The sequence below is a fragment of the Crassostrea angulata genome, chromosome 5 (assembly GCF_025612915.1).
Source record: "Crassostrea angulata isolate pt1a10 chromosome 5, ASM2561291v2, whole genome shotgun sequence".
Taxonomy (NCBI): Eukaryota; Metazoa; Mollusca; class Bivalvia; order Ostreida; family Ostreidae; genus Magallana; species Magallana angulata.
In genome coordinates this window covers 11,095,009-11,227,536 of record NC_069115.1, presented here as the reverse complement: position 1 = coordinate 11,227,536, position 132,528 = coordinate 11,095,009, and the positions used below count along the sequence as shown (strand labels likewise).

General features: G+C 32.3%; 12 protein-coding genes, 1 long non-coding RNA gene and 2 pseudogenes across 15 annotated transcripts in view; 6 read left to right on the top strand and 9 right to left on the bottom strand.

The window, feature by feature from the left end:
- LOC128184552 (glucose-6-phosphatase 2-like) overlaps positions 1 to 3,509 on the bottom strand; it is a gene marked incomplete at its 5' end in the record, with an annotated part of 4,478 nt that extends 969 nt beyond the window's left edge. The window contains 6 exons of the mRNA XM_052854091.1: positions 37 to 279; positions 665 to 783; positions 890 to 977; positions 1,255 to 1,367; positions 2,718 to 2,875; positions 3,411 to 3,509. Of these exons, the coding sequence (XP_052710051.1) occupies positions 37 to 279; positions 665 to 783; positions 890 to 977; positions 1,255 to 1,367; positions 2,718 to 2,875; positions 3,411 to 3,509 (820 nt within the window). The remainder of the gene's footprint in view (positions 1 to 36; positions 280 to 664; positions 784 to 889; positions 978 to 1,254; positions 1,368 to 2,717; positions 2,876 to 3,410) is intronic.
- A 2,080-nt stretch (positions 3,510 to 5,589) lies between these two features.
- On the bottom strand, positions 5,590 to 9,044 carry LOC128184612 (uncharacterized HIT-like protein Synpcc7942_1390). Its single transcript, XM_052854171.1, has 5 exons — positions 8,878 to 9,044; positions 8,629 to 8,766; positions 6,937 to 7,041; positions 6,401 to 6,473; positions 5,590 to 5,951 (listed from the first exon to the last, which is right to left on the bottom strand). Exons 1-5 carry the CDS (start codon positions 9,040 to 9,042, stop codon positions 5,860 to 5,862), a joined length of 573 nt encoding a protein of 190 aa, XP_052710131.1. The 5' UTR covers positions 9,043 to 9,044; the 3' UTR covers positions 5,590 to 5,859.
- A 3,418-nt stretch (positions 9,045 to 12,462) lies between these two features.
- Positions 12,463 to 25,017, top strand: LOC128184977 (uncharacterized protein DDB_G0271670-like). Its single transcript, XM_052854637.1, has 6 exons — positions 12,463 to 12,696; positions 16,583 to 16,963; positions 19,620 to 19,988; positions 20,918 to 21,178; positions 24,393 to 24,493; positions 24,827 to 25,017. The coding sequence occupies exons 1-6, from the start codon at positions 12,615 to 12,617 to the stop codon at positions 24,923 to 24,925; spliced, it is 1,293 nt and encodes a 430-aa protein (XP_052710597.1). The 5' UTR covers positions 12,463 to 12,614; the 3' UTR covers positions 24,926 to 25,017.
- Positions 25,018 to 25,862: 845 nt separating this feature from the next.
- LOC128184978 (ras-related and estrogen-regulated growth inhibitor-like) lies at positions 25,863 to 35,102 on the bottom strand. Of its 2 annotated transcripts, none has more exons than XM_052854638.1 (4): positions 34,846 to 35,102; positions 30,559 to 30,615; positions 27,397 to 27,470; positions 25,863 to 26,749 (listed from the first exon to the last, which is right to left on the bottom strand). In XM_052854638.1, exons 1-4 carry the CDS (start codon positions 34,910 to 34,912, stop codon positions 26,315 to 26,317), a joined length of 633 nt encoding a protein of 210 aa, XP_052710598.1. In that variant the 5' UTR covers positions 34,913 to 35,102; the 3' UTR covers positions 25,863 to 26,314. The 2 variants fall into 2 exon arrangements, with proteins under 2 accessions (XP_052710598.1, XP_052710599.1); XM_052854639.1 differs by lacking the exon at positions 34,846 to 35,102 and adding an exon at positions 31,772 to 32,235.
- A 1,586-nt stretch (positions 35,103 to 36,688) lies between these two features.
- Positions 36,689 to 47,694, bottom strand: LOC128184409 (E3 ubiquitin-protein ligase XIAP-like). 2 transcript variants are annotated; one of them, XM_052853863.1, is made up of 4 exons: positions 47,542 to 47,644; positions 45,057 to 45,100; positions 42,164 to 42,743; positions 36,689 to 39,809 (listed from the first exon to the last, which is right to left on the bottom strand). In XM_052853863.1, the coding sequence occupies exons 3-4, from the start codon at positions 42,657 to 42,659 to the stop codon at positions 39,688 to 39,690; spliced, it is 618 nt and encodes a 205-aa protein (XP_052709823.1). In that variant the 5' UTR covers positions 42,660 to 42,743; positions 45,057 to 45,100; positions 47,542 to 47,644; the 3' UTR covers positions 36,689 to 39,687. The 2 variants fall into 2 exon arrangements, with proteins under 2 accessions (XP_052709823.1, XP_052709822.1); XM_052853862.1 differs by lacking the exon at positions 45,057 to 45,100 and having other exon boundaries at positions 47,542 to 47,694.
- A 2,339-nt stretch (positions 47,695 to 50,033) lies between these two features.
- On the top strand, positions 50,034 to 52,991 carry LOC128184512 (uncharacterized). Its single transcript, XM_052854033.1, has 3 exons — positions 50,034 to 50,162; positions 50,952 to 51,321; positions 52,389 to 52,991. Exons 1-3 carry the CDS (start codon positions 50,087 to 50,089, stop codon positions 52,843 to 52,845), a joined length of 903 nt encoding a protein of 300 aa, XP_052709993.1. The 5' UTR covers positions 50,034 to 50,086; the 3' UTR covers positions 52,846 to 52,991.
- Positions 52,992 to 54,262: 1,271 nt separating this feature from the next.
- Positions 54,263 to 55,299, top strand: LOC128184515 (uncharacterized). The gene is made up of 2 exons (XR_008243746.1): positions 54,263 to 54,402; positions 54,922 to 55,299. It is a non-coding gene; the product is annotated as an uncharacterized LOC128184515 (long non-coding RNA).
- Positions 55,300 to 56,619: 1,320 nt separating this feature from the next.
- Positions 56,620 to 59,073, bottom strand: LOC128184514 (perlucin-like protein). The gene is made up of 5 exons (XM_052854035.1): positions 58,938 to 59,073; positions 58,663 to 58,763; positions 57,307 to 57,397; positions 56,862 to 57,114; positions 56,620 to 56,716 (listed from the first exon to the last, which is right to left on the bottom strand). The coding sequence occupies exons 1-5, from the start codon at positions 58,975 to 58,977 to the stop codon at positions 56,683 to 56,685; spliced, it is 519 nt and encodes a 172-aa protein (XP_052709995.1). The 5' UTR covers positions 58,978 to 59,073; the 3' UTR covers positions 56,620 to 56,682.
- A 309-nt stretch (positions 59,074 to 59,382) lies between these two features.
- Positions 59,383 to 62,245, top strand: LOC128184540 (perlucin-like protein). The gene is made up of 5 exons (XM_052854075.1): positions 59,383 to 59,521; positions 60,172 to 60,272; positions 60,834 to 60,924; positions 61,595 to 61,823; positions 62,166 to 62,245. The coding sequence occupies exons 1-5, from the start codon at positions 59,491 to 59,493 to the stop codon at positions 62,179 to 62,181; spliced, it is 468 nt and encodes a 155-aa protein (XP_052710035.1). The 5' UTR covers positions 59,383 to 59,490; the 3' UTR covers positions 62,182 to 62,245.
- Positions 62,246 to 63,629: 1,384 nt separating this feature from the next.
- On the top strand, positions 63,630 to 69,735 carry LOC128184541 (uncharacterized). The gene is made up of 10 exons (XM_052854076.1): positions 63,630 to 63,709; positions 64,833 to 64,904; positions 65,006 to 65,135; positions 65,783 to 65,877; positions 66,178 to 66,249; positions 66,354 to 66,537; positions 67,442 to 67,542; positions 67,946 to 68,036; positions 68,856 to 69,084; positions 69,639 to 69,735. Exons 1-10 carry the CDS (start codon positions 63,644 to 63,646, stop codon positions 69,691 to 69,693), a joined length of 1,095 nt encoding a protein of 364 aa, XP_052710036.1. The 5' UTR covers positions 63,630 to 63,643; the 3' UTR covers positions 69,694 to 69,735.
- Positions 69,736 to 70,782: 1,047 nt separating this feature from the next.
- LOC128183813 (aggrecan core protein-like) lies at positions 70,783 to 77,559 on the bottom strand. Its single transcript, XM_052852969.1, has 4 exons — positions 77,251 to 77,559; positions 73,575 to 73,683; positions 71,619 to 71,789; positions 70,783 to 71,272 (listed from the first exon to the last, which is right to left on the bottom strand). The coding sequence occupies exons 1-4, from the start codon at positions 77,557 to 77,559 to the stop codon at positions 71,043 to 71,045; spliced, it is 819 nt and encodes a 272-aa protein (XP_052708929.1). The 3' UTR covers positions 70,783 to 71,042.
- Positions 77,560 to 84,056: 6,497 nt separating this feature from the next.
- On the bottom strand, positions 84,057 to 92,569 carry LOC128185001 (sushi, von Willebrand factor type A, EGF and pentraxin domain-containing protein 1-like). The gene is made up of 10 exons (XM_052854674.1): positions 92,433 to 92,569; positions 91,505 to 91,663; positions 91,215 to 91,376; positions 90,181 to 90,342; positions 89,226 to 89,384; positions 88,936 to 89,097; positions 87,886 to 88,047; positions 86,391 to 86,549; positions 86,113 to 86,274; positions 84,057 to 85,700 (listed from the first exon to the last, which is right to left on the bottom strand). Exons 2-10 carry the CDS (start codon positions 91,620 to 91,622, stop codon positions 85,414 to 85,416), a joined length of 1,533 nt encoding a protein of 510 aa, XP_052710634.1. The 5' UTR covers positions 91,623 to 91,663; positions 92,433 to 92,569; the 3' UTR covers positions 84,057 to 85,413.
- Positions 92,570 to 93,147: 578 nt separating this feature from the next.
- Positions 93,148 to 97,019, bottom strand: LOC128183812 (complement decay-accelerating factor-like). Its single transcript, XM_052852968.1, has 5 exons — positions 96,835 to 97,019; positions 95,060 to 95,309; positions 94,769 to 94,930; positions 93,767 to 93,925; positions 93,148 to 93,638 (listed from the first exon to the last, which is right to left on the bottom strand). Exons 1-5 carry the CDS (start codon positions 96,931 to 96,933, stop codon positions 93,403 to 93,405), a joined length of 906 nt encoding a protein of 301 aa, XP_052708928.1. The 5' UTR covers positions 96,934 to 97,019; the 3' UTR covers positions 93,148 to 93,402.
- A 27,534-nt stretch (positions 97,020 to 124,553) lies between these two features.
- On the top strand, positions 124,554 to 129,413 carry LOC128185025 (uncharacterized; annotated as a pseudogene).
- Positions 129,414 to 131,453: 2,040 nt separating this feature from the next.
- The window catches only part of LOC128183811 (uncharacterized), a 3,452-nt pseudogene continuing 2,377 nt past the window's right edge, over positions 131,454 to 132,528 (bottom strand).

Below are 132,528 nucleotides of genomic sequence, written 5' to 3'. Positions count from 1 at the left end.
CTCAGCATAAATTTTCAAAGCAAAACTAATACTTGCCTATAAGAGATGACACATCTCTCACAAAAGCAAAGAAAGGTGTAGTATCAGGATGGACCCACTCTGACTTAGCACACCACTTCTTGGCAAGATCCAGACTCCAAAGAGGATCCAGACCAAGGAGGATGATTCCTGTATAAGTCAGAACTACTCCAGACACCAGGAGCAGACTCCAGACAATGTAGTGATGAAATGAGAGATGACTAGTGTGTTCATGTTTTACAACCTCTGACAGGAGAATGCCTGTCAATAAGAGAGAAAGGTGTTCCAAATCATTAGTGGTGGATCTGCATGTACAAAGTAAGGATAGTTTACACTGGCTATATCAAGATTGTCAATGCCCACAGATAAATGGATAAACAAAGCTACATTATGAATGAAGAATACCCTCAAAATATTAGGTATCTTTCCTATTGAATTCTATGGAAAAGAGAGAGATAGAGCAAAAAATATACATGTGCATTTGCAGCATTTCACAGTCTTTATATATCTTAATCATTTTGATGATTTCAGAATCACGAGGATTTAGAAGATAAATGTATTACCCTAAAATATAGATTAAAGAATTTTGCTCCTTTTCATCAATGACCAAATTACAAAGTAGATCTAAATTTAATCATACACTTACCTGTGATTGAACCTGCAACAACCTGGTGTGGGAAATGTGTTGCAATAAATAGCCTGGATATATTGACTGCTATAAGTACTATTGTAAATGATATCCATACTAGGGAACGCTCCAGTTTTCTAATACCAAGCAAAAAAAAAAAAACCAATTGAAAAGAATTTTGATTACCATGTTTATTAAATATTGATCAGGCCTAATTATTGTGATAAGTATGTTGTAACATACCCTGTGTGTTTTACCCCATGTTTAATGAAGGATGTTCCAATGGAGTACAGAACTGCAGAAGTTACCATTGTATGACCTGAAGGACTGCCTGTAATGTTCAATCATTACCGGTATGTCAGTTAAACAGGAAAGCTCATCTTAGAATTATTTTGTGTTTACAATCAAATTCAGAATATTATTATAACAATGTAGATTTATTATAGCATGTCCAACTTACATGTACTAGAATTCAACTAACTTTTATCACTAATTCTTGTAAATTAAAGTATTATAATTATGTAACTTGTGATATTTCATACTCTGTAACATTCTTCACATGCATTAATCACACACAATGCTAGAGAGGTTTTCGATAATAGACTTACCTGGCCCGGTTTCACAGGTGAGACTGAACTGTTCCAGGGACGGGACATTCACAACATGGTCATGTAGTCTGACTTCATTCACCCACCAATACGGTCTCTCTCCATGCAAGATCCTTCAAGAAATAAATCATACACTTTATTTTGAATTTGTGCTTGCAAAGTATATAAATCTACACTTGAAAAACAAATCCATTTTGTTGTCACTCCTACTGCCGTAGTGACAACAAAACATATTTATTAGTAAGTATTGAGTAGGCTACTCATTATATGCTAATAAATATGTTTTGCTTCCCTGTGATCTATCTTATCTTTCTGCCTTTCCTTGATGTGTTTATCATTCTTTGCTCTCTATATACCTGCTTTTTTGGATAATATTTACATTTTCCAGTGACTTGTCTATGATAACACTACCATTCATTTTGTAATGTATATACTGTAAACCAACTTTTATTCGTGTGCGAGAAATTTTTGCTAGGTTCGCGAGAGCCTTGTTGTCGCGATTTTTTCTCGCCGTGAACCAGCCCTTGTCATTTGATTCTTATAACAAAATGGGTCTGGATAAGGCTTGGTTGCGAAAATTAGTCGTTGTAATCCAGTTTATCTCCAGAAAATCGCAAATAAAAGTTGGTTAACAGTATAGTCTAATACAGTTAATTAATTATTTATTTTAACAATGAATCATACAGTTACTGAAAATTTTATAAATATGAGTACATGGAATCGATCATTCTGTGAATATTATGAGGTGATCAAATCTACCATAAATTAAAGCCATTTGCACTTTAAGGAATTTGATCACCCCAACCATATCTGATCACCTCATAATACTAAAAAAATGGTTCCTTATTCCTTAATTAAAAACATTGTAGTGAAACATTTATCTTTATATATTGATCCAACTTTATAAAACATTTGAATCTTTTAGAGCAAATATATAATTAGTGTTCTCCAGAACTTGAAATTTCACTTTGCTCCAGAATATGTATAAAGCACTTTGTAACTTCATATGTTTTACCAAATTAAGGTTCTCAAGTTTTGAAAAAAAACACCAAAAATTCACATTGGAGACTCCTGTTTAATTAAAAATTCCTGCAAATCTAACCGTCCTAAGTACATATACATGTAGTACTATATTCTCAGTGTGTAGAGTATTCTGTTGACAAAAGTATTTACTTGTACAGGGTCTCAAAGCTTAATGGCACATTGATTTAAAATTATCTGATCCCTCTCAAATCTTGTATCTACCATATGTTTTTTACCAAGATGGATCAACAACTTATTAAATACATATAGTGTTGAAATGATCAAACTCCGGCACATTTCTTTTATGGGGTAAGTATGCAGTTGTGCATGAATTGAGAATTCCTACAATGCAGTAAGTTTATAATTTTTTATCGATAAAAATCATGATTACAATGTATAAATAAAGCATACTTGATGCATATTGCTTTATTGTTACTTGCCATTTTAGCACCCCATTCAGCCACTCAGACAAACAAGCAATCCACAAAACCCTAGTTCCAGTGGAGCGATGAAAACAGTAGGCCAGAGGAAAATAAATAAGGAAAGCATATCTAGGATCTCCGACGCGTGTCAGAAACTGCATCAGGTCTACATGGTGCTAAAATGATTAGAAAGGCAAAATTAAAGATATTACAACAATTAGTTGGGAGTTTTGATGTCAGTTTTCTTCATTTCATCTGATTTTAAAAATTGATTCATGGTTATCTTTTGTTAGATATTGATTCTGAACAAATTATTTGTCAATTTTTAACAAAGTTTACATTGTTTATGTATAAACTCCTTTGAAAAACTGTGCGTTATACTGTTTCACATGCAAATCATTGTCACACAATATTGTAATTATAACACAAGTATATGATCTGATTAAAATCAGCTGTTATGATATAATACAGCGATTGAGGACAGTATCGTGTCAGAACAGCTGAGGTTAATCAGAATGACAAGTATCTGACTTTTTATCAATGATACATGTAATATGTGGCAAAAGTGGCTATAGCTACATATGTACACTAACTATCAATAAAAGTTAAGGGTTTTTAAATGAATACCGAGGAAATAAATCGCAATGCTGGAGAACTGTCATATGTCTATATATCTAAAACCAGGAATATATATGTTAAGTATTTATTTACCCTAAATGTGTGCTGGATCTGCTGTATTATCTCCACACCGCGAAGGTGGACATACTCCATGACTCCCGCCTCTTCCCCGATCATTGTTGACTCTGTCAATCGATTTTAAAGAAATTCTATAGCACTTTAATATTTATTTGAAAAGTTACAAGATTTGTTTATAAGTGTCATTGGTGTATTACTTGATTAAAAGAGACCAAAAATACGTGTAAAATGCCGTCCACGATCCTGTTTACGTTGAACTTACAACTGGAAATTAAATCTCCCTCGCTAAAAACGAAAATAAGTTGGTGGTTCATCTGTTTTCCGGAATATCTAATTAGGTGCTTGTACATACACATTTTTAAAAACACTACAGCATAATGTGTGCATATTTGTAAAAGTCTATTGATATTAAAATCGTTCCTACAATATTACTAAATATTACAAAATATATTTTTAAATCTTTATTAAAGTACTAGACGTACTGTTTAGACAGAGCTCTACAGAGTTAATGTATTTAAAATTCGTTTTGCCGAAACTGCACAGATGATTGGGCATGTTGGGGGCGGGACAGGACCCCCCTCCCCCCACCCCCCTCCACAATATTAAACCCCGCAGAGAGAGAGAGAGAGAGAGAGAGAGAGAGAGAGAGAGAGAGAGAGAGAGAAGGAAGAATATTTTTCTATAGATATGAATTTATGAATTTGAAACTAATTAAATATTATATCAGCGAATATGAGTCCCATCTCTATCTGTAATATAATTTCCGTGTGATATAATCCTGGTATAATTAGTCTATCTGGATATAGAAAATCAAGGGCCTAATATCCAATCAACAGGAAACTAGAGCTCTATATAAATTTCATTTCCCCAATCCGCCCAACTTTTGGAGCCGTATTTTTCTCACGGACTCATTATTTGTGTCTGAAATGTCGTTCACGCAGCGGAGGAAAACCCACATCATGCAGCAATTGGAGAGAAGCTAAAAACAGGTCACAAATGGTTATAAAAACATGTCTATCATTACATTAATAAATACATTTGATTCCTAGCAGCGAGTGTATCGTATACATGTAAATGTGATCAGGCAATACCATATCTTTTTAACGATCTCCGATAATCAGTAATGTCCGACAAATCTAAATTATCCGGATTTTTTTTTTATTCGTACCATAAATCTCCTTTCTAAATAGACAAATTTAATTAGTATTGTATTGTTAATATTACAAAATTAATTCGGTATCAAATAAATATGAACTATACTTGGCTTTGTGGTTCCGCGAAGACTTACAACAAAAATATAAAGGGGCTCGTACCACGGATGCAGCGGTACAATGGTTAATTTTTTTCTAACTTGATCTCAACTTGTTTTATTCCATCATATCCAGCGTGGCCAAAATTACAAAAACTTCGTAAAATGATTTGAAAGTATCACACAATCAGTATTTTTTTTTAATTTCATTAATTTCATTTATTTTAAAAACTATATATATTTGAAGCATAAATAACTTTTATATGAAAAGAAAATACTATAAGGCTGAGGACCGGAGAACCGTAACACCTTATATTTACATCTACCGAGTAATTCCTTCTTCTATTCCTTAGGGAAACTTGTATCTGATTCGTAACACTATAGAAACAGTCCGACTGAAATCTACACGCCCCGTTTATCGATTGGTCGAAACCTACAGCGACCCAAGAAAAATCACGGACTGCACGAGATATTGTAAATGTCAGAATAGAATTCCCATAGGAGACGATTTGACTGTTTCTTTTTGCTTTTTTTATTACTGATGTATATTAACAGTAATTAAGTGAATTTTACTTAGTTTTCACAATCAATTTATTAATTTGTTAAAAGAAAAATGTAAATATATACCGCGGGTTTTGTATTTTTTCTGCAATGTCGCCTCCTTCATATCCCGCATGAATCACCAAAGAAAGCGTTTTATTGTTTTAGTGAAAACTGTAGAAATTACCCGATATATTTATCAAACTAACAAAACGGGTTCTTTGACATATTTACAATCCAACGGCTCTTGGTCTGCTCTATTTCCTGATTGAGGTAGCAACCAATGAAAACTCCTTGTAAATCGAATTTTAAGTCGGACACAGTATAAGAATACATTAACATACAAAACTATCGTTAAAAGCTACGTATACAAAAGGTTATCATTGCGACATTTTATTTTGTTTATATCGTGAAACTGGTGCTGTCAAATGCAAAACAAATTAAAATTTAATAGTTAAACATTGGCTGTGAGGTTTAGCATTTGTTTCTGAACAGAATTTATTTCTAGAAAAATTAATTCTGAATAGCCTGAATAATGCACACGCATTCAGAGAGATTTTTTGGACATAGTTAAAAAAAGTAAAAGGATATAATACTCATTGCTACAGTCAGTGTAATAACAAGAAAACTACATAATATATAAACAATTGCGTTTATTGACCCCTGTTACTGGCATCAGCCCGGGGGCCAGCTCATCTGTCTCCCTCCCAGGACGTGGACATGGAGGTGGTACACAGACTGGGCGCCGTCAGCTCCATTGTTTATCACTGAAAAAAAAACCCAGAGTAATATAGATAAAACATGACAGAGAGAGAGAGAGAGACAGAGAGACAGAGAGAGACAGAGAGAGACAGACAGACAGACACAGAGAGAGAGAGAGACAGACAAACAGAGACAGACAGACGGAGAGAGAGAGAAATGATAAGGGTTGCATTATATGGATTTATTAGAGAAAGGGAGAGAAACAGAGAGAAAAAATATAGAAAAAACCTACAGAGATTGTTAAGTCATGCCACTGAACATCTATCCACTTTGTTTTTGTTTTAGAACATAATATTAAATATTTTTCTATTTAACTTTGTTATACTTGCAGCATCCTTAATTGCATTAAATTCCACTAAAAACCATAATGAAGGTAAATAGAAAGAACAGTTATATAAAAATAGGTACATAATCTTGCTACATGCAGTTTCCAATTATAAATGGTTAATGTTACCAAGTCTGTATCCATTGGAGAGGTTCTCTCTCTCTGCTACTCGTTTTGCTGTCAGTAGAAGGTGTCCCAATAGCTGTTGGGAAAACATATTATATGGTATGAATTGACTCTAGCATTAAGTATGTTTATTATTAAAAACTGATACATTCAATCTTAATTCTGCTGATTATTAATGAAGAAATCGATCAATTGGGCTACAAAATGCATGTAGTAAAATGTATCAATAATTTACCTGGTTATGAAATCTAGAATTAAAAAATTCAAGGCACCCAATCAACGCAGTTGAACATCATGAATTTTTAATATCAATACTGTTAAAAGTTTTAATCTTATTATGTTTTTATGTCAAGGTTAAAATCCATAACACGCAACATATACATGTATTGTTTAATTTTTAACCAAATGGTTAGTATTCATACAATACATTCATTTGATGCCTTTATTTATTAAGAGTTTATATTAGGAACTTGGTGTAGCTGTTGTGGAGGGAAATTTGATGAACTTACACATAAATGTTTTATATGAACATAACAAACCTGTAGATCTGTGTCCTGGGCATCACTGAGGCCCGGTATGGGGGACTTGGGAATCACCAAAAAATGTACAGGAGCCTGCGGGGAAACGTCACGGAAAGCCAGGCACTGAAAGAGAGGTAAGCGCCAATTAAATACATACACTAAAACAAAGATGATACATTGAGCCAATCAAAACATGCAAAAAAAGGATACATGAAATAGCCAACCAATGTCATGCACTAAAACAAAGGGAGATACTGTATACTGGGAAATATTCACCCCCATTTTATTTTTGCCCCTTTCGCCCTTGTTGTTGACGGGCGAATTTAAGACAGGGCGAAATACAATGTCTCAAACTATCGGTCGGTTTTAAAACACATCTATGTCTTGGTGAATTCAAGACGGGGCGAAACTGTTTACAAGAGTAGAAGGGCAAATATTACATGGGACAAAAATAACCCTGTATACAGTAGCCAATCACAACCAGGCACTATAGCTAAGGCAAAGACAAATGGCCCTTGATTGAACATTAATATGCTTGAGAGGTGGAGCTGACTTCATCAGAATGGTACAAAATTAGACTAGCATGAATAACAATGCCAGGTATAAAAGATTATGTGATCACTCTTTCACCATAACTCTTTCTATTCCATATGGTACAAGTACACTATTTACTTTGGTTTCATCAATAAGACCACAACCATGTAAGTCCAGAAGACTTTAAATCAATGCTTGACAACTTAACGTGTTTGAAAATATTTTCCTAGTTAGCACATAACATGGTCACATGTTAGAATTTAGTATTCACAAAGTTACCTGAGGTTAGAAATCACAAGTTGAATTATAATATTCATAAAAGTTGCAACAGAGAAAACGAAAGTAAGAAGATGCAGTTTTTTCTCATTTAAACCATGAGTGCATGTTGTCTATTAATCTCCTTCTGACAAAACTTAGGTAATGAAAATATACAATGACTGATAAACGAAGAACAATAGACAAACGTGCTGACTACAGTTAGTATAAAAGTGGGTGTTATCATTATCGTATGGAGATTTTTAAAAATCGTGAAGACCCCCACCTATGAAAACAAATTTGTACTTGGTAACAACATACTTATAACAAAAGTTGCAGTTTGGATGTTAACCATTTCTGCAATTAAAAAAAAAACTCTTCTTTTAAAAGTTTATTTTCTTGCAAATATCGCACACATGTCCCTAAGTGCAGTCATCCTTTATTTTCTTTTTAACCATTAAAATGTAATTATAATTTAACTTGACTACTTGAAAAAACATAATTAATGTTTAATATAAATTAAAATGTTTGTGTTTATTTCTTTTAAGTTTGAAATAGGGTCATGATTTATAATATTGATTTGAAATTGTTTCTTATTCATGTTATTGTAGTCATGGTAGTAGGAAAGAAAAATAATATAAATACAATAAAATGTATGTCTGGATTGGGAATCTAGCCTGGGGCCCCTGCAAATCAAGTCAGCTTTATCCCTAAGCTATGTGTACCAAGGACAGTATCCACTCTCCATACACCCCCAAGCTACTACATGCACATGTATGTCTTCAAATCATCTTTCAACACAGATGTATTTTATCATATTCAATTATGAATAATTTATAGATAGATAAGATCCTAGGCAAAGTTTATCTTTGAAGGGGTTATCCCTTACAGTTGTTTTGAAATATCAATTATTAATTTTACCTGTTCATCCTCATAGATAATATCTGCTGGAATCGATTTATCAACTATCTTTGAAAATATGGTTGGCTCTGCTGTCTTTCTTGCTCCTTTGGCCTTTTCTACCTCATCAGACAGTAGAGACCTACTCGTACTAAAATTCTAAAATACATATAGAGTGCGTAATATAAGATTTAATGATTTTTTTTTAAATACATACATTTTTAAAATAAAACGGGGGTAAGGCAAATGCATTTCTGATGAACAAAATACCTTCGACTTCAAAATACTTTCAGGAATAGGACTGAAAGATTTACCACTGGCAGATGGGATTAAAGAATTTACAAAGCATCTGTTTCGGAAGCCTCTACAAACTAAATAGGACCAATTAGAGGTCTTAAAAGCATTTGAAAAAAGAAATGAACGTAAAGTAGCCATCATGCATCAGAACCAAAGTGAAAGTAGGTCATACTTTATTGATATAGTATCCCGTGCCCGACAGGAATTTCAAAGGACATAAAGGGGGGGGGGGGGGTAATGTTCGGGTACATATACATCAGGGATGGGGTAATGGTAATTTGTAATGGTAACTGAGTGTAATTAATTACAAATTTTGATGTAATTGAAAGTAATGTGTAATTGGCCAAATTTTCAATTACATGTAATGGTAATTTAATTAATTTCTTTCAAAAAAGGCATGTAATTCCAATTACTTTTCAATTACTTTCAATTACACACTGATGTACATATAAATATGAAGCTGTCCACTACCCATTTTTCCCCACACTAACAATGGTACAAGGTCAAGTTCGAAGAGTAGTTAAAAAGCATTGAACTATTATTATATATATCATACCAAATATTTTTCAAAATGGATTTTTTCAGTTATTCAGTATTTTTCAGTTATTCAGTATTTAATGATAAGTTTCCCAAATTTAATTAAGTACATGTATTTGATGATTGGTTTGATCCCTTTCTGCTTAAAAAAACTTATTTTCCTTCTTATTGGAATAATTAGTGTGCCAATTGTCATTGAGTTAGTTTAAAACATCACTGTTTAATTTATAAACAAAATCAGTGTTATCATAATTATATAAACTATCAAGTTATGCTTTGTAATTGATAACCTTAAATACACAGAGCTAAAATGCATGGCTTCAATTTAAATGGGTGTTAAGTTTTTGGTGCCTTACATGTCCACAGGGTATGTTCCCTTATTGCTAACATTTTGATAATTAGGTAGAGAACAACAGGTTTGAATTGTGTTTTGATAACAATTATAGTCTGCCCTCTTCCTGAGATTAACTTGTACTTTGGCATTGTATTTACAAAGAGAAAAAATAGTGTTTAAAAATACAAAGGAGAAAGTTTTCATATAATAGTTTTGCATGCAGAAAATATTTTAGTTGACATGATAGGTAAAGGTAAGTGTATATGACTTTTTAATGTTTATTGAATATCAAGGTGGTATGGGACACCTCCATATTGTGACTACCAGTACCTGCGTATTGAAATAAACAATTAAACCAAATTTATATTTTTTCTTTCCAAAAATTGTAACTTATCAGAGTAGTAAGCAAATTCTCAAACAGTGAAATTTTTTTGACTATGAGGAAATTTTATTCATATTATAGACATACCTCCTGAAATGTTTATGTGTTGTAGATAAATCATGGTTTTAGTAAATTTTAATCAAAATGTAATTTGTTATTTAATTAATTACTTCTGCAAAGTAATTGTAATTTAATTAATTACATTTGAAAACTCTTGTAATGGTAATGGTAATTTAATTGAAGAATTTAAGCAAGTAATTGTAATTTAATTAATTACTTTCCATTGTAATTGACCCCATCCCTGATATACATGTATGTACAATATTGTAAGAAAAACCGGCACGTAGCATCGTTTCTTGTTAGTGAAGGTGATGGGGGGGGGGGGGGGGCACACTCATCAAATAGTCGTAAAATACAAATTCAAATTTAGTATTTTTCATGTTATAATAGCTAGAAGTTTACCATAGGCGTCGGACCCGGGGGGGGGGGGCTACTTTTTTTGCAAAGTTAGACCTAACCATAAGGCAAATAGCATCATAGAGGGTTCAGCCCCCCCCCTCCCACTTTTTCTCGCAGCAAAGATAATTGACCCTAAATTTACCTTGAAAGAGTGAGAAGTTGGAGTCATATGCATGTTAGCCCCCCCCCCCCCCCCCCCCCCCCCCCCGATTAGGAATTGTATGATTTGGGAAAGAAATAATTTTGGTAGGTGAGAATTTTTGTTTGGAATTATAGGTATACTCCCCCACCCCCCCCCCCTCCCACCCCCACCCCACCCACGGATTAGGATTTTTATGATTTTGGTAATTGGTTTTTTTTCTCAATATTTCTGAGGATTATTCTAGCCCCCCCTTTCAATTTGCTTCCGACGCCAGTGTTAACAAAAGGACAATTTCTAATTTTATTCAGTTTTAAAAATTTTAACAAATGATAATAAGAAAACATAATTTCTAAAGTTTTGGTGGTATCGAACCCACAATCTAAAAGGCCTAGATCTGCAAGGAAACCTAATGCCTGGTGCTCTAACCGCTGAGCTAACAGTCACAATTAATAAAGTGCATAGTTTAAAAACTATATATATATATATATATATATATATATATATATATATATATATATATATATATATATATATATATATATATATATATATATATATATATATATATATATATATATATATATATATATATATATATATATATATATATATATATATATATATGATTTTGACCACGAATTTACGCACTTGTATTATTTTTCTTAAAGGTTCAATTGTTGGGATACAAAATCATGTTTTAAAAGTATAGTGGCCCGGGTCATCTCTCTACGTTTTTGCTGATTGTAATCGATTTGATTCCATTAGACCTCATTTAGGCAATGGCAAAAGAAAAGGCATTGAAGTTTTAAAAATGACTCTGTTTGGAGGATCTGTTACGCAGACGCCAGTTTAAATCAACATATTACAAGTATTTAACATATTTAAGTAATACAAATTGATGTTATGTTTGATACTAGTATTATAATACATTGTTTTGAATGATTAAAAAAATTATATCAGATTTGTTTATATTTTAATTTTACTCTACATATACCTTGTCTGTCTTCATATCGGCATTTTACACGCCCTATTCATCCATCTTCTTTTACGTGCTCCCCAAAAAGTAGAGGAGGGAAGTAACTCTATGTGGTTAATCAATTTTCTATCTGTAAATATCTAAATAAGAAAAATGTTTGCTGCGAGAAAAAGTAGAGGCAGGGGCAGCTGCAGCCCCCCCCCCCCCCCCTCATTTTATGCTTCGTGCCTGAAATATACTGTCTATGTTCAAATTGTTGTCATTCTTTCCAATAAAAAGTTATTTCTTGGATGTTCATTTTCTTTTTCATTATTTTTTTTTTCGTCTTTTGTTTAATTTTGTCGTTGTTTGTTTTTAAGACATTATTTATAGGCTAAGTATCAAAACAGATTCAAATCCTTCGGGTTTTTCGAAACAGCGGTAAACAAACGCCGGAGAAATTTTGATTTACACTAAGTCTTACATGTGTTGGATTTAAAAATTAGAAAATTTATTTTTAACTTTCTGTAACGTAGTTCTACGCCGCACATACACGTGTTAAACAACTTTAGATATTTATTTAACTGCAAGATAAAAAAAAAAAAGAATAAAAGAAAGCTCGTTGCACCTAGATATGATTGACGATTATGACCATACAACTTTAAACTTTCCAATCGATCGATTTTAACCGTAGCTGTATAGTCAATTGATCTATACAATGAGAACGAAACGAGGGAATTTAAAAACCCACAACCCGGTAGTAGAAATAAAAAGTTCACTTCTTGCCAAAGCATTCGAAGATCGAAGTGAAAATTGAGATATACAACTCTATACAATTCCAGCATGCAATGATTGTGTAAAATTAACGATGATTAAGTAAATAAACGAATGTGCCGTCGGGATGGGATTTTTCCATGTAATATGGACGTTATTTCTACCTTTCCTATTTATATGTGTCTTATTCTCTACAAAATCGGGAACTGGTACGTATGAAATGAAAAAAAAAATCTGTGTATATACATGTGTGTTCTGTAAATATATATTTTAATTCTTCATGACCTTCAAATGATTTGTTCATTACACATATATATAAAACCATCACATGAAAATTTGTGATGTTCCATAAAAAGAAATCACTGTAATAAATACTTATATAACTTAAGATATTTTGATCTCTTGTTAGATTTATCTACACATATAGCTGTATTTCTTTTATCCGAGTAAACAAAGAACAGTTTCACGTGTTTACATCAAAAGATTTTTTTGATACTATAAATACGCATGTGTGTGTGTGTGCTTTTTTATTTTTTACTCAATATGTTCTGAATTTTTCTGAATTTAGTTTTGCTGCAAATTTTGCTTTTATGAAAAAGTTTTTTTATGAATGTAACTGGATTAACCGCTAATAATGATTCCGATCAAAACAAATCATTACGTTTTCGAAGAAGAAAATCTTACGTAATTATGAAATATATAGCTAATCGTTATTTTTACTACTGTAAAGTGCCAATTTGAGCAAATCTGGGTCCTCTAAAACCTCTAAAATATGACGACAGATGTTCACAATATATGATAAATTTTTTTTATCAATTCAGAGGGAAATTAAATTGCAAATAATTACTTCATGCATAAAAAAAATACAGCTTAATATATTGATTTTAAATTAATGAAAACAGTAAAAACGATATCTATAAATCTCGATCAACAAAAATTTAGCAAACACCGCCATACATACACAATTTTTGCGTAATAATAGTGTATCATGGACTTTTCAAAAAATTTTGTATTATTATCATTATTATTTTTGAAGTTTTAAAACATTTCTTCTTTTTTTATTAATGTTCTAAGCAACCAAATCTCCACAAATTAATCACTTCCTGATTGATGGATTATAAATCTTGTTCAAAATCCATTTCCTGACAAGGTATAGATTTAATACGTTCTCACCTAATCTGTCAAACCGATCAGCAGGCCATTGTACATAACTCAATTCAGTTTGGTTGCTATATTTCATTCATTGTCTTTTTTAAATTGACTTTTAGATATCATATCAGGGTTTTTTTAACAAAAGAAAAAGAAAGCTGATATAAATGATTAATAATATTTGCGAATGATTAATACAGAGATGCTACAACCAGAACGCAAAATACCGGTATTGATTACCCTTTTTAGAAGTTCAGTTCACAAATTGGGTGATTTTTGTTATTTTAATTTTGTTATTTTTTAGGGGGGGGGGTGACAGGGATTTTTAATCAGAAAGGTTTCTGTCCACTAAATGTACTTTTAAACTTGTACAAACAATAAACATTTTATGCATCTTAAAGTACATTCAAGTAAATTTGTCGTTAAAAACTTTCACTTTCTTTTAGAAAATATATTCAGATTGCAACTATAGGACATGTGTACATAGTTAGTTTACGATTTACAACAATAGAATCAGATTTACATTTCACCGACCCATTTGTCCCTTTGGTTTACCTTTTAGATTATATAATTAAAGTTTACACAAGATAAGTTGCATGAAATGATTTAGACTTACACAAATAGGTGTTCTAGGTAGTTACAACAGCAGAGTGTCGTTGATGATTTTTCATTAAAATGTTTTCATTGACAGGCACATTTACATATTTGTTAATAATACTTTGAATATTTAAATGGGAGAACACTAGTCTACTTTTTTTGTTAGTTAACACCCAATCTCCATCAAATTCCTTCGAACTTCAAACTTTATCCCCCCCCCCCCCCGCCAGCCCTTCCCCTCCGCGCCCGGTATCTTACCCCGCGTACACTCATTATTTGTAGTTTATTTAGGGTAAACAATTTTAAGCTAAATTACCCGAAATCATGGGGTTTTATTAATTAACGAATGTTAAAACATTTATACAGTAGATCGATGAGATATGTATAAGAAAATTGCATGAAAATTTTTAACTCACCATTCATCAATTGTTTATTTACGGTATGGTTATATATTTTTCTTTGTCATTGTCTTATATGAAATTAAATTTTAAAATCAATCCAAAACTCGTACTTAAAACTTAACTCTGTACTGCTTCATTTCAAATCTCTGGTATGACGTAATAGTTTGCATAAATATGAATTTTAAAGGGAGGAAAGGCCTTTTTACATGTATTTAATAGTTTATCTATCAATTCATTGATTGATCTGCTGAGTAATTTAAGAAATAGCCCAAATAATTGTTGTACAATTCTATTCATTTCTTTCCTTGTAATCGTCATTGTAAAAAAAAAAACATCTTAACGATGACGCAACGATCCATGGAATCCTCCCTCCATTTCTTTTTACCCATTTGTCTGAAAGTCATGCACTCAACATTACTTGTCATCGTTTTGATGACAAGCCAAACCATATTTGAACGAACGCATGAGTAGTAAATGTCTGATTTAGCAAACATTCTAATGCGTTTTTGGCAAACAGAATAAAGTGCGGCGAAAGAAGAAATCATTGCATATTATGCACACGGTTTGCACATATAAACTCATTTCTCTCCCAAGATAACTACCGCATGCAGTTGTGAACTAGCGAAAGAAGAGAAAAAAATCAACTTTAATTTGTAATTTATTGCATGCAATTGTCTCGGATATGGGGGTATTTTACATCTTGACATAAAAGTACAGCATATTCAAAATAAAACCACAGTTCTGAAATGAATTATATACGGGTTTCTTTGACCATGAAATGCATTCTGAAAATTCTTGTAAAGGAAAAAGGAATAAACCCTTCGCGTTTCGAACTCGTATCAAATTGGACAATGAAACCGTGAAAGGAGAAATATGTTTCTACGTACATGTATCTACTTTTCTACATGCAATCTTAGTAAATTTTATTATCTACACGTATTTCTTATTTTGAACCGTTTATTGTCCTGGTCGTCAAAGTTCAAGGTCAATCACATTATTTCTTAAATAGATTTCTTTATTAATTTGTTTATTGTCCTTTTCTTAAAATTCGTGGATTTTGCGAACAGGCGATTTCTTTTGTTGAATTTTGCGAATTGTTGACTTTTCTCTTTTATTTCGCGAGGTGTAGATTTCTTTGTTGAATTTCGTTAATAGCCAATTTGTTTTATTTCACGAATGGTCGATAATTATTTGATAAATTTGCGAATAGTCTTTAATCTTTTGAATGATCATTCATTATTGCTTGTCGGATTCGATCAAACAAATTGACCGTGTCAATAAAATTGTGAGGACATTGATCTAATGCAATCAAGAAAAACTAAAAAATCTTCGAAAAATTATTTGACAACAACTGATATAGACTTGCATTTTATGTTATTACAAATCAACACCCCCTCAACTCGCATCAATCCAATTTATTCAGTTGAATAGAAATTATTGAAAACTGAAAACTATTCTCTTGTCGTACACAAGATTTCTGATGATTCAGAAATAAAAATAAACAAATGAAATATAGACAATCCATCCGTGGATCTAGAAGGGGGTTAGGGGGGTCCGCCCCCCCCCCCCCTCCCTGTAAAATTCAAATTTCTATAAATTACATCATAAAATTGTCAAAAATATGCCTCGAACCCCCCCCCCCCCCTCGGCAAACTCAAATAACGTCGGACCCCCCCCCCCCCCCCCGGGGAAAAAAATTCTGGATGCGCGCAAGCAATCCATGCCAAAATTATATCTATGAATGCATAACAGAAAAGGAGTTAATTATAGGAATGCCCCTTAACAATTTTTTAATCCTAATTTAAATTCAGCAAAAATTCACTTTTCTTCTATTTAGTATGTATGAGATTATTTTTTTTTTTCATTTGGAAAAAAAATGTCAACACCAATTTAGATTAAATGCATTTCATAAATATAATATGCTCATCAAATAATCTTTATTTTGTAGCAATCGAACCGCCGGAACAAGTGTTTGAGGCCTGCTACGGAGTGACGGCTGACGACTTTTTGGAGCCGGTGTGTAATATCAGTGAAGTTCTGTATATAAGGGACGTATTTACGTACGCCAAGCCGCATTCCTACGGATGTCCACAAGAATCGACGCCGACCAATCGGAACGACTCATTCTGTTGTCGCTATAACAACGACACCACAGACTGCGGTTGGCGCTATTATGGCGAATCCTATAAAGGCGTTCATTATACGAACTGTGTGGGAAGGTTGAAGTGCACCATTCAGGTGGCGTGGAATAGAACGGAACTGAACTGCGATCCGCACATTTACATGTCCAAAAGTAACTACATGAGGCAGTTTTACCATTGCATAAAAAGTAAGAATCAAACATTACTTTCAAGTTATATTTTATAATCTGTTTTCACGGACGTCCGCGCTGAATAGAAGTCACATTACCGTACCTGACGTCAAATGTTATGAGTGCTGTAATTTGAAATAACGAAAGCTTTTAACATTTACTTCGAATCTCACTAGCTATTATGATATATACCCCTGTCTTGATAAATAAAGAAGGAAAAAAATGACTAGCCCTGTTGGTACGTCTAGGACGACACCTTAGTGTGATGTTTACAGCAAGCAATTATCATGTAAGATTTGTTTAACTAAACTTGTGATTTATTGCAAGTTAAATAAAACGAAGGCAAACTTGTCAATGCGTCTTGAAATCGAATGCACATCATTTTGACACGTTTGATTTAGAGGTAATCCCTTACGAAAATTATTTCAGAAAATATTAAACACTATACGAGTACTCTGAACCAAAGTTTAAAGTGTTTACCTAAAATACTGTATTTACTACTAGTACATGTATATAAAATAAGCTCATTCATATTCATCTTGTCGTCGGGGTGACTGATTTCCATTTAACTTTCAAATAGTTAGGAACGATGGATTGACCTTGACCTCTGATTGCGACTCGAGACCTTGACCTTTGCAAAACATCACAAACACTTCCGGTTAGGTTGAATTTCGCTCCGAACTTTTGAATTCTTTTAAGTTACCGATGGAAATGACGTCACATTTATGGAAGAGAAAAGCTATATCAAAATAACGATTCCCTCGGATTGCTTGATTTTCCAAACAATGTCTAGGACATATTGACAGCTGAAGTGAGTACTATCTGTCTTAGAGAGAGAGTGCAGACAGACAGTGCCAGACATCAATATTCCAACGCTCTGGCTGTTTTCTCTATGAACATTTTGGCTATAGCTAATTTAGTGTTTTTCTTTTGAAACAATCACCAAAGACTTATATCAATCACAAAAATTTGCAACTCATTTCAATTATAAGCAAGCGCAGAAAAAAAACAATTAAATGTTTTGACGTTTCGTCATGGGTAATTGATTTCAATCGTTGTTGTCTTATTTTATGTGTGCTTTTGATGAAAAAGTTAAGAAATGTTAAAAATTTGACATTATTCTATTTCCTTATTAGGGTCTTCCGTTGGAAACTCGGTTTCTTTTTATTATTATTTTATTTTTTATTTTTTTTCTGACTCCTTCTTGGCTTTATATCTCTGATTTCAATGAAATTTTTAGAGCTTTTGTAAAGTTACCGAGCCTCAACGATGTTAGAGTTTCAGCATTTACGTCACTTCTGTTCAAATCTGGCGGCCATTTTTAATTTTAAAAAAAGTGATTTTGTCCGAAAGAAATCTCCGTAAACTTTAAAGATATCGCTTTGAAATTTTTACTTGTGATAGATGTATCAATTCTATAATGTACTTGGGGGTTTAAAATTTTATTCGTCAATTTTGCTAAAAACCGGAAGTAGTTCCAATTTTTAGAAATTTTCATTTTTTTAAGCTAAATAATACAATACTACAGTATTATAGAATTTGCCATGGTGAATTCAAATCTGAAATCTGTGTTAAAATAGGACGATGCATTGCAGAGATATTGGGGATTAAAAATCGATTTTTCGGAAATTTTTATTCTGCGTTTTAGTTTTAAAAAGTAGCGTAATGTTCAAAGTGAAATTAACTCGTACCAAAAATAATTCGATTTTTGTTAAGTCTTACTTTGACACGTTTAGATTTTTTTTGTTAGGTCGTTCTTGAAATAGTAAAGGTTTTTGTTAATTCGTACTCCGAATCATTCAGATTTTGTTAAGTCGTACCAAGAATTATTCGATTTTTAATTTTTTTTTGTTTAAGTTATCATTGTTATTGGTTTAAATACTCTGCTTCTTACAGGAACATCTAGCTTTACTCTTGACATTATTGGAAGACCCACTCGTTGCTTTGCAACGAGCTTTGCTCTAGTTTTCTTATTATTCTTTTTATCAGGATGAACTCTTAGAAGTTTGAGATAACTCCATAAATAACTAAAAATCCAAACTGAATTACTGTGTACAGTGTTATTTTTGCCCTGTGTTATTTTCGCCTTGAATACGACCAGATGCAGTTATGTTATTTACAAAGATATTTTTTGCAATATAGAATTCGCCCAGTCTTAAATTCGCCCTCTGACAATTAGGGCGAAAGAAGCGAAAATAAAACGGGGGCAAATATCTCCCTGTATACAGTAAACACCGAATCAAATACACAGTTGTCTTTCTCATGCCTCTTTAGAGTTATTAAGGTCAAGATGGTGCCTTTAGGTTTATAAAACTAAAGATATAAATTCTTTCAATGATGCTTTAACACATTAGAAAATCATGTTTTGAACTCTGATTTTCAATGACAAAAGAACGGAACGATATAAGTGTCAAATCTCGAAGTTTTATAACCAATGATAAATATTTAGAATGCGTACAGTTTCTCCAAAAAATGTCTTTAAAATAAGTATCAGGATTATTTTTACATGATTTGATATAGAATGTCAGAAAATTGTTTCTTGCATAATTTCATTAAAGCCGTAAAGTATGGCGTCACAATGGTTCCAAAACAATATTGAGAGAGTAAACAGCTGCTCTTTTTTTTTGTCGAAGTTTATATATCTTCAACGATCAATATGAAGCTTGTGTTTCAGCTTCCTTGATATCGGACATTTGCACATCTTCAACAAAAACAGGAAATGAATTATATGTATGGAATGATGGGTATCCAGACACTAATGGCGACTGCGCAACTTCCTCTGGATGTGCATGTTCCGTTTCTGCTACAAAAGGTTCAACTATCCAGGTGGACCTCTTAGATCTCCGTTTGTATGAAGATGGCGTCGGCACGTGTTACCAGCGGCTAGTGATATCTGAAGGAGGATTGGAGACATCCGTTGATTGTGCTAAAAAGAACGAATTCGCTTTGACGCCCATCTACACGAGCCAGTCAGATTTTTTCGACATTCGATTTGACAACACACATTCAGGACAAAGTGGAAACTTTTGGATAGCATTGCGAGGTAATATATATTTACAATGTACATGTGTACATGTATTAACGATGTCTAGTCATTTTCTAAATTTCACCTTAAAATTTTGCAAATTATTATTTCCCTTAACGCTATTAAAGAGCAGAGCAGGTAATTAGTATATCTGTTTAAACTTTTTTAACAGATAAAGAAATCATACTTGTGATCATAGCATGGTAATCATAAGATTTAAATATGTTGCGTTGCGTCACCAACTGAGTTTATTTAAACAATAAAATGCCTTCTTTGGTGATTCATTCGGGATATGAAGGTAGTGACATTGCCGAAAAAATACATAACCCGCGTTAGCAGGTTATGTCAATTTTTCTGCAATGATCGCTACCTTCATAACCCGCATGAATCGCAGTTCGTGATTTTTCTTAGATCGCTTTAGGTTTCGACCATGCAATCGATAAACAGGGCGTGTCAATTTCAGTCCTGTCACTTTCTTGCCAGCTTCAGCCGTTGTAGATTTTGACCAATCGATAAACGAGGCGTGTAAATTTCAGTCTGGCTTTTTCTACTTTATAGATTTGTTAACAGAATCAATGATATGTTATAACGGCAATTCCTTTAAAATGTTATCAAAAACATGTTTTAATATTACATGTCAATACGTCAATTCTAATGGAGTTGGAGAAAAACACATGATGTATCGTATATTGGTTTAAATCTATAACGTCATGGAAAAGTATATAATAACGTTACACCTTTATGACGTCATAGTATACTGACCGAGCAATTGCGATTATAGAGAAATAATTGCAGCTCCTCCGTATGGGCTTACAGTGGGAAAGAACAATGGAAATGCAAATATAACGCCATGTTCACTAAATAACGTTGTTTAATTCTTAAATATTTATCATAATAATTGTATATGTTTTATGTTTAAATACCGAAATGTCCCACACTCTTTTCAGCGATAGACAGTACTGCAACTCTGACCTTGACTTGTGGGAATTCCTCCGCCGTGTATTCCTGTGGGGAATCCCTTCCAACTACACCAGCACCAACCATTGTGACGTCACCATCAAATAGTTCTTCCACTTCAACAAATAGTTCCTCATCTTCATCAAATAGTTCTACTACGTCATCTTCTACCTTGATTGTCTTAACGACAGATTTGACATCATCAGTTACGGCGCCATTGTCTGCTGCTGCAAGCCAGTCCAAAGCTGATGGTAATTTATTTTCAATAGCAAATATTTATTGCTGCTGATAGCACAAGCAGGACTCAAAAGTAAACAAAAAACATGGATTCTGAAGAAATTGCTTACAGTTTTTTTTCAAATATGCATGTACTTGAAGTGTAATGGTTTATTTAGGTGCAAACATTTAGCTATTATAGATATTCTTCAGCTCAAACGTCCTGTTTTACTACTTGTATGTGGACATTGAGTGCAACAAAGATAGAATAAGCATTACTTCTAACGTTATGTCATTAAGATATACTTTAATTTTTCCAAAATAAAAAATATAGAACATGAATGTACATCAGGAACTTTAGGACATTACGAAGTAACTCATCCAACCTGGTATTTTTCATCCATAAAATCAATTAAAAACATGTATATAGCATGATTGGATGATGAAAATATAGATATTACAAGCATAAAATCAACTACATGTACTTTAAAATTGGCTATTTACGCGGTCTTCGTTTCTAACACCATGAGTTATATGTATTAAGTACGTACATAGCCGTTTTCACGCATGAATTATAATAACGACAACATTTCGGATATTTTGATGTTTTAATTCAAAATTTCTACATACTGTAGTGAGCCAAAATGTCAATTCTGATTTATTTTAAATAATAGTAACCAAGACCGCTGACTTTTTCCCCTATCCCCTATCCATATAAATATGAATACATGAAATCTATTTAGTATATACTAGTATCTTATGCCAAATAATAATCTATATTTATATATGGCTTTTATCAGGCCTATACTGGAATATGGTGATGTTGTGTGGGGCAACTGTACCAAAGAAAACTCTAAATTGCTAGAAAAAGTACAAATTGAAGCAGCCAGAATAATAACAGGGTTGAGAGTTAACTCATCTAGAAGTATCTTATATAGCGAACTTTTCTGGGAAACCCTTCAATCTCGAAGGGATAAACATAAGCTTATTCTTTTCTACAAAATAATTCATGGTTTAGCACCGCAGTACTTGTTAGACTTAATTCAACCATACTTTCCAACTGAACATGCATATAATCTTAGGTCTAATGGCAATTTTTACTCTCCGCCACTATGTCGGACTACTTATTACAATAGCTTTATTCCGTCTACAATTAAATTATGGAATCATCTTGATGCAGAAATAAAACATTCATCATCTTTGTCTATTTTTAAGTCAAAACTCAAAAACCAAAATATACCCAAAACTTGCAAACACTACAGCTTTGGCAATAGGAAAGAAAATATTATTTTATGTCAATTACGGAATGAAGCTAGCAATTTAAATGCTCATTTATTTAAGGATTTTTTAATTGCTGATAGTCGATGTACAAACTGTGGGTCTGAATCTGAAGGTAATATACAATTTTTTCTTGAGTGTCCAAGATACACTCAACAAAGAGTTAAACTTTTTAATCAATTTAATGACATTAGTGTACCTTTTCATATTAACAATATTCTTTATGGTAGTTCTGACTTTTCATACAACTTAAATTGTAAAATTGTTTCTTATGTTCATAGTTATATTATAGCTTCTAAGCGTTTTTTATTCATTTTTTTTTCAAATGGGCTGGATCATGACACCAATATTCTATGTCTGTCTATCGGTATGAATGAATGAGGTGATGGGTTTATAAATGTAGGAATGAATGTGTTCATGTATAATTATGCTAAACAACAAGTTAATTTATCATCATGTGACAAAAGTCAAGCTTATTGTTTATTATCCAATTATCCTTTGTCTTGTATACAAATATATCAATAATATACCACTCTGTAAACTGGTAAATAATACTCTATACTATATACTATATTCTATGATTTTTTTTATAACACCACTTCTTGACTTTGTATTTTGTAGAGGGTTTATATAGGCTTTGCCTGTTGCCTAATCCATTTGATTACTCAATAAGATATGTTTGAATTAAATTAAATAATAATTTTATTTTGAATAACTCCTCTTACTGAATGGGCATTTAAACATTCGGTAACAAACTATATACATGTACAAATCTGTAAAACAACCTTAATTAAAAGGTTAATTGGTTCCGAAACATGCATTTTACTCAGAGAAACAATGCGTTGGTATGAAACCTACACCGAAATGATATACATGTACGTACATGTAAATTAGATTGATATCCACATATTTTTATCAATAGAGAAACCAAATTCTTGCTATTTGCAGCTTCTTTTTTGCTAACTAACATAAAGAAAATCGACACAAATAATCAGCTGTAATTGTTGGAAAATTCTGTGTATTGTTTCAAAATATAAAATGGCTAAAATGAAAATAGTAATCACAATTCAATATCAAGTTTGATTGGTCAATTATTATCATATTATCAATATAAATGGTAAACAATAAATTTAGCATATAAAACAATTTATTGAACCAATAAATATTTAACCGTTAAACGCTCCGCATACACGCATACATTTACAGGTACATATTGAAGAAAAGTGTTTTCCCGACAGTCCAGTGCTATATTTGAGTATTATCTTGTTTTTTTTAAATGCATTTGCATTTGCTCAATACAACAAAACTTAATATTTTTCAAATTAAATTTACAAGAAGAGAAATTAAATGGTCTAAAAAAAGTGATTACAGTAAATAAAAAGATGTTGATTAGGCTCACAAAAGGAGTTTTTGTTAGTTGTCCCTTGATTAAAGTTTTCAGCTGTTTCATTTTCTATTCCTCGAACAATCTTCAAACATCACTCAATCAATCGGATTTTCCAATCGATCAATCATTCAGCTGATTTTTATTTGTAGACATATCTACCTACTAACTCGATTTCTGACTTTCAAATCATAGTTGCATTGTAAATTTAGGCATTAAGAATGCCCAAGTAAACCACTAAAAATGGAAAGAAATCGAGAGATGTAAGATTAATTTGTGACCATGCCCCTTTAATAAATAAATTATCAATCGGATAGTTATCTTTTTCATTAATTAACAAAATATATGAATACCTTTTTTTTTAAGAATCTAGAATAAACTAAAGTTGTTTTTTTTTTTAAAAGATGTTGGCTCTTCTTTAGTATTTACACCGACAATACTGTTGCATTTTTTCCAGATATACTTCATTGTGATCCTTACCTATTTTGTGTTTATGCATGTGTATATGCAAGTAATTATAACAAATACCTCATTAACTAGTGGTCTTGGTTTGAGAGAATGGTAATATTTTGGTATTTTATTGACAGAATCTGACAAGACCGCGCTGATCGCCGGAATAGCCGGGGGAGCCCTGCTCTTTGCATTGCTGTCTCTGCTTGCTGGCTTTCTACGATACAGGTTCCGGAAGGTAAGATTATATTTAATACTGTATTTGTCTTTAATAAAATTAAGCACTATCCTTTTGATCTGACAATGATTAATAACGCATGTTCATATCGGCAAATATTGAGCTTAGATAAAATAATCAATAGAGTTCTAAAAATGGTATTAGAATCAATAGATAAATTAACTTCCTGTGTGCCTTTTTAGAACATATACTCGCATTAACATGATGATACTTGCACATCAAACATCACTTGTACCGATTCTAAAAAAATATTATCTGTGTCTATCAGAATATAATTTAGTAACGTAAAAACGCTGATATTGATTTCAGAGATGTTTCTTTTTCTTTTGCTAGAATAAAGTCAGTGCAGAAGATGAGTACACCAGCCATTTTGGAACATTGAGCGACGCCAACAACGTCGCTCCTATAGGATACCGACAGCTGACTGAGTGAAGCAATGGCGCGCAATCAGTTAGTGAAAGATACTGTCACTGCTTCAATATCTATTTGATGATCCATTTTGTATTGAAATAAATGGGTTTTTTTTTTAATATAACTATCGACATTTTATAAATATCGTCCATTGAGAGAGAGAGAGAGAGAGAGAGAGAGAGAGAGAGAGAGAGAGAGAGAGAGAGAGAGATTTTGACTTTACATAGTTATTTTGTTGTTGTTGGTTTTTTTTCTTGTTTCTTTGTTTGTTTGTTTGTTTGACATTTTGACTTTCATTCAACAATCAATGCACTGACAATACATTGTGTTTTCAGAAAAAAACTGTGATATAGTTTACACGATAATATACCAATTATATGATAAAAATAATTTACATATTTAGCAATTTATAATTTCGTACATGTATTTCGTGCGATCTTGCTCAATACATGTATCAATTTATATTGTTTTATTTGATATTTTCTGATATCCATTTCAGGTCCCTCTATATCCAGTATTCTTTTTAATTAATGTCAATTATCTTATTTTATTCATATCAATTCTTGATACGTTTGTTTTGTATTTATTTTAACGTAAATCACATCCATTCCACCCAGTGAAATGCTTTATATTTCCATGTACATGTACTATATTTATGTGATCGTTTTAATAAAATTTGATTCAAAAGTTGCTTTGTCCATTTAGCCGAAAATATTACATGTACACATGATAAATCCAACAGATGCATATTTCTGATGCATATGACTTGCATAGACACAAACTTACTTTATCATAATTATTGATTTAATACTATATCTACATTAATATCGTTTTCAAGAACCAAGTACTTTTAGTACAATTTAGCCAGGTTTAATATAAGACGATTTTACTGTATCATTCTACCATGAGGTTTCCAACATGTACAGTTACTTTATACCCAAATGTATTTGATAACAGAGAAAGATAATGATTTATTTTAATAAAAATTATGTACATGCATAAGTATGCAATATCTTGCTATCACACTTTTGCAATGACGTTTTCAAAGACTATAATGTTTCCACCGATTCTGTTTCATACAAGCAAACCTCAGCGCGCGTTATCCGCTTCTGGAAATTTATTAAATATAGATTGTACATGTAGCATAAATATAATATGTTTTCAGGCAAACAACTCTAGTATATGATATTAAATAGCTGCTGAAACAGTGAAATGAACCTTTTCGGCAGAATGATGTGCATATTTCATTGTGTGTAGGTATAGCACATGTATATGTTCACGCAATACCGTGGATTAAGTGAACTCCGAAAAATACAAACAGTCGGGAGTTCCAATCTAGTAACAGTGAATGCTGGCACAATCTGAATTTACACTTTTAAAATGATCCAAAGTGAATATGCATGCATCAATTCAGACGGTGTCGCTATGGCTTCGACTTATTCTTTTCTTGAACCCTTTCTTGAAAGTAAACAGCTTAGATTTTGTCTTATCATTAGCCACCACGGCTGCCTGAGAACAATGTTTCACAAACTCCCGCTTCAACTGAATAACGAGTTCATCCATGGCTTCCGAAACACCGCTATATCCATCCGCCACTGAGACGTCGAACTTCGGACAGTTCAGTTGCTCCGCCAAAGTAGTCCCTTCACTGTCACTGACTTTCCTCACAGACAACAGGTCACATTTGTTCGCAATCACTACAGCTGGGATCTCCTGACCCCTTTGTTTGACCAGCATGTCTTTGAGAGTGCACGCGTACTCATAACTTGACTTGTCTGTGATGGAGTAGATGAACACGAACCCGTCGCCCCATTTGATGTGGTTCTCCTTGTGTTCTGTGCTGTCCTAAAACAAAAAACACCATACTATAAATACTTATTTTAAAGAAGGTATAGGATTTTATGAAGTAATACAATATAAAGCTTGATAATCTATATCAGATGCATGTGGAAAAAGAGCTTGGGAACTACATGTAAAGGGAATAACAAATTATTAATATACCAAAATCATTTTCAAAATGATTAAATTTGTGCATACGTATGATGTTCTAATTTAAATATTAACTTATAATAGAACAAATGTTGAGACTGCACCCATCATGCGCATTAGATATCAATAAACAAAATCCATCTGAAATACATAAACGTTATATTTTATATGCATGTTTCTGTTTCAGATTGTATTTACTCAAATCAAGAAAGAAACCTAATAAACACGACAAACTTTATTGCATTCATGTTTCTCTCTGTATACAGTTCTAAGTATGTTTCAAAACTTATGTGAACCATCAATTGTTAACAGCTGTTCACTTATCCATTTGATGTCGATTGAATCTTTACGTCCTTTTTATGCTAGGAATAGCATTAAATGCCTTGGGATATTGCAATGTTTATTTCTTTATCTTCTCTGCAAAAAAGAATTTATTGCCTATAAATTGCCGGTTTCCTCAACATTGTGTATTTCTTTTGGGATGTTATATGCTATACACTTACATTGGCTGCCGTGTCGATGATTTCCAGTGTGACGTCATCACGTGGCGATGGTATTATATGATTATAGAGCATCTCTGTTAAAAATAGAACAAAATCTGCATTACAATCAGTTATCTATCAAGATGAAAATACACACGTGTCAAAACAAACTGGCATGTATGACTTGAAACGAAATGTAAGATGAAATTTGTATATATCTCGCAGACGTTTGATGAATTGGAATGTCAAATGTATAGAATTTCTCATTTCTTTTCGACGTTTTCGATGTTTTGCAGGATAAAATTCAAAGAGAAAGCAGCGAGATACTATCAGTGATTGTTAGTATCAGTGACTGGTCTGAAGATAACACAAATAGGTTAAATATGACAAATCTAAAATTGTTCAACAAATAGGTAAACAGGACATTTAAGTTATGTCAAATCTATATATAGATTTGGAAAAGTCCTCATATTTTAAACACTAGGAGAGCATTTTAAACGAATACAATTTTAAGAACTTTGATAAGATTGTTGAACAAACATGCTCCTTCATTTTGAAGTAAAATAATAATTAATAAAACTGTCAATGATTAAAATTGATATGTCGAATTTTAATGTATCTAGTTAAATGTTGGTAGTTTAAATTGCTGGAACGTTCCAGAAAAAACCTAAATACGTTTTTTTTATGTGATGAAATATTTAAACCGGAGACAGCCTGTAGGTAAATCACGTGGATTCACAATGAAATACAGTGAATAAAGTAACATATTAATGTTGCCAATATCATAAAACACACATAAGCAAGACGTTGTACATGTATATTTATCTCATATCATTTACATTTTCCAGTGTCTATGTGATAAAATTGCTGAAAATTATATAACTGTACGTAACAAGGAATCATTCTTTGAGTATTATGAGCTGATCAAATACGGCCGTGCGCGTGCTCAAAATTATCATAAAGCCATTCCTTAAATAAAAAATTATATATACTATCCAGTGATGCATATTATTAGATAAGGGATATAATTATATTTCATTATGAAAAATATAACGTCAGAAGCGTATGGTCACCCACTTCTGTGAAAAATAATGAACATGAGAATAGATGTTCTTTCTCCCTACTTGATGAATTTCAAGCTCTATTACACAATTATAAATTTTCAAAATTTATTCTTTTATCATAAACAAATCAAACACTGCTGTTATATTAGTTTCTTCACAAAGGAGAGAGAGAGAGAGAGAGAGAGAGAGAGAGAGAGAGAGAGAGAGAGAGAGAGAGAGAGAGAGAGAGAGAGAGAGAGAGAGAGAGAGAGAGAGAGAGAGGTTTTCTGAATTGGAGAGTAAACAAAATCTCCAAACAGTATCCAAATTCAATACATTCATTTCTTTGATGGGTACACCATTCTTTGGAATAAGTTTGTTATTACAAGGATATGTAAACGACGCTTGAAAAAAAATCTTTGAGATGCTTTGATTCTATATCCAAAACCACAAGTTCTGGTATAAAACCATATAGTCTCAAGGATGTTTTCTTATTCTCTTCTTCAAATACATTGGTAGGTTGATCCAATATTTTGGCTCTTATCGTAAGGATAACTAACACATGTGTTCCGTATCTTGCCATGAAATGATAAAAAAAATTGTATGAAATAATTTATGACAGGATTTGTTGATAGCCAGGAATTCATTTGAAGACGATATTTTTAGCTATTGAAGGATTACCGACTAATAGACGGTAATGTGTATAGTGAATTTTTTTTTTATTAGGCGCGGGGTTATTTAAGGGAACGTTTGAAAATTTTATATAAAATGTAAGGAAGGTGCACACACCTTCCACAAATGTGTGTCATACTCAGCCGAATAATGGGATAAAAATAAAACATGGGTAATCCCGACTTCTCTCTCTACACAATCAACATTTTAAATGCCCTTAAAAAAACCCGAAACAATCTTATGCTACTACCGACTTTACGTATTTAAAAAAAACCCACAGACAACTTAAAATCATCTGTTTACAGTACTTTAGGGTGGGAAATGAAGGCTCTAAAATACAAGTACTTAGACATCACATGATTAGATAACACTTTCTTTTTTTATTTTACTTCCTTGATCTATTTTAAATCTATTACGACACACTTTTAAAAAAAAATAGTTGAAAGAAATGTTGAAGTTAGTTATTCATTCTAATATGACTGTATATTTTCAAAATGCAGTTTTAAGATATTCTAATGAATGAAACGGGCATCAGGAAACAATGAAAAGAGACGCATGGCATACTTGTTTACCAATTTCTAAATTTGAATCCAATATTTTTGCTAACTTTTTTATATATGTAGGTCTATATTGAGTATTTTTTTTTTCAAAATTAATGGACAATTACACATATATTTTACATGAGTTTACATTACGTTTTCTAAATACATTCAAGAAAGGTATTTTTTTTCTGTTTCATAATACTGTGGTTTCATCAATATTCGTTGATTCATACCAATTTTCGTGGATTTCGTTATTCAGTTGATCCACGAAATTAAGTGTTCATTGAAGTGCAATTTTCATTATCATTTTGTATTGATAAGGTTATTGGCCACGAATTTGCGTATCCTTGAATCTGTGATTTTTACTATATCCACGAAAATAAATACCCTTGAATATCAATGAAACCACAGTAGCATGTTTAATGTTTTTTTCTTCCCAAATAATATTCATTATATTCTGCAGAAAGTCTTTAGATACCAGCATTTAGAATGATATTTTTGTACATCGTACTGTTTCCTTTGGACACCCAAAGAACCCTGAAAATGCTTTTTATTGGCTTGATGAGTGATAATGTCAACTTGCTTTATAATGATTTTTGGTCACACAAATTCAGCTACCACCCTCACCCCACCTCCAACCGCCCTCCCTGTTATTCATCCTCGGGTTGTGTTCACTCGTGTCGTTGTAGAATATATACATGTAATTGTGTATAGATTTACAATATCATACAAACTTTCTTTTAATTTTTTTCCACAAGGTATATATATATATCCTTAAGTAACCTTATGCTCGCAAATCTCGCAAATATTTATCATGTGTGTATAATTCTTAGTTTACAGTGCCTGTCCCCTCTTTAATCCATTAATCCGTCTGTCTGTCTGTCTTATATATCTACACACACAGACCCCGCCGTCGTCTGTCTTACCTTTGTTCCTATCGTAGTCCCCTATGTATCGCTTTGTCATGTACCGGACCACAAATGCTGAAATAAAGTAATAATATGTTTACATACGTGATAAATTAGGCTAAGTGATGTAAAATAAAACATAGGATACATTGAAATACTTGAAATCGAATACACAAATATTTTGTATATTACTACGATTTTTCATAATATATATGATTGTATTTGATTATTAGGATGCATGTTACTGCAACTGCACAATGATAAATAGAATTGAAGGCAATTATGCAAATTGGTTCAAAACTATAAAAAAGATGTGAGAAGCATCTTGAAAAAATGACATATTTAACCAACGCACAAAAATAATATTATTTAAATCAAATTCATCTTTCTTTCAAACGTTATCAACCAAATTTTAGACTTGTGACACTAAGTATATATATCAATGTCTAAAAAAATGCAGGCTTATCTTTATTGGAAAACTAGACTTTCAATCGATCTTTAATAAACATGTACAGGCACAAAGGTTATAACCAGGTTTAGGTGCACTCAGAATAACGCAGAGTAATCCAACTGTAAATATATTGCTTACGTCTCTAAAAAAAAACATGGCGTATAACACAAGTCGACTTATCGGCAGATTTGTTTTTAGGAGATCTTTGGAGATCAATAACACTACATGATTTCTCCCCTGGGGGTTATCTTGACTCGGCGGAAGAGAATTATAACCCATCATCTGCCGCCATTAGGTCGACAGATGGCGCTACAATCGTTAACTTTACATTAGACCTTCATTTAGTTAGGGGAAACATACCAACATCAAACCATTTTTTATTTACCTAAACAAAGGAAATATGAAAGTTCAATTTCTTTTTAATTTTGAAAATGAAAGAATCCAAGAAAGATGTGCTAGGGGTGTGTTATTTAATAAGCAATTCTTTTCAACGCCAACCGAAACTCGGTTCGTATGAGAAAAAAAGATGGCATTTTTACAGAGCGTATTCCACTTTATCATAGACATGATTGTGTAATATTTGTGTATAAATGTCTATGAGAGCTGCGCTACGTGACTAATGTGCAGTCATGTACGTATATTGGTACATGATTTTCTTACCCTACATATTAATCAACTTAATTGGTGGCAATAATGTGAAAACTGGCAAGAATTTACAAAATACTGTGTAATCATTTGTAGCTTAATTTTGAAGCTTTTGTTGACACCATAAGCACTTACCCAACAAATATTATTCCGGATTCATTGCAAAATTCATATACAAACAAGTACATCTGCGAAATAACTTCACAACGAACTTTTCGAAAAATTGACAATCTAAGGAAATTGGCCCAATACGAATTAGAATGATTCCTCGGTAGAAAAAAATGTATACGAAATAATGTATATTTTCAGCATATAAAGAACAGTATTTATTATTATTTGAAAGAATATACCAGTAGTTTTTATGTATATCCATAAACCCTTTCATTACTCGGAATTTAAATACATTACGCGGCAGATAGCTGTATACATAGATCTGTCTGCTTACAATGATTCAGAAAAGGGTGAGAAAGACGGACATTTTGGCATGTAGAACACAGACATCTCCAAACAACTAAATATACAACCAGTTTCAGATAAAACAGAAATCTCGCGAGAAGTCGAGTTTAAAGTTGATTGATTTGTTCCCCGATGTAATTTCCGGTAGTTAATCTCGTCAATAGATCTCGTGTTGATCATGGGATCTGAAGCGCTTGAATCACGTCATTTTTAGATTGCTCACAGGGGGATCGGGATATAAACAAATTAACGCTGCAGAAATAAGTCTACCATGTGGGTCTCTCTCTCAAGTTATGATTTCTTATTTTCAAAACGTAATCCAGGTATAATCAAAATTCTGTAAAAGTGTTGGTGCGCGTGATACGAAGGTACAGAAAAAAACGCATCGCTGAGAACGTGGAGAAAACATTATGTAATATACAAAATGTACTTTACCCTGTACTATAAATCAAGGCTAAAATTAAAAGCTGTGGATGATAATCTATATCGTACACAGGTACATACACCGTTTGTACATATATGCATATATTTCAGGACCTGGCATGTCAAATATTGAAATCGTTAAAAACCCCAGGAAAACGCCAGATATAATTCGGAGTTGTAAACATTTTGCCTGTTGTTCGATTCTATTCAATATAATCAAAAGCATATATCTCCATTAGCACTCAAAGTTAGCTGTTTGTTTATACTACATGTACTTCTCGCTATATCTTTCTGAAACCACCAGTGACATCAAAACTTGAACCCCCCCCCCCCCCAAAAAAAAAAAAAAACCCAAAAGATATGAGGTTTTGCTGGTCGTGGCCACCCCCACCCCAGTGCACTTTTAATATGTAAACGGTGTGACCGTTGGACCGAGCGCAGATTTAACACAGTGCAGTTCGATTTTTGTATGATAAAATCTATTTTAAAAAACGCATACAGTAGGATCCGCCAGCCTACTCATACCATTCGTCAAAGTTAAACTAAACGTCGCGTGCTCAGTCTACATTATGACGTCATATTTCAGACGTAAAACGTTCAAGTTTTGTCTTCGGAAATAGCCGAAGAGAGTTACGTGATTCCGAACTTTTTTTAATTTCTTCTTTCATTGTTCATCAATTAAATTCATATGAATGCCGCTGTAATGACATTAAATATTTTATTAAGTATCTAAAAGATCAGTTCCTTGACGTTTATGTTTTTATTTTCCATCTGATAATTTGATAAGACATACATAGAACAAGTCGTGTTTCTATCTTGAAGCACTACTGAAACTTATCTTTTTTCCTTTTTAATTTCTTTTAATTCAAATTACCTTCAAATGTAACATTGGAACTTATTTAATCAAGTTAAGGGGCAATAAAGATCGATAAGTACCAGTCAATCAATGACCGAACTAACTTTTTATAAACAAAATGGCTGCCAATATGGCGGCGCCCAGGGCTGGAAGAAATTTTTTTTTGCCTTAGTACCCCTGATTCAACTTTCATTTTTCACTGATTTTCATATATATACGTGTTACCATTAATCCTCGCTTCGCGAGGCGGGCTTCGCCCGCCTCTCGCTGCGCTCGGTATAAGCTGTGCCGGGCATGACTGTCACTGATGATGCAGCATCACGCCAATGGCGTCACGCATGTAAATGATGTTGATGAGTATTCGGATAATGTTGGCGATAATCCTCATCACCATTATCTCATTTCCATGTAGTAACTAATAATCTCCTGACTATATATTCTCGGTCAATTAAAGCTTACAATACTCCTAGAACATCAACAAGAAAGCCGCTTGCTTCATAACGTCGCAACACGAGTTAACACATCGCCAAATTAAATCGCTTTATTTCGTTTTTTAAGAAGACAAATTGCAGATAACGAATCAGACGCTTGTATCGAGCTTTATGTGTTTGATCCTGTACCTAAAAACTCGTCAAAATAAGAAAAAAAAGAGCAGAGCACATGGAAAATATAAGAAGTGTTAGGAAAAGAACACAGATCTTCAGTTCGTTCCACTTTAGACGATCTCTTTCAATTATTGTTCAAGCTAACGCAGTGGTGAAAGCATACTTTGTACCGACAGTTCCCGAAATCATTAGATGAATATCATTTTCATCGGAGGTTTTTTTTTTGTTTATAAATATTTCTTCTTTTTCGCGAGATATGAAGAATGTTAATGCAATTATATTTATCAAATTGCAGAAATTCCTGTAAAATAAGTTCACATCATAGCTCGGTATGATAGTTTAAAATTTCTTTTTTTAATTGATTTTTAGGAAAACAAATTTAAGCATGACTGTGTTTAATCCCTAACATGTATCATTACAATAAAATATCTTCAAATCAAAGCGATATATATTGATTGAAGTAGTATATTGGAGGTTGTTTAATGATTGTTAATATTTAATAATCTTGTGCATGCTAATTAGCTTAAAAAGAGAACACTACATAAAAGCAATTTTAACAGCATTTAATTCATAAAAATTTACCAAAATAAATATAAGTAAATAAATGAAAAATGAAAAGACAAAAAATATCTCTTTAACAAAAAATTCAAATAAATTTTGCTCGTATTTGCCTTCTTATTATATTTTTTAAAAGTCAACTTGATGCATAAGTATAATGAAAACCCTACATTTAATTTTCAGACACAGCATACAGTCATGTAATACGTTATGAAAAAAATGTTGACAGTATACTCATGGAATATTCTTCTTAACGCACAGTTATTTATAATTACACAATAATGCAAACATAATTTTATGGAAATACTCACCCGTCTTCCCGACCCCGGGACCGCCAAACACCACGATTTTAGCTCCCGTGAATCTCCGGACCGACATGTTTACACCGCGAAGAAGAGATCGGCAATAAATTGACAGACAGAATCTGTTTTTAAAAGATTCTAGAAATATTTATGCATTTGCTCTAGCTGGTTGGCTTGTTTCCAAAGTGAGCATCATTTGACATAATAAATATACAAGACGAACCCCGCGTAAGACTAGACGCCCGTCCAACACTATACCGAAGTTTCAGCAAAGCATCTAGTTCCAATTGCTATGTCAAGCTATATATACTACAGAACCTATATAGCTAATAAAAAATACCACCCGCAGAATTTTGAGATTATTTCTTATGAAATGTGTGGGTGTCAATCACGTATAAAACCCCCATCAGGCGTTCAATTTTTGCTCCGATGATGCATGATAAGAAACGTTTAAAACCATTGAAATTTACTACATCATTTATTTTTAGCTAGAGAAAATCGTCTTCATGCTGTTCATCAGTTTGATTGCTTAAATCACTGAAGCACTGGAATAAGCCAGTTTTGTGTTGATAATTGATGGATAACAAATATCTTGAATTAATTTAAAAACAATTATGTTCATGTTAGATTTTCAGACAATGTCCAATGCACAGAAAAAATCGCTTTAAGAGATATTACATTAAAGTTTTAAAATTCATAGAATATACAACAAATGAGTTTTATAACTATTATGTAACATATATAAATCTGCACTCTGTATGGGGGGGGGGGGGGGGGGGGGGGCTATGAAAATAAATACCAAAGCATCGCAGTAAAAATGTGTTTTTTAAACAATAAAATACTTTAGGCCTATTTGAAATTGGTGATTCATAAGGGTATGAAAGAAGTGACGTTGCAGAAAAAAAATACGGAACCCGCATTGGTTCGTGATTGTTGCATGTATGTCGATGAAAGTTTCAATAAACTTAATATAACTAAATCTTGCAGACTTCAGCCCTGTCAGTTTAATTCTAAAAAAAATCGTTTTTTTCTTCAAAGATAGGTAAGAAAATGGTCGATGGATGGAAGTAAAAAAGGTTATATATTTTTTTATTTTGTTTTAATCGTTTCACAGTTCCTATATAACCACGACGTGTAGGATTGATCTGTAACGGCCAAAATAGTCTTATACTAATATCTGATAGTCACCAAAAATACCATAGCCTGTACCAAGTTATCGTTTCCGTCCCTTTTTGATATTGTTTCCATTACCATACGGCGGGTGTTTGATGTGTGATCTCAAGCTCAATGCATTAAACAACAACATGCGTAAAATATAAAGAGCTTCGCTTAGTATGGTTCATTCAGTATATATGTGTAGCTTGTGGTTGGTCTGTCATATGTAATTTAATATTCAGACTGATTCTGAGATAATGTATAATTTTTTGCTTCCTTAAATCGTTGTTCAACTGGAGGTTGGACCTATATATATAATCCAGTTCCTATATATGTACTTTTTACCATTTTATTGTTATAACAATACATGTACATGTATGATACCATCCCTCCACATCAAAAATTACAATTTTTAGTTGCGTTAAACTGTTTAAAGAACGTTTAAAGAGATGTACATTATTTGGAGAGAAAGGCGCTCGCGATTGTTCATGTAAACGATCTGTGCAGTAAATAATGTCAAATCGCGCTGTATATCATCTCATACATTGCTTTTTTCTTCATTTTCTAATACAACACTTCATCATTCCAATCATCAGCTCTATGTATATATAAATATTTTTTTTATTTTAAAAGGTTTTCAAGGTTTAAAAGAGTAATTAAAAACCTGGGGTGTTTCTTATTTCATCAAATTACAAGAGAAAATTGTCATGAATTTATTGATAAAAAAACAAAACAATGCAAGACCATAAAAATATAAATTATAAACATATATAATAAGCTAATGAAAATATTTATACATTCATAAGAAATATAAATTAATTAAGAAATTCTAAAACTTAGAAATAGCCAGGCAGTTACAAAAAAAAATCAAATTTTTTGAAAATTTACCATTAAGTTAATAATGTTCTGAGGCACTCTATAAACTGCATAAAGAAAGGGTCTAATAAGAAATGGGCGATTAATTCATAATTACAATGTTTGACAAAAAATTTCATATTTTTTTTCACTATACAACTTAGCATATATTTTCCGTATCTATCTATAATATAGCCATTTCTCTGAACATTTTTTTTCTTGTGAAATTAAAGAAAATATACATGAAATTTTCATACGGTTAGCATTTGGTATGTTCTTGATTTGTGTATAAATACTTGAACAATTTCTCCCCCCCCCCCCCCCATCCCACACACACACACTTCCTCCCTTTACTTTTGTAATAGTTTCATGTATCAGGATATTTCAAAAAAAACACCATATCTTACCATAAAAAGATTCCTATGTAAACAACAACAACATATTAAAACTCGAGTAATGTGTAAACATTTACATATATACAACGTACACATCAAACTGATTATGAAACAATTCTATAATTCGTTTAATGTACAAGTATATATAATGGAAAGAAAAACAATTCCCCGGCAGACTGATGAATGCTCATTATTAAACGGTTATAAGAATACACTCGGAATACATCAAATTTAAGATTTTAATTTAACTTGACTTGATTTATTTATGTTATTGTTTCTTTCAATTTGATGCGTATCCACGTACCTTCACAAAATTGCGTAATCAGATAATATTACCCCCCTCTCTTGATTACTGTCCAGAGTTCATAGCTCAGAGTAAAAACAAGAGAGTAATATGAGATACACAGCTCTGTATGTACACGGTAAATAATTAGTAAATATAATATAATTAACTGTTTATCACTTTTTATGGAACAAATCTTTCTTTACGCGTGATTTCGCAAATTCAGCTTTACTACCAGTAAACAGAAAATTCTCAATTTGAATTTTTTAAGTAAAACAGGTCACTTATCCTTAAAAAATTAGCATAACTGTTACGCGAAAAAAAGATCTGGCGGAATAAAAAGTAATTTACACTTTAACAGGTTATTTAAGGTAGCTCCATACTCGTAAAATTCTCTGAGGAAAGTTGAAAAACCGAACTGATTTCGACTTAATAGACTTAAATGTCATCAATTGTTAGAAAAAATATACATGTCATCACACTTTTTGAGATGCCAGATAAACACAAACTAAAGCATATTTAAGCATTAGAAAAATGTATTTTTTTTCTGTTAAAAGTAAAATCTTGTAGGTAGAAATTTGTTTTTCTTGTTTAATTTTAATGTCAACTTTATCAGAAAACTAAAATTACAAAAATATTTTAAAATTAATCGTTGGAATAAGAAAAACTATAGCATTTAGACATACAACTGAGAGAAAAGTCAGAAAAAGAGTTATTTCCCCTTTGCATAGATAAAATATATAAAAATTTGGAAATTAAGTATAAAATTAAGTGCGAAAATATCTTTAACCTACCAATAATTCTAATTACATCCATGTGATTATATTCACATAAAATAAATAAAACTATCTTGCACAATTTTTAAAGAATTCAAAGTTTTACAAAAAAGTGTGACGTCACAGAACACTGGATCTACTTTAAATGAACATTTAGGTATGTTATGAAAATTATTATAAATAATTAAAATTCATTAAATTTACTTACCTTTCACGATTCCTTTCTTAATTAAGACAACTATAACATGATTGGTTGTCATTGTTATACATGCAGACATAATTTGATAACTTGATGGATTTTGACCGATTTGTCTTGAATTGACAAAATCATAAAACAGTCCAAGACTACAGCTTTAATTCTAATCATTTATCAGTGGCTTATTATTAACCATGTATTGACAATTGAAATTTGATCTCATTCTAAATTCTTTCTATCATGGAAGTATGTAAAGCCAATTTGCTATATCACATGTTCCAAACTATATCTTTTTCTAATATCTTCAAAACTTGCATGAAATAATTATCATCAAACTAATGATACATGCTAAATGTGTACTATTACATAAAATTCAGATCTTTTAGTAAACATTCTTTATACAGAGACAATGTGCACTATTGCTTTGGATCTTTAAACATGCAACATTCTTCAAATGTGTTCATAATTTACACAGTGATTAATTAATTGAATGGGATTTCAACCCCTCAGTGGTTTGTTCCAATCCCATTGTGGGACATTGTGACTAACTCACAGTTGAAGAAGGTGTGAAAAAAGTTTAGGAAATATATGCATCCTAGAATTTTCTATTGAACAGTAAAAACTGTTGTGGGTTCAATTTGTTAGCTTTCAAATATATCACAAACAATATTGATATCTTGACAAAGCAATTATCAAACATTACACAAGACAAAACAAATACTAGTGACAGATAACAAACATTAACAACAAAACAATTTTCAACAATTTTGACAAAAAAAAAATAACAATTTGAAAAGAGAAAATGACAGTAAAAACTTTCTTTATTGTGATTCAAATAACACAATTCTGAGTTTTGATGGATTACAGGTTTTTTTTTCCCCTGTAAATTGTAACAGTTTTGTATTAGCAGGGTTAGCTACCAAATTGTCATGTGTCATCGGAATGTCATTCTGTAAGTCATAATTTGTTTGTCTGTCTGTCAACCTGTCCATAAATAAGAATATAAGAAAAACATTAAAATGGAAACTTGTATAAAAAGCACCAAAAAAGTCAAATGAAAACGAGAGACACTCTATTCAAAAGTTTATACACCGCAACTGAGTTTACAATCTTTTGTATAAACAGCAAGTAAGACAAATCTGGATTTTTAGAAAAAAAAAATATTCAAGAGTTGTCTATCCTTGCACATTTCTAATGCGCTGCCAGTTTGCAATCAGGAAAGTTGACGTCATGCTCATGTTTGGGTTCATCTCCAGGCTCCCACTCCTCTAGTAGATTCCCACAACACCAGCACTGTGTCGTGTCATTCTTACCTAATCAAAATATTATAAACAGCAACCTTTAATTACATGTAACATCTTATTTTGTATTGTGAGGAAAAAATGTATAAACCAAATTTTATCTGACGATCAATGCCAGTTTAAGGCTTATGAATTTAGCAAGAATTGTAAGATCATTAGACTTCAGAGATGTTTAATTAGTAAAGGAACTGTTTACACATTAATTATAAGGGACTGAACATTTAAAAGTATCTATCTACATGATCTATATAATGGTTTTTGTTTCCTCTCCGACTGTCACATTTTCATTGGTTTAAATATAACATGTGACTGCCTGATATATTTCTGTGAATGGTTGGTGAAAATATATATTCAGAAATATGGCCTACTTTTTGCATACTTATCTCAACTTTTGTCATTAATAAATACAGCAACCAAGTTCGCTTTAAGACCTTTTTATTTAGAGTAGTTGCCTTTTAAAAATGACTTTTAAAATTGGAGTACTTGTCTTTTGAAAAGATGTCACTTAGTTGGGTCTGGAGCCGAATAAATCATCAAAGTTTTCTCGAACCAAGGCGGGGAAGAGAAAACTTTTAAAATTAATTAGGCAACAAAAATTTGGAAGAGAACATGAACAAGGTTGGAACAAAGATTTTCAAATGCTTACTAAAAGGTGAAAGGTAAAAATGAGAATTTTAAAAAGTTTGACTGGGTAAAATTAGATGAGATGTAATTAAGGCCTAGTCACTTTTACATGAATTTGCATATACATTGTACAATGTATCATCACTTCATGTGAATAAATGTCTCTCTTGATAATCCTTACAAAAATATTAAACACTTAATATTATGTTTGTGACTGACAGACGACAATAATATCTTGGGTTGATCAATCTCATAGATGCTCTGCTTTGCCCTGCCATCTATGAAATTGATCAACCCAATATATTTCCATAGTCAGTCACTAACAAACCTAACAAGTACATGTAAAAATATTTGTCCTGATTTTATTATAGACTTGCATACATGTATAACAGTTAATGTAGCTAACTTTTACACAAGGAAGGAACTAAAATACAAGGAAATCTTGATTAAAAGGAAGCTATGTCTTAATCCATCCTTATCATAAAGAACTGAACATTTTCTACCAAAATTCCTTCAACAAAAGTTTTGCAATTTACCTCATGATAAAGCTTTATGGAAATAAATATTTATAAAAGCTAGGGTTCTTAAAAAATACATTTGGAGAAGGCAAAAGGTGACTAGTATGTATATTTCGAGAGGCCCGATACTGAATATATTTCCCTACACCCCTCTAGTGTCTTGATATCAATAAATTCATTCATGGCATCACATAGGAAGTCATTCAAACATGCATGTTAATGGCAATCTGATATTATAAATGAAAATTGCACAGAAACCATTGGAATCAATGATTTTTGGGAGTTGATTAACTTGATTTTAATCAACTCTCCTACGCAGCTACTCTGGCAAATTGGAAGTGAAACAGTGTTTGGATCCAAGCACAAATCATCACCGCTGACAACACCTAGTACTTGCAGATAATCGATAATATCAATGCAATGTATTGAGAGGCATTGTTTTTTAAAGAAAACTTATTTATAATAAAATAATCAGATTTTAAAAGATACAAACAATTCAGATATGTTTTGATTCAGAAGTAGTATGTATTCCTATGTATACACCCTAGTTAAATAGTTTGCTGTCACTGATTACAAAAGCACCATTTCCAGTGTTTGGAATCAAGGGCAGACTTTATATCCAAATTAAAGATAGAACCAGTACTTGTGTAGACTTGACTTCTTATTTGTTTGTTAAAAAATTGCTATAATACAATTTTCAAGACTGATATATTTCAATTACTTAATATAGTCATAATACATCATTGAGTTTGAACACTAAATATTACACAACCTCGTTTAAATAGGTCCTAGGATTTTCAAGTTATAGCTTGGAATTCTAGTATGAAAAGCCAGGGAATTTATATTAGAAATAAATGCGCATAGCTATTCATTAACAGCTTAGAAACCGATAAATTAAACATCCATGCTTTGAGAAAGTCAAATTGTTTAGAATCATGAACATAACAGTGCTTTTAATCATGTTTGTAAGAATATAACAGTCAATTCATGAGCCTATGATGAATGTACGTGTGTGCCATGATTATTGTAATATCAAAAATATAACCCCTTTACCTTTTTAAAATGTTCACACACAGAAGAACTTTTCAGTTCTTCTGTAAATTTACATGTACCATACGTTAAATAAGGAAATTTGCTTGCAACTACAAATATCTATACATCAAGTTCATGTATGTAAATGTATTAAACATTTAGGCCTATAATCATGATAATGCTGCTACTTACCAGTGTAGAACAGACCTGCCTTAGCTATGGCCTCTGGACTGGGTTTTTCGTCTTTAGTGTATTTCCAGTCACGGAAGGAATTCAACCGTAAAGTGAGCTCTTTCATCTGTGGGAGCCTTCCAATATCAGCCTTTAGCGAGTTGCTGATGAGGTCGGCTCGTGATAAACCTCCGTTCATCATTGATCCGAAGTTTTTGCGGTCCAGTTGGTAGATATGCATACAGTCTCTAGAAAACCGACGATGTTCCGACATGATGTCATCTTCCTTTGTCCAGTTGTTTACTATGATCCCACAAAATACACATTGGACCTTATCATCTTTCCCATCTCCAATGTAATGAAATCCATTTTGTGCTAGATCTTCTTTGCTTTTTACTGCATTTTTGGGATAATTCTTGAACGTATTCAATCTCTTTTTGAGGTCCACTTGGAGGGGCTTGAATCGCTCTAGAGGGGATGTGGGAATGATGTCATAGTTTGATCTATCTGCTTCCATAATGCACTCTTTTCTATTTCTTATTGCTCTGTATTGGTAGGTCCTATAAATTTGTTTAAATATCTGTTGCAAAATCCATGGAACCTGTAAATCATTATAGAAATTTGAGTAAGACTCAGCATTTTAAAGGTATACTATAAGAGATTAATTTCAATGAAAATGGCTTAGCCCCCCCCCCCCCCCCCCCCCACACACACACACTTCCACTTTTTCTTTTGCAAGGTTATACATAACCATAACCTAAGAACTTTTTTTTTTTTGCTTGTTTAGAGATTTTTGATAAATCTATTCCCCCTGACTTTCAATTTGCTTCAGATACCACTGAAAAGAGAACTTTGTCCTTATTTAACAATTTTGGAGTACCAACACAGTATGGGGTGAGGTTTAGACATAGTCAATTTGTCTAACCAGCCAGAAAATACCCCGCCCCAACAAGGGCCCCAAATGTATTGTAGACACTCATTGCCTTTGGTGGGGTTTGAATGTCTTATGGCATACAAATTCAGCACTCTGTAACCGATGACAAGCTAAAGGCTAACCAGCAAGCCAGATTTTATAGGAATTCCGTAACATGTACTTGATTTTACCACACATGTTCAAGAAGAAAATAGTAGAGTTGATAATAACAATGGAAGTAAAAATAAAATTATAATCAATTACAGACTCATTTATACAAAAACACATACATTTAGATTGTGAACCTATCGTTTCTTAATTAAAGTGCCCAGTACACCAACTGATGTTTATCAATTATACTAATTTAGAAAGATTTTGTTAGGAGTATATTCAAAATTTACATGCCCGATGTGTTATGATTAAAAAATTTAAAATATCGGACAAGCAATATTTGAACAATATTAATTATGAATTAATTGACATTTACCTGCAAGATTACATGTACCATAAACTGGTTAAAGATTATCCTTAAATTATCCATGTTATCCGAGCATGAGTTTATATATTGCTCATGAATACATGTATCAATAAATGAAAATTATCATTAAAAACTAATTGTCTTTAGTACTTCCCCACAATTATGAAACTTCCCAATGAAGCACAAGGAAAATGAAAATACATTTATATTGGATTCAATACAAATGAAATGACTTCCCCGACTATATCGTAAAACATTATAAATTCCATTTCCCAAATCATACCAGGCATGTAACATCGTTTTTGAAAGTGGGGGGTGGGGTGTGGGTGGGGGCAGACTCATCCAAAAAATCTTATTATGAAGACAACAACAAAAAACACCCACAAAAAACCCACTTCCTACCCGAAGCTAAAGAAATCCTAATCTGTGGGTAGGTGGGTTGGTTTGGGGGGGGGGGGGGGAAGAGGGGGGAGTAGCATAGTACATGTACCTTTAACTTCACTCTTGATTTCTCATGTTCCTTATTTTCATTTCAATTTTTATGTTCTCTCTCAAAACGGATTTTTTTTGGGGGGGAGGGGTGCAACTCCCTGATAATTAATTTTTTATGTGTAAATTTTAGAAAAAAGTTTGCTGCAAGAAAAAGGTGGGGTGGGGGTGGCAGGGTCTCTCTTCTTGATAAACCCAGAGAATTATACTCTATACTAGGTCCCTATATTTACTAAAGACCCTAACACTAAAAGTATTAAATTATAATCTTTCTAATTATGCCAACATTTCATTGATTAGTAAAACTTCATGACTTACTGAATATTTCATTCAATCTTCTTAAAATTCAATAGAATGATTGCATGAATTTGTTTTGTAATCAATTAAAACTACATCATTTATTAGTGCAGTCCCAAAACAAAAATAATGAGTCCCTCTCAATTCATTTTTCCTACAAAGCTCCAGTGGCAAATACACTCATAAAAACTTCTCAAATCAACAAGACCTTGGAAGAAATATTACAGACATTTTTCTAAGCACTGTTACATGTAATACACACAATATAATAAAGAATTAAAGAATTTATACACGTATGTTTCATCATGTGCCTGAAACATTCTATGGGAAGGGTTTATAAAATTAATTACTTCTCATTCGGCTCATATAAATTTTAATACGTATCATTAAATTCCATGTACATGTAGTACTACAGTGAAATATAGAATAAACACAGAACCATTTTAACAAGAGCATGGACTTTGGGTAGTTGTGTCAAACAGCAATGTGACATATAGGCCTGTCTATTTCATTGTCAGCCACAGCCCTCTGATATCAACAAGAATTGTTCGGCTTTTGAGCAAAGACTACGGTGCATGTTTCGCTTGAATCAGCGTAATTTTTAACTTGCTTTGACGCAAGAAATAGATAGCTACGTCCTACTGAAAGTCCAAGGTCTTGTTAAAAATTGTTCGATTTCATTTGCATTTCAATCAACATTTTATGGCTCAAAAAAAGAAAAAATCCATATATTTTACCTTAAAATTGGGTATTCTCCTATATTTTTATATAGCGCTCTTCTTTGAAAAGAGATCAATACAGTCTAAAAATGGTGAATACCATCGAGACCTCATTATTATTAAAAGACTTTGATTGTATAGTAGGTGTATGATATGTTTAATTAATTATTTTTAATACTGTTTTATTATTAATTGCTACATGTAATAAAGTCGTTCCTTTTATAATACAATTTAATGTAAGATAAGTATCATTAGTTTGAAATTAAAATACAAATTGATTTTATTTCACATATACAGTAAAACTCGTTTAGTACGAACACGGATATGGCGAATTCTCGGATATAGCGAAGTCTTTTTGAGTCCCTGGTAAAATTCTTAACAAATCTTTGCAAATTTTTATGGCTATTACGAATTCGGATATAACGAATTTACGGATAAAGCGAACTGATTTTGAGTCCCGTAGAGGTGAATTATAACGAAATTTTACACGTTTAAAACGAATGTCTTTACTGTTTAAAAATGTTTGCACTACCCTTTAACATAATTGTTTGAATGAACTTATTTTCATATATATTAACATTTTCCTGTGTCTTTGCCTGTGATAACACTACGTATCGATTTTGAACTTTAGAACGCATAAAGCCAAATTGAGGCGCCCGCGAGCTATGCTTATTTATATTTAAACATTTAATCATAAGATGGTTTAAAATTATATAAATATAAGTAATAAGGAATCATTTTTTGAATATTATGAGGTGATAACTTCGGTCGGGACGTGATCAAATCTATCATAAAGCCCTTTGGGCTTTATTGGATTTGATCACGCCCCGACCAAAATCATCACCTCATAATGCTCAAAGAATGATTCCTTATTCCTTATATAATTTTTTCGATTTACAATTCAATTATTAAAGGTGTCAAAGCAATGTATTTTTATTCTAAGCCTCAATTAGCAAAAATAATAGTCTGGTCTACGAATACTATTACTTATTAGGTTAGTTACTGGCTCACTACGGAAATATATTGGGTTGATCAATCTCATAGATGGCGAGGCGAAGCCGAGCCGTCTATGAGATTGATCAACCCAATATATTTCCGTAGTGAGTCAGTAACTAACCTACTAAGTGTTTTGTTTTCCCGAGGACTATCAAGCGACATATTCATTCACAAATAGCGGTGATCTACGCAAAGCCATGTACAAGATGCCTTACATCTTGTCCAGTAAACTCATTTAAACTCTTAAAAATTATCAATACCACCTTTCAAATACGCTTAAAAAATCTTCGCTTCACCCATATTACTTACAATGTTTTGTGGCTATTCAATTTTAAACCTCTGCAGAGATTTGAGCAAATTTCGACGCTGCCATTTTGCTCTGCTCCAGACATAACAATGTGACGTCAATATTCAAAGGGCAACTACTCTAATTTAGAAATAATTCCATAGGGCAAATACTCTAAATATTTTAACGACTTGCTGAACACGATTTCTGTGTTAAATAATATGATATATCGAGATGAGTAGGTGAGGCGGCGGCCAATGACGGCCATATTGCCTAATATAAATCCTCAAAGAACCTACATAGAGATATATGAGGCAATCACGTGCTATGTTTAATCCAATGAAAGTGTGACATTTCAGTCCAAGGGAAAACAAATGTATATAGTGAATTCGCTATAGTTATTATTATGAATTCGTTATACGGATATAGCGAATTACGGATATAACGAAGTAAATCCATCGGTCCCTAGGACTTCGCTATAACCGAGTTTTACTGTACATGTATTATATAGTATATACTGGTAATCAAACTCATCATTGCATATTCCAAATGATAAGTAGCAGTTGTTTTAGTGGACCCATGTCCTCATGCAGTGCCCTATGTTATCATGAATCAATTATTTTAGTTATTCATTCTTATTAAATGAAGAGATTCAGTCAATGAGTTTACATAATTTTGAAAAAAAAATTTTGCAATCTTTAATATATTTAAGTAGGGAGTTTAAGTTGATGGAATTATCGTTCTTTGACTTTACTGATTATTATTCAACTCAAGTTTAAAGCTTCATTTCTTTGTTTTTTTGTAATAAGGCATTCTACTGAAAGATATAAATGTACAGTCTGATAAATAATAACACTAATGCATTGACAATTTCAATTCTAAAGATTTTATCGTTATTTAGGTAACGTTATAATTTTAAATGTCATATCAGCAATTCATGTCATTTCGGTATTTTGATGTACCGGGTGCTTAATCTACAAATCTATCATACAATGTACATGTATGTCAATCAAAAGTCACGAGGAGTACAAAGTACACATCTATAGATAATGAATAGGCATGTTTTTGTGACAGAAAGGCTAAACCAGATTATTTTTTTTAATTAAGGCGGTGGTGTGTCAAAACGAAACAAGAAAACTATTCTCATACATGTAGTTAACATTGACTATACTTGGAATATTATTTTAATCAAGTAATACATAATAATTCAAAGATACTTACATTATCCTAAGTAATCAGACAGACAAAACAAACCATCCTCACACAAAGACGACACAGTCGGGAAGGGAAGGACATTGCGTAAACAAACTAAAAATAGATCCAGGTAATCCCGAACCCGATCTGTATAAATAGAAGGTATTTATGGAATTCGTACTCTAAAGAAATCGTACCCCGGCCTCATATGGGCGCGGTGGCATTTCTCTTGGCGAGCTCTTTAAGCATTTTATACTTATATTAAATTTATCAACTTTGCAAGCCAGGTGTTGTGGAATAAATCATTGATAAAGAAAGATATGGTAAAGGCATAAAAAATCAGTAATGTTTTAGATTATCATTTAAAACAATTTTAAAGGGGATGGGGGGGGGGGGGGGGGGGGGGTTCCGGACCTCCTTAATGACACCCCCCCCTTTACTGCCTTAAGATCCGGGCAAGTATAACAATTATACTAAATAATATACTAACGTGTATGTACTATGTAGTGTACATTAGACAGTAATTATAAAGACATAGTGCAAGGGTTGGGTCTTACAAAGAGGGAAATTGTAGATCTAGGACATGGTCACACATTTATATACTTATTATCATATATCTAAAATATACAGCTAGTCTCCCAGTTTTATATTGAGTACCTCAGGTCTTCATATGGACCTATACATGTAACTCTGTTTGTAAAAATGTTTGTTGTACAAAGTACATTCATGTATATATATAAAACGTATGCGCCACTAAGGGGTTTAAATAAATAAAATGTGTTGAAATTTACATGTAATTAATTTTTTAATTTACATGTACAATGTAGTTTAAAAGAAAACCATTCATTTATTGCCTATAAAAGTCAAAGTCAGGCGTAATTGCATGCACAGAAACACGAGAAATGAAACCCTTTCACAAATCACAGTACAACTCAGATTTCCTGAGACATCCATGATAAACAAACATGTGTACACTACACAACGGTTGAACCAGGAAGGATTAATATATTGATTAACACACACACAAGCGACCTATAAATACGTATTTAGATTTTTATAGTAGAGTGAACATATATTTTGTTATGAAAAACAATGTACAACGTCAGATGTCAGTCGATCAGCTTAATTAATATTTATTCCATTAAATAATTCCTTCCATAAAAAAATGTTTACAACTTGAACTTTTCTTAAAATATATATGTTTGTTATTCCAAACAAAATGACAAAAAATCACATGCAAATGACTCAGAAAGTCTGTACGAAAAATCAAATTGTTGTTTTTTGCGGATCAGCAAAAGTTTTAGGACCACAGTCGATGTTCGATGCTATAAATGTCATCTTCCTCTGCCCATGTGTTTATTCCGATCCCACAAAACACACACTGGATTACAATGTATAATTATCATCTTTTACACCCCATATGTAATTAAAACCATTACATGCAGGACCTTCTTTACTTTATGCTGCACGTTTGGGATAATTCATGAAAGTCTCTAATGTCATTTTGAGGTTGTGCTGCCGGTGCTTGAAGCGCTCCCGCAACTTATCCACAACTTATGGTTTAGTTTTTTTTTAAGGTTCTTTGATCGCTTCTGTAGATTCTGTTAATCAATTATAAATGTAGTTAAATTTAATTATTACTAACATAATTAAACTACCTTAGGTTTATATCATACAGAAAGGGCGATTATTGGTTTATTTGCACAGCGCGAAAATCTTTATAACCTGTATAAGTATAAATACATGTACATATAAGTATAAATACTTAAATCGTTGTTATGTACACACCGGGTTCAACTCAAATATATCAGGAAAAGGTTAAAAGTTTTACAATCCATTTTAAGATTTAAAAATGGTAAATGACAATCATTACGGTTTGGACTCTCTAAGCTGCAGGTCTGTTGCACTCGGTCTGAACAAAAAAATGGGATGTACCTGTGTCCATATGAAAAAAAAAATTCAGACCGGGGGCTACAGACCTGAATCTAAGACTTATGACCTTTTGTAAAAGGTTTGTTTTTGAAACCAAATTAAAAAATTTCCCTTAACTGCATTGATTTATTTGGCCTTAAAATGTATTGCACTTTACATTTTTAAAGTGTTGAACTCCATGGTGCTTCTGCCTGTGCAGAAGTAAAACCACAAGCACGAACAAATTGTACACCCGAAAAACCACACAAAATTTAATGAATAAATATAAATTGTACACCCGAAAAAAAAATATTAATATGTGTGTGGCTTCGTAAAAAGAAAGTTCCAATATATACATGTATGCACACCATCTAAAACCAATCATTTTGTTCGTTTTAAAACAAATAACAGCAACTATGTAACGACCATTTTGGAAAAAATGAGCTTATTAGTATATGACCGAGAACGGAGAAATTCAGGGCTTAATAAAGTTAAAATTGTCTTTAAAAAACTCCACAAGTCATGTCTTCCTACAAATTCACTACATGTCTGTTATTTTAAACATATATTATCTATACAAGAATGGATCTCAAGGTTACATTGCGCAGGCCCAGGTTACACTCCGGTAAAGGGATCTTGTTATCTCAGACGAACAACCAACATGGCCGCCGTGTTTCTGTGTCTTCTGCTGAGTTTGACTGCAACGTTGGCAGTGCGACGACAGGCCAATTTAGAAGGTAAAAGGAGCCCCTTAAAATGGAATATAAAAAGCTTGCATAAACTTTTAATTTATTTCTAGCTGTTGTCCGTGGGATTAACTGACCACAGGCAAAAATACACATATATCAAGTATTAAAAAATAAATTGGATATTGTTTTATAAGAAAATTTTGTTTAACTAACTATTGTGTAACTTGTATGATTTATACAGGAAACTATACGTATAAAAATAGGAACTAGTAAAGTATTGAAGATATCGAAATCAAGTGCAACATGAAAGTACTTCAAATTGGTAAAAATGTCAATGGACAGAATTCTGGAATCTTATCATAACCCCCGATTTTTATAGCGTTTTAAATCATTTTCTTCGCAAAATTCATGCATAATCAGACATGAATATGTAACGAGTATTTCGAAAATTTTCTGTTTGTCTTGGTTATCAAACGGCACTCAATAGATCAGAATATTGCCTTAAACGTTGAATATTTGGTTGATCGAGGTACTGTTTGAGTAGTCAGTCAAGATATATACAGTTTATACTCTACAGACCAATATTTATCAGCTAAAAGGGTCACATAAAGAATGTCTCTTTCGTGTAGACACCAGTTAGCAAAATGGTCATTTGCATGACAAATGTACTTGAACAATAAATCAAGTACCAATTTCCTAGAACGGTATTGAAGGCTCTGTCCCACTATTTTCTAAACTGGCCGTCTGATTGAATATCTTAATTGGGAAATAAAACTTGACTTATTATATTAATATATTTAACATGAAACTGATAATTCAAACAATCTCATTTTGCAGTGCCTGCCTTTTCTGCTGGAAAGCTTGTCGCCAATGTCCACGAACCTCAACTCACCGACGCTTCCGGTTTGGCAGCAAGCCAAAAATTCAAAGACGTCATATACACTCACAATGATGGCGCCGGCGGGCCTTACATATACGCCATTAACGCCACGACAGGGGAGGTCATATCTACAATGGATATTGCCATGGCGACCAACCACGACTGGGAGGATATAGCGGTGGGTCCATGTGGCGAGAATAGCTGCATATACATCGCTGACTCCGGCTATAGGAGCGGCTCCTCGGCCAACACCATCTACCGAGTACAGGAACCAGACACACTCAGCCCCAGCCTAACACTGGCCATCGATTCTACGGCAACATACACGTAACTATTTTTTTTTGTTAATAGTTACATGTATCGATCATCAATATTTTATTCAAGTAGGTGTTAAGGGGCATGGTCAAGATTTTGGTCATATTTTATTTTTCTGTTTTAATTATTTACAATGCTTAATGAATGCATTTCTAATCATCAAATGTTTGGGTGCCCGCGGACGATTTTTAAGCAAGATACAAGGCTCACAATTCTTTGTCAAGTAAACAAGGCTCGTGCCCTGTTTTTGTTTACATAGATTCAATATACCAGTCAAAATCTTTTTCAAGATGATTTGTCTATATTCTTATTCATTTTAAGCATAAATGAATAGTTCCTTACCATTAACACACTCATTTTAGGTCTAAAACTGGAATTTTCACTTCAACGTTCTAAATGTAAACACAAGCTTTGTTCACATAGCGAGTAATTGTAAGCTCTGTAACTCGCATATAAATCAACAAATGACACTCAAATTTTGGTTGCTATTTAAAATGCCTTACTGAAGCATTCTAAACTTTAAAATCGAAAGAATAATTTTTGACCAAAATCGTGACCATGCCCCTTTAACGCATTTGATGACGGCGACTGATTTTGAAACGGTGACCCCTGTTTCGAGTTCGGTCTGTCGCTCTCGCGGTGCATGTAACATTGTAACCTTGGGCAAGATACTTTACTCTACTTGTGCACTCTGATTCTCACCACCCAGAGGTTAATATGGATACCTGGTACACGAGACTATCTTAATATAAAAAAAAACCATTAGCACCATAATTTGGCAGCTCTGGTAGTATGTACTCCAGTCAGTTGAGGTTGTTATGAATTGTAGTCGTGCGAGACAATTTACTTTATCAGAAAGACTATAGACCTCTTCCTTTACCTTTGATTTATGATTTTACTAAACAAATGATCACTTCTGCAATTGATATGCATATTTTGAGGGGTCATATACGCAAAAAAGCTTTAAACAATTTAAAACAAGCCTCAGTTACCTTAGCAAAAAAGATTTTTCGAATTTTTTCTATGAATTTAGAAAACAATATTGATAAGTGATTAAAAGGTTTTGGTTTCATATTCAGTTGGTCTGAAGACGAGTCCCAAACGTTAATGGTTGATCCAAACGGAGAGGTTTATCTGATCGGGGTCATCTACAGCGGGCGTGGGATGGTCTCCCACCTCCCTGCTAGCGCCTGGGGATCATCCACCCCCGTCAATATCGAAACGACCCAGTTTCTGCCGATCCACACCCACCACCACGACCCCGTTTCTGGGGACATCTCAAGAGACGGTACTGAACTCCTCATCAAATCCAAGTCCAACATCTTTTACTGGAAAATCGAAAACGGCGACGTCTTGACGTCTCTCACAAAACCCCCTGTGGAAGTACCCTACCATCCCACTGGTCTTGGAGAAGCCATCTGCTGGAGTGCTGACGGTCAGAGCTACTACACCTTACCCGAGGGACACCACCCCGCTCTCTATGTGTACTCTAGACTCGGAGGGGGTCACGGATCATCCAGCGTGATTGGAAAATAAACTGTAGTATTCACATTGAACCGGTAGATAAACAATCTTTGGCAATCGGTACGATTTTATACACAGACAATGGACACGTATTATAAACCCATTTTAGTGTTTATTTTTACCATTACTCTAAAATCTAATAAAAATTGTGAATTCAATTTTAGTTGTCTCATATATACTGTTTAATTACTTTTGATTCTTTAAGTTATACCACGTAATCGTAGAGGCTTTTTTTCACAATACCAAGTGCCTTTTCTATCTTTAGGATCAATACTCTATTATCTAAAACGGCAAGGGGCAAAACACTTTCTAATTTTAATACAAATTGTTTCCGTATTAAAAAAAAACAACATAAAACTATGGTCTGGATGTTTAAATTGGACACGGACAGAATATTTCTAATTACTGTGCAAGTCTTGAAAAATTTTTGCAGCAATTCATTTATCATAAAAGAAGAAAAGTACGAGACGAGTTTAAATTTTTCACTGCGCATTTGAAGGGAATGCAGCGAATTGAATTTTCTCCTAAAAATCAATTTCAATAAATAATTATATACCTTTAAATGATCAATTACCTCAGAGGTCACTGGATATCAGATATGCTCCGAGATAGCATGATCATTAACCTGCACGTGATTTTTGTGTGTTTTCTTGTTTTTTTTTAATACTAGTACATTGAATGCACATAGAGCTTATTGCATACATAGTGTGATTTATTAGATATCTTAAATACATGTATGATAAGGGCTTGTATCGATAATAGCTATGTTTCTTACTGCCATAAACATTTATTTTAATAATCTTTAAAGAAAAAGTAAGTAATCAAAACTCAAATGTGTAAAGTCTCTCTCTACTTCGACTACATTTGGGAAGCTTTTGATAATAGAAACAAAAAATCAATCAATTTAAAAATAAGATCATGGCTAGTGACATATCAGTAACTTACTGCTCTGAGTATACGTATAGGAATAATTTTTTGGGTAAAAGCCCCGACAGGGCATTGAGCAACGTATCGCTGTTTTAAGAAAAAAAGAACCAGTGGTCTTCAAAACCACACACGAGAAGGCATTATGCAATGTGTTAGTGATTGGTAAGGGTGCTTTACATACCCTGGTGATTTATATTTTGTATGTATAGTAGTTTAAGGGCAACAATCAAGGGAGATATCGATACTCTCGTAACTTAAAAGAAGTTTTCCTAATCCCATTCATTTACTAGAAGTTTATTAAATATGTTCAACCTAAGGGCAAGTTGTTTAAGATAAACAAAAATGTAAGAAACAATTTCACCTTCTCCATCATTCAAAAACAGTCAAGCACGAATGACATTAGATTAGAAAATATGTAAATTAATAGATTATTTTTATTAGAAAAATGTCGAACAAAATTATAATTCACGACTTTGAATAATTTGAAATACTAGCTGCAATTGTAAGATAACGATATAGCCGCCAGTATGCCAAGAGAATCGACAGATGGCGCTTTTGTGTCCAATCCCTGTATGAACAATGGCCGCTAAAACAGTCTTTAATTTCGTTGGAATTTTGCTCTTTGTAGGTATACAGGCCCAGGTAAGTATTGTATACGACGTTTTCTCAAATTCTAAAATCAATATTAGTGCTTTGATTGAAATTACAGGTAGTGTAACGATCAATTACTTAATATTATTGAAATGTTTTTTATGGAACAATGCTTTCAATTATTTTCAAAACGTTGTGCTATGATGTACACAATGAAAACAATCATACCAGGTCTTATTTTATGTATAATGAAAGTTTAATCATATTTACAACCTATTTATACCACAAATTAGCTGACCTATAGATGTACGTCATTCGCCGCGTATGATTGACTGGCCTTTATCACTCTTACAATAATATGACCTTGCCCCTTGACAATTGTAACAGTACTGATTTCATGTTATATTAGAAAAACTCCCAAATAATGTAAAAGAATATATAAATATCTATAAAATATTCAAAATAAAAATTTAAACAATTTAAATATTGCAAGTTTTATCATTAATGTTCTCTTTATTCTACAAGAATATTAATAAACGCACATGTAAGTTTAGGACAAATTTATTTCAGGACAATATTCGATGTGATATGAGTGACCGCTATGGTACATGCGATTCAGGGTTTTGCTGCGTTCGAGACCAATTCCTAGCGTCTTACGTTTACTGTAAACGGATACCAACAGAAACCCACCATTGCATCACGGTACAGTCAGAATCGGAGTGCGCATGCGCCAGTGGCCTAAAGTGTAAACCGAACATCAATGTCCCTACTTACACTTCCGTATATGGTACATGCAAAGCAGACGTCGACGAAAATTTCCCTCCTAGTACACTTCCCACCAGTACTCAACACAAACACACGCATGCGCAGCATTAGTCGGCAATGGTTTTGTTTTTAACTATGGAAAAACATTGTTGGTTAATTGGTGATTAAATTGAGATGAGCAAAGTGTTGTCTTGTTCGAAATTAAATAGTGACTTTGTACAACGGCGATTAAAAGTGTTTCAATGTTGAAAGACCGATATGAACTCCGAAGTCAGAGAGGTCATCATCGCCAAACATTTTTACCGATGCTTCAAGCCGATATGACAGTTTTAAATATATCTAAATTGGCGGTGATGCATGTCTACCCTGTGGAATATTAGGTAGAGGGTATACATTTTTGATTATGAGAAAAATATATGTCAGGCGCCTATGGATATAAGTACAAAATGTAAATGCATATTTCAGCTTTTACCCCGTTGCAAAGCAAAACTCCCGTTTTCTGTTTATTAAAACCAGCCGACTAATTATACATTTGCGTTTTTCTGCTCATGTTTATCTTGTATGAAATGACGAATTTTCCCCATTTTAATTTCACAAAATCGACATAATCTGTAATCTGTATAAACACAGTATACAGAATGAAAAACACAACTTATATGTACAGGGAAGCGAAATGTTCTAATAGAGAAACGTATTGTATTTTAAAAAACACGTAACGTGCAAGAAATTGAGACTATAGTATAACATCTATTTAATTTTTAATTTCAAACAAAGCTCTAACTTCAGTTTTGCTATTTTCTCTTTTTCACCTTCGCTGTCCAACCAGCCTTTATCGGAACCGACGATGCTGGTGATGCGAGACAGTTTATACTTACACTATTTTTCTTCTAAAATGAATAATAATATGTCAGTTATGTATAAAATTTCTCGGGGAGTAGTTTATCAATATGATGGGTCTTAAAATTACAAAATGGTCTAAGGGGAACTTTACAAAAGATGCAGTAACTGTAATTTTCTTTTTTTAAGCAATTCCACTATTTGATGCGAGACAATTTATACTTAATATTTTTCTTCTAAAATGAATGATATTATGTTAGTTAGGTATAAAATTTCTCTGGGTGTCGTTTATCTATATGACGGGTCTTAAAAATTACAAAATGGTCGAGAGGAAACTTTACAAAAGATGCAATTACTGTAAATTTCTCATTTTAAGCAATTCCACTATTTTGTATCAAATCGTAAAAATATTAAATCGCGATCACCAGTTTTTTGTGATTATAATAGTTCATATATATGTAATTCAAAACTGTCCGATAAATGAGACTTTCAAAATCCCCGAGGGTTGCTCCTTGCGATTTACGCGGAAATTATTTCCTCGCATTTAAAAAGGAGTCCACGGTAATGATTCCAAGTTAAATTTGAACCCCTTGTCATAATCCTACAGGGTCATTTTTGTCACAACAGCAAACGTGCCTCTTGGCTGTACAACCCAAATCTAAACACTTATTAGTTTTCATCTTTATTTACTGTTCATTCCCTCTCGTTCTCTTTCTGAGCCCAATATTTCTAACCTATCACACCGGCCCCGTCCGCATTTTCTCTGTAAAAATAATGTTTAAAAGAAGAGTAAAACATGCAATTTTCATTTAATTAAAAATAACTATAATCATAGAATAAATATTTTTTAAGTTCATTGTTTGAATCGCTTTACGTTGAAATACACACATAAAAAACTAAAAACTTACGGTTTTTCGCAAATGTAAAAGTGCGATCCTCCCCTTTCCTTGCCGTGGGCCCATGGAACACAATTATCATCCATCCAAAATAGAGTGGTACCCTCAAACTTCATAACGAGGCAGTTTGTGGTCTCGTTTTTAGTTGGATATCCTGACGCCCATTTTGTGTAGGGACCGAGAGCGGTGCCCGTCTCTAACCATCGCCACTGACCCTCGAACACATTGTCCTCTGCCCCAACCCAAAAGCCTGACTCCCTAAACTCTGTAAATGACACGAACTGTTGATATAGATCTATAAATTGCGAAGGATTGCCTTCGTCAATGGTATTCATAATCAAAAGTACAAAAGAAAGATTTACGACATTCACATCATTTAAATCTCTCTCTCTCTCTCTCTCTCTCTCTCTCTCTCTCTCTCTCTCTCTCTCTCTCTCTCTCTCTCTGATGTATATACCGTGAAGAACACTGAGGATCTGTGTTACAAAGTTGTGTTTATCCTCGTTGTCATCTGTCATCAGATAGCCACCTTTACTCCTGCAATCTCTCTGTCATACAAAAAAAAAACCGGAAACAATACTCATCGATATAATTTATACAGGGAAATATGCACCTCATTGTATTTTCGTTGTCAGCGGGCAAATTTAAGACTGGGCAAATTCCAATATTCCGAGCTATTGCTTAAGTACACAAGTATGACTGGGCGATTCGGAATTTAAGACGGGGCGAAATAGTTTCCAGATGTATAACGGCGAAAACAACACGGAGCGAAAATAACCCCATATACAGTAGTCAATATTACAAAATAATATATATTTGTTCAATAAATAAAAAAAATTCACTTTCAAGAAACACTACACGTCTTACACAAATACATGTAATTTTGAGTTAGCTGGAACAGTGCATCTTTTCGTGGACAACATTTTTTGCATGTTGTAAGGCATGTCAAGATCGAGTTTGATTTCGTTTAAATGAGAGATGGAAAGTGAATTTCACGAATCAATTTGTCAATGAAAATTAGAATAAAATCAACAGAAATTTTAATGCATCGAATACGAATTGTGGGAGATTTGTGCTTTGCATTTCATTCGAGTTTTTATATGACAATGATTCCCGAAACGGAGCTGTATAGCTTGACTATGTATCATTACGGTGTTTAGAAAGACGACCAAGCAGAATATGAATGCAAGGCATTAATGAAATAAAAGCCCATGGGTCACATCGATCACCTGAGCAACAAAAGCCATAATGAAATCAGATTTATGGAGTCATATATAAAATATCTTGACAATGTAGTTGAATAAAAATATAAAAAGATATGTTGAACATTGAGCCACTTTTGAGCAGGAAGATGTCAAAGTCATATCTCATGGTAAGTATTACAGTTTTTAAGTTTTCAAGAACATCTTAAACATCTATAAATTTACATCAAACTTTAATTTGAGCCCATAATTATCCACGTTCTAAGCAATTGAGTATCAATGTTATGTCAAGATAGTATGTATTATGACATTTTATTTAGCAAGAATCATTTATTTTTTCTTATGTAAAAATGCCTTCCTAATAAACAAACTCCTCTTCATCCTGTGCACAGTTTGGTTAAGATTGACAGCGACGTTTTGCAGAAAAAGTCGAAAAACAGTTTACAGACGGACAGACGAACAGACAGACAAACGGACGCAGGATTAAAAAATGACCAGAATAGCTCACGTGTTTTTAGCTTAGGTGAGGTATACAGCTGCACGTACTATTAACTTTTAATGTCCTAAGTCCTTTGATTAAGTTTCATTATTTGTGCATGGTCCTGACTTACCGCGGCATCTATCCAGCCTCTACTGGCTCTGCTGAAATGTAAACATTCTCCCTGAAATTCTGACCAGTCTATTGGACAGGCAGCGAAAGCAAAGACGACACCTAGTGTAAAACAGAAACAAGATAGCAAAGTGTCTGTAGTCATTATATCGCCATTAAATAAAACAAAATCGCTTTTTTCTTTGGTATTGCTTTTGCAACTCCTCTCAACTCTGTTAATTGGATCAATTTGCTTTGAGTTAATGGTATATCAAGAAAACATTTCAAGGTACTCACAATAGACTAGTACAAACCCTGTTAGCACTTCAGTCGCCATTGTTGTCACGGTTTTGTTATCAGACGAGGCCTAGGTCTTAATTTGGTCGTCTTATAAGATGCACCTTAAAGTACAGTTACAATAACCCAATTGATAAAGTGCTGCTTTTACCTCTTCCAGAATATTTCCAAAGGAGATAAAAAGGCAGATAAAATCTGCAATCTTGATTTTATAAAATTGTTCATTAAAGAGTTTTTATCTGAACTTTTTATTCGACAATTGATATTTGTTAATGAATTGATGAAAAACCTATTGTATTAATTCAGATATAAATTTGTAAAGAGTACATGGATAATGATATTTAAATGTTGAATGAGTAAATTGACCAAGTTCTGCACTTGTTCCAGTATATGAATCGGCAGTGTTACATGTAATATGAAATCTAAATGACAAGAAGATTATATAATTGGGGTCAATTTTTGGGGGTCTCTGGTTGTTGGACGTCGTTGGAAAATTATCAAGACATTGATCTAGGGCAGAATATAGTCACATGACTCGTGAACGAAGTCAATCATGATTCGATATCTTGTCCTTATTTGTACAGGTTTGTTTTAAGCTTTTGTTTCTCAACATTGCTACAGTCGAGGATTTTTTTTATGAAAATATTCTCTACAATACTGGTTCACACAATATTCTCCGATTACCTTAATCTGCAACATAGTTTTGGAATCTTATGTTTATGAATCATTTTCCGTCCATGATATATTTGTAACGTAATTTAACTTCTCTCTGTTATTGGTATGCAACACATATGCAATTGTTCTTTTCTTTTAATTATATTTTCATGCTTGTTCTTTCGAAATTCATTACATTAAATCATCTTGTCTATAAAAATCATTACACTAATATAAAAATGAAAGTTTTACATCGCACATTCATGTACACACTTGATTGTGAATTGCGAGAAAGTAAAACGACTATATCTCACAGACATCTATACTTAGTGTGTGTACTTTAGTCTTATCATGCTATGTTGCATATTAACCACCAAATTCGACTCTCGTCATAACGTGGTTTAGAATACTATATCATTCATTTTGGTTTGCCGTAAAGTTATATTGTCTTTTATCCATTAATACTAAAACTATTATTGTTGCAATGTTTTATATTGTTTTGCTACACAGCCATCACTTGCACCTCCTCGTCATTACTTAATTTTGCATATTATAGCGTTCATCTTGTCTTTCTCTACAGCCATCGCCTGTACTCTCTGCTCCTGTCCACAGGACTGGGCGGAGTATGACGGAGAATGTCTGTTCTTTGGACACGATAGAAGGGACTTTATTGGAGCTGAGGTATAGATGCATGTAATTATTTGTTTTAGAATTTTGAAAATTAATCTTAAAATATAGAGCAATGACGCTCAATATGATGAATGTAATTGTTTTAGAAATTGAAATTTAGAAATAAATTTGAAAATCTAATGTATTAATTCTCATTAATTCTAATTAATTCACATTTGGTCAAAACCTAAAACCTTTTTTTCATGCAAAACGACCTTTTATACATATGAAGTTGCAATTTAGCTATTGATCGTATCTGAATATATGACCAAGAACTCATTTTTTGAAATAATGACAAATATTTGTATCATATTCTAATTAAATGAATATACTTTGTCAGCACACGTTTGTTTGTTGTTTGAGTAAGGGAATGAGGAAGTATAAATCATGTTATGTGGCAAAAATGTCTTGGTTTTTTTCATACTTTTAATTCTAATTTTGTTTTAATCATTTCAATTAGAACATTAAAACTTTGTATCGCTTTCTAGAACAGGTACTATATATATTGTTTAGTTTATATGTTTTTCACTATATTGATCTATCACTGATAACTGTCTTATTAAAATTTCGTAGAATGACTGCAAGCATAGGCATAGCTACTTAGCATCCGTTGACAATGCAGGAAAAGCCAACTTTATACGACAGATTCTCAGTGTAATGCATAGTAAGTAGTTTGTTTCTTTGTATTGTGTATACATGTATCAATTTATCAATAAAGTCAAGCAAATGAAATCAAATGGCCTTATGTAGGTTTATCAGATACTGGAAACGGTATATACACAAAGTTCATACTGTATTTCTTTTGAAACTCTGCATTTTTGTTAATTAAAATAACAGTATCAATTAGTAAAAAGTTCTGTAGAATAAATCAAATTCTAAGTTGCTTAGTTTTCGTAGACTCTGTTGGTGGTCTTCCAAAAAAAATTATACTCTTTACCCACAGCAAATATTAACCTAAACAAATCTTATTGATTCATTAATTTAATAACATAATTCAGACTTCAGCATGCATATCTACATATGGAAATATTAAATTGTTGATAATATTTTTTCACATTTGTTAGATTTTATTATAAAAATATATATTTGTTTTTTAACTTTTTTTTCCTTTTGCTGAAGAGAACTTGATAACCATTTTAGGCTAAAATAATCTCTTTGACAAGAATAGCTCTATATATAAAGACAACTTTTCTTTACTTAATGACACATTATGGATTAAATCATAATATTGAAAATTAAAGGCATGTTTAATTGATGATTTTGTTGACAATCCAGCTCACTGTGCTGCCATGATTGTCTAACAATCAAAACTTTTTTAAATTATCTGATTTAAGGTAATCGGCTATACCGCTACTGGATCGGTGGTACTGACTTCGCCATTGAGGGCTCTTGGAGATGGTTGGAGACAGGGTCAGCGATTGGACCCTACACAAACTGGGCGGATGGGCGCCCAACAAACAACGGCACGTTCAACTGTATGATGATGGAATGGGTGGGCGATGGGCTAAAGTGGGTAGATGTTGAATGCAACCATCGGGATGTCACCTACATATGTGAAACAGCGTAAGCAGGACACTTAGTTTTATAATTCTATTTCATTGATGGCAAATATTATTGCCTTTGTTATCTATTTCTTGTCAAAGATATATTCAATTCTAACATTCTTATACGTAGTCTATGGTACCTAAAGATAATGACATAAGCATCGTTTATATGTACAAAAAATGATGTTGCACAATTACAGTTATTCCAAATATTTGTATTCGTCATTAAACAAAGCATTTTGCAAACGTTGCAATTTTAAAAATTTACTATTTTTGCAGTTGTCGTTTAATTAAACAAAATCGTACAAGGTTTAATATGTTGAATAAAAAAAATGAACATTTCCATTTTGACTTTTTTCAGGGTGTCCAGTAGCTGAAATCCAAACAGACAATTTATATATTTGAGAAAATTGTTAATATAATAAAACTATAAGATTTTAATCATGTTGGTGTTTGTCATAAGAAACATAATTACATGTACTTGACCTCAAATCAAAAAGAAAAACATCATCATAAAAAAGACAAATAAAGAACCGCAAATTTCCTTTCCAGTTAGATATAGCTTTTATGGGAAACCATACATAACAAAATGAGTTACATGCATAATATATTTTGTTTTAACAATGCACTCGTGTTCCATTCTCTATAAAGTAAATACAAATCCTAGCCAAAATTTGACTCTTTTTCCTTGAAATGTCAGAACTTTTTTCATGCTTTGTTATTAAAATAATTAATTATTTAAATGATTATTAATAAACTGAATTAATTCAGTGTTACATTTGTGCTGAAAATATGATTGTTGAGCAATACATGTACATGTTTAATGAACAAGATAGATAGTTCATAAAGTGCACGTATTCTAGCTGATAACAAGGTATTGTTCAAAACTCTTTAACTCTGAAAGAACAAAACGTATAATGATGTTAGGAAACTTTGATTTCATTCTACTGTTTGGTAAGTCAAAAAAAAGACAGCAATCATGGATTTAAATTATTTTTATGTTGATATTACATGTAATGTATCAAATTATACACTACTAATGCAGTGTCTTAGTATCAATGTTTTAGAGTTCCGTTTGTTATTGATACCATGGAGACCATGTCATAAGTCTTGAGCTATCACATAGGAAGCTTTTATAAGAGTTATTTTTCACCATTTTGTGCTTAATAAGTAAATGAACGTTTAAGAAGTTCAGACAGAATTAGAACACATCTCTTACTAATGAACATGTGTAGAAATTGAGTATATCACTACCTGTTAGTAGTACAGTTGCGCCTAAATATAATCATTATTGATTTCATTCTGAGCTATACATGTTCAGTGAGCAAGATAAATATTTCATAAAGTGTACCTATACTAGCTGATAACGAGTATTTTATAAAATACGTTTACTGAAAGAACAAAAAGTACTATGATGTTAATACTTTTTTATCCTACCTCTAATTTTTAGAAGTCCCTGTGTGCTCTTCGGTTTTGTATTTTTCCTTTGGAGTTTTGATTTTAAATACTGTTTTTTTCACCACATGATATTTAGGTCTGCAATTCGCATGATTTAAATTTTAGTGCAATATACATTTTTTTCCAGTTTTATGTATAACCACGCCTCCCACCACTAAAGGTAACAGTATTTTATGCATAATATAAATGATTTCGTTTCCAAGATATGTTTACGACAATAACCTTTCAAAACAATGGTACTATTTTTGTACATATAGTAAGCTAAATGGCGCATAAAGTAATTCTTCATATATCAAGTCTTCCTTTTGATAAATAAATTACCACTTTCCCATTCTAATGAAAGTACCTTACAATTACAAGTTTTTATTAGGTTTACAATGTATGCAATGCGCTGGTGTATCAAGCCCAGAAGATTGTTTGACAAAAGTTACATGTCCAGACCAATATGTAAGTCTTTACTTTTCAACCCTTTTTTAATTTTTTTGTAAAATTGTCAGCAAAAGTCAGTGAGTACATGAAATGACCACAATAAAGTTAGGCAATGTAAAACATCTTCACAATTGATATGTTATGTTACTTTATTGCATTAACACAAAAGGTCTACAAATTGAAAACCATAAATTGATATGTAGAATGTGTATTTAATTCTGTGTGCTATTTGAAACCTTATCTTTGCATTTTGTGTAAAAGGTCTCCGTATAAGAAAAATTTTCTTACTTGAAATAAAAACACATACAAATTAAAAATATTTCAAAACCTTTATATCGGATAATTTTGGCCCGTGTTATATTTGGAAAATTGCGAAAGTAAAGGAATTAATCCCGTCTTTAATTCTTCGTTAAATAGCTGTTGTTAAAGATACATTATTTGCTGTGCTCACTTAAAGACCTATATATGATATTCGTCAAATTTGGCCCCCATAATTAAAATGATTCAGGTACATTAATTTGTTGTGTTATTTTATAAAAGAGTTGACATACAATATGTTTTTCACCTATTTATTTGATTCATATGCAGTCACCGGCAGAATATGCCGTCAGAAGTGACGCTATTTTTATAATTCAATCAAAATCAGTCAAAAATTGACATTTTTCTTATCTTGTTTCGAATGGGAAATATAGAGCGACTCTTTGAACAAGAACGCACTTTTTGTCACTTATAAGTATTGGGGAAATACATCCTTGGTGAAAATATTTTGTTTGTTCAAGCAGTCGCTCAATATTTCCTTAAAGAAAAACTGCTTCAAAATAGCCGTTTTATGCTTAAAATGAGAAAATGGCGGGAAAAGGGTTAACTTTATGATGTCATATTTTTAAATTGTGGGCATTAAAATCGAAATGAAAATTATGAAAAAACTTCAAATGTATATTTGTACAAATAAAACAAAGGATTACAGTAAAGTGACAATGTTCATTTAAGGGGGCCATTTTAGGCTCAAACCATATATAGTCCTTTGCTCCTTTTTATATTCACTAATGTGAAGAAAAGCATATAAATCAAATATACCGGATGGACAGTAATTTGTTTTTATCTAATTGATAGTTTATAGCACTCTGTTTTCTATTTCCAGCAATGTTTCACCGACTTCTATGTAACTGAGCAAGGGTTTCTTTATTACGACTTAGGATGCAGGATAAATCAGGTATGGTTTTAGTAATATATGAAACGCTGATTTCCAAAAAAAAAAATCAAAACAGTCTCCCTTGCAGTTGATTTTTACCTAATCGTTCTATCAAAACATAGATTTGTCAAGTTCTTAATGGACAACACACACGAACAAAGTTTTTAGAAAAGAGACAATTCAAAAGTATCCATCTTTGTGAGGAATGTTGCACTACTGACTTTTGTAACAGACAAGGATGCCCAGAGAACTGTAAGTTATATTTATTATTCAAGAGATAAGTTGTAATTATTTTTCAAATATTATTTTATGCTTCGAAATTTCAAAGAAAAGAGTGGAAAAATGGTACATTTTAAATTGTTTGAAATAATGGACATTAAAAAAATGGTCACTGTGACTCTGCACATCAGGTGGTCTAGATCAGTGCTTTTTCGATGAATGCACGTAAATTTTATAAATGTAGAAAAACATATGCATTGGATTTTTTATGAGCTCTTGTGTGCATGTAAGTACAATGAATCAGTAATTACTTTTTTATTCAACCAGTTAGTAGCTTTTGTATTATTTAGAACAGGAGTTCCCTGTTGTAAGAGAGATACAGAGCGGGGCAAGAGGCGAGAGCAACATACTGCATAAAGCAGATGACTTTTATTTGTTTGTTTGTTGGTTTTCTTTTTGCGTCAGTTTTATTAGAAAAAAATCTAGTTATTTCTATGTTTGTTTATTTAAAGATTAAATGGATTTTCCGTATTTAAAGTGTTATCTATTTAGTTGGTCATTTGCATAAAGGCCGTCCATTTAAATGTACATTTTCAGCATTTGTTCTATCTCCGAAAATATTCATGTATTTCTTTGATTTATTACAATGTATGTCGTTTTTTCCTGGGTTTTTTTTTAAGCTGTGACTCGTGTGAACAATACTTTATGCTTTAACTGTCAAGACGCGAGCAGTCCAGAGAAGTGCGACACAGTTGATGTTTGTAACTATGACGAGGTATGAAATTATTTCAACCTAAAATGTTTTAGGACATCAAACGTTTCAGTTATATTGCTTAAAAAATCACCATTTTTAAAACCTAAGCGAGTGTAGATTATTCTACATTAAAGACAACTTAAATATTTATAAATATTTATAAACTTTTATCAGTAAAATTTATTTTTACGTCGACTGTTTTTTGGCATGTTGTTTGTTGCAAAATGTTTCTTTTTTAATAGCCGTACAAACTATCTGCTTTTAGTTAACTTTTAGTCACATTAATTTCAGTTGGCAGAGTTTAATCTTCTTATTTTGCAGATATGTATAGCAGCATTAGTTTTGACGGATTTATTTCAAGAACGATATCAACTTAGATGCGAGAAAAAGCACGTAGGTAGCACGTATGCATTTGTGACAACAAAACACTATCAGCAACAGTATGTAATTTTAATTTCACCAAAACCCCTTACTATGCTAACATTATAAGTTTACAGATATGTGCCAGGTCGGTTGGAGGACAGTTTTATGAGCAACCAAGCCGAACCCCATCTCTTGCTCTTGACAGACGACAAATCCAGTTTCCACTGACAGAGTGTCAGTACTGTTGTGAGAGCAGTTTCTGCAATAATAAAGCCTGCGTAAAAGGAACCGCCCCTCCACCTCACCTCGAAACAACAAGTAAGTGTAGTTGTTAGGGTATTTTCATTTAAGAGGTAAAATTATAACTATACACGTCAAAAATACGTTAACAATATATATATTTGATTGCATTCAATGAATACGTTTTGAAAGTTTTACTATAAGTTTTTTTCTAATACAAAAATAAGTTAAAAAATGTGATATAATTACTTCTTAATGCTTCATAATCCCTCCGATCCAAACGAGATAAACAAGTAAGAAATCAATTTTTTTGTATTACATTTTGAAGGTTTAGATGTTATATGTGGAACTGTATTACTACAAAAGGGATATTATCAAATTTTACTAAATAACACTTAAAGCGAAAACTTTTTGCAATCAATTTATTCAGATTAATTTTTAATTGACCTATATTTTTTATTATATTCGGTACATTTTAAGTATACATAGAATTTGTCTGTATTTGGAACAAACAGACGGGTAAAAGTACAACAGAATGTACTATGCCTAGGGACCGTTCTTTGTGAGTGTTAAAGGAATGACATATAGGTCAAATCATAGATAACAACATTGGGACAATGAATATTCTCTACCTTGCCGTGTTTGCTGTTACAGGTTTCTTTTAATTTAAATCAAATATTTCTAGATAATCTATATTTAATCTATGTATCTAAAGTGAATAATTATTTGATTTTTTTCCCATATTTTATGTACGTAGACACTGATCACATTATTTACCGACATAGTTTTCATCTATGTTGAATGATTCACATTCTGTATTTTACAGTTTCAATTTTTAAGATTTTTGCACTTGGTTATTTTTAAAACATGTATTCTTATGATATTAACAATGCATCAAAGTATTAGAGCAAGAAAAACCTGGTTGACCTTAAATAGTTGAAGAAAACTACTGTGTTATAACGTTTAGTTGTATGATATTTAGGTATATTCACCGTGCAGACGTCTTGCCCGGTGGACTGGGCAGAATATAAAGGAGAATGTCTCTTCTTTGGTAACAGTCGTCAACGCTGGCTGGACGCAGAGGTAAGAAAATGTTAGAAAACAAAAGCAAAGCAGTCGTCTGGCAAGAATAATTAATTGATTGATATTTACTAAATTATCTTCAAAGTATTTAATAAACAGAATTCAGAGAAACTGTCAGGGAAGATGCCAAACAAAAGTAAATTGATACAATAAATGAAAATGAAAACTGTGCGCTTCAAATTTGGAGCAAAGGATTTTGAATGTTAATGTTTGAAAATGCTACATTTTTTTTTTTTAAATTCTGTGTATACATCAATATTTTGTTGTTGTAATCGTCGAACAAGGGAGAAGATTCATCATTAAATGATATACATACGTCATAAGTGCCTATTAATTTAGATCATGCCCCAAGTGTCCATTCTAATGATAACAATAAGAGGAAAAACGTGTTTATTCCTTTCAGAACCACTGCCGAAAATTCCATGCATATCTTGTTACAGACGATAATGCTGACAAACACAACTTTATTTCAAATGTCATTAGTGTTTTACATTGTGAGTATTTCCATCAGTTGTCTAATATGTGAATGTATTGCTTGCCAAAACAACAGGCTATCACATCCGTAATAGACGTGTTCGGTTCTACTTGTAATGAGATATTTTGAGATTGAACCTGTAACTAATTGTTCTCATCTTACATGTATTATTTCCCAATTTCTGGATTCTATGATTAAAAAAAATTAATTCAAACATGCACATGTATTATCATTTTAATATTTTATAAGGATTACAATAACACGGGCACAGCTTTAACCTTTTCAGCGCTCTCCTTGATTAAAGAAAATAAAGACAAGTAAAAAGCTGTCTTTGAGACAACAGACCGGGTTTTCTTTTATGTTAACTGTATCTCTAATCTATTTGTCAACACTGAATTGATAAACACTACCCATCCAAAAAAATGTAGTACCCTATATGCAATATTCTAAAATGACTAAATTCAGCAGCTATTATTTTTTTAATAAACATCAAATATCAATGTATGTGTACAATTGATATGTAAAACATCACATTCCTATCTCAGAAAATGTGGGAGGAGTTATCTGTACAAATAAGGTACCCTTTATGCAATCAAGAAAAAAACTGAGTTCAGCAGCTGGTTGTTGTTATAAATTATCAAACATTAAAAAAAAAGTTCTACATTTTTGCAAAATATCAACATTATATCTCAAAGACTGTAGGTTAACCGTACAAGAGGAGTACAATTTTCGCAGCTGCCCGCCATTTCAATAACCGTATTTTCCTTTGAAAATGAAAAAATAAATTAATTAGAATGAAAAGTTTGAGAAATGAAACAGTGTATCTTTTTATTCCTAGCATTACATCAAAACACGTTTTGGATCGGTGCCAATGATTTTGCAATAGAAGGCTCGTTCCGTTGGCTGGAGACCGGACTGCCTATAGGCAACTTCTCCGCCTGGGGCTCAGGGAAACCAACACGTAACGACACAAACAACTGCTTACGTATGTTCTACAACGGTGATCAGTATAAATGGGAAGACGTCTCCTGTAACGATAGAACCACGTATTTTATTTGTGAGAAACCGTAAGTGTTTTTCTGAAGTACATACTTTGACTGTTAGATATACCGATTACGGATTTATTAAAAGTAATCACACAACGCTATAATCAGGCAATAATAAAGATTATAACCAACAATGTAATTCATCAGGCAAAAAATTTCGACCACAATATGGCAAATATATAGATTAGAACCAACAAGAAAAATTGTCTGATGGAATAATTATACGAAATATATTCTGATCGAATACGTATACAAAACACATTTAAAGAAGTATTTTTATTGTCAATTTTCAACAGTTGTCAATTGACAAAACAATTAAAAAAGCGAGATTTTGGTCTCGTATTGAATGAATTTAACTGTCTTTTTAATTAATTGAATTATTTTGAAAAAACAATGCGCCAAATGAAGGATTTACCTTTAACATATCCTAATAATTTTTCTCGCTTTTGTGAGAGGTCTTTTAAAAGATGTATGATAAATGCTTGATTAACATGAAAAAAAGAAAGCATAAGAATCAGTTTTAATTTTGTGTTCATTAATCAATTTAAACTTCAAGATAACGTTTATTTTTACAGTGCGGAAAATACTGCCTCTCTTACTACTGAAAATGTTCAAATAATTGGAAAATAACCAGGCCAGTCTGTATGCAAAATAAAAATTTTTGCTTCTAAATGTTTATTTTGTTTGCATTTCATCGCTCATAAAAAAATCAATTTAGTATTTTTTTTATTAAAAAAACACTCTGTTTTAGTCTTATTATGCCTTGTTTTACTCAATTTATCAATCAGTTAAAGTCATCAGACTTAATTGCTTAAAATTGGGATAACAGTCGTCTATATTAAAACTCGGGTACATGTACGTATGAAAATGAATCTATAGCTGGTTTTCATAACATCTTTCATCTTTTAATTCTTTCTTCTTATGCAATATTTTCAGATGTACATGTATGCTCAATAAAAGTTCACAAGCCATTTCGCAATGTCCTATAAGAAAAAATAAAAAGTTTTTGAAACGTTATCATGATTCGGAATTGTGTATGATATATCTAGATTTTTAAAATACAAAGTTTTATTATTACCGTATATCCGGGGGTTTTTTCGCATGTCACAAACTTTGCGAATAAAAAAAATTAATATGCGTTAGTGATTTTGCGATTTCAAAAGTTGTTGATAGAAAATAAAACAGAAAAAAATGTTGCGTATTAAGTATATTTTAATTGAAAAGAGATTGCAAACAAAGCGAAAATTAAATAGTCGCGAAAATACCGGATATACGGTAAGATGTAGTAATGAATTACATGTTTATGTGATATATATCGATTTTCCAGCGCCGAACAGAGTGGAACACCGATTTATTAGAACTGTACAGCTATCAAGAAAAATTGGAGCAGATTCTCTGTTACCAAACAAATAAATCATTTTAAAGTGATTTCTACGACTTAAATATGTGTTTAGAGGAACATTAAATGCGTAATTATCTTCGAGTTGTTTCATATGTCACAATTATTCTATAGCAGGACCCGTGTTAAATCAGAAATTACATGCAGTTTATAAAGTTCTTACATAATTGTTGTTTATAAGTAGATTCGGTCTTGTGATACCTGGTTTTGAAAAATAAAAACAAAACGATTTACAATCAAGATATATGTTTAATCTTGTAATCAACTGAGACAAAAGTGTTTTAAGACTAACATCCATCAACATTGATTTCGTTGTTTTCGAATAAGATAATCATACATTTGAAACAATGCATAAAACATGGCTTTTGAATATATTAAAAATGCAAATCATATTTATCCAATGATTTATTCTCAACACAATCATGTAACTCTACAGTTTCTGCCCTCTAAATCACTAGTAGGGTACCATAACTCCTCTGTTTTAATCAGATAAACGTTATGAAACACCGTGTAAAAATATGTACAGCTACAAATATCCACAAAACAATGGTATCGCTTCTTTGTATCTTTTTAAATTGAATCAAGTAGGAATTTCGCAAAGGTACGGATGTTTCAAAATACAGGGACACTCCTGAAGGGTATCCAGATGATTCCACGTGAGGCATGTATCAGTAACATTAGGTACCGAATACATAGAAAGAAAAAAAGGATCCACGCTAAAGCCGTTTATCCATTTCCAAGCCATTAAGGTATTGTCGAACGAGGCTCCAATATAATAAGGTTGACTCGTCACAGCACCTGAATCATACTCTAAATGCACAAAAAAATAAACAAACCATTCGATTTATTTTAAAAAGGAATGTAATGCTTTTCTTGCTTTAAATGTTTTAATATTAAATTAAGCTGAAAAACATTACTTAAAATACACGATAATGATAATGACTGTTATCTTTTATTCAAAATAGCATTTACTGGATTTTTCCAATTGTCCATGATAAAAGTTTAAAGTTTATTTATTTGGAAAACTTTAAAACATTCAAAATATCTTTAATGTATCTCACATCGTGCCACCAGTAGCATTAAATATCATTTGAATTGTATTCAGAATGGTAAGAATCTACATTCTCCTATTACATTGTGAATTTGAAGCCCATACCATTCTGCATTGCAGTGAGCTTCATAGGGGTGTCTAGTACAGCAAGTCTGGCTCCTGCGCCTTCACATTGAGACTTGGCGTCTTGCCAGGTTCTTGTTGATTCAAATACTATGTAGCAAAGGTTTACAGAGGGTACCCATCTGTAGTTTGATGGACAGTTTGCTTCATTGGCTGAGAAAAAAATTGCAGGCAATTGGTCTTTCTATAAACAAATAAAGTTTTTTTTTTTTTCGCAGTTAGAAGTAAATAATTATTGTCAAAATCCCTTAATTTGATTTCATTCCTGTTTGTTCAGAAAAAGGTAAATGTCCAAAAGGCTTAAAAATTATCTCTCTTTTCAGAATACGATTTCTTTTTATGAGTTGAAGTTGAAGTAATTGTTTATGCTACAAGTATGCTTATGTTTAGATGTAATTCTAACTCTTTCTGCAATAAAAAAAAAACCCACAGAATATTTGTAATTTCTACACATATTTTGCACATATTTGGAATAAATATTTTTTTCTATTTGCGTGATGTATAGCAGACATCTTAGATTTTGAGGAAGCTGAAACTAATCTGCTAAATATACCTGTACATGTATTTACATATAAAAATGAAGATGTTTTCAAGTTAAACGGTTTAGAATTTCCTGCATCATGAATATTCCAGTAATAATACGGGTGAGGGACTGTAAGATTCTACTGTGGACTAGAATTAAGGCAGATACCTGTCCTACGTTTGGTCTCAAGGTTTATTTGCACTATCCCACACAAGAATGAATATCTACTATACACATGCTTTATATACGCATGTAAAAGTCATAATTATTTTCCTTTTTTAAATATTTGTATGAAAGGATTTTCGATTTTCATTTTATCCCCCACGGAAATACTCGCCGTGTATGCAAGACGTAATACTACCAACATTCAGCTGGGACTTAATCAGTGAAAACAGAAACGAAATATTTATTAGCTAGCCGCTCTGATCAACACGTGAGATTTGGCAGTCCTTTGAAGACCATTAAAAAGGGAAAAGCCAATAACTTAATGGTGTGTGATGTTTGAAAGGCTAAATATTTTTTGGACGCAAGATATCGGTGTGAAGCCTTTTTTCTGGCGTTTGGTTATGTCTAATAATAACCGCTAACATTTATGCAACACCAATGAGTATGGCTTTGATTTAAATTTTACTGATAGCAAATAAGATATGTATCAGTGTTACATGTTACGTCAACATAATTTTAAAGTAATCATTAATCCACTGTCAGTTGTAATGCTAAAAAAAATCAAAATAGATTCTTGACACAAGGTCATTTGGGCATGGTCAGGGTCACTAGCAAGTAAAGTGCTAAATTCGTGTCCGGTCCATAACTTTTTGATGGAGAAACATTGTAATATCTTTCTGCACACAAATACTGTTTAAGACCTCAGGGTGTGTCATGACAATGGCCGAGGGTCAGTTGTGCAAGTTCAAGGTTAAAGTTTTAAAATGCTTAGTTCTTGTCTAGGCCATATATTGTAAAGGAGAATGATAAGAAGCTTATCTTGACACAAACCATCCCTTATTTTCTAATAGAGTAATACTTCAGTTTTTATATTTTATTAGCTGAGGATATCATTTTTGAGCTTGCCACATTCTCGTGTTGTAAACATTACTGTTAACAGTGTGTTGTACACTGTAATTATTGATATTAGTTCATCAGTCTGCAGTACTTAACACAATAATTGAATATAGGTATGTAATCACTTTTTGTAGATTTATTATTGTTAAACATTATGTACATTTATATGAAAAGTTCGAATGTTAACGAAAGACAAATCTGAATAGGCTTTCTAATCCCAATTTTGATATTCGTTATTTTATTCCTTAGTTAATTTATCCAATCAATTATTTTTGTCTTCTTATTTCACCTAATCGTGACTTTTGAGATATCACTCACAAGTACACGTAAAAAATACCTTAATTAGTACATACTTTTTATGACAGCATCATTGATATCAGGTCCACAAAACGTCCCTCCGTTCGATAGGTACGTACATCTGAACGAACAAGTTGTGGAAACACATGGCCCGGTGAGTAATTCCTGTAAACATTCTTTTTAATATGAAAAAATGCTTTGTTTCACCTTGTACTTCATGTTCTACCATAATGGTCCATCAAATATGACGACAAAATGAGCAATCGCACATAACCCACGTTTCTCTACTACCATTTTATGCTAACCGTATTTAACAGCAAGGTATGCATAATACACAACATGTTTTAATCAAGGGCATATAATTAAAAAAAGATCGTAGGCTCAGAGTTAACTGTAAATATACGAATTTATTCCCTTGTCATTAACAAAACCAAAATTAAAAGCAACACTATTAAAGCCCGTTTAAACATAATTTTAAAGTAACCATACATAAAGAAAAGAGTTGAACTCTGACCCAGATAAAAAAAACTACCAGCTCGATTTAAAAGCCTTATAAATCATTTAATTTTATAAAATTCACAATATACTTGTAGTTTTAGGAAAAGTGACGTCTGATATACACGCATGCTGAAATTCAAGTTGCGTTGCCCTAAAAAAAGGAAAGATATACTTCATGTTTCTCTCGATGTCACCAGTTTATTGTTTCTCAGACATTAACTGGTCCGGGGCTTTTGATGGGTTTTTGCCTTTGATAACAGTAGTATTCCGAATAGCGGAGAGCACTTATCTTTTAAAATCTCCAATTAAACGCCGCTACTACATCCTCAAACTCCAGTAAAATTCGTTATACACTGTAGAAGCAGAAATATTCTTTGTGGGTTTAATTTCTTAATTTTCGTTAGTAGCAAAGATCAAGTAAATTATATCCCTGACAAATTTTAAACGTAAATATTTATAAAGACATGGTTGGTTTGCTATATTTCGGAGATGACGATATGATTAAATTAGTTCCTTACTTATTTGCTTTAAAAAACAATAAAATTCTAACCCAAGTAATATATGTGCTTCTACAGTACTTTCCCAACTGAACTTTTTTTCTGCAACCACATCAAATTATGACAAGGCCTGCCATTTTGATGTCTGCGAGAAATTTGTAAATATGTTATAAAAAATTCGTCAATTCGCAAAACGTATGCGTTTATTCGCGAACGTTTTGCGTCTATTCGCGAAATCGACGCGTTTTTTTCGCGAAAGTTAACCGTTTACTCGCGAAACTAACGCGTTTATTCGCAAAACTAATGCGTTTATCGCGGAGAGATATATTTTTTACGTATATTTCACAGTGACTTATATTTTTAAACAATTCCAATGCGTTCTCCCTCGTAATAATGAGATACATATGTTGCTCGTTGGGATGATGATTATACTTCAGTACATTTTCTTAGTAATTTGAGGTGGCTGCTGTAGGCTCCTTTAGCAGCCATCGTAGTATCTTGTTTGAACAAAGGAATTTCTTCTCCTTCTTAAATATGAATATTTTTTTTATTTTAAGTTTATTTGAGTTACAATTTCTGTTGTTTCTGTGTTCTGCAATAAATATTATTGATACTATTTTAACGTTTTAAAGCAAAAAAAAAAATTAGAATGAGCTCATTTTTATGAAAATGACAATTATTCTTCAGGCAAAAGGGTCATTTTTCTACTTTTTATAATGACCTGGGCCGGGGTCAGTATTCTCCGTCCATTATTTCATGGGGGTCTTTATTTTGCTTTATGCCAGCCTTGTCAGAAATCGATGAACTTGTTGCCAAGTTCAAAGTAAAAAAAACATATCGGTATCACGCACATCTACTCATTGTGATCTAAATAAATAGCTTAATGTACAACTGTCAATAAATTTTATGCATCAGATTAGGAGGGTTTGCTCTTTCACTTTGCTCTTTCACTTAATCTCTTAAATACAATATCAAAAATAGGGCATTCATTGGAAATTTAAATGGGCAAATATTTCCACTATGTACATTTCACACTGTGTCCTAAATACCAACATAGTTTAGGGAAATCTTTGCAGGAGTTAAACCAGAGATGCGCGAACAAAAAAAACAAGACTGGCGGACTGATTACTTGACTGGCCAAGGACGGACGAACAAATCAAAACATTAAAACCCTTACAAAATCGTAGGGTATAATTTATATTAAAGAAATCATTGATATTTGAATTTTCTTAAAAACATTCAATATATTTCAAATATGCACATGCATTTAAAAAAAAAATGTTCATGATATTTTGATACAATTGCATTTTTTTCCAAAAAATTTCTTGGCTACATCTTATTTATATTACGTTTATTAATGCGCCAACAAATGTTCACGATGTATCTTAGTCATTACATTTTTGTACGTAAGTATTGACGTATTCTAAAAGCGAACACGCACTATCAATATTTTGGGTACGACTGCCCCTACCATACCCCCCCCCCCAAAAAACGTGCTACGTTTCTTAAGTTATTTTACTCTGTCTTTCCTATTGCTTGACAAGGACTGTATCGAGATTCTGTTCCTCTCCTCACCCATAACACATGAACACACTTAAAAGTAACAATGCAACCCTTCTGTGTTATTGAGTTATAAAATAATCATTAACCGCGGTCAATATTTGTATTTGTAAGATTTAATGAACCAAAATTTATCACATATTAAGCAACAGCGTTTATAATTAGCAAAACAGCGTTCAAATAAGGAATGTAATCGACAGCCTTTTAATTCGTACTGTTTTCCTTTAACTGAAATGTAACAAAAATGCGAAACAGTGAAGTTAATAACCATATATTGTATCTAAATAATGATTGGTTAACTAAAGAAACCCAAGGATGATTTAAATTTAATTTACCTTTCTATAGCCGTACATGAATTTTCTTTAAAATTTTGTATACAGGCAGAGGAGTATATATCAAAATGTGTTGACATGAATAAACATCCAACTAATAACTACAAAGCCTAAACCTTTTGGTCTTTTATTAAGATTGCAATCATGTGATTTTATTCCAAAATCGTTTTCGTTACTGATTATTAGAGATAAAATGAAGGTTAAGAACAAAGTAAGTGCAAATTAATTTATTCATGAAAGTGACATGTGCATTTTATGTGCAATTGGGCCGTATAATACAAAAAAATATTGAAAATGAACAATAATATTTTTTAAGTAACTGGGAGTCTACTAAAGTATACAAGTAAACATGATAATTCATTTTTTTTCACAAAAGATTTGTTTCTAAATGTGGTAAAACGAAATATACTAATAAAATGAAGAGCAATATCGCAGTGATAAAGTTCAGTTGTGATATTATTCTCCGATTAATCTATATAACCAACACCATTGTAAAACCTTTCACATATTTCTTTATATCAAAACGCATTAAGGCAAAAATTTACACTATTGAAATAATCGTAAACATAATTTTTTTACCCAATTCTATATAGAAATTCGGGATTGAAAATGTTCAATCTTTAATCACAAAAATAATTAATATAGATTGCTACAATCATTGCAAAAGAATATAGAGGTATATATTTTTAAGGATAAAGGTAAGACTTGATGCACTGAATTAAATCATTTCAATTAATCATTAAATTATAACATTTTTATATTGATTTTAATTTTTCATCTTTTTCTTTTTTTGTCTGAATGGTTTGATAAAACTAATTGATTTCATTACGAAATGCCGACATTACCTGAGGCTGCGATGCCCTCTCCATATACACACAATTAACATCAGGTATTAGGACAGCCCCCAGGCCCACTGTGGAGGGGTTCAGTTGACATCGTAGGTCTCTCCTCCAGTAATTGACCGATAGACAATCCCCCCGGCGCATACATTCTCGAACGCACTGTTTCTGTCCTATAATGTCCAGAATTTGTCCAGAAGTGTCCAGCCTCTGCCCCTCCTGATCTCTGGTCAGAATGACCCCGTTGGTGTTATTAAAGAATTCAATGAAAACTGCAGAAATGAATATCAGAACGCGTTCTTTTCTCTCCTCCATGTTTAAAAAGCTTGATGAAGGGAGAAAAACACTCTCTTTATATATGCCTTGATGTAAATACCCTGCTGGGTCATTTTGATTAATGTGAATTAAAAAAACTTAACGCAGAGGTCATGTAGATATTTAAATATTGTTTAAAAGGCAACAATTTTCCATAATAACCAATATACTGCATCTTGTGAATCAATGATTAATCAATATTTCTTCCAAAGTATGCCTTTTTAAAACCTTAATGTATTTAAATATTTGAAAAAAAAATGCATTTTTTTCCACACCATTCCACATTTAAACTCAGTTATAATCCTATGGACCAATGGATTTACTTCGTTGTATCTGTAATTTCTTATATCTGTATAATGAATTCGCAAAAATAACTACAGCAAAGTCAGTATATACATGTTTTCTTTCGCCCGACTAGAGTTTTTGCTAAATTAAGGCATAGAATGAAGATACATTATTTGATACCTTTAATAATCGGATGGTAAATTGAAAAATTGACGTGAAAATAAATTCATTCAAACTATTATGTTTAAGGTAGTGTAAACTCTTTTAAACTGTTAAGAAATTCGTTGTTATCGTGTTAATTATCACGATCATTATTCACCTCCACGTGACTCGAAATCGGATCGCTATATCCGTAAATTCGTATATCCCAATTTTTTGATAATTTTACAGAGGACTCAAAAACGTCTTGACTATATATGATATTTCTCTGTTTCCATGTTTGTACTAAAGAAGTTCTACTGTATTTTTTTTACGAATATTCATTTTACAAGTAAGTTTTTGGGTTCAGAAAGTGAACGGTAAAAGTGAAATGCAAAAAACATATTTGTTTTTTAGAAGAGTTGTTTGGGTATAATAAACCAGTATTTATAACACAAAACCTGATTTATTCTTTCACTTATGATTTTTTATGAAACAGTACATAATTATAATATATTGGGCTACTTATGTTAGATTCATAGGCAGTTGATATAAAATAAGGGCCACAAATTCACATTTAAAACACAAAAACATTTATTGTAAATATTCTCATCTTTTTTAATCAAATAATGCACCATCAATCATATATTACATAAAAAAATTAGTAATACTATGTTGGAAACATTATGCATCATTGAGACATTTTTCGTATCATAAGAAATAGTAGATTAACATCTTAGTCAGATAAGTAAAATACATGTAACACATGTACATCTTTATAAACGTAAACTTTGAAAATAACTTCTTGCATATTGTTATACAAAGTTTTGCTTTGTTGAAGATCTATATCTGTAGATATATACTTTTTGGAATAGGGTTTACATAGGCATAGCCTTTTAAATTATCAGTAGAAATAAAATTTAATGAGGTATTTATTCTTTCCTTTGCCTTATTTGTTACTATGAAATAGAATTCATTTTACAGACCCCTGTGTAAGGTTAATAAAAACAGGTTGATTTAAAAAGGCAGCTTTTTTTTTTACATGTGTATTAAATTAGAATGCAAACTATTTTTAAAATCCATGCTGAGTTGAAAAATAACCTTTATTTCAATCAATATGGATTCTAGACGGCAATAATTTATTTCATGGAGAAGAACGTGTTAGAAACAAACAAACCTTACTTAAACTTTAATTACAGAAGGTCCTTGTCTTTTACAGGTAAACCATATGCATGTTCAATTCAAAACAAATACCTTAGACCTTTAATGTAGATATATACCAAAGATCGGCTAAATTTATTTCAGCATACCTAAAACGAAAAACTATAAGAGAAGCAAGGATGGGGATTTACTCTAATGCAGTGTTTTCATTTGCTATTAATATTTTTGTTTTCGAAATTTGTGTTATATTTTATTAAATTTACAAATACAATGAACATCATTTAAGTAAAGCAATCTAATATCTAAAGAATATTTATTAAATGCTCACTGCTTAACGATTATACATAGTTTTATACATAATTCTTATTGACAGTTATTGTTTGTACTTCTCAAACACACAACAATAACAGTAATATTTTGTTTTTCTATTGTGATAAAAAGTTAATTTCCTTAAGAGTATGCTGATAAAGAAAAATATAACATTCTAAAAGAATTGCATAAGCACTATATGTTCCTTTTCTGCACCCCTCCCAATTTATTAAAGAAATTATGTTTTATGTTAGAGATAATTTTGCGGAGCGTCTAATGAGTATAATTTTTTAACATTCCTACAATGGATGTTTGGAAATTATTTCAAAGAAAAGATGGCTTGGAAATCTCCCTGCATATATGCGCCAATAAAATTAATGATTTAACATAACTGGACATAAAATATAATGTATTCGTCAGAAGTTGAGGCGTTAATTTGACGTGATCTGCAATATATTTCATGTTATTTCTCGAAGTAGTCTAAGCATAAATGCTTCTGTAGACAAGAAGCTACAAATTTTTTGTACAGTATTCTTTTCTCATTTTGACCTAAATTCCACTGAATCAGCGTAACACTAACCCGATCAAAAACCACAATCACTAAATTTAAAATCTGTTGATAAAAAGTAACGAAAGGACTTCAAAGGAGAACTTGATATTTAGTACAATGTTATTATAATAGATGTAACGAAGCTGTACGGTTAGATCTGTTTGACAAATTTCCGTCTACTTTTTATTTACCTTGAATTAATTAGAAAACTCTTTGAAAGAAGTCCATATGAACCAATTGCATTTAAATAGTTTACTAAAATACCTGTTGATAAAAGGTAACGAGATTCCATCTTGATCTTAAAGTTGCTCTGAAGTTTAACATTATCAAACGACACAAATATCGATTTGAAATTCAGCACACACTAACATAAAAAAATCAAAATAAATCAGAATGACCGACAGACAGCAAAATAAAACTGAGATTTAAAGAATAGTCTCCTTTGTTTTCGCAAATCCTTCTGACTAGGTGTCATAGATTCTACAATTACAGAACAGGTTTTCTTGCTCGTAATATATTTTACATAGGTTTTCTACGTGAGGTCTAAAAGTAGAGAAAATAAATTTATCACATCTCTTACATAATGTAACTATAAGCTATTACTATTAAGTTATCAGACTGTCAATGTAATGTCCGTTTTTTCTCATTTCTATCGAACACAAGGTTTTGCTTGGTAGATGCCCATGTGACGATCTTGCCCATAGGAATCATGCGCTTTGATATTGGAAGTTAAAGTCATGTTCTATCGGATTTTTAATCCAGTCACATTTCTGTATGCTACGCACGAGTGCGGAGTAATGTTCCTGAGGCTGGCTAAGTAGTTTCGGAGAAGAGCTAGAGAGAAAAGGCAAAAACAGTTTCGATTTGGTGTTACATACTACAAACCACAGTGTACGTAATCTCTAAATTCGAGTCCAAAGCTCCCTCTGAATTTTCCTTTAAAGAGTACTTTTGTTGAAATATTCTTCTTAATAAGACATCAGCCTCACTCTTCCTCTGTCGCGCACCACTGATTTTACTATTTAAATCTAGCTTAAGATTTGTCGTGTTTATAATGGATACATCTAGTAACAAATAAATGTCAATACTTGACAAACGTATATCTTAGAAATTCTCAGAAAAACAAGCAAATGCACTTTGCCTTTCGTTGCTAGTATATAAACACGTATCAATTTTGTGCATATTGCTTAAAATGTACTTGTGGCAATGACATTGTCGGTATGGTAAAGAGCAGGGATTGAACATTTAATTACAGAAACTATCTGGTAAAAGTAAGTAATAAGTATTTGGCATTCACAATAAGAAAGTCTTGTTTGTTACGGTGTGTGTAGTTCATTTAAGAAATGAATTTAATTTTGACGTATGTTATACGATATAACATAACTTGGGGCAGTTTACGCTTTATCAACCGCGATAGCTTAATAGAAAAGCGCTCTAAAATGAGAGATTTTGGTGCAATTTCCTTCTGGGTTAAATGTTGGTTTTTTTGGTTACTTTTTTTTCAGTTAATAAATTTTAGGGATTGAAGTCATGTAAAAATATTTTTCATCATGTTTTTATAAGATTTAATTACTCCTCTATTAATATTTATACATACCTTGGAAAAGTTTTACACCCCATTTAATGTTTCTTTTTGTTGATACAGAATGTTTTTTATCATGTAGATTTTTTAGCTAAATTTCAGAAATGTTCTTGAATCTTCTTTTTCGAGCAATTTTGGTACACACAAATGTTAAGTTTATTACGGGCCGCCGGAAGGCGGTCCGTTACTTGATACACATTAAAATATTGTTACTGCGTTTCTGCGGGACAGTTTTTTTTTTTTTTATAGAATTAATTCTATGCTTATTTTTATGAATTTAAAGTAAATTTGCAGGTAGAAATATGTTTTATGCCTTTTAGAAAATATCACATATTTTTTTGTTTTACTCGTAAATGAAAAGTAGGTCATACTTAGTAGATTGTCGTATTTGGCGCGTTTTTATCGAGACTATAATCTATTCGGAAAATTTCGGAGTTTTTCATTCTTTTCAAAACAATGCATCAGGATCGGTATGCGGGACATACTTAAGACCTGAAATACTCAAGACCTGAATGTCATAAAATTTTATATAAATGATATATTTGAATTTCTGTGTGCCGTGTCAAATAAAATGACTTTGCGTGTGTATTTATTATATTTCCATGTAAAATGTGGTAGAAAATATCATGAAATGACGTTTATTTTTATATCAATTATTTATGCAAGAATATGACAGAAATGAAAATTTGAATTGACTGGAAAATTTGAACTAATCCATTTTTATTTTATTATGAGGTCCCTTGAAATCATATATTAAATTAATGCATTAAGTTTTCATTCAATACTATGCAACAAAAAAAACCCAAAATGGTTAACCGTTTGAAATTCATAATCTCCAAGAGAAAAATGATGAGTTGAACTTTGTATTAGAGTTATGTACAAATCATGCAGTGTGTTCTCCATTACTTCATACTATGGCAATGATCATACAATTTCCGTTAGAAATGCTTACAGTAACGAAATCGATTCTTTATGATAATAGTAAAATGTTAAACTTCAATCTCAGATGGAGAGAACTAATAAAGGCTAGTATTGCATGCTGTTCAATCCAGATTCATTTATAAACTTATATGTATATTTTTGAATAAAATATTTCCTAAACTAACTTCAAAACAAGTTGCTGAAAGTATATTAAAATTTACCATAAAAATTAGTACAACCAACTCTTATTTTCTTCTTTGTGGTGTGTTTTTATGTAAACAATCAATGATTCATACAACAATTATATTTTTTGCGGCCCATTTGAAGCTTGCGTCAATATGATTTCTTGTTCAATTTTGAATGCATTTTCTAGCTCCTCTGCTGCTTTTCCACTGATTTCATTACAAACCTCCAGACAGGCTAAATCTGTGACAGATATGAATATTTCTTTCAGAGTATCCCTATCAATTTCTTCTACCTCAGATTTTTCCAAATGTTGATCAAAATCATAATTCAGATTAAAGTCTGCCATTTTCTAATTGTTTACAAATAGCAGACGCTTCATGCCAGACTACATTTGTAATAGTTCCATGTTTTGTGTAATTTAATGTTTTAAATTGTTAATTAATAACAAAAATATTTCATTTAAATTTTATTTATTCAAAACACAATTTTTTGAAATAGTTTTTACACAATAGTTTTATATGTGTATTAATTGTGCTCTTTTGTATATATACATGTATGCCTTATATGTAAAGAAAAAGAAGTGCCGGCTGCTGGTTGGCAAGGTGGCGTTTCCCCATACCAAGTTATGTTATAAAAATAAAGCATGTCCCTCCATCCATATTAGCCAATCAAATTGCTTATTACAACCAATATTAATTTATTAAACTATGTCAAAATGCATCAATTTACTTACTTGCTTATATCAGAAATATAAATGCAATGTGGTGATAACGAACAGTATACCAAAATTAAAAGCAAATACAAACACGGACTTCTACAGAAATTAGAGGTGCATGTAGGAGCATGTGTTATGGAGGAGTGAGCATCCTCTGCTGACCAGTTACACCCGGCGTGCTTTTTTTCGGAATCGGTAAAAAGGAAAAAAAAACACAGAAAAGTCCTTAGCAAATTCGATGATTAATATTGGCGTCACTATAAGTATCAACAACTTCAGTCGGCATTAGACCTAGCAGAAGATTTTATTTGCTAACAAGTTCTTGGTATCTACCGTATTGCTAACGAAATGATGACCTAAATTGAGACTGTTGATAGTCTTTTTTTATCAACATAATTGTCAGAAGCTTGTCTCGTTAAAAAAATTGTTAATACGTAGAATATGTCCTTGCGTATCGCATCAACTAAGAGACAAAAACTTCATATGCCAGTGATGAAGGTATATTCCTACACAAGTAAGAACAGTTTACAATAGAAAATCTGAAGTCGCCATGTTAATCATAAAGAATTTTTATTAGATTTCATCAATGTTTCTTGCTAGAAAAATATCTAAATGTAAAACATAAGAATTGGATTATGTGGTATCTTTTATTTCAAACTCGTTGGGATATATCAAGTCGACGTAAAAATTGAAGTAACAATAAATTATTGTTTATTTAAAATACTTCGTCGCTATACCTAAATGTTGAGTTGAAGGCCACGGCGAGTGATTTATTTTTCCATGTACAATTCAAATATTACATTGAAAGTCAAGCAGTAATTGTAGATATATATAAAAAAACACGTGAAGGAAATTCGTTTTAAAAGTGATTTTGTTTTAAACAATTAAATTGATAGGTTATATAATGAGACATTTATCATACAGTTCATAAATATTCTTTGAAAACTACATTTTGTACAATAAGCTAGACTACAATAGAAATATAAAATCAAAAATCGTATTGTTATCGTAAAAATAAAGAGAAACACGGTGCAAAAATTCCCGTTTGAAACAGGTAAACGAATTATTTAAACACAGCGCTTAAATCTATTAAAGTTAGGCAAAAAAACTATTTATTTTCAAAACACTAGTAATCAATATACCAATGTGTGAATAAAAAAAACAATCAATTGATTTTGATTAAAAAAAAACCAAAACATCACTCACTTCAATAGGTGTTTCACAGAAACTGAAAAACTTACAAAGGGGCTGCGAATTTCCCAATTGTGAAAGAAAGCATTCTGGATATCATTGCTATGTATTTAGTTTTTCGTTAATATATTAACGAATAAAAAGATTTGATACATAAATGATGTGGCAAACCAATAATGGTAACAATTGACCTTATAGTTTTCAAGAAGCTAAAGATGTCAAATTCAAAAGGCACGACGACGAACGAAAAGCAATTCCAATGATATGATCTGAGTGAGTCAAGTGACATAAAAAGAAAAGTGCCAGAGATAGAGAAAAACGACAAAAATATGACGATTCAAAAGATTTCTTTCATCAATGTAGGATAAAAATTAAGTAGGCAATAAAATTGTAAATTTTCCACTTTATTGTCATTTGTGACGTTGTAATGTCTTTGTTGGGTCGCATTATCGTAGCTCCTGAGATAAACCACAGACTAGAGAAAGATTGTTAACAATTATTTTGCTTTTTAAAGCATGTTCTCATAAAAGTCGCTTAAGCAACTTGAAAAAAACAGAAATACTTTAAACTTGTATTATCAACACCGTAAACTTCGTAGCTATAATGCCTCGTGTGTGCATCATTTATTGCTTTCAAGGGGGGGGGGATTAAAGTTTATATATAGAATAGCATTTCTTTTGTTATATATTGTTCCCTTCATCACTTCCCTTCATCCCGTTCAACCAGACATACATTGTGCATCATATTTAAGTTTAATATATCTAGTTGTATCCCTTTATACTATTTTTCTCATGACAGGCTACAAATATACATTTATCACTTTAGGCAGGGTTTTGATTTTGTAACTTTCGAGATTTTTCTGAAATCGTATTTACAAAAATTCAAAACATCCAGCAATACAAGAATGAATATTGCCGTACATATTAGAACAACTCCTGATCCACCGATGGCAATCGAGGCAGGACGCGGATCATAAACACTGCTCAGCGTGCGCCTATAGGCACTGGTGTTTCTTTTATCTATCAAAAGATCCTTTTTGATCTGTGTCAGCCATATATCTAAACTCTGGTTGTTTAAAAGACCTCTGGTATTTCCTAATCCATCTGTAAAGTATTAACTTAAAGCTATATTTTTTCAATGTGAAAAAAATGTCACTATATGACTACTTCTATTTAAGTATAAATGAAAATTTAACAACTGTTATATTAAAAATTACATAGAGCGGTAGAAAAAATTCTTGCTTTTTATCGACTTTCTCCAAATATATTAAAGTATAGGGTACATCAACTTTGCTATTACTATTGAATTAATGTAAAGTTTAAAACGAATCAATAATGATTTGCAAACTTTTGCTTTGAGTTTTCGTTATAATAATTGTAACACTTTTGTTTACAACTTAACATATTATTAGATAAAATGTCTGGTAGGTAATGCTTTATTTTTATCAAAACATTTAAAATCGACTGGCAACAATGTAATTTTGATACAATAAGCTTAAATATATTCATCACCTACCAGTACACTTGAAATCCGTGAGAGACCAAACACCATCGTCACAGACAATTCGGTTGTTTGTGTTACTTGGTATGTAACCATAGTGACAACCATACATCGCACCATCATCGTTTGCAAGTACATCTGCATTTGTTATGTTTGGTGCCGGACCACAGGATAATGCTGAAATTTAAGATAATTCAACTAAAATTTTATTAAGATAGAGACATTTTTTAAACATATCTTCAAGAAACATTTCTTCATTTTCATTATATCAATTTTATAATGGTATATCCGACCGTAGCATGAGAATGTCGTCGTTTGCCATTTAGACGATGTACAGTTGATTATATTACTGCCAGACATAGAGCGATAACCCTCCCGACAAGAGTACATTGCTCTGTTGTTAAATCTCATCACTTCGGCGTTTGGTATGGGGAGTGGGTCTTCACAAATTTCTATAAAGAAGACACAAACGGTAAGATACATAAACGACACTCATGTGTTAAAACGTTACTATCTGCAAAGAGAGGAAAAACCATATACAAAACATTTGCCTATAAATAAATTTTATTTTTAATTCTTAAGCCTGTACTATATTTCCATTCATATCATTGGTGCGTTTCGTTTACCAATTTATAAGCTTACCATCTGCAGTGGTTATACTTACACATAAAATATACAAACATATTCTTGATTTAAATATTTCATTGTTGCGCAAATTTGTTGAATTTTGCAATTCTCTTATTTAGTCAGGTTTACATACTGGCGTCACATAGAAACAATGTTCAAAATGACTTTCGTTTTTGCAGTAATGACTTTTTGTACATACATGTAGTATACAGAGAAAACCCTACCAACGTATGAATCGTATGTTGTTCATCTGATTTACCTACGATTTTTTTGTGTTTTAAGTGATGCACATGTAAGAGTCGTATAAAAGGGGCAACGTATGAAAAACTGTTTAAGATAGTTCATCCATAACTAAGGCAAATTTAACAATTTGCATTGATATATACTACATCAAATTGATATTTTAAAGTTATTATGAGGCTGACATTAACCAAACTTGGGTGTATGTATGAAGTCATTTTAAAAAACTTTTTGCACTTAAAACTTTTTTATAGAGTAGTCCGCCCTTTAAGAAAATTTTAAAAAGTCATTATCTGAAAATATGTGTGGTAAAAAATGATTAATTAAGCATATTCGATGAAAGAGAAAGCTTTTGCAACTTTTTACGAAGAGAAATGTGAGAAAACTACTTGTACTAAAAAATTATAATTTTTTCCCATCGACTTCAATGTTAACTTTAACGTACGGTAAATTTGTTAATATACAATTTGTTTTTAATTTTTAAAGCTAAATCTTCATTATTGAATAAACCCCTTGAAATAACACTAAAATTTTAATGATCAAACGTACCATTCGTTAGATATGAAATATGATAGTTAGGAGTGGACTACCTTAAAACAGTTATGTATGCAGAACAGGTGGTTCATTGATAATTTTTAATCAAAACAGAGTACATCAATCTATATGAATTTAATCATTATAGAGTCATAATATGTAACTTTGTGATGTAAGATGATTTGTGAGAATGGATAAGAGGCAATCTTCTTTGTTTGCAATTCACTAACTGTCTCAAATTCTACTGTGTTGAACAAACTTTGAATGTCATATAACTAACGATAGCGATAGGTGTAGACCCAGTAAATTGTTTTAAACTCATCTATTAAAAATATATTGAACAAAGGTTTGGGAATTAAAATATCAATATCAAATTTGATAATTTACGTATGCATTCAAAGTTCGTAGGTTGCCATTTATTGCCGTCACAGGAAATGAAGTCATCTGTATTCTCCAGCTGATAATACCCTGGATTACAGAAATATCTAGCCGTGTTGTTCTCAACCGTCACTTCTGCGTTTGGAATGTCTTGTGGTAATGGGCATACTCCTGAAGAAGATGAATTTAGATATAGTCTTTATAGGATGGTTTTGTTGCACGGAATCTTTTACTTTAGCTCATATTAAAGCAAGGCGTGTAACAAGTTAATTTTTTTTCAATTAATTAATAAATTTATTTTACAGTAGAATTACGCCTTAACCAACAAAGTCGAAAACGTTTACAATGAAAGTTCAAGTCTGATGACTACCATATTCTAGAGACAGTGTATTACTCAATCCTTACAATTGTTATTGTTATCAGGCATACAAGACGGTATTATAAATAGTAAAACTATTGTACAACTTTATATTGAACGGTTCAGGGATTTTTTTCACCTTTTCCTGACTATGTTATTCTATATATTGCTTAAAGCTAAACGCATTTCGTAAATAGACAGTGTCCATTATGTTTTTCTTTCAACACCGCTATATATCTCTACAACTCCTCTATAAGCCGCAGACCTCTTCACAGTCTCAAGTATTTTTCTGTAGACGTCTTCAGTCTGGACGTACATTTTGCCTGGCCGTGTTACTTCGTCGCGATTATCAATATGTGTGCATTTTTTTTTCCAAGCCAGGATAATACTAACATCAAATAAACAGGTCAATGCATTACTTACAAACGGAAAACGCATATAAAATGAAAAAAGGCAAGAAATTTAAAGACCTAGAAAGGAAAACGACATGTCATTCACGAGTTGTAGTTGTCAGTCACGAGTTTTAGGTGTGCAGGTGGGTTTTCGAAATCGAACCGTTACACAGATGTTGGTCAACAGACCCGAACAGTTTATAGCTTTTGTTGGAACGGATGTTACTTTATTTTTTAAAATAGAGAAGTGGAAATAGACAATAACGAAATACTTGCTGTACAATACGGTTATATGTATATCATACGTACTTAAACATTTAAAATCCGTGAATGACCAAACACCATCGTCACAGATTATCTTGTTGTTTGTGTTACTTGGTATGTAACCATAATCACAACCATACATAGCACCATCATCGTTTACAAGTACGTCTGCATTTGTTATGTTTGGTGCCGGACCACAGGATAATGCTGAAATGTAAGATAATTCAGTTATAATATATCTAAAGTCGAGACTTTCTCATGTATCAAACATCTATTCAGAAAACAATTTTGCTTCATTCTTATTTTTATGAACATTATAAAGAGATGTATCGTACCGTAGCATGAGAATGTCGTCGTTTGCCAATTAGACGCTGTACAGTTGATTATATTACTGCCAGACATCGAGCGATAACCCTCCCGACAAGAGTACATTGCTCTGTTGTTAAATCTCATCACTTCGGCGTTTGGTATGGGGAGCGGGTCTTCACAAATTTCTATAAAGAAGACACAAACAGTAAGATACATAAACGACACTCATGTGTTAAAACGTTACTATCTGCCAAAGAGAGGAAAAATCATATACAAAACATTTGCCTATAAATAATATTTTTCTTTTTAATTCGTAAGCCTGTAGTATATTTCAATTCATATTATTGCAGCAGCTGCGTTTCGTTTACCAATATATAAGCCTACCTTCTGCAGTATTTATACCTACAATAAAATATTTCATTGTTGCGCAAATTTGTCGCTGCGCCATTCTCTTACCGAGTCAGGTTTACATACTGGCGTCACGTAGAAACAATGTTCAAAATGACTTTCGTTTTTGCAGTAATGACGTTTTGTACATACATGTAGTATACAGAGAAAACCCTACCGACGTATGAATCATATGTTGTTCATCTGATTTACCTACGAATTTTTCGTTTGTTTTGAGTGATGCACATGTAAGAGTCGTGTAAAAGGGGCAACGTATGAAAAACTGTTTCATACAGTTATGTATGCAGAACAGGTGGTTCATTGATGCTTTGTCATCAAAACAGAGTACATCAATCTATATGAATTTAATTATAATAGAGTCATAATATGTAACTTTGTGATGTAATAAGATTTGTGAGAATGAATAAGAGGCAATCTTTTTTGTTAGCACTTCACTAACTGTCTCAAATTCTACTGAGCAGAACAAGCTGTGTATGTCATACAACTAATGATAGCGATATGAATTGTTTTTAACTCATCTATTAAAAAAAAAGATTTTGGATTCAAATTTCAATATCAAATTTGAAAATTAACCTATGCATTCAAAGTTCGTAGGTTGCCATTTATTGCCGTCACAGGAAATGAAGTCATCTGTATTCTCCAGCTGATAATACCCTGGATTACAGAAATATCTAGCCGTGTTGTTCTCAACCGTCACTTCTGCGTTTGGAATGTCTTGTGGTAATGGGCATACTCCTTAAGAAGATGAATTTAGATATAGTCTTTTTAGGATGGTTTTGTTGCACGGAATCTTTTACATTAGCTCATATTAAAGCAAGGCATGTAACAAGTTAATTTTTTTTCAATCAAATAATACATTTAATTTACAGCAGAATTACGCCTTAACCAACAAAGTCGCAAACGTTTACAATTAAGGTCCATGTCTGATGACGACCATATTCCAGAGACAGTGTATTACTCAATCCGTAGAATTTTCATTGTTATAAGGCATACAAGACGGTATTATAAATAGTAAAACTATTGTTCAACTTTATATTGAGCGGTGCAGGGTTTTTTTGGCACTTTTCCTGACAATGTTATTCTATAAATTGCTTAAAGCTAAACGCAATTCGTAAATAGACACTATGTTTTTCTTTCAACACCGCTATATATCTGTACAACTCCTCTATAAGCCGCAGACCTCTTCACAGTCTCAAGTATTTTTCTGTAGACGTCTTCAGTCTGGACGTACATTTTGCCTGGCCGTGTTACTCCGTCTTGATTATCAATTTTATGCATTTTTGTTCAAGCCAGGATAATACTAACATAAAAAGCAGGTCAATGCCTTACTTACAAACGGAATACGCATATAAAATGAAAAAGGCATAAAATTAAAGACCTTGAAAGGAATACGACATGTCAGCCACGAGTTGTATTTGTCAGTCACGAGTTTTAGGTATGCAGGTGGGTTTTAGAAATCGAACCGTTACACACCTGTTTGTCAACAGACCCGAACGGTTTATAGCTTTTGTTGGAACGGATGTTACTTTTTTTATAAAAAGAGAAGTGGAAATACACAATAACGTAATACTTGCTGTACAATACGGTTATATGTATATCATACGTACTTAAACAGTTGAAATCCGTGAGTGACCAAATACCATCGTCACAGACAATCTTGTTGTTTGTGTTACTTGGTATGTAACCATTATCACAGCCATACATCGCACCATCATCGTTTACAAGTACATCTGCATTTGTTATGTTTGGTGCCGGACCACAGGATAATGCTGAAATGTAAGATAATTCAGTTATAATATATCTAAAGTCGAGACTTTCTCATGTATCAAACAACTATTCAGAAAACAATTTTGCTTCATTCTTATTTTTATGAACATTATAAAGAGATGTATCGTACCGTAGCATGAGAATGTCGTCGTTTGCCAATTAGACGCTGTACAGTTGATTATATTACTGCCAGACATCGAGCGATAACCCTCCCGACAAGAGTACATTGCTCTGTTATTAAATCTCATCACTTCGGCGTTTGGTATTGGGAGTGGGTCTTCACAAATTTCTATAAAGAAGACACAAACAGTAAGATACATAAACGACACTCATGTGTTAAAACGTTACTATCTGCCAAAGGGAGGAAAAATCATATACGAAACAGTTGCCTATAAATAAATCTTTCTTTTTAATTTGTAAGCCTGTACTATAATTCAATTCATATTATTGGTGCGTTTCGTTTACCAATATACAAGCCTACCTTCTGTAGTATTTATACCTTCAATAAAATATTTCATTGTTGCGCAAAAGTGTCGCTGCGCCATTCTCTTATTGAGTCAGGTTTACATACAGGCGTCACGTAGAAACAATGTTCAAAATGACTTTCGTTTTTGCAGTAATGACTTTTTGTACATACATGTAGTATACAGAGAAAACCCTACCGACGTATGAATCATATGTTGTTCATCTGATTTACCTACGAATTTTTCGTTTGTTTTGAGTGATGCACATGTAAGAGTCGTGTAAAAGGGGCAACGTATGAAAAACTGTTTCATACAGTTATGTGTGCAGAACAGGTGTTTCATTGATGCTATGTCATCAAAACAGAGTACATCAATCTATATGAATTTAATTATAATAGAGTCATAATTTGTAACTTTGTGATGTAAGACGATTTGTGAGAGTGGATAAGAGGCAATCTTGTTTGTTAGCAATTCACTAACTGTGGACTGTAGAACAAGCTTTTTATGTCATATATGTTTTTAACCAATGTATTAAAAAATATATAAAACAGAGGTTTGAAAATTAAAAAATTAATATCAAATTTGATAATTTACGTATGCATTCAAAGTTCGTAGGTTGCCATTCATTGCCGTCACAGGAAATGAAGTCATCTGTATTCTCCAGCTGATAATACCCTGGATTACAGAAATATCTAGCCGTGTTGTTCTCAACCGTCACTCCTGCGTTTGGAATGTCTGGTGGTAATGGGCATACTCCTGAAGAAGATGAATTTAGATATAGTCTTTATAGGATGGTTTTGTTGCACGGAATATTTTACATTAGCCCCTATTAAAGCAAGGTGTGTAACAAGTTATTTTTTTTCAATTAATTAATAAATTTAATTTACAGTAGCATTACGCCTTAACCAACAAAGTCGCATACGTTTACAATTAAAGTTCATGTCTGAAGACGACCATATTCCATAGAGTGTATTATTCAATCCTTAGAATTTTTATTGTTATCAGGCATACAAGACGATATTATAAATAGTAATACTATTGTTCAACTTAATATTCAGCGGTGCAGGGATTTTTTCGCACTTTTCCTGACTATGTTATTCTATATATTGCTTAAAGCTAAACTCAATTCGTAAATAGACAGTTTCCATTATGTTTTTTTTCTTTCAACACCGCTATATATCTCTACAACTCCTCTATAAGCCGCAGACCTCTTCACAGTCTCAAGTATTTTTCTGTAGATGTTATTAGTCTGGGCGTACATTTTGCCTGGCCGTGTTACTCCGTCGCGATCATCAATTTTTTGCAATTTTTTTCCAGGCCAGGATAATACTAACATCAAATAAACAGGTCAATGCATTACTTACAAACGGAATACGCATATAAAATGAAAAAAGGCATACGTTTTAAAAACCTAGAAAGGAAAACGACATGTCAGTCACGAGTTTTAGTTGTCAGTCACGATTTTTAGGTGTGCAGGTGGGTTTTCGAAATCGAGCGTTACACACCTGTTGGTCAACAGACCCGAACTGTTTATAGCTTTCGTTGGAACGGATGTTTCTTTTTTTTAAATAGAGAAGGGGAAATGGACAATAACGTGATACTTGCTGTACAATACGGTTATATGTATATCATACGTACTTAAACACTTGAAATCTGTGAGTGACCAAACACTATCGTTACAGACAATTCTGTTGTTTGTGTTACTTGGTATGTAACCATAATCACAGTCATACATAGCACCATCATCGTTTACAAGTACATCTGCATTTGTTATGTTTGGTGCCGGACCACAGGATAACGCTGAAATTTAAGATAATTCAGTTATAATAGTTCTAAAGTCGAGACTTTCTCATGTATCAAACATTTATTCAGAAAACAATTTTGCTTCATTCTTATTTTTATGAACTTTATAAAGAGATGTATCCTACCGTAGCATGAGAATGTCGTCGTTTGCCATTTAGACGCTGTACAGTTGATTATATTACTGCCAGACATAGAGCGATAACCCTCCCGACACGAGTACATTGCTCTGTTGTTAAATCTCATTACTTCGGCGTTTGGTATGGGGAGCGGGGCTTCACAAATTTCTATAAGTTTACAAATTTACAAACGGTAAGATACATAAACGGTACTCAGGTGTTAAAACGTTACTACCTGCCAAAGAGAGGAAAAATCACATACAAAACATTTGCCTATAAATAAATTTTATTTTTTAATTCTTAAGCCTGTACTATATTTCAATTCATATCATTGGTGCGTTTCGTTTACCAATTTATAAGCTTACCCTCTGCAGTATTTATACCTACACATAAAATATACAAAAATATTCTTGCTTTAAATATTTCATTGTTACGCAAATTTGTCGCTGCGCCATTCTCTTATTCAGTCAGGTTTACATACTGGCGTCACGTAGAAATAATGTTCAAAATGACTTTCGTTTTTGCAGTAAATAATGACTTTGTGTACATACATGTAGTATACAGAGAAAACCCTACCAACGTATGAATCATATGTTGTTCATCTGATTTACCTACGAATTTTTTGTGTTTTAAGTGATGCACATGTAAGAGTCGTGTAAAAGGGGCAACGTATGAAAAACTGTTTCATACAGTTTAGAATGCAGAACAGGTGGTTCACTGATGCTTTGTCATCAAAACAGAGTACATCATTCTGTATGAATTTAATTATATTAGAGTCATAAATGTAATTTTATGATGTCAGATGATTTGTGAGAGTGAATCAGAGGCAATCTTTTTTGTTCGCAATTCACTAACTATGGACTGTGCACTGTGTAGAACAAGCTTTTTATGTCATATAGCTAATGATAGCGATATGTGTGGACTCATTAAATTGTTTTCAACCCATGTATTAAAAATATATAAAACAGAGGTTTGGGAATTAAAAAATCAATATCAAATTTGATAATTTACGTATGCATTCAAAGTTTGTAGGTTGCCAGTTATTGTTGTCAAAGGAAATGAAGTCATCTGTATCCTCCAGCTGATAATACCCTGGATTACAGAAATATCTAGCCGTGTTGTTGTTGACCGTCACATCTGCGTTTGGAATGTCTGGTGGTAATTGGCATACTCCTGAAGAAGATGAATTTGGATATAGTCTTTATCAGATGTTTTTTTGCGAACTACGACAAGAAGTTCAAAATGTGCATGTGAAACATATATTCTTTAAAACACTAAATGTTACACAGAGTAAATACGCACCATCGAAGTCTATGACTTTTACAGTGACTTCTACAATAGAAGCCTGCTGGCTGCTTTCTCCATTTCCCCATTTCCCGCCAACATAGACCAAATAACCATTTGATGTGTCTTTGCCCGGTCTCCATAGAAACACTTCCGTTTCTGTGTAACCATATATAATGGCGCCGTATCGGTCTAACGATGTGTCAATCATTGCACTTCCACCGGCGTAAAACACGAACCCGGCATTGTTTGGTGTGAAAACTTTCATCTACAAACACAGCAGATGGAAATCAACTATATGGTTTAGAATTCCTTAATACATAAAAACAGATGACTCTACCTGTCACATTTATTTATACAAGAGGTTGCACTGCTCACCAGCTGGGAAACAATAGCTATTACTTTGATTTAGATTACAAAATAGCCAGCCTAACTGGTACAGTAGATGTAGCTTAAAAAGAATTTTAAATGTTTCTCAGCATAATCTTACGTTCAACATTGAACCCCGTTTGTTAATGAAATTTTTAAGAAGATTTTCTCTATTTATTCATATGTATAGATTCAACTCCCATGGTGGCTCCTTTCTATCTCAGGGTATCATGATTCGCTAAATCTTAAATTTGAACTACAATGTACATGCCGATGCTTCCACTCAAGCTTAAACCTTATCTGGCCACATGATTTCCGAATCTTTCTAAAAAGGTTTTCTGTATATTTCTACAAAAAAATTCAACCCATCGTTGTGCCCAAACCTTACAGTGGGGGATCATAATTTTAACAAACTTGAATCAAGACTACCCTTCGACACAAACTTGAATCAAGACTTCCTTTTCACACAAACTTGAATCAAGACTACCTTCCACCCAAGTTTCAGTTGTTTTTGGGCAAAATGTGTTTGAGGAGAAATTTCAAAAACTCTTTTTATCGATCTCTTTGGAAGAGGGGATGGTCCTTCGCTTGAACACATTTTAATTCCATTTACGGAAGGACGCCTATCTTCCTAAGTCAAGAGTTTCTTAATCGCTCGCTCTAAATAACCTCTTGACCGAGCAGATAAAAGATATGTGGGTTTTGCGAATGCGCCATCTTGTAAGATTACTCATTTTAACCATTATTGCCTCCTGTTCCGACACACTATCACTTAGCAATAAGTCAATACTTTCTAGTCTGTTTCAAAATTATAAAACAATGCACAATTAACAACATTCTTGTAACAATGTTTCATATTGGACCATGCAAACTTTTATAACAGCAACCAGCGCGCTGAAATTTTAACCCCGTAACATTCTGCCTATTTGGCAAAGGCTTTCCGTTGAGCGTAGCAAATGACAAACCCTTGACTTGGGAAGATAAGGAATGCCTTGTGTCAAGTTCGGTTAAAATTGACCAAGAAGTTCTGTGGAAGAAGATGAAAATGTAAAAAATGTGAAAACAACGACGACAGAACCCCCCCCCCCCATACAAATTCAGATCAGAAAAGAACCTTTAGCTTAGTCCAGCTAAACAAGGGATTGCAATTATGAATTATAGACTGAATTTAAATGTTTGAACAAATGAATTCTTAAGTGAAGAATTCTAGGTGACATAGATGTTTAGTAAAATAGAGCCGGTATTTAATTATTATATAGACACTTACTTTGCTAAAATAATGAAACAAGCCACATTTGTATTGGCCTAAATTAAAAATATTGAAGTTGATCTTATTATTTTTATTTTTAACAGACTCCAATTTGTGTAGATTTTTAATAGATACTGACATCATATTAATATAATTAATGTAAATGGATACGTACCTGCACAGAGACAATTGTAGAAGTCAGGCTATATGATGAATCAAACTTAACATTGTCTATCGTAGGAAACGTTGTATTTATGTTGTTTTTATCCATCATGAAAGATTTAGAAAACTTCTTTTTACAGGAATCAAGTAGCCAGGCTTGTATGTGTAGGGTACCAGATGTGTCACTGATCTCCTCAGTCCCCCAACCATCACGCGCGCTCGCAACATAATCTATCAATTAAATATGTCAAATAATTCATCAATTCAATACGCAACATGATCAACATTGTATAAATCACTACTAAAACGCCAAAGAAACTAGCCGTTTGTACATGTCAGATTTCTTTATTCATACAGAATCTTGGAATTTATGGAGAGAGAGAGAGAGAGAGAGAGAGAGAGAGAGAGAGAGTTTTTAAACATAGCTGTTAATCATAAAATTGAAAAAAAAAATCTCTAAATTTTTTTAAATCCTAATCACCCTGCTGAATATTTTAAGTTGTTAAAGTTGTAGTTGATTGTGTTGAAAAAATTGCTATTTGTAGTATCGACATCTTTTTTGGTTGACCCCTGAACACCATACAGGTCTGTGAACTACGTATTTGTGTAAAAGCTTTTTGATTGATCCTTGTCCAATGATATCGTAGTAGGCGGAGTTAAGACACTTACCGCTCGTGACTTGAATGAGAGTGAGATCGAGAGTAAGGAAGTAACTGTGTCGAAATTATTCAAACATATAAAGACATACATGTATGTATTCTGTCACCTACGCTGTTTAGGAAAACATTATATAAACAACATTTGTCATTAAACGCATGTAAATTTGCAAGCATTCATGTATCCATTAAAGTAAATACTAGACAGTTCTCCTTTTAATGGTATGTACACTGTAGTATAATCGTCAAGATGACAGCCTTTCTTTAATGCCAGCAAAGCGATCCTTCCAGCTTCAATGCGGTCGAATTGCGTTGGTGTTTTTGCAGCATGTCACGCAGCTGGGTAAAGGCCTTCCATAGATTTCAGCGAAAAAAAATCTTGTGACCTTTCATTACGTTCGCTCCGCCAATTATTCATATTTTCGTCTTTTTCTCATTTCGATTAAGTTAAGAGATTAAAATGTATCGATTGATTGATTTAAAAAAACATTTTGAGTTTCATTTTAAACAATGATAAATCGGAATACTCTGATTGAATGTGTTTATTTTTTAAATTTGCTTTGTCGTTTGCTTATCATCCGCGTCATTTTGCGCTTTCAGTCACCTTTTTGATAGCAAATAGCTGCAGCGGGGTGCAAAACATATCATTAGATGCATGTCCTGCAGTACGTCAAGAGAGGAAAATGCAACTCAACTATCGTTTGAGAGATTATACAGGTGCGTTTGATATAGGATATGTCCAGTTCACCTTTTCCTTTTATGTATTGAACTACATGTACACACCATACACTGTGCCAGGGGCAGGTCACGGCACCAAATGTTAGAGGAAAGAAGGAATAAGCCATGACACTATATGGCTGGACCGGAATCGATCGATCAGCTAGGCTTCAAAATGAGAAGTCCAACCAGTAAAATATACAACATGTGGGGGTCAGACTCAGCGGCTTGAGACCAGATAACATTATGATATTGGCTACAAAACATTCAGGGGGGAAGGAATTGAACCTTATTATCACGCCCTTATCCACATAATAACATATATATATATTTCCAATAACAGATTATTTTTTGTTACCCAATATAAACTGATATGCTATTCTTCAATTTATTTTAATATAAGATAATTTTGTAGTTTAGATATCAGCTTATCCAGTAGCTGTTTTCCTGTAATAAATGTAGGAAAGATTGATTGTGAAATAATGATGTGTCTATAGGTTATCATGTGTATATTTGGATAAGTTTACACACATTGTCAAAATTTAAGTCTGCTTTTATCTATTTCATACGGTACTCTATGGACGTCCTTAACTTACGCTAGCTGCAGAATCGACGGGCGTCTGGATTTAGCGAGCTGCAGTCTGGCTAAAGCCAGCCCCGACTTACTTACTTCGATTAATAGTAGGGTCTGGCTGAAGTCAGACTGTAGCGAACTGCTGACGAAAACAAGAACGTCACCATGTGGGGAAAATAGACAGTATTTTGAAATGACTTCTTTTTATGTCAAATATTCAAACAATTATACACTATCTAATCTAATATGCAATTTATAAGCCACATGTGGCCGAAAAAGTGCCATATTTACTGACACATTATGATATTAATGATATTGTAGTAGCAATGCTTAGAAATGTTATTGATAATTGTTATTAGGACTGAGAATTATTGATATGTTCTTATTTTATGTTAAGGAATTTGAAAAATTAATGATATTACTTAGATTAACTGACGGAGCTGTGAACTGCTGAAAATTAAATCGCAGATATCGAGTGGGTTTAATTAATTTCCTTCGTATCTGCTAATTTTATTAATAAGTTATATTTCATTTTGTCTTAGTCTTTATTTTTGCCGTCTAAACCGTGTGATAAAAAATTCTGCTCATTCGGCACTTAAATAATATGCATGTTACAAATGTGATGTTTACAAAAGAGGGAAAATCGTGCATTTTACACATTGTTTTTCATCTCATGCATGTATGTCAGTGACGAAAGCCCTTCTTGAATTCACACGATACTCTTGTGCTCTGTGTTTAATAATAGGTTGATTAAACAAATACAAATCACATGTATATTAATTTTCACCTTGATAGGTAAACACTAAATAGGTTTAATAATGTCCTTTTTTGGGCAAATATCAAATGTATGTACTAGTCCTTTGTAAACAATTATTAAATTAAGGCTGTCAGATTTAAATCAAATATAATCTATATGCAACCTGCTGTAATCAATATATTTATGAAGCGAAATTAATTCCTTTTGATGGTGTATTTCCTCTCTGTTCACATTTGTTTATTAAATAAACACAGGTGATAAATTTCCACCCTGCATTTTTTTATCCCAGACAAAAAACAAATTTTTCTTTCTGTAGACACAAAAAAGTATACACAGATCAATGTATATTAAACACATGACGTTTTCGCAAGGACTTCCAATCAGTATGAAGACAATCAACGAACAATGTAAAATAATTTGAGTATATAGACATTACCCCATGAATAGGGAAAATACATAAATTTTACATGATGTGTACATTGTACATTAAATATAACCGCTGGCCACGGAACAGCATACCACCGGGTGTTTAGTACTATTGTATTTCTATTTTTAATACAAAAATATGGCACTTTATTTGGATGCACTTTAATCCTGGTGATTTGTGCCAGGTGTGGTTGAAATTTGCCTAGTGGTTTTGGAGAAGAAGATGAAAATGTGAAATGTTTATAACAAGAACGAAAACGATGACAGACAATGGACAAATTTTGATAAGAAAAGCTCACTTCAGCTATTAGCGCAGGTGAGCTAAAAAGCGCAACAATAACTAGAACAGAGAAATAAATTGACTTTATTCGAGAACGAAAGAAAATTATGGGTTTTAATAAAATCATCTCATCATTAACCAAAAGTTCAGTACAAAAATATTATTTGCATTATCTTATTTTCCTTCTTGAAGGCAAAGTGAAACGTATACTATGTACATAAAAGAACAACTCTCACCAGACATAGCCCAAATCCTTATATCTTGGTGATTAAAGGCAAAGATTGTTCCACCAATATTTTGAGTGTAAACATCATCATTATAGTGCACTGAATTGAAGGTAACACCTATAAAAAAGCAAAAAAAAAAAAAGAGATAATCATTTGTGTTCTCCAATTCAAAAGTATTAAAATTTGTAAGATGCAACTTTGTATTGCAAAAATGTTCGAAACATATTTCGTTAAAAACTTCTTAAACACGTGTGTGTATGACAACAATATTTTAATCACGTATGTAAGTAAACTTTAAATACGTCTTTAAATAAACTTTTAATACGTATTTAAGTAAACTTGTATTAGTATTTAAGTAAACTTTTAATAAGTATTTAAGTAAACTTTTAATAAGTATTTAAGTAGATTCAGAAAAAGCTTACATGATTTTCCAATTTCATATACCAAAAACTAAAAAAAATTCATTTTGAAAATTAAAGAAATTAAAACACTGAAACAACGAATTCAATATATAGAGAAATTAGTATATTCATACATCCCATTAATGTAAATGTGGAATAATTTTATATCATAAACGATTATCCAACTTAAACGCAAAATTCAAATTTTGTATTTATAACGTTAATCAAAGCTGTTTTGTCCGATATTATATATCAAAGTACTGAAGTACTGAAAGCCGGGCTCTTTTAGTGTGTCTTTATGCATATTGTGTGAAAAGACAAATAAATGCCTCTCTCTTTCTCTCTCTCTCATGCTTTCAATGTCGGCAAAGCGTCAAGGAGCAACCATATTTTGTAAGCGGCTATAAAAAGAAATATGTTTGTCTAGTAGAAAAAAAAGTTCAACAGTTGTTGCCTTGAGTTTTGCACTAAGCGTTATATATTCAATCCCAATTTCTTCAATGCACAGCAAAGTAATTTATGGAAATTCATGCGCATTGTAACTAAAAAGATAGACAATTCTCTCGAAATTAAAAAATAGAAACAAAATGCCAACACTTTTGACAAAACGTGGCACTTTGTGTAACTATTTGGTAAAGCGGAAGCTTTTACTTTGACGCTGTTTGGTTTTTTGTTTACTTTTAAAGTTGTGATATTTATAGTAACATTGGCAATTTGCCCGCCTACAGCTAAGACTCTACTTTCAGCAGAGCCCGGCTAAAAATTGCGTGATTGTCTATAAATATAGCTATTGCATTGAAAAAAACGATGTCCAAAACTTTGTTAAGAAAACAACCTTGCCATAAAAAGGCAATATTGTATTACGACTTGACATCGCTTTAAATAAAAGTCATAACGTTTTAGCGAATCATAAATGAACCTGTGTGCATCTTGTTCACTAATATTTTTGAAGTTTGTTTTGTTTACAATCGCTGCATAATATGCAGATTGAATAAATACTTTGGAGATCAAACCAAACAGTTTCTTTTTTGTGATCGGGTTCTGCCGATCACAGTTGTGTACATATGAGGCATCCGGCAAATTCAACTATTTGCGCACGCATTGCTCCTTGCATTTCTTTACGTACCATGCAGTGACAGTTTCATTTAAGTCTTAAATTGCATGTTAATTACTATAAAAAAAACAACATGATTTCTATGCGTTTGCCTTGATTGTAAAATATCTACACACTTATGATAATAAAAATAATGTTGTTATACATGCGTAAGAATATTTACCGGAAGTACAATTCGGTTTCTATGAGTAAAGTTATTGCATTCCTTGCTATTTCGAAAATCATCAGAGCGATGGGTTATATGATATTTATCATGTCTATTGCAGGTACTGTAATTCATTCGCATTACATTTAGAGAGCTGGCTGATGAGATATTACATGCCGATCATTCCGTTAAGGTACTTCACTACACCTAGACTTATACTTTTTAATACACTACGTCACAAGATGGCGATTAAATTGTTTTGTTAAACCGTTTGTATCAATCGACTCAGGTGTATATCGTCATAGCTCAGTGGTTAAAGTATCAGGCTAGAGAACCGCAGATCATGAGTTTGAATCCGCCTAAGCTTTTATTATGTTTACTTAATGAAATTTTTGACAATATCATTTTTTATCCCTAATTGCACATTTGTTCGCCTATTTGACACATTTATTTCTTATCCATCATGCTTTCTATCATAATCAGGTAATTTTCTGCTGATTTGAAAAAATATTTAAAGGTGTAATGAGGCACCTAAAAAGGAATACTTGTTTAAACATTCTTATGATGCAATTGGTATGTGTTTTTTGTGTTCAAAAAAAGGAAACTATTTCTCTCTACTTTGAATATATCTAACTATGAAAAGAAACGAGTAATAGTGGTGTAAATAGTTTTTTTTTTCAAGATTATTGGTTCCTATGGATAATTTTTCATACTGAAATAAACAAACAATCAAACCGTGCAGCTTCTAAAAATATTAAACAGCATCATACACTAAAAATAATTATCTTAATTAAAGAAATTTATTGTTGAACCTGATGGGTGCGAAAATCAAAAATGTTAAAGTATACTCTAAATAGTTTCTGTAAGTGTCATGATCTACTAATATTCTGCTAGTATAAGATGTTAATTATAGCGAACACATTTTTGCTATTAAGTTTAAGTAAGTTAGCTGAAGCGTAACTTTCATGAAAAGATTTTGATGCGATAAGGACACAATCTATTTTAGACAAAGAAATAAAAATGTCAATAAAAATTGTCAGATGGAAAAGCATTTTTTTTAAAGGGGCATGGTCATGATTTTGGTCAAAATTATTTTCCCGATTTTAATGTTTACAATGCTTCAATAAGGCTGCTTTAAAAAGCAAACAAAATTTGATTGTTATTTGTTGAGTTATAGGCGAGTTTCAGAACTTACAGCTCTCTGCTATGTAAACATAGTTCTTTTCATTTCAAATGAAAACTCCACTTTTAGACCTAAAACTAGAGGTACTGTGAGCAAGCTCACAAGTGATACCCCCGCTAAACAATTCATAACTCATGTATTTTTTCTATTATAGAAAATATTAGATGAATCTATTTCACCGTCCATTATCTATAAATAACAACTGCTCTATTTTTTTAATAAAACTGGTAATGCTGATATGAGTACACAAACCAATTTCTATTCTTTAAATTCCATTTTAGTTTAAGTTAACTGTTAATGCATGAGGACATTCGCATCCTTATGTTAACAAACATGACTCGAATCAAACAAAATTCCACATGTCAAGCAGCCATTTAATATTAACATTTTGAACTATAAGTATACTGAGCCCGATTTTTTTTTATCAATAACCTTGAACTTCCTCAATTGACTTTGGGTCAAGGTCATGACAAACCTTCAGGTTATAAGCAATCCTGATGTGAATTAAGAACTTCCAATATTTGTCCAATTAAAAAGATATGGACTGGACATGAATTTTGCATTTTTCTGCCAGTGACCTTGGCCTTGCTCAAATGACCTTGGGTCAAGGTCATGACACACCCTTAGGTCATAAGCAATCTTTGTGTGAAGTAAAAACTTCCATTGTTTCTCCATAAGAAAAATATAGACTGGACACGAATTTTGAATTTTTTCTGCCAGTGACCTTGACCTTGCCCAAATGACATTGGGTCAAGGTCACGACACACCCTTAGGTCATAAGGAATCTTTGTGTGTAGTAAGAACTTCCAATGTTTCTTCATTAAAAAGATATGGACCGGACACGAATTTTGAACTTTTTCTGCCAGTGACCTTGACCTTGCCCAAATGACCTTGGGTCAAGGTCATGACACACCCTTAGGTCATAAGCAATTTTTGTGTGAAGTAAGAACTTCCAATGTTTCTCCATAAGAAAGATATGGACCAGACACGAATTGAACAGACAGACGGACGGACAGACAGACGGACGGACGGACAAGGTGATTCCTATATACCCCCCAAACTTCGTTTGCGGGGGGTATAATTAATGTGTTTAACGATAGGAACTGTTTATTTATGCCTTAAATGAAGGAGAAGATCAGCTTGAAAAAGATTTATACTGGTTTATTCAACCCAAAAAACAAAACCGGGCACGAACCTTGTTTACATGACAAAGAATTGTTAGCTCTGTATCTTGCTTATAATTCTCAAACATTTGATTTTTAAAAACGCATTCCTAACGCATTTTTAATGATAAAAAAAAGAATTTGACCAAAATCGTGACCATGCACTTTTAATATACGATGGCGGTGTTACAAAGCATTTTGAAAAATCACGCACTCTGTACTTATTCTAATTGCATTGAGTCGATATCATGGTATTTGGACAAAAATATCGTGTAGGGTCCAGTCGAAATTATTAAGACCCTCAAATATAATAGATGATTGTTTTAACCTAGTTTAGCTCGATGCTACATTGACAAGATAACCCGATATTTTTAGCTATCCTGAATAACAAGTTCAAAATGAAAAGGCATGTGGATAAGGCATTCAGTTTTACAATTTACAAATGAAGAGCAACAGTTTACAGGGTTATTGAGATTCGTATATTAAAATACCGGTTATCACATGAACTGCACCAATTAAAACATCTTATTGTACATGTAGTCATGGCAAGCTGAATTCAGTGATTTTGATTTTATTTATTGATGTTTGCATGAAGCAAAGATGTACTTTATGTTCATCTTTTCACTTATAACACTTCAAAAAATCATTAGTATCATCAAACATAATTTGATATAGAAGAGCGACATGCTGCAGTCATACATTTAACATTTTTTTTATAATAATATAAGTATTTTCCTTACCAATACAATTGGTGACTTACTGACACATGGTCATGCTATAAATTTTCTATTAACCTAACTATACTTATAATAGACACTCCATAAACTTCGCTTTACTAACCTTAAACAATCAATACAAAATACCGGTTTAGGCATGTGTGGTATTGTAACATCACAACAGAAACGTAAGAGAGCTGGATGGTCGTGGCAATGTTAAAGCTTTGCACGACGATTTAACAACTGTTTATATTTTAAAGCTAAAATATTTAGACTTTTTGTTATCCCCTCGCGAAACTTGAACAACCCTCTCCACTACTTCAATTTCATTAAAAATACTGCGTATTTTTCTTTTACAACAACAAAGAACTTTTTAAGTATTTTAGGTCAGATACTTTCGATATTTAGCAAATTCATATTTCATAATATTCGGGGTAGTGTTACATTTGCCCCTTTTGTACATACTGACAGAGGAAAGGCCGGTCAAACCATATAAAGGTCTATCTGCTTACTTTATGACACTCTTGAATAGAACAAAATATCAATGCCTGTATTATCCTGCTTATATCTTAACTGACACTCATCTAAATCTTGAATATCTTCTATAAGTCTTTTTTCGGGATTGTTTACAATGCATTCCGATGATTTGTCTCTAGACATTAATCTTCTTTATTAATCATGCTCGTTACGTCATCAATGATAATAACAAGTAATACAGAAAATTCGGAGATATGTGTTCAGTTAGAGGAGTTTCTAGAGACATTTTACACCCGCAGTTTTTTATAATTAAAACCAGAAATAACGATAAAATTGACGTTTCTAAAAAAAATGACATCATACTGCTTATTGTGACGTCCTATCGATCAGAGTAATTTTTACCCAATCAATCGCTGAGAGTTGCCTTATCAAGTTGGGTAGGTAGGTAGGTATATATTTTTTTTTCTGCCAGGGCATAATTGAAAATACATTATGTATTAAAAATGAAAAAAATAAATAAATAAATTGATTATTGTTTATCTTAAAAATATTGTTTGATTCAATAACTAGATGTGCATGAATAGATTTATAATCATTTGTATGATGATGTACATGTTAACCTATATTTAAATATCATTTTAATAATAATGTACATACTTCAAAGTATCAATAAAAAAAAATTAAAATTTGGTTTATAAAATGTCTAAAAGAAAGTTAATACAAAAATGTTTTATAAACTTGAAGTAATGTAATAAATGTAAATATTTGTGAAGTCATATTTAATAATTCTACAATATCAAGTTCACAAAATCACTACACTTGCAGATAATTTATTTCTTTGACAAGGAAATAGGTGTCTATACAAAAGAAATAGTAACCCAAATTTTTAAACATAATTCCAGGGAAGAAGATAATATCACATTATAGAGACGTTTGTAAATTTACACAATTTCTCTTTAATTATAGTCATTACCAAGATCAACTATTTCGTTTCTGTGTTCTGTATTTGAAATTTGACGAATTTAAGAGAACTATTTAATTTTTTTCACAACATCAAGAGTCTTTCATATTACAGGTACCCACCTAATTTTTGGAAAACTTATTTATTTCACACTAAAAAGGAAAGTAGGGAGAAGGTGGAGAAATCGGGGAGTCTGTCATTATTTATAACATACAGCATAACATACAGGAATGATGATATACACAGATTCAACCTTAATTAAAATTGGATTAGAATTTAAGCAAGTTAATTAAAAATAATAAAACACAACTTTTAAAACTTATCCAATCTATTAAATTTAATTTATTTGATGTGTCCATACATTTTATAGATGAAATGTTTTGTAATTGTATTAGTTAAATGACAAATAAAATCAGTGTATTTTGGAGGTACTAGTCTAACCATTTGACCCAATCACAACTGTTGTGTAAAGAAACATTTTAACTTTTAAGATAACTGTAGCCAGATGGTTTTATGAATATTTTGACATTTTTTTTAGCAAAGTTATTAACTAATTACAGGTTACCAGCAAATTGTAATATCAACTGTAAGGGTTGTAATTTTCAATGCACAGTAGGCTATATGTTGCATCACTCGTATTGTTGTAACCAATAAAAACAATCGCATATTATTAATCGAATATCAAATTATTAATGAAAACAGGGGTTAACTTAGGCTGTGAAAACGTCTTTAGAATTAAATAATGATCATTTTAATTTCTTTGGGCCTAATTTACACAATCCTGAACTCAGAATACAGGTCGTCTTCATCTTCTCTTTCAGAAGAAATTCCGGCGAGGTTATTGATCATAAAGCGAATATTGCGCCCGTGTTGATAATCAAGGCTAACAAAATGATTGTAAAACGGAAAGGATTTAGATCTCCTAAAAACGACATTAGTTAAAACTAGGTTTCTTTAAAAAAAAAAAAAACTAAACTCAACTTCATTGTGGTAAAAAAAAAACAATTCAGTCGGCGGGATTTAATTGTGTCGGTCGCGTTCGGGGAAAAATAAGTCATTTTAGTTTTGGCCAAAGCATTGGAAACCTCAATTTATTCCTTCCTTTCTTAAATGTAAACATTCATTTCATTCATTCTATCAATCTTTTCCTCCCGACTGTTAATTATATATATTTTAATGACTTATACCTCCTGCTTCCGAAATGTAACCGTTGCTCATCACCACTTGCACCACCACCAGATCGGGTACTGTTCCCAGTCCATGGCTGACTGTCCTGAAATTACTTTCTGTGAAATTTTTAAAAAAAATCTTTCAATTCAACGCCCTATTTAGACTGACATGTAAACTGGCAGCAAAAATTCTCAAATTTTAATTTTTTATATTTAATGTTAACATTACCTGTCTGATCATGATGTAATTCAAAGGATTAACAAAAACATTAAACGCGTCACCAATCAACTTGTTCTTTCTTATGTAGACGAAGATCTTGCTTTTTATAAACTAGTAAAAGTTTTGTGTCGAGCAAATTTTGTTTACAAAACCGTGTATAGAGTTTGTCACTTTCAAATGTGTTTGAAACCTTGTATTTCTATTAAGCATTTATTATGCAAATAAATATATGACCTAAACTTCAATAGATGAGCTTCGATAATATTGCAAAGAGTTGTGGGCTCTGTATCTCGATTTTAACTCAATCACTGACATTTGGAGTCTCAATGAATCATTCTCAGCATCAACATTGGAAAAAATAAAAACTGATATTGTTCACCTCAAACTCAAATACTTCTGTAAAATTTTAATTAAAAAATTCAGTTATTTTTCTTTACGTGTTACATGTATTTTTGAAACAGAACCTGTTTTTTTAATTGTATTTTTAAGTTTTTTCATAGAATGTCACATTAAATAGTTTTTGTGATAGTCATTTGTCTGAATAGAATATGTAGGTAAAAAATGTATAAAGGAACTATATAAATAACTTTCAATTTGCTATTGATAAACTGCTCGGCATGATACGAGGTTTCGAATTTAAATGAAATGAAACATCTATTATTCATCTCTTAGATTTGAACTAAGGATTATTTAAAGAAAATCCACCCTCCTGTGACGTCATACATTTTACATAAACCAAGAATTCATTAAAATTCTTGCAAGTAGATTTGTAATTTCTATGTTATCATAGGTGCACATCAAAAACTCAAATCATTGTTTACTTGGAGATATTTAATAACAGTTTTTCATCCTCATATTCAACATAATTCAATAATGACAAAGGGAAATAACTCTTTTCTACAATTCTCTAAGTGATGTATCTAAATGCTATAATTTTTCTAATGTAAACAATTTTTTTCTTTTTTTTAAATTAATTTTAGTTTTCTGGCATAGTAAGCAATAAAATTAAACAAGTATCATCCACTTATATTTAATTTTAAAACAAAAAAAGTGTGATTTTCAGATTTTTTTTTCAGCCTTTGGTTTTTATTACCTTGCATCTTAAATAGTATGGATACAAATAAATTTTATTTATTTTTTTATGAAATTCAAGTCAAATAACTTAAAAAAGGTAAGTTTTTAACTTTGAACCCATGATTTTATAGGTACGGAGTTACCTTAAATAAAGAAATTCTAATGTACAATTGCACCATTATGCTGTATATTTTTCTTTTTGAAAACTAATCTGTTCTTTTTGTAATATAAATTAAGATGTTTTGAGAGTAGAGTATATTTACATTACTTTCATTATAAAAAGTGAAAATCATGCAAACAGAATGTAAAATGAAGTCTTTTCTCGTTTAGATGCATCATTTAGCTTTTATTTCAACTGAAATATAAAACACAATTCTGCCGTTAGTTGGTAAAATCGTGTTAGAATTGATAATGGTATAAACATTTTAACTTGAATTTTATATACATCTTCCCAACATTTTATGCATTTTCAAACATGAAAACATTGGTTCAAATACACATACCAGGCCAATGGGTTAACAAGAAAATCAAACACTTACTTGTTGAAATTGAGACTTCTCCGAATGACGTAAAACTAGCTTGTGGAAGATCACATATACTCCAAACTTTCACTCTGACTTCACCCTTCACGTACTTAGCAGGAAATGGTCCGGAAAATGAACCCCCTCCTATTAGTACAAATGCTGATGACTGGTTTGATCGTGTTAATTATTATATATGTATATTCCCAGTAAACTATTTTGTTAAATAAGATCATCTGCAAAAGCTCCAAAGCTTGTTGGGAAAAAACAAACACGCCGTCGCATTGTGCCCAGGGGCCACATCGCTCATAGTGTAGCGGATAGTGGATGGAATATTTCACTTGTGGAGACAAGCAATAAATTTTGCATGAAGCTTCCTTGAACATTACTTGATCAAAAAATATCGTTGGCCATTCAAGTTTTGCTCATTCTTAAGATGACCGCCTCTTATTTCAAAATGGCGTCTTTTTTCCATAATGTTTTCATGATATTTTAAATATTTCTGGGTAATGTTTTTATTTTCTGTGAAATTATGAAGAATAATTTGTTGTATATAATTTGATGTTCATTTCATATATGAACCCTCTGCGCATGCGTTTAAAAAGATGCTGCAGCTCATTTTTGAATGTACATGATCTAATCGTCTAAGCAGTTGCACTGCAAAGAGCTGTGCAAAATAATTCGGACTTGAAACATTTGCATTCCCCAGAACAACTAATATTACATCAACAATTCAGTAGTTCTTAACATGAAGCTGCAATTGATGGTAAGGATGTCCCATGTGAAACCGAAAAACCGCAATCTTGGATTAAGTTGGCTGAGTAAAGTCTTTCGTTTTTCATTGGTTCTCTTATTCCATTGGTTTTTCTTATTTTCATTAATCCAATAAATTTAATTCTCTATTTTGTATAAGTAACCGTTCAAACTAAGTAAAATTAGGCAGTTATTTCATTCTCAACATCATTGGTCAATCCAGCGTGTATCTGCTGCATCGTGTGGTATGTTAATTATATTTACTTATATATTTCTTTACTACCATGTTAGTGATAAGGGCATTTTATTTGAATTGCAAAGTTTATACTTTATCGTATTTTTGCAGTTAAACTTGTCATGCATAGTAATTTCTAAAACTTGTTTGTAAGTTCAAATGTTAAATTGTTACAAACCATGTTTTTATATTGTAAATGAATACTGGAGTAACGGTTGCTTATTATCAAAGATTTCAGAAACAAAACATAACAAATGTACATGTAAAACTGTATTTTTATGTCTTATGTATTATTTCTTTGTTTATAGGTCAATGCTTTATTTATCTATTTAGTAAATCGACTGAAATCATCATCTGCCTCCTTTCTGCTCGGTTACATTTATAACTATATTATATCGACATTACTTTGGAAAATGTTGGAATTTTAGGAATTTATAGTATTACAACCCGTTACTTGGTTCTTTACAGCGGGGTGGTTAACATCAGTCTATCGTCGGATATTATGTTTCTCTTTATATATGAAATGAAAAAACTGCGCAATGTCTTATTTATTTTATATTGAACTATCGTGAGCATGTTTTTATTTAATTATAAATTAACAGGAAAACATGTACATGTATATTGACCATTGAATAAAAGAGAGATGTCTAGATTTTAGTGATTTTTTTACTCTCTGTTTACATCAAATAATAAACACATTAAGTAACTAGGATCCCTGATCTTTAATTTAAATTAGTTTTTTTTACTCCCGCATGGTTCTTGTTTTTAAAGATCATTTTTCTGTAAATATCAAAATCCAGTGGCCACATATAATTAGCTATTTTCTTCATATTTCGTATGTGGATACCATTTGGTGAATAACGATGCAAGACCACCTTAAATGAGGACGGGTTGCCATGGTAAAGGAAGCAAAAGATTGAATTTTTTTTATTTTATGCTATATTAACACAAACTGAGTGAGATTGCAGCAATTTTAGCTATACAGAATTAAATCATTGCATACGAAATAGTGTGAACTTTTAAATTATGGATGAAATTTTCATAGGCAAATAAATAGTATAATTATACTGTAACAATGTAACATGGTAGCTAAACAGCACTTCGAAAATAATTTTTTTTTAATAATTATTTAATTTTAAATAGATGGAAATGGAAAAATTTATTTAATTTGGCAAATATCGCGGGTATGATAAGGCAACTCACAGCGATCAAATTCGTCACAATAAGCAGCATGATGTCATATTTTACTCAGAAACATGTCGATTTTAATTTATCTCTGGTTTAAATTATAAAAACTACAGACATAAAATATCACCAGAAACTCTTCTAACTGAATATATCTTCGATTTCTCTCTATTACGTATAATTATCATTGATGACGTCACTAGCATGTTTAAAAGAGAAGATCATGTCGGGAGACAAATTATCGAAATGCAGTGTAAACAATGCCGAAACAAGACTTATTTAATACAGATACCTAGGATTTAGATGAGTGTCAGTTAGAATATAATCAGGATAATACAGGCATGGATATTTTGTTTAATCAGCGAGTGTTATAAGGTAAGCGGATCGACATTTATATGACTTGACCAGCCTTTCCTCTGTCAGTGTGTACAAAAAATGGAAAAAGTGTAACACTACCCCGGATATTAGGAAAGATGATTTTGGTAAATATCAACGGTATATGACCTAAACTACCTGAAAAGAACTGCTAGAATCTTGTGCTTTGTTGTTTTAAACGAAAAATACGTAGTATTTTCAATGAAATTTTAGAAGTTGAGAGGGTTTCCGATAAATATTTACAATATTTATTTTATGCGATGTACAATAGGATTCTAGCAGTAATACTAATAAACATGAACTAATTGCCAATCGAATTATTGTATCAAACATACAAATGAACTTCGGGGTAGTGTTACACTTTTTGATTTTTTGTTAAGGTTAAAAAGTGATCTATTTTTAACTGTCACGTGATACCATGGCACGGCAGCTTCAAAGATTGAGTCGATTCCGAAGTAGAAAAACAATATCTTGGTGAACTCTTTCACTTGGTATTAATATCCCGCGCTGTTTTCATAAAAATAAACATTTTTTAAATTGATCATAATTTTGACGGTCGTTAAACTCTGAGTTGCCTTAATTAACCTACCCGCGTAAGATAATATAACTGAAAATTGAAATTTGTTACGATGGATGTTAATACAAACTTTAAAGGGGCATGGTCACGATTTTGGTCAAAAGTTTTTTTTTCGATTTAAAAGTTTACATGTACAATGCTTCAGTAAGGCATTTTTAATTGGCAACCAACATTATTTGAGTGTCATTTGATAAGTTATAAGCGAGTTACAGAGCTTACAATTCTTTCCTATGTGAATAAAGCATTTGTTTACATTTTGAATGAAGTGAAAATTCCAGTTTTAGACCTAAAATGAGTGTATTAATCGTTAGTAACTGTTTATTTATGCTTAAAATGAATAATAAGAGAGACAAGTCAGCTTGAAAAAGATTTTTTACTAGTATATTGAACCAATGTAATCAAAAACAGGGCACGAGTCTTCAATTGTTTACAAGACGAAAAATTGTGAGCCCTGTATCTTCCTTAAAAATCAACGACGGGCGCCCCAATTTTATCTGATAAAAAAATACATTCCTAAAGCGTTGCAAATAATAAAAACAGAGAAATAAAATTTGACCAAAATCGAGACCGTGCCCCTTTAAGTAAACCAAATTCTTGCCGAACGAGTCTATTTCCATAAAAATTTAAAATTTACTAAACGATGAAAATATTGATCAATGTACTCATTGACAATATCAGTAAACACACACATGCAATAAATAATATATATATATATATATATATATATATATATATAAACACTGAACATAATTGTTTAATTCAATGCATAATTTTTCGGGGATGTAACTTTATCAGGAACTACTGGCACTGTACCAGTTATCGGCTAAAATTTAGCGTTTTCTTTTCGTAATTTCTCATTTCTTGATATTTTTGGATAAAACTTGACATACTTAAAAAGTGAACTCCTTATTTATCAATCTGTTAGTTTATATCATTATTTAGAACCCAAAACATCTTTTTTGTGCTTTTTAGCGCTCCCCGATTTTGCCGAGTTTTTACGATTTACTGTACCAGTTATCGGCTTCGTGATAATAACATAGTAAAGTCCGTGTTCATGTAGATTTAATACTCTGCTAAATATAGTTTGACTTATGCCCCTTGTATTTTCATAACCATTAGATTTTTTGTAATTTTTTTTTGCTTGTCTAGATTTCTGATAAGTCTAGCCCCTCCCCTTTGAATTTGCTTCCGACGCCACTGAAAGATATAAACAAATTGTAACTTGCAATCATATCTCATATGAATGTTCGCATTTAATAGACTTTAAGACAACTTCCGCAAATTTCGGGTATCCCTGACCCTTGATTTTCGGGGGGAGTGGGGGGGGGGATTACAAGTAAAGCCTACCAGACAAAACCATAAAACCTAATATGACGTTATAATCACTTTTAAAAAGGAAAAAAAATGAGTTAAATATTATGCTTCAATATCTTTTTTTTTCAACATTTTATCCGAGATCATCTTAATTCACTTAAAAAACTATTACACGTATACGGTACGTAAAAATAATGGATAATAAAAAAAAAAGATATATTGAATTTGATTTGTATCTAAATTCATTAACTTTTTTGCATTCATTTGTAAAATCATACTATTTTGTAATTAATTATTCATAATGATACGTGTATACATATTTCATCATAGGCTGCGCACGCCCCAATAGCCATACCGTAGAACATATCGATTTTGTTCATAAATACCATAATCTTATTTGTGAAACTTTTGCTTTCTTTTCATTGGGTGTTTACCTGAGTATATAATGACACCTGTATCTGAATCTCCGGCACGACGAGGGACAAAGATCTTTACATGATGTTCATTGTAAAAGTACACGACACCCCCGTAAATATTGTATGAGTCATCGTCACGCTGTGCTGACCCCGACGCAGGAAATATAACTTCACTTCCGTTTTCTTGAACTTTGACCTGTACCTCTACTCTGGCGGGTTTGTCGTGTAATGGATGTGGAATTGTTACGGCGGATTCTGTTACCTGAGCTTCAATATGATACCACTTGCTTATATGTAGCGAATACGTGCCTCTCAAAATTACTGAAAATAAGAAAAAAAATATTTGCAACATTTCTTGGATCATGTTTTGATGAAGCGCCGAATAATTCTTAAAGGAAACTCTCAGATTTAAGATTGTTTTTTTGCAAACAATATGAACGTATATGATGGTAAATTTTCTTCTATCAGCAAAATCCTATTAAAAACTTTTTTCTCGTATTGTCATATTATTGTTTACAATATAATTCTTTATTTGTCGAAAGCTCTGAGCCATGAACGGGGAGTTTTAGCGATTGCTATACATAATGAAAGAATATTTACTCTAGGCATTCGTGAAAAAATATAAATCACACAACAGAGTTAAACTACCAAACATCATTATAATATGAGAAAATTTACATTTTAGAATTTAGTAAAACTTGCTATAGAATTGTTCAAAGTTAATTAGAAAAGATATGTTTAAAAAACTAGAGTTTACGTTTTCATGTATAAACTTTAGGAGTTCATGAAAGACCTACATGTGCAAGTTAAAAAAAAAATCAGAACTCTGAGGATTTGGCTTTAAAGTTTATCACTAAACTAACCTGTTACGAGTACGTATATCCATTCATTAAAATTCATTTCTTAAAAATGAAATATTGTTGATGCGATCACAGCTAGGTAAACCACAAGCTAATAACTCCTCCCTGCCGTAAAATCATAACAGTTTATGGTGTCTTTCATCGCTGAAGCTTCGATCAGAGTTTAAATCTATATATTAATTTTACATTCTATTGTGTGTTTTTTTTTAATTAAATTCCGTGATCGTTAAATGCCTCCTAATACAATACCCTAATTACATCTTATGTATTTACATGAGATTTACATACGTAGTTCCAAAACATTGATTTCAATGTTATAAGTTTTTAATATATTTCATACATGTTTTACAATTATTCAACAATAAGGTTGATCCTGTTGTTAGGGAATATCACTCCTCATGTTTTGATTTCATTGCGCAGATGTTCATTATATTTTTAATGAATATGATTTTATTAATTTAAACCTCACAAAAAGGTCATCATTTTATAATTACACAACATTCGTAAAGGAAATCCTTTTGAATTCAAGAAACGAACAAGTTTTGGGGGGAACTATTTTCTCGTGCGGAAGGTTTTTTAGTCGAAAATGACAGAAACAAGCAATTTTATGAATTTTCAATATACTTTTCTTTTTATTATACTTTATTCATTATTCTTATTTTTAACATTTGATAGGTTTTGACATGTTCTATAGGTTCTCTATGACTAATTTTTGAGAGAATGATAGACGTTTAGCATAAAATCATGCAAATATATAGAAAATGTCTGAATTTTTTAAAGCCAAATTTGGCAATAATTTTACCTTTGAAGCCATGTATCTAAAATTTGAAGTCACTGACCTCCATGTTTTATTATGTCAAAATGATTCTGAATACATATGTAGGCAAACTGGATTAATCTTCTCAAATTCTTGATATTCAAAATGTTTTTATTTCAAATCAAATTGAAACTATTATAAAAATTGTCTATTTTAAGTGCAAAAAGGTCATACAAACATTTATGCAGCTTCATGCAATTTTTTTTTCGTAATCCCTCTATTCAGTGTGACCATTGTACATAATTAAAAACAACATTTTAAGAAAAGAGTTTGCTTAATCAAAAATTCTGACAACAAATCCTAATCAGGCTGAAATCGCATTTTAGGTGCATTTTAGGGCTAGTTTGACCTCAATATTGACTTTTGACCCACCCCCTATATAGAGGCCTGTAAAGTGCACTCATTTGACATCTCTATCTAGGGGCCTAATACTTCTTATAGGTTCGAATCCCGGAACAGTTAGAATATTTTAATTTTTTTTTTCAATCGCAAAATTATAAAATAATACATCGAGAATTAAAAAAAATATATAAAAAGGATTTTTTTTTTACGGACGATGCTGTGTAAAGTCACCGTTATAAACTTGAATTATAAACATTTTTTTCTTTTTCAACGAACGCATTTTTTGACAGCAATTTTTAAAAAATTATACCGCCTTCAAAAATACATGTGTATTTCGTTAAAAGCTAAATATTTATTTGTACAAAACCCTTATTGTGTTGAAAAATGACCGCAAGAGTATATATTTGTACGATCTTCTCGACGTCAATAACACTAAAAGGTATGTAATTGGTAAGTTACTTACCGTTACCGTTTGCAAACTTAAAATCCACCCTAAAGAGAAACGCCAGTATTGAACGACGTAGACGCGTATTCTGATTATGGTTATTATACCCGCACTATAGGATACCCTAAACATATTCCAAGAGATGATTTGTCTACTGTTGAAAATGTAGGAGGGGTTCGAGGAAGAAGGTTTTTTGTGAAAAAAACGTCATTTTTTACCAATTATTTGACCCCCAGGACTAACAGAGAATTTTTGAAACCTTTTTACAAAACAACATGATACCCCAAATCAAACTCCAAGAGTTCAATTTGCTGGTTTATAAGATGTAAGAGCAGTTTGAGAGAGAGTAAAACGTGACAGACGGACGGAACAGGGTAACAACAATATACCCGAACCTTCTTTAGAAAGTGCGGGTATAATTAATAACAATAAATGATTCAAATTATAAATGTTTATACTCCACATTCACCCCCCCCCCCAAAAAAAAAAAATCCAACCTGGTTCTAAAGATTCAGTCCTCTTAATACATTCTTACATGTGTACAGTAGCAAATGTTAAATCATTTCTTAATTGCTTTTTTTCTCCTGGTGCACATTAACATTTTGGAAATTGCTTAATTCAATTTTTAAGATTTATAAACAAAAAATGTTATATGCATGTGTATTCGCCTATTTGGGGCAATTGTACAGTCTCCTTAACAAAGCAGTGTCATCATTAGGCTAGGAATTACCCACATGGATCAAACACTACATATGAATAATACTTTATTATTTCTAGTTCTAGAATGTCAGAGTGTCTCCAAAGAGGCATAAACTATATATAATTTGACGCGCAATGACATAAAGAGCAAAAATAAATTATATGGTTTAGGGATGAGGATCTCAGAAGTTAACAAAATATACAGTGTATCACCATTTCCTATTTCATAAAGGCGGGGGGGGGGTCCCATAAGGCCATGACCTACATTGTATTTGATGCAGTTTGAGACCTGCATTGTGTACGTAACTTCAAACAAAGATCAGTTATTTGTAACATGCATGTATTTTTATGACCTATTCTTCAAATCCACTTGCACTATTTTATTAGGTAAATAACAGCTTTAAGGTGGTGCAGGACACCTGCATATTGTGATGTATACTTCATATTGAGATAAACAATAAAGTATAAATAATAATTAAATATTTACCTCCCAAAATAATGTTACCTAACATTGAAGCGCAATGGGTTATATCGTTTACATATCTGTAAGAGTATTGGGGTCTAATATGTATTTTTGGTAATTTTACTATTGATATAAATGAATTTTCATGGGAAGGGGGGGGGGGGTCTGGACCTCTCACTCCCACCCCTTCTCTAAATCTGTGCACACGATGATGTACATGTAGGCACACATAAGCAAATCTAAAACCGGCAACCGCCAAGGGGAGGGGGCATAATTTGATTTTTAATTTTGTTTGTAATAATTATATAGACCATTATACTTTCTATGACCTGAAATGATAAGTTATCTCATCCTTCAGTTATGAAAATTATAATTTTCAAATGTATTACCGGACCTTGCATGTGGCCTTCATTTTTAATTAAACTGGTACAAAACAGTGTTATTTAGGGGCAAACAATTGGTGCGGTATTACTGTCTAATGACAGCATCTAGTTTAATTATATAAGCAAAAACTCTCAATAAATTAAATTCTAAAGAGTCCAGGAGGAGAACGCCGAAGAGAGAAACTGACTGGATGGGGTTGCAAGAGCAATTAAGGATTACTGTGGTTACATTAATTTTCGTGGATTTTCTGAAAACCACAGTTTCAAGGATACATAATTTCGTGGTCAACGATCCTATCAATACAAAATGTTAGTTGATATTGAACTTCAATTAACATTTAATTTCGTGGATCAACTTAACAACGAAATCCACGAAAATTGGTATTCAACGAATATTAATGAAACCACAGTACATATTGTTATTTTTTTAAATATTTTGTTGAGCGTAGGGAGGTTACGTAGCCACACGACATATCGAAAACCGGGAAACCGATGTTCTCATTTTAACTGGATTACAATATATATTTGCAAATATCCTTTTTTATAGGAAACAATAGAATAACGAAAACGATCCATATTAAAGGAATCCTATATTTATTCCAACAAAATTGAGATTAACGACCCATTTCTTGTAAAGCCTTTATAATTATGTTAAAATTAAATTCATTCATATAGCCAGAAGAGGATAAAGTATTATAAACACCAGGAAAAGGCAGGGGCATTTCCAGACAAATACTTGTCCATCATCATTGACGGCATTGATAAAAGTAAAACGGTTATCCCCCACTTTGTCACGCCTCGAAGTTTACGTCATTATCAAACATGTGGTGGCTCCTTATACTTGTCCATCATCATTGACGGCATTGAAAAAAGTAAAACGGTTATCCCCCACTTTGTCACGCCTCGAAGTTTACGTCATTATCAAACATGTGGTGGCTCCTTACCAACTTAGTTGGAGTGATTGTTCACGGTATTGCAATGTACATGTTCTTGGACCTTTTCGCGTATACGTAAAATGAGCAGAAAATTGCCTTTAAAAACGAGTAAGTTTACTGTTTTGCAAATTCTGAGTTGCTGATTCCATGAAATATTAGATTTAGTCGATTTTGAATTTTAATTTTTGATATTTGGCTTACTCACTGCAGCCATTCAACGATCTCATCACTGTGAATTCTCCTAGGTATATTCTACAGTCTGTCTTAAGGATTCCCTGCCAGATACGCTTTACCGTCAGTTGGACGACAGTGCCAGAGATTGACGTTTTATGTTTAAGCATCAAAGCTCAAAGTATACAAAAATTAGTGTTGATATTAGACAAAATACGCGTAAATATACCATCAAAGATCTCTTAGAACAGTTCAACACGCATCAATTACAGTCCAAATATAAATGAAACTTGCTTTAAATTTGAAGAAAAATATTGAAATTGTTTAAAACGTAAAAAACAAGAGCAACGCTAAGCGGATCATTCTCTCGCGACACGAGTTATTGTGTGGGGGATGCATTACTTAGGAATATATAGTTATGTTAATGTAAATGAGGAGACCACATTCTACCTACCCTCAATTACTACTTAAACTACGTTTTCTTTACCTGTACTAGATCTAATCCAAAAGATATCAAGTTGTTGATTTAAACTGCTTACTTTCACTTTGGTTTCACAGAAATTAAGTAGACGTATATTGTAAGATCGTATATAAAATTTGTTTACAATTGTGTTATTTTAACGATATTTTAAAGAGTAATCAACTACTTGACTTGAAAATTGACAGGGTTAGTCTTTTTACAATGCCAAATAAGTGAACGAAGTTTGATAAATATTAACTTTGAGCCCATCATTTGTTATCAACACTATCATCAATCATATCAAGAACACATTACGAATTATCTGTCGGGCAGATCGCCCCCATGATGTCCAGGGTATCAGGAGGACTGAGCAGCAGCAGCAGCCCGCAGCATCGCCAGGCTCTCGACCTGCGCAGGTCAGTCCCGTCAGGAGGAGGAGGGTACATCAATACGGGGAAGCTATTCTCCCCGTGCCGCCACCGTCATCGCCCACGCCAGCCATTCTCCCTGTTCCTCGGCCCCTGATGCCACCATCCTCGCCAGTCATTCTCTCTGTGCGACACAGCCGCCTAACGGCGGGGATGTCCACATCCAGGCTGCCAAGAATCCTGAGGGACCTCCAACGGGAGTAGATGAAGCCCTCTTAAAGTCACCCCTGCCCTTTTAAGGGCCACCACATTTTTAGAAAAGATGCCTCCATTACAGCAGAGAAACTTATTGTTTGTTTTGTTTGAATGTTTTCCATTTCATTGTTTTATTATTGTTTAATTGATTTTACTTTTTTCAGCAAATCTTGTGGCTTTTGATGTTTTTTGTATGATGTATCTATAAGTTGCTTGTTTTTACAATATGACAGAAAACCTGAAGATATGTCATAGGAAGACACCAAAATTCTTCGACTGTTTGTTTAATTTTTATTTAGAGAATTATATCAACTTTTTAAAATTATTTTTGTTAACATTTTTTAATTTTTTCATGCTTTTATATTTTATCGAGCGGATCCTCATGATCAGTTCCAGTCATAGCAGTACCTCAGGGACTTATTTTTGATGATGTATTTGTGAATCATCATGTGGATAATTGTTATGAATAAATATTGTACCCAAATGATGATCCTGAAAGGGACCATATTACATCAACGGATCAACAATTCAATGGATGAAAGAAAAGAAATTGGTGATGTTTTTGTTTAATATTAATATTATATGTGATTAATTGAAAAATTAAATTCAATGATTACGTATAATATTTTAAAATGGGACCATATCACAACAGCAGATAAAAAAAATACCAGAGGAAAAAAATTAGTGATAACTTTGTTCAGACTCAGTACAATATGAGATCAATTGAAGAATAAGTAAAATGATCTCATATTATATTTCACAAAGGGCCCAAAGAATCAGCAAATACACCAGTGGAGGAAAAAATGTAGCATCTATGTTGGCTACTTCAAATTTTTAAAACACCAGTTCAATAGTTCACAATTTGATTTCATTTTTACACATGTAAAATGATTTTTTGGTATATAAATATCAATTCACATATCAACTTTTAATATCAATTACTTTTTTTTACGAGAAAAATAAATTGATTTTATATATTTTGATAAATCTATTGAACAATAACACAATCACAAATGCATACAAAAATGAGAATCTATGATACATGCACTTAGAATATTTTTTACAACAATTAACAGTTTAAATATTTGCACTGATTCGGAACACGTAAAGTATCCCCGTTCTGAATTTTGCTCTTAATTGGTTGACTCTTCTTTATGGATTACAAGCGCCTCCAAATAAATTTTCCTGCTGAGATTCCTCAGAGTTGTCATGCTCATCAACAGGTAGTCTCTCAACAATATAGCTACATCCTAAAGGCTCTCAAGTAGTATGGTTTGAAAATGAAAGGACTCGGAATTTTTTTCCTGAGGTAGATAGATTTTCCACTCATTATGTTCGAATGAAGCAATTATATCTCTTTGAACGCACTCATTCATCAAGCATACTTCTTTAATGTACTCTTCTCCATTGCGCAATACATCATCTGTGGTCCACTGGCGGTGCTTTTCTATCCCTTTCTGAAGAAAGCGCACGGTCTTCATTTCCTTTAGTTCCACTGCATTTATTTGTGTTGAAAAATAGAGCGTCATACGACTAGGTGGTTTACTAGCGTTCAATTTCTCGAAGACTATATCATCCGCTGCCATAAGACTTTCTACATGACCCAAATATTCCTGTCTCAGGCTTCTTACGCGGGGGTGTTAAGGAAGCATATGGAATCTGAGTTACATGTATTCCGTGAAATCACAAATCTTAATATGTACATGTTCAAATATCTAAGCAACGAGACGTAGTCCAAAAACAAATGAAAAATACTGAATTTATTTTTTCTTCAGAAATAAGTTTGTATTACGTAGATTTACACATTGATGACGTCATGACTAAAAGTTGAGTGTCGTGTGAATTTGATCGGAAAGCATTGTTAACATTTTCAAAATATAACTGATCCAAGAACTCTAATAAAGTATTGTGGTGTGCTTTATTGAGAATTGAACATAAGAAAACTGAGGGGGGTGTTAGTTTTATCAATCATTCGCTAAAAGGTATGTAAATTTGCTTATATTTCTCGGCCAGGCTTTCCGTATTAATGTGTAGAAAATCTTCTTCTCTACTATCAAATATATTGGTTAAAAACTAAATGCATGATAATGATGTCCATGAAGCCCTCAAACTAAATTGTGAAATTCATGACCCCTTGGTCAGGGGTTCAGGCTCTAGGGTGGGGCCAATATGGTCATATAGTAAAAATGTATTAAATCTTAGAAAATCTTCTTCTCTACTCCCATATGTATTTGTTAAAAACTAAATGCAGGATTATGATGTCCATGAGGCACTCTACAAAAAATGTGAAATTCATGACCCCTTTGTTAGGGGTTCAAGCTCTAGGGTGGGGCCAATATGGCCATATAGTAAAAATGTTTTAAATCTTTAAAGATCTTCTCTTCTCCCACACATGTGAGCAAAAAACTGAATACATGGTTATGATGTCCATGAGGGCCTCTACTAAAATTGTGAAATTCATGACCCGTTTGTTAGGTGTTCAGGCTCTAGGGTGGGGTCGATATGGCCATATAGTAAAAATGTTTTAAATCTTAAAAAAATCCTCTTCTCTACTTCCACACATGTGGTCAAAAAACTGAATACATGGTTATGATATCCACAATCTCCTTTATCTAAATTGTAAAATTCATGGCCCCTGGGTCAGGGGTTCAGGACATGAGGGGGGGGGGGGCAATATGGCAATACAATGTTAATGCATTTAATGTTTAAAAATGTTCTTCTCTATTCTCACACATCTGTATTAAAAAAAATAACTAATAATTATTTTTTTATGTTTACCAGGAAGTCCTCTACTTGAATTTTAAATTTCATGCCCCCTCAAGGATGGGTTTTGACTCTAGGGCAGGGCCAAACTGGATGTATAGATGTTAATGCATATAACGTTAAAAAATTATCTTCTTTACTCCCACACACCTGAAAGGAAAACTGAATTCATGATTTTGTAGACCAGATCTTTTAGTTTTTCACCAAAATTATAGGTTTCACAGTTCTTTTTTGAAATGTTTTCGTAATTACAAATTTATAATTTTTCTACTCCAGTATGAAACCTAATTATTAATTAGATGCATATATGAGACTCCATGACAAGTTTGTGTATGGGATATATGCTACTCAGGTGACCGTTAAGGCCAATTGGCCTCTTGTTTATTTAATAATAGTAACTCCTTAAATAGTAGTGTGATAATAAATCCAATGCAATTTTATGTAATAAATCAATTATCTGATCATAGATCAGATATTAATATTTTTTAAATGCTACAAAACAAAAAAATAAACAACATAAGATTTTTTGTATTTTTTAAAATTAAGAATGAACAAATTCAACAATAACAGCAATAGACGATTTCCGAGATATCGTTTCGTTTAACGAAATCTTAAAAATTAATTAACAACTCACGTGACTACGGACAATTTGACGTTTCAGCGGTAAGTTTGAAATACACTATTTCAGAACGATTTCACTGAATACGATAGGTGACTGAGCTCGAAAATGGTCGTTAAACATTGTGCGTGGGGTGATTGTCGCAGTGACAATAGATATTCTTTTAAAGAAAATATGCAAGGCGTTGATTTTGTCAAATTTCCAAGTAAACATACGGATGTAGACCGCTGTAAAAAGTGGGCCAAAGCCTGTGGTCGTGCTAATTTCACTTTGGACAAAGTGATAAGAGACACATACATTTGTACGAAGCATTTTTACAGCGGAAATGGGACTTTTAAGTATCCAGACCCTGTGCCGTACGGTATCACAGGCCCAGAGATGGAACACTTCGTCTTCAAAAACAAGAAAAGACGAGGCCCCTTGCCAAGAACTACAGCTGGGTGTTTCATACAAACAGAAGAACTTGTAAGTGAACCAAAACGGAAGCAAAACCCAACAGCTTTACATGATCATAACATGTACACATCCCATGTAAAAGACTTTGGAAGCGGAGATGACCAGAAGGTGCCCGTGGGTGTGGCTAGTGACACTAGTAGCGTACAAACATCGATGGAGTCTGAGATGGAGTTGTTGACATTAGAAACGGATACTCTGAAATCACTACAGATGAAAACAATACAATGCATGATGTACATAATGGTAAGTATGAAATAAATATATTATGTCATTTTTTATACATATGCACATATGGATATGTATATAGGTCAGACATTGTATTACAATAGCTTATAATATAATTTAATGGTACCTGTGTCAGGTGTATATAATTATATTAAGCTATATGTGTAATGGTATTATACAGGTTATAGCTTGAATCAGCTGATCTTTTGACAGAGATTGGCAAATATTTGAAGTTAGATAAAATGTCACAGATAGATTAATTGTATATAAATATAATTCACCGAGGTTATTATTGAGACTTGTATGGCACAATTAAGTGTGGTTGTATATTAAAAAGACAGTAACCATAAATATACATAATACTATGAGATGTTTCATGCAGTACAATTAACAGTTAAAATTTTTTATGTCATATAATGGTCTAGCTTGTGAGATCCATTAGTTTTTTTTAAAAGAAAGTCATTTTAATTGAACGCCTCAGTGTAATTTATATATATAAGGCCTACAAGATGCTGTATCAGTTATTTCATGTACTAAGTGAATTGGAAATTCACCAAGGAAATAAATTTTAATGCTTTATACAGCTGTCACCACTGAACACACTTAAGCTGACCCTTGAGATCAACATTTAAATTTATCTATTCTCACATTTTAAAAAACCCTCATTATGATTATTGTATAAATTGAAAATACAGTTAATCAGTTTCAGTATTATATAGCTATTAAGAGCATGTCTACGAGAAAACCATGCAAATATGGAAAAAAGCTGCGGCAGCAAGTCTCACGAATGAACAGAATTTTATCATAGATTTAAAGGATACCCATCTAGAGTCAGATATATGATGTTTGTTTTTGCACTGGATGTTTCTATTTATAGTAACGGCCAGTATTGCATTCTGGTTCATTAGCCTCTAAAATCTAAAAAAGTTAAGAGAAAAATTGTCAAATTCAGTAATTAATTACAAAACGTATAAACAATGTTTGAAAAAAATAAGACTATATTCTTAAAGAGGAAGTTCAAACCTTTAATCGTTGCATATTTTTTTTCATATATCTATTTACACCATGAAGTCCCAAGGGTGTAAATGTTGGCAGGATGCCAAGAAATGATAATTATACATTTTTGTCAATTTTTCAGAAAGAATTTTTCAGAAAATGGCATATTATTTTTTGAAATTTTGTGTTAATAAGAAACTGTTTGATGTAATGTTACAAATATATAAAATCCATCTTTGGACTCTCAAGGACTAAAAAGTAATAAATTAACAAAAACATCCCATTTTCAAATAAAATAAAAAATTTTTGGTTTTTGAAATTTTATTTTACAAGTGATTTTAATCCACTGAAGTCAATATTTGTAATTAAACATGAAAAAAACACCCTATTTTGCTTTTAATAAAAAAAAATTAGTGGATATCATTGTTTCTCATAGAATTCTTTTTCATTATATTTGCATTCCATTACTACTGTTAGAATTGTCTCCCCTGTTGCGCTCTTCTGTAGAGAAGGTAAACTAGTCAGAATGTTGACAAAGCTATACAAGTTCAAGTTCAGGCTACATGTGTAAGTATTGAGAAATGCTGTGAGTGTTGTTAATATATGTTATGATATTGAATGATTTTAATTGCACAAAAATTGTCCCATCTTGTTAGTGTTATTCACTATATCACATACATACTGAAGTTTGATGGAGACTTGTATCTAGTCTATAAACTGCTATTTTCTGTCCCAATATAATTAAGCAGCACATTTGGACGAATTTTAATCAAAATATACAAACTTGTGATAGAAGTACAATTAAAATAGATGAATGGGAAATTTTCCAAGATAATCTCATTCACAAGATTATCATATTTTACTCGAAAAAATCCACAAAAACGAGAACTGATTTCTTACAAAGATTTAATTTATAATGGGGTATGACCTGAGCGTAGCCTGGTCACGCTAAGATTATTCTTTCTATTTTGAAATAATTCGGAATTCAGAAGGAATGCCTCTGTGCAATTTTTCATCGTTATCATCGGAGTCTGTTGCAATAGACATCACATTTCTATTCGTGTACATTTCACTGGCCATCTAAAAATTACCCTTTAGATGTTAAGGTTAGACTTCATGGAATCTTGAAATGACGGGGAGGGGGCCAGGGTTTTTTAAGTTCTTGAGAATGTAACACAGTAAGTACATCTGAAATTAATAGAGAGGTCTACTCCCTATCTTTCTATTAGCAATTGATCTCCTCTTGGAAAAAATTAAAAGTTTGTATCTTTTCTTAAAATTAAAATATAGGTGTAAAGGAAAAAATGAGGTGTTAGGTTACCCTTTCCCCCGGGGATCTCAACCTGCGAAAACCACAGATGAATACAAACATAAACTACCGGTATAAAAAAGTTATCCCAAATATTAAAATAGACATCATAACTTGTTTTTGTGGGATTGTTATTTGGGATGTTATTTAATTATAACCCATCATAAGAAGACCTGGTCCCAGAGTTATGAAGCAGTCTAATAAAAAGTCAAAATTTTTTACACTCTCCTATTGTCTTGTGATTAAAAAAAATTGAAAAAATGAAATGCTAATAAAATGGTCTCTATATTATATTACGCTGATATTCTGCTGATATTTACTAATTTTAAGTGTAATTTATGATGTATCATATTTTTTATTAACATTTTTTCAGGCTTGATATCGGGTCCCTCTACCCCTCAAACAATAAAAGTTCAATCCTTTATACTGTCGGACAAAAATAATAAACCAAATCTACCTTATTCTATGATCATTTAATGTGATGGACATTCATTGGCAATTGATACCACACCACTTCCACATTTTTAAAAACATTCTGTTAAATTCAACAAAGATATGTTTAATCATTTTTTCATGGAGGTGATCCTTTTGTTTTTGTTTGCTTGCTTTTTTTTTTGGGGGGGGGGGTTGAAATTTGGTCCTACTTCCTGAATTAAAAAATCACTAGTTCAAGTATAAAAAAATGAAATGATCAATACATAATACATGCACAGAGAGAGAGAGAGAGAGAGAGAGAGAGAGAGAGAGAGAGAGAGAGAGAGAGAGAGAGAGGGAGGAGAGATTGTCAATCTGTGGTACACACCAAAAGAGCCCGGCTCTAAGTATTTCAGTACTTTGAATTTTGTAGTTTTGCCCCTGTAATTATTCATTTGTGTATCTAATGGGCACTCTGCTTGTCTTAATGTCATAGGCGTCGGAACCGGGGGGGGGGGGGGGGGGGGGGTGGGGGGGGGGGGCTTAGCACCCCCCTCCCCCCAGTTTTTCTGCAAAGTTAGACCTAAACATTATGAACATAGCATCATAGAGGATTCAGCCCCCCCCCCCCCACTTTTTCTAGCAGTAAAGATAATTGTTCCTACATTTACCTTGAAAGATTGAGAAGGTGGAGTCACAGGCATACTAGTCCCCCCCCCCCCCCCCCCCCCCCCCCCCCCCCCCCCCACCCCGGATTAGGAATTTCATGATTTGGGAAAAAACATTTGGTAGGTAAGATTTGTATAGGTATACCCCCCCCCCCCCCCCCCCCCCCCCCCCCCCACGGATTAGGATTTCCATGATTTGGGGAATTAGTTTTTTTCCCCAATATTTTTAAGAATTAGTCAAGCCCCCCCCCCCCCCCCCCCACTTTCAATTTGCTTCCGACGCCAGTGAATGTGTAGCACTGGCAAATAAGTCCAATTCAGCATACATGTATATTCAAATTCCCATTTTCCCATGATTTCTCGTGTTTTAATTGCATTGATTTAAAAAAAAAAACTGAAATGTGTTGAAGCAATCCTTCAGTTCAGTAAAATATTGTTTGGCTCGCGAATATGTCTGGTTTTTTCCCCATGATATACATGTTACAATGTAAAGCTTATGCCAAACTACAGATTCTGGAGAGTTTTAAAATTAGAAAAATGTCCAACTTTAAGACAATATATTTGCAATATTATTGAGAGTCCAAAGACAGATTTTTGATATATTGTAAAGATAAATGTCCTTTTATGACTAGAAACAGATTTAGTGAATTTAAAGTGCCATTTTCTGACTTTTAAGCATTTAAAAAATGTATATTTTCACAATTTTACAAAAAGTTGGAAACATGCCAGATTCGTGACCTATCTGCACTTAACAGAAAGAATATATGGGAATTCTCACAAAATGAATTACACAAGTGTACCTTGTTAGTGTTAACTCTAAATGACTTTTTGAATTCATATTTAAACTAAACTCAGAATTCTTAACATTAATTTGGCAAATTATACAAAATTTTATTCTTAAAAGGGTCAAAATGCTATTTTTAGTAACAATGCTGCAGAACCAAGTTTAGACTGACCACATCAAAAAATTTTTTATGGCAAATTAATTCATATAGATGCACATTGTTACACACAAAATATGAAGTTGATCAGAGAACCTTGCTCCCACCACCTTTTGCATGGTTTTCTTGTAGACATGCTCTTAAGTTATTAAATTGTAATTTTGTAGGTAGAGTCATGACAGACATGGCAGTGCAGACAGATTTGACATTTAATGATCTTAAGGACTGCACTGACCAAGATCTTCAAGGAGGAAATCTGAGCCGTACCATCTTTGTGAAGAATGTTACCAAGGATGACACATCCTGTAAATTCTATACAGGTACATATTATATGTCAATTAATTTATATTTCACATCTCAGATTTAATACTTCAAGTCTGTTTGTACCCTATATACACTAAAGGACAGCTAGCTAGAATACCAGAAAATAGTGCAGCAGTAAGTATGAGCTAACGAGTCACTTAACTTTGCATAGCTACTTTCCCTTTAGTCAAACATTTATATCCTATTGATTTAACCCCTATATAACCATTCTTATATGTATGGTCCTTGGTGATATTGAACATTTCAAAAATATTAAATCTATACAAAAGCTAGCTACCGCGGTAGTATACATGTAATTTAGTCCATGCAGTAATTATAACATTTTAAACATATGCATTGAATGGTTAACAAATGTGTATCTTTTTTTAAGGTCACTCTATTGTCATAGACCCTTGTCAACTTTAAAAATCTGTCCTTTACCAATTAATCTACATATTAAATTTTTAATTTGTGAGCCAAACTTGCCTAAATTTGGTATATAATCAAACAATAGAAGAGGAGAATGTAATTGTGAAATTCATGATCCCTCCACAACCCCCCCCCCCCCCCCAGGAGATAATTTAATTGATTTGTTCCTGTGTGCTTCTCAGCTTTTTATTCAAGAGTCAATATTTTGGTAACTAAAGCATATGTATATGTTTAAATTTGCACTTTAAAATTTGGTCAATGAATTACAGGTGTGACATTGGCCACTCTGATGTTGAATTTTGATGTAATCCGAAGCAAGGCAGAGAGAATGAGATACTGGCAGGGAAGTGCAAGAGACCTACCCGATGCCCCAAATGGAAATGTAAAGAATTTGCTTGAATTTAATACTGAACGATTATGGTAATTTGCAAGAACAAATTTAAAAGTAGCTAAATATAAAAAATGTTCATTGCATGCACTGCGCTTATATGGCCCAAGCATGTGGTCCACTGTAAACTAAGGTCAAGGTAATAAATAATAGACTTTAAATATGCTAAGCATGTATTAATGTCAATCAATTAGCTGTGTCTTTAGCAAAATATAAAAGGACATCCATATCAAAAGCATGGTTGCTTATATGGTGTAGTTGAAATTTAATTATACAAAAATGAAACAAATTTTTTATTACTGATTAATACAAACAACTGAAACTAATTGACATGCTCTATCATGTGTCTTAGAGTCTTGGTTATTGCCAGTCTTTTTTATTACATTTTTCAGATTACATTTGTCAGATATATATATATATATCAATTTATAATTTTCTTTTTCATTCAATTAGAAAAGAGGACCTGCACGTGTACTATCCTCCTTTGAAGAATTTCTGCTAACCCTTGTAAGAATCAGAAGAGGCCTTGATGTTGAGGTATTGGCTGACATCTTCGCCATATCTTGCTCGAGTATAAGCCGCATATTTATAACATGGATTAATTTGTTACAACTAGAACTCAAGTTTTTAATCCAATGGCCGACCAGAGATCAAATTCGTCTGAAATTACCTAAAGTGTTCAAGTGCTTTCCGAGAACTAGAGCTGTGATTGACTGCACTGAGTTTTGTATTCAACGACCAAGCCTACCATCTAGCCAGCGTGTGACATGGAGTTCATACAAACACCATAACACTGTTTAACTATTGGTTTCTATTTCCCCATCAGGCTCATTTACATTTATTTCAAAACTTTGGGCTGGTTCTGCATCAGATAAAAAGATAGTTGAAGAATCTGGGTTTCTGAATAACTTAGAGTATGGTGATGATATAATGACTGATAGGGGTTTTATGATAAGTGGTGCTCTCGCTCTTAAAGGATGCATTTTAAATATACCACCCTTTACATGTGGAAAACAGCTGAGCAGCAGAGCAACAACTAAGACTAGGAGAATAGCAAAAGCCAGAATACATGTGGAAAGAGCTATAGGGGACTTGAAAAGTTTTAAGATTCTTCAAGGTATTATTCCATTGAAAATTAAACCCTATTTAGATCATATTGTATGCATATGTACTGCTCTTTGCAATCTAATCAACAGAAGAGTAAAGTAGGATTCACATTGTATTGTAAATTTAAGTTACAATATTACAGTATATGGATTTGTACCACATGTACCATGTACAGTAGTTTTAAGACTCTTGAGCAATTGCTTTTTTTACATCAACTGTTATCAACTCTTGTAAAACATTTGAAACAGCTTTGAAACCATCATCTGAAAGAAATTGTCATCATAATACACAGGTATTACTACATATCCTTTAGTTGTATAGATAATCAAGTCACATTGCTGCAAGACATAGATAGCAAGCTAGCCTTGACTCTGGTGGTAATAAGGTCCATCTGTTGTACATGCCATGTTCCATTCTCCAGAATGCATCCTTTCATTTGCGCTGCTTCCTTCGGGTGCTTGTTCCGCAATGAAAACGGACACTTAATTTCAATAAGTTTGTTAGAATGACATAAGCAAGACACTAGTCCATCAATGCTACAAGCAATAAATGGGTGTTGCTCAGAAATTTTAAGTCCATGCTCGAAGATTTTGAGTTTTTTATGTTTTCTACATTCACTGATTTTATACAGTTTGCGCACTTTAGGTTCCATTTTCAGTCCCCAGTCACAACACATTGTACTGAATTTGTTTGAAGGTTTTTGGACATAACCCATCAGTTCAGCTAGCAAGCTATCATTATAAGACTTACTGGTACATATTTTTTCAAAATTTGATGCTGTCAGGAGACCTTTCCTCATTTCAAACCAACATTTGTTTTCACTTTGGCCCAAAGTCATTTCCTGTATGTTGGATATTTCCTCACACGAAAACTTCAAATTTTCAAACAATTTAGAAGAAAGCTCATCAGTATTAGAGATGTCGGGATTTTCTTTTAGGAAGTTATTCGCTTTTGTTATAATGTTAAGTGGCACTGCTGATTTGTTAACTTTTTCGTGTACATCTTGTATTTCTGGAAGAGGGAGGAATTCAAGAGCACAAGCATCTGGGTTAATCTGAAATTAGAAAACAATATTGTATGACCATAATTAATGCCGTACATTAATTGTATTTTGTAATTGGTAAATGTTTCATTTATACTCTTTTCTTATCAGTCATACATGTGATTCATATGTATTTTATATAATGATGATGATCAAACTATGATTTTTTATACCCCTGCTTTCGAAGGGGAGAGGGGTTTACTGTTTTGCCCT

Bases quoted from the DNA above. Each gene is read 5' to 3' on its own strand.
- LOC128185001 (XM_052854674.1), bottom strand. From the start codon at position 91,622: ATGAGATTTAATAACAGAGCAATGTACTCTTGTCGGGAGGGTTATCGC. The intron at 88,048-88,935 runs GTACGTATGATA...CATCTTCTTCAG, and splicing joins CACGGATTTTAAATGTTTAA to GAGTATGCCCATTACCACAA. The intron at 86,275-86,390 runs GTCGGATATACC...CTTAAATTTCAG, and splicing joins GACGACATTCTCATGCTACG to CATTATCCTGTGGTCCGGCA.
- LOC128184612 (XM_052854171.1), bottom strand. From the start codon at position 9,042: ATGGCTACTTTACGTTCATTTCTTTTTTCAAATGCTTTTAAGACCTCT. The intron at 8,767-8,877 runs GTATTTTGTTCA...TATGTATTTTAG, and splicing joins AAAGTATTTTGAAGTCGAAG to AATTTTAGTACGAGTAGGTC. The intron at 7,042-8,628 runs GTAAAATTAATA...CCTCTCTTTCAG, and splicing joins TTATCTATGAGGATGAACAG to TGCCTGGCTTTCCGTGACGT.
- LOC128184514 (XM_052854035.1), bottom strand. From the start codon at position 58,977: ATGGCGACTGAAGTGCTAACAGGGTTTGTACTAGTCTATT. The intron at 57,398-58,662 runs GTAAGTCAGGAC...TTTGTATGACAG, and splicing joins GAGGCTGGATAGATGCCGCG to AGAGATTGCAGGAGTAAAGG. The intron at 56,717-56,861 runs GTAAGTTTTTAG...TTATTTTTACAG, and splicing joins TTTTACATTTGCGAAAAACC to AGAAAATGCGGACGGGGCCG.
- LOC128183813 (XM_052852969.1), bottom strand. From the start codon at position 77,559: ATGGAGGAGAGAAAAGAACGCGTTCTGATATTCATTTCTGCAGTTTTC. The intron at 73,684-77,250 runs GTAATGTCGGCA...GAATGTTTACAG, and splicing joins AGAGGGCATCGCAGCCTCAG to GAATTACTCACCGGGCCATG. The intron at 71,790-73,574 runs GTATGTACTAAT...TTTTTTTCTCAG, and splicing joins CAATGATGCTGTCATAAAAA to CCAATGAAGCAAACTGTCCA.
- LOC128184540 (XM_052854075.1), top strand. From the start codon at position 59,491: ATGATTCGATATCTTGTCCTTATTTGTACAG. The intron at 59,522-60,171 runs GTTTGTTTTAAG...CTTTCTCTACAG, and splicing joins TCTTGTCCTTATTTGTACAG to CCATCGCCTGTACTCTCTGC. The intron at 60,925-61,594 runs GTAAGTAGTTTG...ATCTGATTTAAG, and splicing joins GATTCTCAGTGTAATGCATA to GTAATCGGCTATACCGCTAC.
- LOC128184977 (XM_052854637.1), top strand. From the start codon at position 12,615: ATGGGATTTTTCCATGTAATATGGACGTTATTTCTACCTTTCCTATTT. The intron at 19,989-20,917 runs GTAATATATATT...CACTCTTTTCAG, and splicing joins CTTTTGGATAGCATTGCGAG to CGATAGACAGTACTGCAACT. The intron at 24,494-24,826 runs GTAAGATTATAT...TTCTTTTGCTAG, and splicing joins TACGATACAGGTTCCGGAAG to AATAAAGTCAGTGCAGAAGA.
- LOC128184978 (XM_052854638.1), bottom strand. From the start codon at position 34,912: ATGTCGGTCCGGAGATTCACGGGAGCTAAAATCGTGGTGTTTGGCGGT. The intron at 30,616-34,845 runs GTGAGTATTTCC...ACTTTATTTCAG, and splicing joins TCCCGGGGTCGGGAAGACGG to CATTTGTGGTCCGGTACATG. The intron at 26,750-27,396 runs GTAAGTGTATAG...TTTTTGTTTTAG, and splicing joins TCATCGACACGGCAGCCAAT to GACAGCACAGAACACAAGGA.
- LOC128184409 (XM_052853862.1), bottom strand. From the start codon at position 42,659: ATGGAAGCAGATAGATCAAACTATGACATCATTCCCACATCCCCTCTA. The intron at 39,810-42,163 runs GTAAGTAGCAGC...TATTTTGATTAG, and splicing joins GGCAGGTCTGTTCTACACTG to GTAAGAATGACACGACACAG.
- LOC128184541 (XM_052854076.1), top strand. From the start codon at position 63,644: ATGCAATGCGCTGGTGTATCAAGCCCAGAAGATTGTTTGACAAAAGTT. The intron at 63,710-64,832 runs GTAAGTCTTTAC...TTCTATTTCCAG, and splicing joins TTACATGTCCAGACCAATAT to CAATGTTTCACCGACTTCTA. The intron at 65,878-66,177 runs GTATGAAATTAT...CTTATTTTGCAG, and splicing joins ATGTTTGTAACTATGACGAG to ATATGTATAGCAGCATTAGT.
- LOC128184512 (XM_052854033.1), top strand. From the start codon at position 50,087: ATGGCCGCCGTGTTTCTGTGTCTTCTGCTGAGTTTGACTGCAACGTTG. The intron at 50,163-50,951 runs GTAAAAGGAGCC...CTCATTTTGCAG, and splicing joins ACGACAGGCCAATTTAGAAG to TGCCTGCCTTTTCTGCTGGA. The intron at 51,322-52,388 runs GTAACTATTTTT...TTTCATATTCAG, and splicing joins GATTCTACGGCAACATACAC to TTGGTCTGAAGACGAGTCCC.
- LOC128183812 (XM_052852968.1), bottom strand. From the start codon at position 96,933: ATGATGGATAAAAACAACATAAATACAACGTTTCCTACGATAGACAAT. The intron at 94,931-95,059 runs GTGCGTATTTAC...CATCTTCTTCAG, and splicing joins AAAAGTCATAGACTTCGATG to GAGTATGCCAATTACCACCA. The intron at 93,926-94,768 runs GTAAATTATCAA...GTAAACTTATAG, and splicing joins TACAAACTTTGAATGCATAC to AAATTTGTGAAGCCCCGCTC.